General features: G+C 44.0%; 1 protein-coding gene across 2 annotated transcripts; it reads left to right on the top strand.

Moving 5' to 3' along the window:
• The first annotated feature begins 6,874 nt into the window (after nucleotides 1-6,874).
• Nucleotides 6,875-76,528, top strand: SETD7 (SET domain containing 7, histone lysine methyltransferase). Of its 2 annotated transcripts, none has more exons than XM_049885255.1 (8): nucleotides 6,875-7,554; nucleotides 17,402-17,531; nucleotides 34,924-35,125; nucleotides 40,592-40,781; nucleotides 48,923-49,004; nucleotides 51,429-51,546; nucleotides 62,395-62,552; nucleotides 70,448-76,528. In XM_049885255.1, exons 1-8 carry the CDS (start codon nucleotides 7,140-7,142, stop codon nucleotides 70,626-70,628), a joined length of 1,476 nt encoding a protein of 491 aa, XP_049741212.1. In that variant the 5' UTR covers nucleotides 6,875-7,139; the 3' UTR covers nucleotides 70,629-76,528. The 2 variants fall into 2 exon arrangements, with proteins under 2 accessions (XP_049741212.1, XP_049741213.1); XM_049885256.1 differs by having other exon boundaries at nucleotides 6,895-7,179.
• The last annotated feature ends 35,777 nt before the right edge of the window (nucleotides 76,529-112,305 follow it).

Consider the following 112,305-nt stretch of genomic DNA (forward strand, 5'->3'; position numbering starts at 1 on the left):
TGTCAACATTTGCATACGGCCAGTTGCCAAACCAAAGAACCAAACCCGTTGCCGTCGAGTCGATTCTGACTCATAAGCGACCCTATAGTACAGAACAGAACTGCCCACATAGAGTTTCCAAGGAGCGCCTGGTGGATTCAAACTGCCCACCTTTTAGTTAGCAGCTGTAGCACTTAACCACTACACCACCAGGGTTTCCAATTGCAGGACCTAGTTATCTTAATTACAGCCCAGTAAAATAACTTCTTTTAATAAGGCATTAAAATAAAATAATATTTAAGGAAGCACATTTGGTTTTGATGGTGGTTGTATTTATTTTAATTTCTGCATCCTATTGGCTTTTCTTAATTTCTAAATCAGTTGCCTCCTTGTAAACCATTCCCAAATTTTGTCTTTCTTTCTTATTTATGTCACTAGGCAGCTTTACCAGATCCAAGCCTCTCAAGGGTTTTCATATCCCATAATGCAAACAGCAAAAGAACCAACCACACTGTGGAGGAAGAACGTTTGCCCAGAGTCAGCCCAGACAGGCAGAGCTAGGCTGCATCTTCCCTTCCCCCACGTCCTGGAAGGTCTAAATTTAGTTTACTGGATATATTGCAATGGTATTAACATGTTGCAAGAACAAGAATCAAGCAGAAGAGAAAAAAAGATGCTTAATGTGGCGCAAGGCATTTTAATGCCATGGCAACTGTGATGCCTTCCCTATTATTTAATTCACTTCCTCAGGTCAGGTCAGTCAGCCCTCTCTCTCCTGCACTTCCTGATGCTGCAATCGGGTCAGCCTTAACGTGTGAGTCCTCTGCCCAACTGTGGTCACGTCTATTTCCAAGAGAAAGAATTTTCTCCATCTCTGTCTTTGCTCCTGGACCTTTGTTTGGTGCCCTTGATGTTCCTTCGTTGCTCTCTCTGTGCTCCACATGCAGTAACTGTTTCTCTTTTATCTACCTCTCCTCCCCGATGCCCTTCTCCTCGCAGCTCCTCTCCCTGCCCCTCCCTCTGGCTTCTGCAGTTGTAGTCACTAACACAGCTTGCCACTTGATTAGTGACTTAGTGATTCAGAACCCAGGGACCTCAGTTCTCCTGAAATGCCCATGCCTCTCTTCCCAGAGTCAAGATAAAGGTCCCTCCACCTCAACGTCATTAAGTTGAGATGATGTGGGCTGTGTATTGTTTGTCAGGATTGCCCTGGCTTCTTCTCCTTCCTCTTTCTGTGGTGTTGCAGGGGCTGTTTGTGCTCTATTCAGCTTGTCTCCAGGAAAAGTAGACAGAGAAGGTTTGAGATAGAAATTATGCAGCCCAAGCTCCTCCTCATTTACAGGTGGAAAACTAAGGCCCAGAAAGCACCATCGGCCAGTTCCACAGCTAGTTCTTGGTGAACCAAAACAGATCAATGAAAACTCAACCAAACTGGTGAGTTTGGTAGGACAAGGCTTGATAAGGAGTGAGTAGTGCCAAAATAGGAAACCTTGGTGGCATAGTGGTTAAGTGCTATGGCTGTCAACAGAAAGCTCGGCAGTTCAAATCCACCAGCCACTCCTCGGAAACTCTGTGGGGCAGGTCTACTCTGTCCTATAGGGTCTCTGTGAGTTGGAATCAACTCGAGGGCAATGGATTTGGTTTTTTTGGTTTAGTACCAAAATAAAGGAGCCCTAGTAGCGCAGTGGTTGAAAGCAATTGACCGCTAACCAAAAGGTTGGTGGTTTGAAACAACCAGCAGCTCCATGGAAGAAAGACGTGGCGGTCTGCTTCCACAGAGATTTACAGCTTTGGGGTGGGTTTTGGGTCTTAGTGCCAAAATAAGACTTCACGGTTATTTAAGAGTTCCTGCATCCATTCAGTTCTCGTCTCCGTGCCAGTAGTGTGTGAAAACAGTGCAAGCCGGAGCCCAGACACCAGCCATCAAACCCTGGGACACCTGGAGAGGCCCCTAAAAATCCAAAACTAAGCCAACTGCCATCAAGTCCATTCTGACTCATGCAACCTCATGCATGTCAGAGTAGAGCTGTGCTCCATAGGATTTTTTGGAAGTAGATCACCAGACTTTTCTTTTGAGTTGCCTCTTGGTGGACTCAAACCTCCAAACTTTCTGTTAGCAGCCAAGCGCATACCAGTTTGCACCATCCAGGGACTCCAGAAACCAAACCAAACCCACTGTCGTTGAGTTGATTCCAACTCATAGCAACCCTACAGGACAGAGTAGAGCTGCCCCCACAGGGTTTCCAAGGCTGTAAATCTTTAGAGAAGCAGACTGCCACATCTTTCTCCTGCAGTGGCTGGTGGGTTCGAACCACTGACCTTTTGGTTAGAGGTTAAGCGCTTAACCACTGTGCCACCAGGGCTCCCATAGAGAGGCCCCTAAGACTCCTTAATGCTGAGGTCCTGAGGCTTTTGCCCCCCAGGAACATGGAGACCCAGGAGCCTGCTCAGGCTCCTCCAGCCCCTACCAGCACGGCCTGATGAGGAGCCAGTAACAGCTAATACTAGTGAATATCCCAGGAGTTCCACATTCACTAGTTTTTTTCCTGATTTCCTTTGCGTACATAGTAGTGAGTTGCCAGAATTGTTTCCCCTGAATGTAGGGAGGCACATATCCAGCCTGCAAAAACATATTTATTGCAAGAGTTATATCAGCCTTCTCCAAGGAAAGACATGGTGGCGAAATGAGTAAAATCAACTCAGTATTTTGACTGCTCGCTGTGCGAAAGAGGGGCTTCTTGTTCCCATTTACGCAGAGGTAGGACACGTCTGTAGATGTACGGAAGCTACGCCAGGGCAGCGCGGGGAAGTCATGAAGGCAAGCCCCGCTCCTAAGGCCTGTCGGATGTCCTGTGCAGGTCCCTTTTCTCCCTGGTAGGACAGTTCAGGAGCCCTGGTGGTGCAGTGGTTAAGAGCTCAGCTCCTAACTGAAAGATTGGCAGTTTGAATCTACCAGCCACTCCTTGGAACCCTACGGGACAGTTCGACTCTGTCCCATAGGGTTGTTATGAACTGGAATTGACCCGACGGCAACGAGTTTTGGCTTTTGGACCGTTCCAGTGCATTGGGATTTTCCAGAGTTAGGAGGTGAGCCACACTGCTGCCGTTGCTGCTGCTGCTACTGCACAGTGTTTGTGATTAAGAGCTCTATTGATTTTCTAGCCTATGACCACATTGGTTGGGGACAGAGTACGACAGACGGAAATGGTGGGAAGCCAAGTGGAAAGAGGGTTTATGAAATGAGGTCTCAATGAAGAAAACTGTGGGAAAGAATGTGATGGAGGCAGATTTGGGGCCGGTAGATGTGGGAAAGTAGAACTCACAAATGCCTTCAGACTTGAGTTGAAACGAAGCACTTTGCCAAAACACAGGAAGAGGATCCAGTCTGTGAGAAAGCTTCACCACTGTTTATATAAAACAGTAAAATCTTGTCGGTAAAACCATCACCAACAACGCTTAGCCCTTGTCTTAGTTACCTAGTGCTGCTACAATAGGAATACCGCCAGTGGATGCTTTAACAAACAAATTTATTTCCTCACAGTTTAGGAGGCTAGGAGTGCAAATTCAGGGTGCTGGTTCCAAGGCCAGGCTTTCTCTCTCTGTCTGCTCTGGAGGAAAGTCCTTGTCTCTTCTGAGCTCCTGGGCGATCTTCATGCTGCTTGGCATCTCCCCCCATCTCTGCTTACTTAATTGCTTGTTTAATCTTTTATATCTCATAAGAGACTGACTCAAGGTATGCCCTACACTACCCTGTCTCATTAACATAACAAAGACAGCCCACTCCCAAAATGGACTTATAACCACAGGCACAGAGGCTAGAATTTATAACACATATTTAGGGGAACACAATTCAATCCATAACAGTCCCTGTTCTATACCAGGCACCGTGCTGGGTCCTGGGGCTATAAATAAGAATCAGTCAGTCTAGAGAAAGAGACTGAAAACATACATAAAATAACTTTGAAAAATGCAAATATGTCTTAAGGAAGCCATAAAGACATGTTGCCTAAACTCTGGGCCCAGAGCCAGCAGGCACGAATGGTGGGAGAGGGGAAATGGAGCTGTGGCCCCAGCTACTGCTGGTTTCCAGTGCAGATCTGGTCACATTTTCACTCCTATCACTGCCTACCCTGCCAGGAAGACCCTGGCCACCGTCCCTACCCACTTACAAAAAAAAAAAAAGGTCCAGAGGAAATCGGCTTCAGCAATGAGGGCTGTGTGCACATTTCCAGGTGTCCCCGAGGTAACAGGTGCAAAGGGAGCACTGGACAGTTTGGGCTGGGAAAACTTCACAGCACCAGGGAGAGTTTTGAACATATTTCTCTAAACCTAAAGATAGGCACAAGACACTTGTGACATGATTCTCTCTCTCTCTCTCTCACCTACATGCACACACACACAATCACCAGCCATCTCTCTCTCTCACATACATGCACACACACACAATCACCAGCCATCTCTCTCTCTCACGTACATGCACACACACACAATCACCAGCCATGAACCTGCCTCCCTGGGGTTCCAACTATGTGCTTTGAGGGGAAATTTCTTCCAGCCTCCCCTTCCTCTCTCCCTACCTTGGCCCGCTTTGAATAAAGCAATTCATTATTTTTGCTGTCTCTTTTAGCTTTCAACATCTTTTTTGCCCCTGAAAATACACCAAAAACTGGGGAAGAAGATGGGTGTCTGGTGTGTATTTGTATATCAGTGTAATATGTAAGGGAGGAGGTGACATGGAAAAAGGAAAAATAAGAAAAAAATACCAAATAACTAAAAAATGAGTGACCAAGCTCAGTAAATGATTTAAAAAAAAATCAAAAATAAAATTTTGTTTCTGTGGTTCTTGTTTGCAAATGATGTAACCAGAAGAAGTAGCTCTGTTATCTTCCATTGCAGGAATACCTGCTCTGAGTAGCCTTGGGGCCCAGATACCTGTATTGGAGCAATGGTGGTGCAGCGGCTAAGAGTTTAGCTACTAAACAAAAGGTCAGCAGTTGAGATCCACCAGCCGCTCCTTGGAAACCCTATGGGGCAGTTCTACTCTGTCCTATAGGGTCCCTATGAGTCGGAATCAATTCAGTGGCAATGGGTTTAAGCCAGAAGACTTCAGAGCGGTCTAGCCCAAAAAAAAAAAAAAAAAGCCTAAGCTGGAGGTTATTACAACAGTCTACTTTAAGCCAGAAGACTTCGGAGACGTCTAACCTAAGCTGAAGGACTTCAGAGTGGTCAAGCCTTAGCTGGAGAACTTCAGAGAGTTTTAGTCCAAGGTAGAGGGCCTTAGAGTGATCTAGCCTAAGCTGGAGAACCTCAGAGTGATAGAGTTTAAGTCAGAGGAGGGTCTTAAACAGTCGAACCTAAGCCCAAAGACTTCAGAGTGGTCTAGCCTAAACTGTAGGACCTCTGAGTAATAGAGCTTAAGTCATAGGGGGTCTTATAGTTTTGTAGCCTAAGCTTATTTCCTAGAGGAGGAATTCAGGCCGGCAGAGGTGGCCTCCCGGCCCCCTGAGGGTGAGCCTGCACCAGGACTCAATATCTCCTAACCCCTGGTTCAGGCCCTTCCCTGTCTTTCTAAAACAGTCCAAAGGGGCTGAAATTCTTGGCAGTGCTTGGGGCTGAATGTCCCTGTCAGTGCTCTCTTCACAGAGGAAAAACTGAGTTAAAAAAACCAAACCTGTAACCTGGCATTTAAGCACAGAGCTAAAAGCAAGGTGTGATCTCCCGGGTGCTAGAAGTACTTTAAAATCCCCAAAGTCTCATACACCGTTCGGAAAACAAAACAGAACAACTTTCTTTTCTCGCTCTCCTCTCCCACCTCGTCCCCGTCCACCGTGCAGTGGCATCCTGGCAGACGCCCAGAACGGCACCCTGCAATTCCACGGTACATGCGCACATTCGCATCCATTTAACCAGCTATTTACGGCCGCCCTTTACCGCCACCTGTAAGAGGGAGCGCCATAACGACACTGCCTAAGAGGCTGGGCCGGGAGCCCGGTGCCCAGGGGTTTCTCCACTTGAAGACGCTCGATTCTGTGAAGTTGTTGGCACTTGAAGAAACAGCGGCGGGGTGGGGGGCGGGGGGGAGAACACACACACACGCGCTCCAGACGGAGGAGGGTCTTTCCTCCGTAGCTCCTTTAACCATTACCACATTGCAACTAGGAACTTCCAGGGCCTTCGGCGCGCCTTGTTTCCTGCCTGATAAGGAGCCCGCTGTCATTTGGGTTTGGTTAATCTCTGAATCACCCGACGCGCTCGGCGGTCCAGAGGAGGGTGTGAACGAAGCGCGCTGGGGTGGGACCCACAGTCCGGCGGAATCGGAGTCACATGACACCCCGTCGAGTCCGGGAAACCGGCTTGCGGAGGTTATGCGGGGCTGCGGCGACATCCTCGCTCCCGTGCGTGCTGCACTCGTGCGGCTCCGGGTGGCAAACTGGGTGAAGTGGGGACTAGAGGAAGTAGAGGAGCAAGAGCGTCAGAAACGCTTCTTCTGCTCTTCGGACGCTGACCCGACGAGGGACGACTGGCACTGCACGACGGACTTCCAAGTTGCCCTTAGCACACCTGGAGGTCAAGAGTGCAAAGCCCCCACAGGCGGCTTCCGTGGTCTGAAGTGTCCGCAAGAAGCCCGAGACGCCCAGGACCGCATGGCGCGCTCAGAGCTCGCCAAGTCGCGCATAAGCAAAAGATAAACGCTGATGGGCCCGGGGGCTTGTTGGCTGGGACGCAGAGTTTGCGCGGACCCGGAGCGTCTTTCGTTTTAAGGAATCTTACTTCTGGGAAGGGACAGGGAACTGTCAATCAGCGAGGGAGGGAGCGCACCGGCGCCGGGTGATGTCAGCGGATCAGCTGCTCGATAACAAAGAGGGGGTATTACAGGAGAAAGTTGCAGCAGCGGCGGCGACCGCAGCGTCACCCGGGAGCCTCGGAGGCGAGGGGCAAGTGGGCGAAGGAAGGACGGCTGCTGCCGCAGCAGTTGAAGGCCAAGGAATTAGAAGGGCTGTAGGGGGAGGCAGTGCGAGCCAGCCCCGACTGCTCCTCCTCTTCCTCCTCCTCCTCCAAACTCGCAGGGCTGAGCCCCAGCGCTCGCTCAGCCGCCGGGAGCACCAGGAGGGACGGGAGGCAGCAGCGCGGCCCACAGCCGGGCAGGGTCCCCAGCCGCCATGGATAGCGACGATGAGATGGTGGAGGAGGCGGTGGAAGGTACAAGCATTTCTTCGGGGCCAGGAAAGGAGGCGCGGAGGGCTCGGAGCGCGGGAGGAGTGGCCGGCAGCGGCCGGCGCGGCACCGGGCCCCGCGGCCGCCACAGTCCGCTACGCGGGTGGCCGGCTGCCCGGCTCCGGTGGGGGCCGGGTAGCCACGGCTACGCCACTGGGGGCACGCAATGCGCGGCAAGGCGCAGGCCGGGAACCGGGCTCCGCCGGGCCGGAGCCCCTGGGGGGATACGGCTGATCCATCCCGCCCAGCCGCAGCCTGCATCCGCCCTCGGAGTTGCGAATCCTGCCCGGCACCCCGGCCTCCCTCTTTTCGGGGATGGAGGAGCGGTGCGCAAGAAGGCAGACCCTAGGAGCGGTCTCCGTGAGTAATCCCCCTACCCCATTTTGGCCACCCCGAGCTCCTCTCCGTCGCCAGCCCTTTCCTTCCGCTCGGTGCTGCGCCCCGCGGCGCCCGAGGCCGGGCCTGGGTCAGTCCCCTGGCGCAGCGCACGGGGCCGGACCTGGCACGTGGCAGCCGTGGCCCGACGAGAAGATGAAATCATTGCGGGCCAGGGACCACAGTCCCGACTCGGGGCTTGAACGCGTACAGTCCGGCAGGCGGGTGACCCTTCCCTCTCCTGCCCTCGAGCGAACTCAGCCACACCGCCCCCTCCCCCTGCCTGCTTCCCAGTCCCGGTGCCGCCGCCGCCGCCGCCGCCACGCTGTGCAGGCGCGCCGCAAGCCGGGACTGAAATTGCTGGGTGATACTTAACTTTCTGAATTCCACGCAGTTGGCTGTGGGTGATATCACCGCTTTGGTGTCGTGTTTCTCCGCCCCTTCTCTTCTAGCGCCCCTCCCCCGACTTTTGTTGCCACTTTGTTTTGCTGAGTTTCTCCACCTCTCGCTAGTTCTAAAAAAACGAGGTGGGGACGTTATACAATCTCCTTGTTTGTACCCTGAAGTGTTATGATTTTGTACAGTGAATATTGGAAAATACTCTTTAGCGTATTTATTTATTTGGTTTTACCCCCAGACGGTACGTCGTGATGTTTTGCAATGTTGTGTGGTATTATTCCAGAACATTTTAAACCAGGCATCTAAGTAAATAAATTTTTAGGCGTTGGTTGAATCTTGTTTCTATCTAATTGGTGTAAACAAGTTTTTCACAAACAGTAAAGAAAAAGTGGTGACATCGTACCAATGTATTAGGGCACATAGTTGTTTCTTCTTTGAGGCACGAAATACATTTTTATATTTTTATAAAACAGAATTGATTCCTTTTGAAGTACACCAGAGGTTTTAAGATGACATAAAGTAGAATAGTATTTCTGAATTCTCTAAAAGGTATCCATTTTAATGTAACTTGTAAAATTTCTTATTTCTTCATCCAGCATCAAAGCCAGCATGTAATTTTTTTTTTAAGTTAAGAAAATTTGCATAATGATTTGAACTCACAGAGCTATGTATCAATCTAATAAGTAAAGCTCATGTGGGGGCATACTGGGGTCCAAAGACATTCAGTTGATCCATAGGAAGCCTTCTTAGAATTTAAAAGTTACTGACTTCTTGTGCTTCCTTGTTACAAAAAAAAAAAAAAAAGAAGAAGGATGAAAATGCTGTTCTCAGATTGATGGGTTTTGCTCTCATTATTCAAAGGTTAGGTTTACTTGTAAAAATTTAAAGTAAACCCTTGGTAACAGCAGTGCTCTCCAGACTGAAGCACCTTCCCCTTTGAAGACCTGTGTCCCCTGGTCCTTAGGCTCATTTGCAGAATGTAAACAAGTGGCTTTAGAAATGTATGGGTGTTGTTTTTGAGATTGTCTGGTGGATTAGAATCAGGGCAAGTTCTTACTAGTTTTCTAGGGTGACCATATGCATTATTGTCCAAATCAGAACACTTCTGAGATGAGAGGGGGAACTATTAATAAACCTTGAATGTCTGGGCCAATCCAGGACACATGGTGACTCAATTGTACCTAACTGTAAACAGAGGAACTCAGAACCTTTCCAAGTCCTTAGGCGAGTCTCAGGCTCAAACTGGAGCAGTGTCTAGGCACGGACAGTAAACTGCACCCCCGGGCTTTTCTCCATTCATTCTTAGTGCTGTCTATAATGCCCTTGACTTCATCACCCAACACATGCATGAGACAATGTGGTAAACTTTCCCAAAGAGAAGCTAGTCTGAATATTTTGGTTTTTTAAGTTCTATCTCCTCTACCTTACCCTCCGTAAACAGAGCCTCTGTTCTCAATAGTTTCATTGTCATAGCTATTGTTATAATTTACTTGTAAATTATAACTGTTTTCATGATGTGCAGGCTCGGTGCTAAGTGTTTCATATCTATTTTCCATTCAGTCTTATGAGGTGGGTGCTCATATGATCCTGATTTTACAGAGGAGGGAACTGAGGCAAGAGAAGTTAACTAATCCAAGGTCACGTAGCTAGGTGGGGAGACAGATACGGAGCCTTCAGAACCCCACTCTACTACCATCTCATACTGTCTCCCCACATTTTTTCTTTCTAATGGGCCTGTCAAGTATATAAAATAGTTGTTTACAAACTGAATTTGGAAGCGACAGTTAAATGTTATGCAGTTATTATTCTTTATCAGTATAACTCATTAAAGGTTGAATCTGGTAGAATTCAGGGAGAAAGGTGTGTATAGACCCTAGCTTTACTGTAGAAAACTAATTCTCTCTGGTTGTTATTTACTCGCAATCTGCTAATTTTTTCAACTGTTTTCTCAGCACGTTTCCTTTGGGTTATTAAGCATCATTCCTTAAATTAGCTAAAATAGTTAAGATGCAGGGTGACTTTCAGAAAATGTATTTAGGGAAAGAAAATGTAACTTACTAAGCCTGCAACAGACATCCTTTGTCTTCTTTTTCTTCCTCCTTAGAAATTTACTCTCGGGAAGAAACTGATTTCAATGTCTTTGGTCACATCATAGACTTTTTGGTTCTCTGTTAAGGGTGGAATTGTAGCTCAGGTGAAGTTCTAAACTCAGAGTGGACGAATCCCTAAGGGGAGGGTGGGCCAGGAGGGAGCACTCTGTACCTGTGTCTGCTGGGCTCCTTTGGGAAGGCGGCAAGCCCTGGGCCTCAGAGGCCCTAAGGACACCTCGTGAGCTCCTGCTGTGGCTTTTTGAAAACTCTGAGGCTCAGTGGTTCAATGGAGAGTGATGTTTGGTTTTCCAATGTTATTCTTCAAGGCCCTGGGGAGCAGAAATATTTATTACTGTATCTATTTCTTTGTCTACCCATAGATACAAAGGTGAATACAATATGGCCCCTAATACAGTTTCAGATAAATACATCATATCTATACAGATGAATTGTGGTGGTTGAGAGAAAGCGAAAACTTACTTCCAGCTTGGGGAAATAAGTGGAGAGAGATTTCTCAGAAGTGATACAGAGTTGAAGGGGAACCTCCTAAGTAAAGACGTAGAGGTATGGAATTATGGAGGCATATTCACAGACTAATCACTCAGTTCTCCTATAATATAGGGCTTGAAGAGGAAAAGTGCAGGGTGAGATAGGGAAAGGAGGCTGGGCCCAGCTCACAGGCTAAGAACGTGGACTCTGCTGGAAGCCGTAGGACGCCATGGAGGCTCTAGAGCTGGGAATGACCGGATCGGAGCTTTGCTCTGGGAAAGTTGACAGGCAATGGTAAGCAGGGCAGTAAGAGGGGCTGAAACCGCAGGTAAGGTGGGTACTTAAAAGGCACTTTCCAACAGCCCCAATGGGCAGTTCAAAACCAAAAACCAAACCCATTGCCACTGAGTTGATTTTAAGTCATAGCGACTCTATAGGATAGAGTAGAAGTACCCCATAGGGTGCTGTAATCTTTACAGGAGCAAAGTGGCACATCTTTCCCCCACAGAGCTGCTGGTGCGTTCGAATCACTGACTTTCCAGTTAACAACTGAACACTTTAACCACTATGCCACCAGGGCTCCTCGATTGGCGGTTATGAGGGCCCAGATCAGCGACCGTGGCAGAAGAAAATGGAAAGGCCTAGAAACATGTACGAGACACTGAGGAAGAATGCTCAGAAAGGGGAAATATCAGAATTCCATGACTAAGGTGCCAGGAATGAAAATAACCATCTCAGGGTTTCACTGTCTTACTCCCTCAGCATATTAAGAATATGTATATATTTTATTAACGGTTCTACTTGCCTCCAATAAGATGGCTAGTGCTCTTGTATCTAAGAAAAATGCATGCTGTACTGATAGCACCCTCTCCGTGTGGGCCACACATTCAAATTATGGCCCTAACAACGAATAATTGAGCTCTCACAAAGAATTAATCTTAAAAATCAAGTTGTGTATAAATACATTAAGAGGAGTCCCGGTACACAATAGTGAAGTGCTCAGCTGCTAACCGAAAGGTCCGCGGTTCAAACCCACCACCCCTTCTGCTGGAGAAAGATGTGACAGTCAGCTTTCATAAAGATTACAGCTTTGGAAACCCTAGAGGGCCCTTCTCGGTCCTGTAGGGTCTCTATGCATCAGAATCGACTCGATGGCAATGAGGTTTGGTTTTTTGGTTTATAGATACATGATCATGAGGGTATGTTCTTTGCGTTAAACAGAATAAAAAAACAAAAGCCAAACCCATTGCCATCGAGTTGATTCCAACTCATAGTGACCCTATAGGACAGAGCTGAACTGCCCCTCTAGGGTCTCCAAGGAATGGCTGGTAGATTCGAACTGCCAACGTATTGGTTAACAGCCGAGCTCTTTACCACTGTGCCACCAGGACTCCAAACAGAATAAGCTCACCTTTTATTATTAATAGTACCTTTTTTTTTATTATTATTTTTAAAGCTGTATTCTATTCTACAAAACCAACAGTGTGTGTAAGGGCCTCTTCTGAGGGAAACAGACACGCACACACACTACTCCCAGATCTCCTGTGAGTAAGCCTGAGGCAGAGCTTCTTTCCAGAAGCAGCTGGGTGCCTGATCTGGAGAGAATTTTCTTTGCTGAGACGTTACCATCACCACGCAGAATACAGGGCTGACTGTTACCAGGTTAAGGAAAAAGCTCAGAGGGGAGAAATTTAAATTTCTGTCTGCTTGATAGTTAATGATCTTTAGAACAAAGTGAAAAAGTAGACTTGTGACACTGTTGCAGTTTTTTCCTCCAACTTCTGTAAATGTTTAAAGTCATTCTGTGGCTATATAGATGGTACATTAACTGGGACAGCGTTATAACCACAGAGCAATCATTCGAGTTAATTTACCCTGTTGTTTGGGCCTGACGCTCGCCCTCTGTTTAGTGGGAACTGGCCGTGTGGCTCTTGGCAGACATGGTGCATTTTACAAACTGACCTCAATCTGAGAGGGAGGGCTGGTGTTTCCCTTTGAGTTAGGTAACACTTGGAAGGGGTAGGAATTTACAGCCAGGATATGCTGTTGAAAGTCTTGGGGGTTCTAAGAGAATTATATTAACTACTAAGACATCTTCCACTTCTCTACCGGGGACCTGGGGGTGCCTACCTTTTTAGAGGCACCTTCTTCCACTCTCAGTCCCTGAGTGATGCAGTTGGACTGTGGACTGCTAACCTAAAGGCTAGTTGTTTGGACCCACCCAGCAGTGCTGCAGAGGAGAGGCCTGGGGATCGGCTTTCATAAAGATCACAGCCAAGACAGCTCTGTGGACCAAGCAGCTCTCCTGTGTAATACATGGAGTAGCCACGGGTCTGAATCGACTCAAAGGCAACAGGCTGGTTTTGTTGTTGTTTTCCATCCACCACCAGCAAGGAGGAAAGGGCTTTCTGCCATTTGCCCTAATTTAGAGAAACAGGAATTGAAAGATTTGGGAGAGGAGTTTCCAGCGTTCATCACCAGTTCAGAGTGGCTGATGTGATTCTTGGGCAAGTCATGGAGCCTCCCTGCTTTAACATCCTCGTCTGTAAGACGGAAATTTGGAGGATTGTTGTGAGGTTTGCCTTAGATAACAGGAAAGCGCAAAACCCAGTGCTACATACATGGTAGGTGCGTAAACTTTTTCTGTATCTCAGTATGTTGCATGATCCTGTTGCCCACGTGGTATTTGAATAGCATACCAGAAGCTCTTGTAGCACCAGGGCTGAAAGGGGATGTGAGGACACAGCAGCCCAGCCTTTTCTCTACATTTTTTTCTTTGCAAAGTCTCTCTGTTGTTGTTTTAGGTATAAAGTTCTACTGCTGGGAAAAATGCGCCAGGCTATTAAATATTCAGGGTAGAAATCTTGAATGATCGCAACTGTTCATTTCTAGCTCCCGGTAATTGATCACTTCATCCTCCTTTTCAGAGGATGAGAAGAAAACAAAATAAAACAAATGAGCCAACAAAGGGTCCTGCTGAGGTCTGATAGGAAGTCCCTGGGTTGTATATAAATGGTTAACACACTCAGCTGCTAAGCTTAAGGTTAGACGTTCAGGTTCCTTCAGAGGTGCCTTGGAAGAAAGACCTGGCAAGCTACTGCTGAAAAATAGGCTATTGACAGTTCTATGGATCACAGTTCTATTTTGACACACACAAAGTTGCCGTGTGTTGGAGTCCACTGGACGACAACTGGTCAACTGGAGTTTTGATGGGGGGATTCCAGAGCTTTCTCCCAATAAGCAAGCTAAAAACCTTTATCATGGCAGGGAAGGGCCACACATGCGGGCAACTCCTAAAGACAGTGCTACTAGAGAAGCAGGAATCATTCAGTGGCCCTTCTCTGTTCCTCTCTCCCAAGGCAGTAAGAGGATGATGGGACTTGTTCACTGGCCTGTTGAAAGAGTGGTTGCGACAGTGTCCTTCGTGGAGCGGGGTTGATATTTTGTTCTCATGTCAGTTGGGATCAGTCCTGTTCCTTAAGGACTTTTAAAGTTTTTGCTAATATATCTAAAGTCCGTGCTAAGGGTGAAACTTCAGTGTTTTATTCAGAAATAGGACAGAACTATTGTGACTGGTGCCCTGGCGGCACAGCGATTATGTGCTTAGCTGCTAACCAGAAGGCCAGCAGTTCGAACCGCCAACTGGCTTCCCAGGAGAAAATGTGGCAGTCTGCTTCCCTAAAGATTACAGCCTTGGAAACCCGATAGTCTGCTTCCCTAAAGATTACAGCCTTGGAAGCCCGATAGTCTGCTTCCCTAAAGATTACAGCCTTGGAAGCCCGATAGTCTGCTTCCCTAAAGATTACAGCCTTGGAACCCGATGGGGCAGCTCTACGGTGTCCTATAGGGTTGCTGAGTCTGGACCGACGCAACAGCAATGGGTACTGTGACTGAGGGAAGATGGAAATAAATGTGCATTGGGTTTTTCCCCTTAGTGTTCATGTTTATTTTACTAAAGTGGACTGACAAACTTTATCCAACATTAACTTTTTCTAAAATCTGAAAATGTGTGAACTGTTTTCTACGAGGAAAACATTTTCAACAAACAAGTAAATACTTTAATGGGAGGCTAAAATGATTATTCTGATATTTATACCAAAACCAAAAGTAGGAAGCTGAATTTATAGGAATATTAATGGCTGTGTTTAATTTGATTCCAGCATTTCATAAAAGCAAATTTTTAGCTGTACACTGTGATTTTTTTATAAAAAAGGAAAAAATATAGATTTAACATTTAAAAAAGTAGAAATAACATAAGTAGATATTTAGAAAATAATTGTCCAAATTATTTATGTGACTCAAGTGTCATTCAATTATGTCACATGCAGTTGGGTTTTGAGAGAGAGGAAAGCAAGTGTGGCCTAGTTCCCTCCAGGCCATTAATTTTCTAGCCCTTGATAAAAAAAGTTTTTGTTAAGTATAAAGGAATTATATCTATTGTGATTTTATTTAAGTTGGCATGATTTATTGTAATATATTCTACTAATCTATACAGTCAGATGTAGTCATAAAACATTGTATTGTTCCTTGTTGTTTTATTTTTATATTATCAGTAATACACCTACCCCTCCCTTATCGACTATCTCGTCATCCAACATTTCACATTTAAGGCAATAGTGAAAAATCTACTATCCAAATATTTTGCGCATTAACGATGTATGCCTGGCAGTAACAAATGCCAAGGTGCAAGGCAGGATTAACGCAGCCTATGATGGTTAAGGTTAGGTATCAACTTGGCTGGGCCTGATTCTCAGTGGTTTGGTAGTTATGTAATGATGTAATTTGGCAGCTTTGTAATGATCTTGTCACCCTCCATTTTGTTATCTTATGGGGTCATCCTCCATTTTTGCATAACAGTGATTTTTGCATAATGACCTGGTCTTTGGAACCTAATCATGTCAATAAGTGAAGAGTGGGTGTACTTTTTAAAAAATATATTATAAGAGTGCTTGCTTACCATCTCTTCCATGGGATGTTCTTTTTTTTTTTTTTTTTTTCACTTTAGAAGAAAACATTTTAGGAAATTAAAACCTTCATTATGGTGGTATGGTGTGTGTTTTCTTTATAGTCTTATATCTGTGAGCCACCTGGAAGCCACATTTAAGTGTTTAATGTCCCTGCACTGCACACAATGTTTAATACCTTTTTTATCCAAGACTCGGGGTAGCCCAGGAAAAGGCCAGTAGATTACTGCCTTCATTTTCACCTGCCATCACAAAATCAACTCACGAGAATAACTGGGATTATTCTCAGTGAGGTGATTCCTGTGTTTTGTGAAATATGTAGATGGTAATTAAAAACATAAACGTAGACTTTAAGCAAATATTATAATGTACCTGTCTATGACCCAGGAAGAACCAACAATTTAAAGATCACAGTGTAATAACTGCCCCTATACTAAAAAAAAAAAAAAAAACAAAACTAAATCACCATTTAAATGGCCATGTGGATACTTCTAGCTACATTTAAAATACAAACCTTCTGAATAAAGTGGCAGAGGACATGTAATAAGCTTATTACTAAGCATTCAAAGCTAAAAGATTTTTGAAGTAAAACAGTAAGTTTAAGGTTAATAAACCAAACCAAACCCACTGCTGTTGAGTTGATTCTGACTCATAGTGACCCTGTAGGACAGAGCAGAACTGCCCCATCCTTCTCCCACAAAGTGGCTGGTTAGGCTCAAACCACCAACCTTTCAGTTGGCAGCCAAGTGCTTAACCACTACGCAACCAGGGCTTCTTTAAGGCTAATAACTACATAAAAAAAAAAAAACTACATAATAATATGTAAAATCATATTGCGTACTTTATTTCTAGAATTAGATAATTTATTGCAAAGACAATGTATCTGGTAGTGTCTTAGTCATCTAGTGCTGCTATAACAGAAATACCACAATTGGATGGCCTCGACAAACAGAAGTTTATTCTCTCAGTCGGATAGGCTAGAAGTCCAACTTTAGCTCCAGGGGAAGGCTTTCTCTTTCGGCTCTGAAGGAAGGTCCTTGTCATCAATCATCCCCCTGGATTAGGATCTTCTCTGTGTAGGAACCCTGGGTCCAAGGAATGCACTCTGCTCCCAGTGCTTCTTTCTTGGTGGTGTGAGGTCCCCCCTCTCTGCTTGCTTCCCTTTCCTTTTATCTTTTGTAAGATAAAAGCTGGTACTGGCCATAAAAAAAAAAAAAAAAATTCATTGGATCAGGGATGTGACCTTAGTAAGGGTGTTACAATCCCACCCTAATCCTCTTTAACATAAAATTACAATCACAAAATAGAGGACAGCCACACAATCCTGGGAATCATGACCTAACCAAGTTGACACATTTTTGGGGGACACAGTTCAGTCCATGACAGGCGGTAGATTATAAGCCAGTGCTGTCTCAGTTGAGCATGAGCGTTTTAAGCGTGAGCATTTGGGAGCATCTATTCCAGATACAGGGTCACTGTGAGTCGGAATTGACTCGACAGCAGTGGGGGTTCGGGTTTTTTTGTTTGTTTGTTTTATTCCAGATATGAGAAGTACAATGTAGGAGTGTACTTTGTAGATTGTAACATGCACTGCAAACATTATATTGATAATTACTCTCAATCTCCAGTAAAATACAAACTTATTTTAGGTTCATATTCTGAAATGTGTCTAAGTCTGTTGTGGGCCTCTTGGCTCACACAGTGTACATAACAATCCAGTTGGTCATGCTGATGCAGATGAGTTGAGAAACATCTGTGGGTTCAGTACCCACACAGGTAAGGGATTCTTTAGCAGCTCAGAGGGGTTGCCAGGCAGCATCTGACCGCTGATGCGTTGGTGGGGGAGCGTTGAAGATATTAAGGTTTGCCTTGTGGTTTCCTTTCTCTCAGGGCACCTGGATGATGATGGATTACCACACGGATTCTGCACCGTCACCTACTCCTCTACTGACAGATTTGAGGGGAACTTTGTTCACGGAGAAAAGAATGGACGGGGGAAGTTCTTCTTCTTTGATGGCAGGTAAAACCAAAATCCCATTGCTGTCGAGTCAGCACCGACTCATAGCAACCTTATAGGACAGAGTAGAACTGCCCCATAGAGTTTCCAAGGAGCGGCTGGTGGGTTCAAACTGCTGACCTTTTGGGTAGCAGCCAAGCTCTTAACCACTGCACCACCAGGGCTCTGGGTGGCAGGTTAGCACTCAACAATTTTTAAAATATTTGTCTTTGGGGTAACTGGTCTTTATGTGTGACACCTTAACGCTGATGTCATAACTAGTGTTTCCCACATTCTAGTTGAAGTATTTTCCACAGTGGGTTCCTTTTTGTGTGTGGCGGGGCCGTTGCTGGTTTAGCAGCGGAAGTTTCGCCTTCCGCGAGGAAGACTCAGGTTCAGTTCCTGGTCAGCACAGCTGATGCGCAGCCACTGTCTGTCAGTGGAGGTGTCCATGTTGCTAGGATACTGAACAGGTTTCAGTGGAGCTACCAGACTAAAATGGACAAGGAAGAAAGGCCTGGTGATTTACGTCCAAGGATTAGCCATTGAAAATCCTGTGGATCACAGTAACCCAATGCAAAACCAATCTCAGTCGCGGCGCAAAGCCAGGCAGTGTTCCATTTTATTGAGCATGGGGTTGCCATGGGTCAGGGGCTGACTCGTAAGCAGGTAACAACAGCAACAACAGGGTTTTTTCTACTTTGTTTTCCCCGTCTGTGTGAGGACGCAGTGATAGGTGGTAATGACTGTGGACTTTTCTCTGTCAAGAGGAGGTAGGGTCACACTGGCCCAACTTCCCAACGGTGACTTTTAAGTCACATCAGCTTTAGAAGAAAAGAGTGACCATGTGAATTTTTTAAGCATTTAGAGGAATTCGGAACCATGGGAAGGTCTAGCTGTTTTCAGACCAGTGTATCAGGTAATACAAAAATGTATTTCGCCAATACAGGCTGCAGGATTCTGCAGGGGCTACCTAAACCTTGGAATTCCTTTGGGAAAGGAAATGTCTAAGCTGGCAACGGAAGGGTGATTTCAGGGACTAGCATGTGACCCAGCATCCTTTTTCTCTAAGTGGAATGGGTTGTTTTTGAAGATGTTAGTGGTTCCTCAGGCTCCCAATTATCTGGTATAAGGGAGACCCAAAAAACCAAACCCAGTGCTGTCAAGTTGATTCCGACTCATAGCAACCCTACAGGTCAAAGTAGAACTGCCCCATAGAGTTTCCAAGGAGTGCCTGGAGGATTTGAACTGCCAACCTTTTGGTTAGCAGCTGTAGCATTTAACCACTATACCACCAGGTATATATGGGAGAGGGGTGGGGAAAGCAATGCAATCCCATCCGTAGAACTTTTTAAAAATTGCCTTCTATTTATTTTTTAAAACAATTTGTTTTGTTGTTGTTCTTGAGAATATACACAAAAAGAAAATACACCAATTCAAGTTCCTACACGTGCAATTCAGTGACATTGACTACATTCTTCAAGTTGTACAACCAGTCTCACCTCCTTCTCTGAGTTATTCCTCCCCCATTAACATAAACTCATAGCCCCCTACAGTTTCTATCTAATCTTTCAAGTTGCTGATGTCGCTTTGATCCCACGTAAAAAACATGTAAATAGATCTTAAAAGAGCATATTGCTTAAGGCAGACATTATTTACTAGTTAAGCTAAACTATTGTTTAGTTTTACATGATAAGATATAAACCAAAAAAAACCATTGCCGTCGAGTCAGTTCTAACTCATAGTGAGCCTACAGGACAGAGTAGGGCTGCACCATAGAGTTCCAAGGAATGCCTGGTGGATTTGAACTGCCGACCAGTGGCAGAGCAAAGATGGCGGAATAGGCAGACACTTCAGGCGACCCCTCTTTACAACAAAGACCCAAAAAAACAGATGAAACGAGTATATTTGTGACAAGCTGGGAGCCCTGAGCTTCAAAGGCAAGCTTGGAAAATGAACTGAGGGGAGGGGGGAGGAAGAGCCCATTCAGAAGTGGAGAGGAGTTATTGGACCTGAGTCACAGGGAGCCCTTAGGCACCATTCTCGAAGCGGCAGCGGGCTGGTACTAGCGTTCAGCTGCTATTTCCTCAGGGAGAGGCAGCCAGCCACACAGCCCACTCACACTTGCGGAACCTGAGGAATGGCGCTCTCGGCAAAAGCTAAGTACTCGCGTATATTTTAATGCACCCCCCGCCCCCAAACCGGCTTCAGCGGCTGAATCCCCTGGGCCTGAGATAGACACTGTTGAGCACCTAGAGCCATCCTCTCGGCCTTGGGAAAGGAAAAAATTTGCATTTGGGGGAAAAGATAATTTGTTAGTTCTACTAACCGGGGGAGCTCAATACAGAAGCAGCTCCTGTCCAGGCATAAACTGTCCGTGGACTTTGAGCACCTTTCCCTTCTGCATGGACCTGTGTGGGCCTATTTCAGGAGAATAGGCTCTTGTTGGCAGACTCTAACTATTCCAGCTGTGCGGTGGAGAGGTGTGTGTTTGATGTTTGACATTGCTTTGCCTATTAAACAAGAGCCTCACCTACCCACATCAGGGACCTAAGGACTGGTAGCTCCACTCAGGTCAACCAGCCACCCGCAACAGGGGTCCAAAGATAACTGGTACCTCCCAGTCCTTACAACCAAAAACTCTGGGTGCCCATGGTCCATCTGCAGAACCCGCCCCCCTGCATGCTCTAGGGAGCAGGGACGCACTTTCCTCAGAGATACTTGGGTCGGTTCTCAGCCCCCTGCCTTGTTCAGAGGGTGACCCCCTGCTGCAGTCATATACCAGTATATATGCCAATCACCCCTGCCCCTCTAAGACTGTAGGACAGAGCCTGTACCACACATTTGATGATCAGCTACCTGGAAACCTGAGCTGAATTCATACAAGAAAACTGAATGGACTCCTAGACTGATATACCTGATAACAGCTCTAGCCATCTGGGGACAGGACATCAGAGCTCCAAAGGCAAAAATAATCAAGCTAGCTAGCTAGCTCAAGCAACCCATAGGGGTATACCAAAACAAAACAAAGCAAGCAGCTACAACACAGTAAGCAGGCATAAACTAATACAATAACTTATAGATGGCTCAGAGACAACAGTCAATATTGAGTCACATAAAGATACAGACCATGATCACCTCAACAGGCCCTCAAACACTTTCTTCTAGATGAAAGTGCATTCCTGGAATTACCAGATGCAGAATACAAAAGTTTAATATACAGAACCCTTCAAGACATCAGGAAGACAATGAGACAATACACAGAACAAGCTAAGGAACACACAGATAAAGCAACTGAAGAAGTTAGAAAGATTATTCAGGAACATAATGAAAAGTTTAATAAGCTGGAAAAATCCATAGACAGGCAGCAATCAGAAATTCAGAAGATTAACAATAAAATTACAGAAGTAGACAACACAATAGAAAGTCAGAGGAGCAGAATTGAGCAAGTAGAAGCAAGAATTTCTGAACTCGAAGATAAATCACTTGGCACTAATGTATTTGAAGAAAAATCAGATAAAAGAATTTGAAAAAACAAAGAAATCTTAAGAATCATGTGGGACTCTATCAAGAGACATAACCTAGGAGTGATTGGAGTACCAGAGCAGGGAGGGATAACAGAAAATACAGAGAAAATTGTTGAAGATTTGCTGGCAGAAAACTTCTCTGATACTGTGAAAGATGAGAGGATGTCTATCCAAGATGCTCATCGAACTCCACACAAGGTAGATGTTAAAAGAAAGTCGCCAGGACATATTATAATCAAACTTGCCAAAACCAAAGATAAAGAGACAATTCTAAGAGCAGCAAGGGATAAACAAAAAGTCACCTACAAAGGAGAGCCAATAAACTTGGACTACTCGGCAGAAACCATGCAGGCAAGAAGGCAATGGGATGACATATTTTAAAAATTGAAGGAAAAAAATATTGCCCGCCAAGAATCATATCCATCAAAACTGTCTCGTAAATATGAAGGTGAAATTAAGACATTTCCAGATAAACACAAGTTTACGGAATTCATAAAAACCAAACCAAAACTACAAGAAATACTAAAGGGAATTCTTTGGTTACAAAATCAATAACATCAGGTATCAACCCAAGACTAGAACACTGGGCAGAGCAACTAGAAGTCAACCCAGTCAGAGAAATCCAAAAAAACAAAACAAGATTATTAAAAAAAAAAAGCCCAACACAGGATAACGGCGATGTTATTATATAAAAGAAAACAACATTACAATAATAAAGAGGGACTAAGAAATGTAATCATACACCTTCCATATGGAGAGGAAGATACAGCAATACAAAGAAATAAAAGTTAGTTTTAAACTTAGAAAAATAGGGGTAAATAATAAGGTCACCACAAAGGAGGCAAACTATCCTACTCATCAAAATAAAATACAAGAAAAAAATAGAGACTCAGCAGAAACAAAATCAACAACAACAAATATGAGGAAAGGACAATATATAAAGATAATCTACTCAGCACATAAAATTAAGTGGGGAAAAAGAAACTGTCAACAACACACAAAAAAAGTCATCAAAATGATAGCACTGAATTCATACCTATCCATAATTACCCTGAATGTAAATGGACTAAATGCACCAATAAAGAGACAGAGAGTGGCAAAATGGATTAAAAAACAAGATCCGTCTATATGCTGCCTACAAGAGACACACCTTAGACTTAGAGACACAAACAAACTAAAACTCAAAGGATGGAAAAAAACATATCAAGCAAACAACAATCAAAAAAGAGCAGGAGTGGCAATATTAATTTCTGACAAAATAGACTTTAAAGTTAAATCCATCAGAAAGGATAAGGAAGGACACTATATAATGATTAAAGGGACAATACACCAAGAAGATATAACCATATTAAATATTTATACACCCAATGACAGGGCTGCGAGATACATAAAACAAACTCTATCAGCATTGAAAAGTGAGATAGACAGCTCCACAATACTAGTAGGAGACTTGAACACACCACTTTCAGTGAAGGACAGGACATCCAGAAACAAGCTCAATAAAGACACGGAAGATCTAATTGCCACAATCAACCAACTTGACCTCGTAGACATATACAGAACACTCCACCCAACAGCAACCAAGTATACTTTCTTTTCTAGGGCACATGGAACATTCTCTAGAATAGACCACATATTAGGTCATAAAGCAAGCCTTAGCAGAATCCAAAACACTGAAATATTACAAAGCATCTTCTCTGACCATAAGGCCATAAAAGTAGAAATCAATAACAGGAAAAAGCAGGGAAGAGAAATCAAACACCTGGAAACTGAACAATACTCTGCTCAAAAAAGACTGGATTATAGAAGACATTAAGGATGGAAGAAAGAAATTCAGAGAATCCAATGAGAATGAAAACACTTCCTATCAGAACCTTTGGGACACAGCAAAAGCCGTGCTCAGAGACCAATTTATATCAATAAATGCACACATCCAAAAAGAGGAAAGGGCCAAAATCAAAGAATTATCCCTACAACTTGAACAAATACAAAGAGAGCAACAAAAGAAACCCACAGGCACCAGAAGAAAACAAATAATAAAAATCAGAGCTGAACTAAATGAAATAGAAAACAGAAAAGCAATTGAAGGAATTAACAAGACCACAAGCTGGTTTTTTCAAAAAATCAACAAAATTGATAAACCACTGGCCAAACTGACAAAAGAAAAACAGGAGAGGAAGCAAATAACCCGAATAAGAAATGAGATGGGTGATATTACAACAGACCCAACTGAAATTAAAAGAATCATATCAGATTACTATGAAAAACTACACTCAAACAAATTTGAAAACCTAGAAGAAATGGATGAATTCCTAGAAAGACACTACCTACCTAAACTAACACAAACAGAGGCAGAACAACTAAATAGACCCATAACAAAAGAAGAGATTGAAAAGGTAATCAGAAAACTCACAACAAAAAAAAAACCCTGGTCCGGACGGCTTCACTGCAGGGTTCTACCAAACTTTCAGAGAAGGGTTAACATCACTACTACTAAAAGTATTTCAGAGCATAGAAAAGGACGGAATACTACCAAACTCATTCTATGAAGCCACCATCTCCCTGATACCAAAACCAGGTGAAGACACCATAAGAAAAGAAAATTATAGGCCTGTATCCCCCATGAACGTAGATGCAAAAATCCTCAACAAAATTCTAGCCAATAGAATTCAACAACATATCAAAAAAATAATTCACCATGACCAAGTGGGATTCATACCAGGTATGCAGGGATGGTTCAACATTAGAAAAACAACTAATGTAATCCACTACATAAATAAAACAAAAGACAAGAATCACATGATTTTATCAATTGATGCAGAAAAGGCATTTGACAAAGTTCAACACCCATTCATGATAAAAACTCTGAGCAAAATATGAATAGAAGGAAAATTCCTCCACAAAATAAAGGGCATTTATACAAAGCCAAAGCCAACATCACCCTAAACGGAGAGAGTCTGAAAGCATTCCCATTGAGTTCGGGAACCAGACAAGGATGCCTTTTATCACCACTCTTATTCAATATTGTGTTGGAGGTCCTAGCCAGAGCAGTTAGGCTAGATAAAGAAATAAAGGGCATCCAGATTGGCAAGGAAGAAGTAAGAGTATCTCTATTTGCAGATGACATGATCTTATACACAGAAAACCCTATGGAATCCTCCAGAAACTACTGAAACTAATAGAAGAGTTCAGCAGAGTATTGGGATACAAGATAAACATACAAAAATCAGTTGGATTCCTCTACACCAACAAAAAGAACATCAAAGAGGAAATCACCAAATCAATGCCATTTACAGTAGCCCTCAAGAAGATAAAATACTTAGGAATAAATCTTACCAGAGATGTAAAAGACTTATACAAAGAAAACTACAGTACACTTCTGCAAGAAACCAAAAGAGACTTACATAAGTGGAAAAACGTACCTTGCTCATGGATGGGAAGACGTAACATAAAAATGTCTATTCTACCAAAAGCGATCTGTATATTTAATGCAATTCCGATCCAAATTCCAAGGACATTCTTTAATGAGATGGAGAAACAAATCACCAACTTCATAAGGAAGGGAAAGAGGCGCCGGATAAATAAGGCATTACTGAAAAAGAAGAACAAAGTGGGAGGCCTTACGTTACCGGATTGTAGAAGCTATTATACCGCCACAGTAGTCAAAACAGCCTGGTGGTGGTACAACAACAGATACATAGACCAATGGAACAGAATTGAGAATCCAGACATCCAAAAATCCATCCACATATGAGCAGTTGATATTTGACAAAGTCCCCAAAACAGTTAAATGGGGAAAAGACAACCTTTTTAACAAATGGTGCTGGCATAACTGGATATCCATCTGTAAAAAAATGAAGCAAGACCCATACCTCACTCCATGCACAAAAACTAACTCAAAATGGATCAAAGACCTGAATGTAAAATCTAGAACTATAAAGATCATGGAAGAAAAAATAGGGACAACGTTAGGAGCCCTAATACATGGCATAAACAGTATACAAAACATTATTAAGAATGCAGAAGAAAAACTAGATACACCTATGCTCACCCAAAGACTTCACCAAAAGAGTAAAAAGACTACCTACAGACCAGGAAAAAGTTTTTAGCTATGACATTTCTGATCAGCGTCTGATCTCTAAAATCTACATGATACTGCAAAAACTGTACTACAAAAAGACAAATAACCCCATTAAAAAATGGGCAAAAGATATGAATAGACACTTCACTAAAGAAGACATTCAGGGAGCTTAACAGATACTTGAGGAAATGTGCACAATTGTTAGCCTTTAGAGAAATGCAGATCAAAACTACAATGAGATTTCATCTCACCCCAACAAGGCTGGCATTAATCCAAAACACACAAAAGAATAATTGTTGGAGAGGCTGTGGAGAGATTGGAACACTTCTGCATTGCTGGTGGGAATGTCAAATGGTACAACCACTTTGGAAATCGATTTGGCGCTTCCTTAAAAAGCTAGAAATAGAACTACCATATGATCCAGCAATCCCAGTCCTTGGAATATATCCTAGAGAAATAAGAGCCTTTACTTGAACAGATATATGCACACCCATGTTTATTGCAGCACTGTTTACAATAGCAAAAAGATGGAAGCAACCAAGGTGCCCATCAATGGATGAATGGATAAATTATGGTATATTCACACAATGGAATACTATGCATCGATAAAGAACAGTGAGGAATCTGTGAAACACTGCATAACATGGAGGAATCTGGAAGGCATTATGCTGAGTGAAATTAGTCAGATGCAAAAGGTCAAATATTATATAAGACCACTATTACAAGAACTTTAAACTGAGAAGAAAACATTCTTTTGTGGTTACGAGAGGGGGGAGGGAGGGAGGGCCGGAGAAGGGTATTCACTAATTAGATAGTAGATAAGAACTACTTTAGGTGAAGGGAAAGACAGCACACAATACAGGGGAGGTCAGCACAAATGGACTAAACCAAAAGCAAAGAAGTTTCCTGAATAAACCAAATGCTTCAAAGGCCAGCGTAGCAGGGGCAGGGGTTTGGGGACCATGATTTCAGGGAATATCTAAGTCAATTGGCATAATAAAATCTATTAAGAAAACATTCTGAGCTGCCGACCATGTATCTGGTAGCTGTAGCTCTTTCCCACGATGCCACCAGAGTTTCCGTGATGACAGATAGGGATGTTTAAAGATATAGTCTTGCTTTAAATCTGATAGTCAACATTGAGCAACTCTTTGGGAAGGTTTGGTTTAATGTAGTGTTGTTGATCACTGACTTCTTCACAGACCCAATACAGAGTATTGAAGGGTGAGCACAAGCTCCCGAACCAGTGTGCCAAGAACGAGCTTAGCCTGAGATGCTGATCTCCTTAGACTGAGCGGTAGCCAGGTGGGGCCTGAGAGTTCCCAAGAACTCCATCTTCCCCTGTCAAGCTACTCACTTGTGGCTCCAAGCAGCTTCATCCACTCACCCAGTGTGCCGTACAATTACAGTAATTGGCATGTGTATCATGACTTGAAAAACTAAGCATTTGGCCAGACCGAAGCACTAGGCCAGTAACTGTCTATGGGATAGAAAAAAATTCATTGACTTTTTTTTTTTCCTTTTGAGCCACCAATTCACAAATTTTTATACCTACCATTAAAACACTTGTAGAAACATAGGTCAAAGAGTAGAATCAAGAATGATAGTATTAGCGAGGAGCTCAAGAGGCTATTTTTGTCTTCTTCAGATAGATAGGGGCAAATACCTGGAGGGAGTCCCTGGGTACTGTAAGTGGTTAATGTGCTTGCTACTGAGAGATTGGAGGTTCCAGTCCACCCAGAACTTTCTTGAAAGAAAGGCCTAGCAATCTACTTCTAAAAAGTCAGCCACTAAAAACCCTGTGGAGTACAGTTCTGCTCTGACGTACGTGGGGTTGCCATGTGTCAGTGTCCACTCAGCAGCAACTGGAAAAAAACTTTGAGGGCAGAAAGGTCAGTATCAGTGCTTTTATTACAAACGATGAAATAGTGTGGTGACAGGATCTCAAAAGGCCCTTGTGTCTTCTTTCCTAAGCTCTCTGCTGATCCTGTATGAGACATCTGCTAAAAGGATTTGGTGTAAAAATTAATGAAATGGTCTTTTGACTGAAGAAAGGCCTTGGAATCTAGTAGGTCTTGCTAAGGGAGGTGTGGGATTTGGTTATGAAGAAGTCAGCTCTTTCTACATGAAGACAATCGAAAACCAAACCCGTTGCCGTCGATTCTGACTTATAGCAACCCTATTGGACAGAGTAGAACTGCCCCATAAGGCTTCTAAGGGGCGGCTGGTGGATTTGAACTGCCAACCTTTTGGTTAGCAGTCAAACTCTTAAGCACCGTGCCACCAGGGCTTCTCTACGTGAATCATCACTTTTATTTACAATTATCTATTAATTTTTCTCAACATTAGCCCCTACCCCCAATTTTTAGGGTCTGATGTGGTACGTAAAATAAAGTGGGAATGCTGTCCACTTACTGCCAGTCTTTGTTATGGAAAAATTCCTCCCAAAAGTCAGAAATTAAGAGTTTGAAATAACAGGTGAGGAAACAAAAAGTTTCTGTTAGAGCTTAAGGAGGTTGTTCAAACCTGTAATGGTGGTTTATGTGCCTTCCGAAGGGTTCGTTTGCAATTGTGGGAACCCACGTTTATCAAGAGAGAAAGGAAATTACCAAGTGTAGTGATGGAAGATTTGGCCTTCAAATCTTATATAAAAGCCAAACCTGGATGTGTAATTTAGGAGAAGATTCTAAACAATTATGAATTTATATCAGGGAAGTTCTAGAATCTATTTTTTTCCCTTGACATAGAATATGACAAATCTGAATAGAAATTTTAAATATCCAGATCACCAGGAGAAATGGCCCTGCTAATTTTTTTTAACGACTACCGTTTACCTAGATGCAGGGAGGAAAATTTTAAATTTTGTAAAAATTACAAATGTAATAAAAACTTGGTGGAATAAAAACTTCAAGGAATAGAAAAAAGTGAAAGTGGTTCCTTTTTGTTTTTACTCCCATGCCCGTGTCACAGAGGTAAACCACTGTTGGCAGAGAATTTAAGCATCTTGGTTAAATAAATTCTAAGTAAAATAAGGAAATGACTATTTCTGTTGCTGTTATTAGCTGCCATCCAGTTGATCCCTGACTCATGGCGACCCCATGCACAATGAGATTGGACCGTTGTGATCCATAAGGGTTTTCACTGGCTTATTTTTTTGGAAGTAGATTGCCAGACCTTTTTTCCTAGCATGTCTTAGCCTGGAAGCCCAACTGAAACCTGTTAAGCCTCATAGTAGGAATCGAATCCAGGTCTGCATTGTTTTCTGTGTACCACTGTCTCAGGTTCAGAATGTTTGCTAGTTTTGAGATTATAATCAGGAGTTAGTCTTTCCCTTGACAGGTGACAAAGTGTAGAACAGAGAAAGCTAAGTTATTATAACTGCCTTGTTAAGTTGGAAACTTAAAGTCAGACCACTCATCCTTTATCCCACAACTGAGAAGTGAATGGAAGACTTGACTTTATTTTTGAAGTTGTCTGTTAACACAGCTGTTGCTTCAAATTTTCCCACTTCTTAAAGGAAAGAAGAAAATTGTTTTAAGATTTGGTAATAGCGACCTCTTAGCATATACTCTTTGGTCCCGAGATAGAGGCATTTATGTAGTGAGGAGAAAGGAATTTTGAAATTCGGCTGGTGTGCCCTGGAGTCTATTTGGCACTAGTAGATGCTGTGGAGTATTATGAAAATGGTTAGTATTTGTCTTAGTTAAGGTTCTCTAGAGAAACAGAGCCAGTGATATATATATATACACATAAATGTGTATAGAGAGAGAGAGAGAGATTTATTTCAAAGGATTGGGTCATGTGACTGTGGGAGCTGGCAAGTCTAAAATCCATAGGTCATGTGACAGGCTGGAGTCTCCTTCAGGCTCACAGGATTGTGTGGGACTCGCAAGACTAAAATCTGTAGGTCAAGCAGCAGCCTAGAGACTTCAGCATACTTGTATCCCAAGATCCCTAGATCAGGAGATGGCAAGAGTACAGAATGAAAAGAGAAGGGAGTTCTGCCAAAATATCTATTTATAGTCTGGAGGCAGAACATACTGTAAGGAAACTCCCTTTTCAACTGATTGATTATATTACCGGAGATTACATTTACAGAAAGTGACTACATTATAAAATGTTATATTATGTTACCTTACGTTAAGTTATGAAACAGCAACTAGACTAGTGTTTGGCCAAACCATAGCCTAGCGAAGTTGACACGTAAAATTAACCATCACAATATTCAAAATACTTTAACGTCTCTAATTTTTATACTAATTCCCAATTTTTTAAATATATTTTGATTTTTTTTTCCTTAATTCTCCTCAGTGTGACCAGGACTTAGTAACCTAAAGACAATTTAGTAGGACTTCTCATAAATCCTAGAATAGTGATAAGAAAGGGGAATTTCAATGCAGATTGACTTTGGTCTGCGTAATATTAAACAATCATGAGGTTTGTAGTCTGATTATGAGGTAGAGATGAGGTAATTAATTCAGTTTTATTTTGTTACATTGTGGATGCTTTTCTCTGACATGCCAATTCGATTTCATAATATGGTTTACAACTTCACAACATCATTCCCCAGTCCCCAAGTTATTTTCTGATGTTGGTTTGCTACATGAATATGCCAAGCCAGAAAGCCTCCTTATAGCACTATATTACTGGCTGAATAACCTGAAAAAGTGAGACTGCCCATCTGGTGAATCACTGAAAAAGAGACGGTTTCCAGGTGACAGATCCGTGTAGGATTTCTTGTGCCTGGTTTTTAGAAAGTACTTGGTCATGTTTCAGAGAAATTGGAGTTGGAATGGACTTCTGAAGCCATGTATTCCAACCTCCCACACAAGACAAAGTCCCTTCTGTGTTCCTGACCCTCACCCAGCTTTTGTTGGAACCAGGCTCAGCAAATACACTCATCTGCATTCTAACAGTTCTGATTACAGCAAAAAAAAGTTACGATGTGCAAGAAAGGGAGTGGAAAAGAAATTGGTAACTTGGGCTGTCTACCATTTGTTCAACACATTGTCACATTTTAAAGAATCTGTGCAGTCCCACTTTACATATGAAGAAACTAAGGCACACAGTGGTGAAGTAACTTGCTCAAGGTCACATAGTTAGGAAGATGCATTCCTGTCTGGAGCTACCCCTCTTTTCACTATCTCTACTACCCCATTTTAACAGGAAACAACGAAATGGCTATGATCCCGACTGCCTTTCTTGCGTGCTTTAATTTTACTTTGGCACCCTCATTAGCGGTACTGTACTCGTGAAAAGCACAGAGGAGCCCTGGGGTGAATTCAGTTACTTTCCTGTAGAAGCTTTAACAACTCTTTCGGAGCTTTGAGTGGTTGATGGAAGGTTTTCTTGAGAAATCAACTTAGAAGAGTCCTGTTCTCGCCTAGTCTGCCTCTTCTGAACTTCTGGTTTCTTGTTTCTAAAATGGAGATAATTGTACTTACTTCTCAGTTGTGAAGATTGAATGAGAAAACCTATGAAAATACGGTACAGTATAGAGCACCTAGTAGATATTCAAGGGGAAAAGATTATTATTATCTTTTATTATTACTATTATTATTGTCACTATTATCATGAGCTGATAGCTTAATGACAAGGAGAGCTTTCTTAGGGTTTGTTTTTAGAGAGCAAGACTAAACTTCACTAATTGTTCTTCAGATATTTTACTGTTTTCTTGAGGCTTTACAATCATCAGATCCTACAAAGTCATAGGTTTTCTATTAAAGTGTAAAAAGCAACTTTGAAGATCAACAGCACATGGTATGTACTACCTGGAAAGCGTTATCACACCGTGGAAGAAGCTGAAGTTTCTGGCTGGAATTAGCTCTACTGAGTGATTTGTGTCTTCTTGTTCTTCTTACTTTTAATGTATTAAGAGATAATATATATTGTCATATAAAGTAATTCCTAAAACAATATTTAAATTCTAAGTCATAATTTAATTTGGTCAGATACAGTAATGTAAAGTAAATTATGATTCACTTTAAAATTTCCCTCTTGGTTCTTCTATTGCTATGCCTGACAAAAGGAAGGAAAAGAGAACAGAATTAGGCCTCATCACGGTAGAGACCCCAAAAGTTTCTGTATCCCCAAACCATGAAGAAAAAGCCAAAGCTATTAAGTCTCTTAAGAACAACTTTGGGTATTCAGATATTAAAGGGAATTTTTAAATAAAAATATCCAAAACCAAACCCACTGCCATCCAGTCTTTTCCGACTCATAGTGACCCTACAGGTCAGAGTAGAACTGTTCCACAGAGTTTCCAAGGAACGCCTGGTAGATTTGAACTACCTACCTTTTGGCTAGCAGACATACCTCTTAACCACTATGCCACCGGGGTTTCCAAATGAAAATATAGTAGGGTTTAAATAGAATACAGATATACCAGTCTAAGTAAAGAATTGTGAAAAGTCTCAAGTTCTTTATAAATTAGATTTTCCAATTTAATGTATTGTTGAAAATTTAACTCTAAGTACAAGAGCTCTGATAAAATAGGTAAATGTAGTCTGCATGTGTACAGAGAAGGAGCCCTGGTGGTGCAGTAGTTAAGTGCTCAGCTGCTAACCTAAAGGTTGGTGGTTCAAACCCACCAGCCACTCTTCAGGAGAAAGATACGGCAGTCATCTTCCATGAAGATTTACAGCCTTGGAAACTCTATGGGGCAGTTTTACGCTGTCCTGTAGGGTCACTATAAATCAGAATTGACTCAACGGCAACAGCTATGAGTTTTGTGTAGAGAAAAAATTTTAATTAAAATTGAGTTTTAATTTCCTGTATATTTTCCAATTGTTCAATTCAGATGCTGGTGCCAGAAAAATCAAACAATTGAAAGACTATTTTTATAGTTTCTAAATACACTAAAGAATTTGCCAAAGGGACTTTAAGAGACACAAATTGAGAACATTATGTATAATATGATCCTATTTTTATTAAAACAACAACAAAAAGTGGGAAAAATGCATGATATTATACATGGGAAAATTTTTTTTAGTATAAGTATGTTCTCTCTTCATCATGACCCCATGTAACAGAGTAGAATTGCCCATGGGATTTTCCAGGCTGTAATCTTTACAGGAGCAGATCACCAGGTCTTTCTCCCACGGAGCTGCTGAATGGGTTCGAACAGCCAACCTTCCAGTTTGCAGGTGAGCAGGATTGCTCTGGGTCAGAATCTACTCGATGACCCACAACGTGTTCCATTCAATATTTGGGGGCATAACCAAAAGCGAAACCAAACCAATTGCTGTTGAGTTGATTCTAACTCATAGCGACCCCATAGGACAGAGTAGAACTGCCCCATAGGGTTTCCAGTGAACGCCTAGTGGATTTGAATTGCCGACCTTTTGGTTAGCAGCTGTAGCTCTTAACCACCATGCCACCACGCCACCAGAGTTCCCTGTTTGGGGCATACTTGTATTAAAAAAATTATTCATTCTTTATCTGAAATTCCAATTTAACTGGGCATCCTGGATTTTATCTGTCAGTTCTAGAAATGAAGATCCGTGATTAGTGTTTTTATGCTGTATATTGCATAATTACATAAGTTGAGTAACTGTCCTTCAGCAAGGTGGTTCTTTTTCTTTCTTTCTCTTTTTTTTTAATTGTGGGAGCCTAATGACAGTTACATCTCATCAATTCCAACCTCACTGGTTTAGAATTTTGATTATTTATGCAAGGGCTGTGCTAAAGTGCACTTTATTCTCGTCGTGAATTTAGTAAGCCTCATTAATAGGACAAACAAAACAGAAAGAGAACTATTTATCTCCTTGGGAGACTAGACTAGAAATAATGTGATTACAAACGTGCGATCGGAGGCTATCGTTAGTTAGGCTGAGCTTTTCAACTCTTAATTACAGATCATTCTCAGTCATTCATTAAAACAGAACAAGACTTTACCAGGCAGAGCCAGGTCCAGCCACCTTGGTCCCCACAGCCCCCTTTGCGTGCCACCTGCCCTTGGTAAACATGTGGGCCTCCCACCTTTCCTGTTTGTGTGCTCTGTAAGGACAGGGCTATTTGTTTTGTTCATCAGTCTCTCACTAGAGCCTCACACAGTACTTGCTTGCTACTTAGAAGGCACACTGTGTTTACTAGTTGAATTAATGAATGCATGCTATCTGCATGTGTTAAAATAAGCAAACTATTTCTAAATATTTTGCACTTTGAATTAAGAATAATTCTTTCCCTTATTCCGAATTTAAGTACATGAAGGGAATTTTTATTATTATTATTTTATAATTTTTATTGTGCTTTAAGTGAAAGTTTACAAATCAAGTCAGTCTCTCACACAAAAACCCATATACACCTTGCTACACACTCCCAATTTTTCTCTCCCTTCACTCTTTCTTTTTGTGTCCATTTTGCCAGCTTCTAACCCCTTCCACCCTCTCATCTCCCCTCCAGGCAGGACATGCCAACATAGTCTCAAGGGTCCACCTGATCCAAGAAGCTCACTCCTCACCAGCATCCCCCTCCAACCCATTGTCCAGTCCAATCCATGTCTGAAGAGTTGGCTTCGGGAATGGTTCCTGTCCTGGGGCAACAGAAGGTCTGGGGCCATGACCACTGGGGTCCTTCTAGTCTCAGTCAGACCACTAAGTCTGGTCTTATGAGAATTTGGGGTCTGCATCCCACTGCTCTCCTGCCCCCTCAGGGGTTCTCTGTTGTGTTCCCTGTCAGGGCAGTCATTGGTTGTAGCTGGGCACCATCTAGTTCTTCTGGTCTCAGGATGATGTAGTCTCTGGTTCATGTGGCCCTTTCTGTCTCTTGGGCTTGTAATCGCCTTGTGTCCTTGGTGTTCTTCATTCTCCTTTGATCCAGGCAGGTTGAGACCAATTGATGCATCTTAGATGGCTGCTTGCTAGCGTTTAAGACCTCAGACACCAGTGGGATGCAGAATGTTTTCTTAATAGATTTTATTATGCCAATTGACTTAGATGTCCCCTGAAACCATGGTCCCCAGCCCCGTGAAGGGAATTTTTGATAAAGTTAGTTTCATTGTGTATTGGCCATTGAGAGGCCAACGCTGAAAAGATGTATCTGAACTTCCTCCAAATGTGTTTTCCAGAAGAGAAAGATAGACTGGTGCTCATAAAGTCACCATGAGCAAGCACCCTTGTGAGGGTTGGTCTAGGACCATTGGTCTCAAGATTTAACAGGCTGGTAATGACATTAGTAAGATGAAATTCTCTCTGTCTCTCTTTCACACACACAATAAATCCCCATTAGGATCGAAGGGATGGAAGAGGATCTTTTGACTGGATACTGATTCTGGCTCTCACTGATAAATAATACATTAATGACTAGAACAAATATATAGACATTTACATATTTTAAACCACATTCATATTATTAGAGACCACCATATATGAACCATCTTACTCCTGAGAACTACCAGTGGACTCTGGACTCGTGAGGGAAATTAAGCATGAGTGGTTTATGTGTGGCAAGGCTAACTACAGAGTTTCTATTTCCTGGTATTGGTCAGCATCTAGCCTTGGAAACATATTCAGGTGAGACTTGCTCTCAGTTTCCACCAGTGGCTTTGTTCTTCTCTATTTCCTCCAGCAGAGAAAAATGGTGAATGGGTAACCAGGAAATTAGGAATTAAATCTCCCTCTTAGTCCCTAATCCTGCCTGTACCTCTGATCTATTTTGCTAGCAACCTGAGAATTCAAGGGGCTGCACTGAATACATGTTGAAGTTGAAACAGAGCTGGGCAGAAAGTTCCTTGTATGTGGTCCTTTCTTTTAAGAGCATTGAGTCATGTTCTGACTTTTGTTCCCTTTTGTTCTCCCTTCCCTCATAGCACCCTGGAAGGGTATTACGTGGACGATGCCCTGCAGGGCCAGGGAGTTTATACTTATGAAGACGGGGGAGTTCTCCAAGGCACCTACGTAGATGGAGAGCTGAATGGTCCAGCCCAGGAATACGACACAGACGGGAGACTGATCTTCAAGGGGCAATATAAAGATAACATCCGGCATGGCATTTGCTGGATATATTACCCAGTAAGCCTTATGACTGTTCATTTTGCTGGAAGTAACAGGAGTTAAGACATTTAAGACATTGCTTTGATGCTTTACCACGAAGAGCAGAATGCATTCTCTAAGTTAGAAATTGAGCTAGGACACTTCAAAGTCACAGTAGCTGCAGCCAACAGCTTATGAGGCATGGCCTAGCGCTTTTCTTAACTACTGACTTAGACTGTGAGTCCTTGTATCTACTCTTAATTATTTTTCAGTGTTGTTTTGGAAACAAATGATTCACCATAGAACTGTTCTGGATCTTGATTGTGGTGGTGGTTATGAAAAAATTTTTTAAAAAGGATAAAAACCAGGTATATAAAAAAATTAGAACAAATTCATTTTATTGTACCACTAATAAAGGAAAAAATACGTTGCTTTTAATTCCATTGGCATATAGAAAAGGATGATGGAATTGCTCACTTTTGCTCGTTTATTCTGTTTCTCATGTGTAAGAACTAATCCAGCAATTTCCAATTTTTTTTGTTCTGGAATTATTACACTATTATTACTGGATTTTGCAGTTCTACTCCCTACTTTTTAAGGTGCTTTAGGGTTTATATTGCTTAAATGAAGACAATGAAAATTCGCTTGCCTTTGAATGATAACATTTCACAATATAGCTGAAGTTTATTAAAGCAAAAAATGAGGCAAAACCCATGGTTGGGAATTAACGCTCTAATTTTTGTTTGCATTTCAAATATCCCATCTGTTGTTAGTGAGTTTCCAGAAAACATTTCAGAAAATAGATGTTAGAAAATATTTTATTTAAAACTTTATTTTGTACAGAGCTTAAGTCAAAATACATTTTTCCTTTCTCTGAGTGCTATGTTCTTATGGTTAAAAAGTATTTATAAAAGCAAGGTATCTATTACATGATAAAAAAGAGTGTTATTTGTCATAGAGTCGATTCTAACTTCCCAACAAAATAAATAAGTTATATTCTATATATGTTGTTGTTGTTGGGTGTTGTGGAGTCGATTTTCAACTTATAGCGACCCCATGTGACAGACTAGCCCCATAGGGTTTTCTAGGCTGTCATCTTAATAGAAGGAGCCCTGGTGGCTCAGTGTTGAAGTGTTCGGCTGATAACTGAAAGGTTGGTGGTTTGAACCTGCCAGCAGCTCCTCAGGAGGAAGATGAGGCAGCCTGCTTCCGTAAAGATGTACAGCCTTAGAAACCCTATTGGGGCAGTACTGCTCTGTCCTTTAAGGTTGCTATGAGTTGTCATCGACTCGATAGCAATGGGCCTTTTTTTTCTTTTTTTTTATTGGGAGCGGATCGCCAGGTTTTTCTCCTGAGGAGCCATTGTCTGGGTTCAAACCAAACTTTCAGGCAGCAGCTGAGCTCTTAACTCTTATGCCACCAGGGCTCCTTACTCTTGGGATAAAAACAAAAAACCTGTTGCCATTGAGTCAATTCCTACTCATAGCGACCCTATAGGACAGGGTAGAACTGCCCCATAGAGTTTCCAAGGAGTGCCTGGTGGATTTGAACTGTCCACCTTTTGGTTAGCAGCCTTAGCTCTTAACCAGTACACCAAATAGGGCATAAGAAAAAAACTTTGTAAATAGGTATTTTAAAGAATTACTAAAGCATTTACATATCCTCTTGGTAGGATCTATGATAGATCAAAAGTCACTTAGTTACTGCCTAGAAGAAGGCAAGGAGAAGGACAGGAAGTGGGTGGAGGTACTTACCAGTCTAGGGAGACAAACTTTTGTTGCTTCATGATTGGCCAGATTGAGCATCTTTCTGACCAGTGGCTGGGGGCTGCTGATACGAATCTTGAAGTCAGAAAAAGTAGGAGTCTATGTGTGATGGTGGGGATAAAAAGGGGCAAAATACGGATGACCAGATTCTCCCACGACCTGTCATTTTACCTGCGACTGTGATCCTCTCAAGTCCCTAGATGAGATCCAAGATGCCCTACGGTTGGTGAATGGGTCTGCCTCACTCAATGTAGTTGCCTTTGAAACCTGAACATGCAGCTAGTTGAGCCTTTAGTATTAATTATTAAATACCAAGAGAAGACTGTCTTAGGAAGGAAGTATTGGGGAGTTATAAGTTTTTGAAATTTACTTGCTTGATACACTTGCCTTATATATGGTATCTGTCAGCAGTTGAGAGGACTAATCACACCCCTCTGCCCTCTGGGTTTTGAATCAATTAAGAAATTGACATAGGTGTCAGGAATCAAGATGTCCCTTTGATTACGGCAATGTTAGATTGGAGATGTTGTGTAGGCCTGTCATGGATTGGATTATGTCCTCCGAAAACATGTGTCAACTTGGCTAGGGCATGTTTGCCAGTATTCTGTGGCTGTCTTCCATTTTATGATCTCATTATCCTCCATTTTGTGATGTGTTGTAAATCCTAGCCTCTATGTTTGTGCTTATGGTCCCATTTGGGATTGAACTGAGCCCTGGTGGCTTAGTGATTAAGAACTTGACTGCCAACCAAAAAGGTTGGCAGTTTGAATCCATCAGTCACTCTTTGAAAAGCTGTGGGGCAGTTCTACTCTGTCCAGTAGGGTTACTATGAGTTGGAATCAAGTCGACAGCAATGGATTTGGTTTCTGTTTTTGGTTGGCCGTTAGGTTAATGGGCAGGATTAGGTCACGTTAATGAGGATTAGGTTAAGTTTGGTATGTTAATGAGGTAGGATTAGGGTGACATGTATCTTAAATCGCCACCCTTCACCACCCTGGAAGAGATAAAAGCAGAGGAAGCAAGCAGAGAGAGAGGGACCTCCTACGTCCAAGAAAGAAGAGCCGGGAGTGGAGTGCATCCTTTGGACCCAGGGTCCCTGTGCTGAGAAAATCCTCCTAGACCCAGGTGAAGATTGATGAAAAGGACCTTCCCCCAGAGCTGACAGAGAAAGAAAGCCTTCCCCTGGAGCTGGCACTCTGAATTTGGGCATCTAGCCTCCTAAACTGTGAGAGAATAAATATCTGTTTGTTAAAGCCATCCACTTTTGGTATTCCTGTTACAGCAGCACTGGATAACTGAGACCAGACCCAAAGCCAGCAAAATGGACTTCCCACTCCCTCCTCTCTGAACTCAGTAGATGAACCAGCTGCAGACAGAGCAGCTAGAAAGCTACAGGTTCCCCGGGTGAGCATCTCCAGGGAGGGGGCAGGAATAGCAAGGGGACCAGGTGCAGCCTGTGGGCACTGCTAGTTCCCAGGACCCAGGAGAGGGTGAGTGAAAAATGAGGCCAGAAGGAGCAGCAGCCTTATCCTGTGAACCCCACCCAGCAGAGAATGAATGTCCCTGGGTGTCAGACTCTGCCTTCTTACCAATCAAATGAACGCCTCCCTCTTTTATGGGGAGGAGCCAGTGAGCCCAAGAGAGGAAGCAGGAGCTTCTTCCCCAATGCTTCCTTCTGGAGCAGATGAGGAAGTTTTTGTGACATGGGGCCAAAGCAGACAGAAGGGGAGGAAAAATCATTACCAAAGGTAATGATTCGCCCTACTGTCTTTACAAGTGCACTCTGAGAACAGTTTCTTTCTTTCAAAAATTTGCTTTGGAACAGTGATATGAAGTTTTTAATTAAAAATTTATGGCTTCCTTTGGAAATAAAAGAAGTTCTGCTTTATCATTCTAGACAACGAAATTCACTTTCTCCCCAAATCAGAAGTTCAAAGCATTTAAAGGAAAAGGTGTGAAACTCAAGACAGACAGACTCTGGTTATTGGTTATAAATAAATAGGCATGGTGATGGCTTATATTAGTTATGGCATGTAAGAAACACAAATGCTCTAACACGCTTTAGCTCAGTAATCGGTACTGAAAGCCTGAAGGCAGATCATGCAGAAAGAACCATCCCCATTTGTGCTGGGTTATAAAGACCTAACTCAGGGAGGAAAAAGAGTGATAAATGTATTCCTAATGTACTTTCTGTGCACTTTCTATCCATGAAGGGTGCTTCCAGTTATTTCTCTTTCTATGGAAGTGCTGTGATGTGTTCGTAATTTATAACCTTTTCCTCCAAAGAACAATTAGACTACTGTGAACTGTAGGAATCATGTACCCGGTGTTCTTTATTCCTGCTGGCTCTCAATGAGCTGCATTTGGAATCACTCACAAGTTATCCCACATCACTGCCTTTGAGTAGGAACCCTTGAGTTGGGGAAGTAACCAAGCGGTCAGAAGACATGATGGTATTACTGTTGTTATAGCAAACCCACAAAGGTCTCAGGTTCCTAAAGTTATATCATGAGGACTTCTGGGTGGAAATAAAAAGGAAACACTCTCTTGCACCCTGGATTAGAGTACTTATGACTTTCTGGTATTCCAGGTCAATTCACCAAGTATTTGTGGATCACCGACTGTGTCCCTAGCACTAAGCAAAACCAGAAAACCAAACCCACTGCCGTTGAGTTGATTTGGACTCATAATGACCCTCTACAGGGTAGAGCTGCCCCCATTGGGTTTCCAAAGCTGTAATCTTTACGGAGACAGAGTGCCAGATCTTTCTGCCACGGATCAGTGGTGGGTTGGAACCACCGACCTTTCAGTTAGCAGCCAAGCATTTAACTAACCACTGTGCCACCAGCACTTAGCAGAATGCAGAATTATTTGATTGGCTTAATGACCCTTAGCAAATGAAGTGAATGTGAGTTAAACATGAAGTTAAGCTGCCTCCTTTCCTGGAAAGAGGCAGGAGGGAGCACTGAGTAAAGATGAGTGGAAAGAATTTAGATGTTTATCTCTTAGGGCAGACAACTGTATCTTTACAAACATACACTAAATTGCTTCTTTAGTACATTTTGACCTAAAAAAAGACCTCCTTAATTGACTGAAATTCAAAATTTAACATTGAGGAGTGGGATTGTATAAATAGTGGGTAGGACTGTCTTTGGAGCCCTGGTGACACAGTGGTTAAGAGCTCAGCTGCTGACCAAAAGGTCGATAGTTCGAATCCACCAGCTGCTCCTTGGAAACCCTACGGGGCAGTTCTATTCTGTCCTACAGGGTTGCGATGAGTCGGAATCGACTCGACGGCAGCACAGATTTGTTTTGAAGACTGTCTTGCTAAGATCTACATCACAGCTGATATTGGCCAAATAGAACATTTGGTTACATTTCCTTTAAATGGAACATATTTGCTTCTTAGATAACAAACCAAGATGGAATATCAGTAACTTGTCCAGGATTACATAGCAAATGTTTACTAACTCAATAATAGAGCTACTCAACCTCTTACTCTCTAAGTCAGGCTTGCATACTTCCTACGTGTATGACTTTCTAGACGTTTTTGTATAAAGGAGGATGAGAACATATGCGCCATGTTTTTCTTACTCATGGGAAAAGCTCTGGGTTCTTGAACAGTTATTATCCGTATTAGTGTTATTGAGAATGGGAATATAAGAGAAATTTTTTGAACTCATGTTATATAGATAAATACTATATATAATATTTTCTGGTTTTTGGTTTCTCCTATCAGGATGGAGGTAGTCTTGTAGGAGAAGTAAATGAAGATGGGGAGATGACGGGAGAGAAGATAGCCTATGTGTACCCGGATGAGAGGACCGCCCTCTATGGAAGATTCATCGATGGAGAGATGATAGAAGGAAAACTCGCCACCCTTATATCCACTGAAGAAGGAAGGCCTCACTTTGAACTGATGCCTGGAAGTAAGTTCAATGCGTTTCACATTCGTTGCTCTGATTCCAAGGCAGACCGTTAGAGCTATTTGAGAGTTTATTTGCTTCTCCACTTAGTCCACTTTAAACAAAACAAGACAAAAATCAGTTACTGTCAAGTCCCTTCAGATTCCTGGCAGCCCCGTGTGTTTCAGAGTAGGACCGTGCTCCGCAGGCTTTTCGCTGGCTGATTTTCCCGAAGCAGACTGTCAGGACTTCCTTTTGAGACACCTCTGGGTAGACTCAAACCTCCAACTTTTCAGGTAATAGCTGAGCACATTAACTGCTTGCATCACCTAGAGACCCCTTAGTCTACTTTAATTGAGTTTTGCTGTGTAACAATGTAAAACAGCTTGGGAGCTGTGTCTGATCTCCTCTAACTTCACAAGGGGGAAGGAGAATCAACAGCCCAAGGCTGACTCCTGGGAGGCAGAGGTCAGACAAGCCTCCTCCCCACCGTCTTTACCAACTCTGATACCAACCATCCCTCCCACAGCACTCTCTACTTCTCTGCTGGGTTTGATAATTTATTGAAATGGTCACACAGAGCTCACAGACTATACTCACAGTTCAGGGTTTATTAGGGAAGTAACAGGTTACACTTCAGGTTGAGGACTACTCAGGATGCAGCTCTCCCCAGCTGTGCTCGCAGGCCTGCCTCTTCCTGGCCCTCAGTCTCTGCCCAAAGGCACTCAGCTTTCTCGCTCCACGGGCCAGGAAGCCCACTGCACCTCTCCTGTTGGTCTGTCCTTTAGGTTACTCCTTCCTTGCTGGTGGTGGGCTTTTCTCTTTCCTGTCTCTGGGTTGGCTCATTTCAAGCCCAGCGGGACGGCAGAACTGACCGATCCTTTTGGTGGGCCACGATTACCCTATCACACAGTCCCGCTCAATCACCTGGGTGGGAGTTACAAGACCATGGCCAAAAATGCCACACACAAAAGTGATCTATCACACCACAGACACCTCAACGTCCCAGTGGTTTACAGCGACAAACATAGGTCAGCTGATAAGCAATATTTCAGCTGGTCTAGGCTATAGGCTGTATTTCAGCAGGTCTAGGCTGGGTTTGGCTCAGTCAGCTTGGACGTGAGGTTTCTGGTGAGTGTTGAGTCTGCTCTTTATGTCTTAAACCTGGATTCCAGTCTGTAGGGATAGTAGGTACCTGGAGCATGAGTTTCTCACGGTGGCTCACAGGTCCACCAGAGCATGAGCAGAAACCTGTGATGCCTCGTAAGGCCTCAGCTTGGAACTGAAACACTGTTCCCTTCACTCACTGTTAATTGCCACAACAAGTCACGTTGCCAAGCCAAGCATCAGTGGAGCAAGGAAATAGTCGCCACGCACTTTAGCAGGAGATACTGAAAAGTCACATGATAAAGGACGTGGATATATAATTCTCATACAGGGAAGGGGTGGAGAAATAAGAGCAGTAATACAGTCTACTTCAAACAGTTATACCTGAAAAGCTAAAACACCGTTTAATGATACTGAAGAACCAAATTAAGCAGATCCTCCACGTTGGCACAGATTGTAGAAGTGACTCAGTCTGAACCCCAGTTGGGGAAGATAAATGCGTATGGGCATCACCTGCACTGTTCAGAGCCCAGCATCTTGCCTGGAGCACACGTTTAATACGTGAGTGAACTAGATGGAATCCATATCAGAGAAAATTATATCTTATTTCCTTTCAGAAGTGCAGTATGCTGTGCACACACACAAATTCTGAGTATAGGGTTGTTTATTGTAGAAAATCTGGAAAATACAGAAAAATATACAAAGAAATATCAAGACTTTGCATTTTGAGTGGCAGAGTGTAAGAAAGCTGTAGGCATGTGTGTTAGAGATTGAACCGTGTCCTCCCCAAAATATCTGTTGGAATCCTAACCCTTATACCTGTGGCTAAGGAGCTCTAGTAGTGCAGTGGTTAAGTGCTCAGCTGCTAACCAAAAAGTCGACGGTTGAACCCACCATCTGCTCCTTGGGAGAAAGATGTGGCAGTCTGCTTCCATAAAGATTACAGCCTTGGAAACCCTATGGGGCATTTCTACCCTGTCGTATAGGGTTGTTATGAGTGGGAATCAACTCTACGGCAACGGGTTTGGTTTTTGGTTTTTATCATGGTGATGTAAAAGGTTAGCATTAGGAGAAATGGTGAGGGGTATTGAAAATTCTCTGCTATCTTTGTAACTTTTCTGTAAATTTAAAATTATTCCAGAACTTGTGTTTATTTTGAAAAAAAAGCAAAGCAGTAATCTTTGAATTTCAAATTCTAATATATGTGCTCTTCACATATGTTCTAAAAGAGGCCAGTGTTACAGTGTTTCAAAATGAGGAGACTGGGCCAGAGGAAGGGCGAAGGGGAGGATGCCAATTGGTGATACAAGTTTTAAACTTCAGAAGTGGCAGCATTTTTTTTTTCCAGCTTTGAAATCTTTATTTCTTCTTTTAAAATTTATCTTAAGAAAGCCTTTATTTTTTTGTTTGTTTTTTACTTTGAGAAGTTTTTTTTTTTGTACTTTAGATGTAGATTTACAGAACAAAGTAATTTCTCATTAAACAGTTAGTATACATATTGTTTCATGACATTGGTTAACAACCCTACAACATGTCAACACATTCCCTTCTCAACCTTGGGTTCCCTATTACCAGCTTTCCTGTCCCCTCCTGCCTTTTAGTCCTTGCCCCTGGGCTGCTGTGCCCTTTTAGTCTTGTTTTGTTTTATGGGCCTGTCCAATCTTTGGCTGAAGGGTGAACCTCAGGAGTGACCTCATTACTGAGCTGAAAGAGTGTCAGGAGCCATACTCTCAGGGTTTTTCCAGTTTCTGTCAGGCCAGCAAGCCTGGTCTTTCTCTTTGAGTTAGAATTTTGTTCTACATTTTTCTCTAGCTCTGTCAGGACCTTCAGTTGTGATCCCTGTCAGAGCAGTCAGTGATGGTAGCCGGGCACCATCTAGTTGTACTGGACTCAGTCTGGTGGAGGCCGTGATAGGTGTGGTCCATTAGTCTTTTTGACTAATCTTTCCCTTGTATCTTCAGTTTTCTTCATTCTTCCTTGCTCCTGAAGGGGTGAAACCAGTGGAGTATCCTAGATGGCTGCTCATAAGCTTTTAAGACCCCAGACGCTACTCACCAAAGTAGAATGTAGAATATTTTCTTTATAAACTATGTTATGAGAAGTGGCAGCATTTTTACTGCAAAGAGCCCTGAACCTAAGAGTCACCTAATTTGAGTTCCAGTGCTAATCTTGACTGGATTATGGTTTTTGCAAGTTATCTTTTTAGAGTCTGTAGAATGGGAATGTTCACAGTTCTACTCTGTCATATGAGTTGCTATGAGTCAAAATCAACTCGACAGCACACAACAATCCATAAAACACTGTCATGAAAGTTACTGTTATTATTACACTGTGCTTGTGTAAATAATAGATTTTGAGAAGTGAGAGTGATAATTCTACAGTGCAAAGAATGGTAATTTTTCTTAGGATTCCTGGTTGCAAATAATAGACACCTTCTTCAAAGTAACTTAAGGCAAGAAAAGGAGGAGGAGGAAGGGAATTTATTGATAAGATTCTGGCAGGTGTCAGGTATTTTAAGAGAAAAAGCAAAACAAGGCAGTTGCCATCAAGTTGACTTTGATTCATGGCAACCCCATGCGTGTTAGAGTAGAAGAACTGTGTTCCATAGGGTTTTCAGTGGCTGATTTTTCAGAAATAGATCACAAGGCTTTTCTTCTGAGGTGCCTCTGGGTGGACTTCAACCTCCATCCTTTCATTTAACAGCTGAGTGCATTAACTGTTCACTCTTTATACCACCCAAACCAAACCCGTTGCCATGGAGTAGATTCTGGCTCATAGTGACTTTATAGGACAGAATAGAACTGTCCCATAGAGTTTCCAAGGAGCGCCTGTGGATTCCAACTGCCGACCTTTTGGTTAGCAGCCATAGCTCTTAACCACCACGCCACTAGGGTTTCCTTACACCACCCAGGGACTCCATTTTAAGGAAATGTTGAACATTTGGGCCTCGAGATAGTTGGAACTGTGGCTGCTTTGGATAGCTCAGAAGAACCATACATAGATCTTTACTCTGGTATTCTGCCATGTTTGGGTCTCTTCTCCACTCCCTCTTTCGGTTACAGCTGTTGACCTGCTAGCTAGCCAATAGGCTAGGTTTTACCAACTGTGTTAGTTTCCTAGGGCTACCAGAACAAAGTATGACAATCTGGGTGGCTTAAAGCAACAGAAATTCATTCTCTCACGGTTCTGGAGGCCGGAAGTCCAAAAATCAAGGGGTTGGCACGGCCATGCTCCCTCTGGAGGCTCTAGTAAAGAATCCTTCCTTGCCTTTTCTAGCTTCTGTTAAGTCCTGGCTATCTTTGGTGTTCCTTGGCTTGTAGCTACGTTACTCCAGTCTCTGCCTCTGTCTTCACATGGCCTTCTTCCCTGTGCATGTCTCTTTGTGTCCTCTCCTCACCTTAGAAGGACACCAGTCATGTAGGATTAGGGTTCCTCCAGTATGAACTCACCTTAACTTGATTACATCCGCAAAGTCCCTATTTCCAAATGAGGTCCATTCACAGGTGGGGGACGTTAGGGTTTGGAGGACATAATTCAGCCCACTGCACAGGGCCATGTGACCATCTGTATAACAATGGAATAACAATATTAGTTCTAAAGCAAAAAAACCATTGAGTAGGTTCCGACTTGTTGCGACCCTATAGGACAGAGTAGAACTGCCCCATAGGGTTTCCAAGGAGCGCCTGGTGGATTCAAACTGGCGACCTTTTGGTTAGCAGCCGAGCTCTTAAGCAGTGTGCCACCAGGGCTCCATCTTAGCTCTACCCAAAACCCAGTGCCGTCGAGTCGATTCCGACTCATAGCGACCATATAGGACAGAGTAGAACTGCCCCACAGAGTTTCTAAGGGGCGCCTGGTGGATCTGAGCTCTAGGATGGTGCACATCTTCTGATTGGGGGAGGGAGAGGAACACAACACAGATACCTCACGGAACGTTCTCCGTGCCCTGCCCCCACAGACCTCTTCTCCTAACGAGTCCTTTCTCTTTAGGCTTTCACAGCACAAACTGCTTCTAGTTCCTCACTTACTGCAGGCTGCTTTTCTCATCCATGCCTCCGGCTAGAATTTCTTCTCGCCTCATCTCTTTACCCTGCCACAAATAAACTTATTTCCCTGGCTCATTCCTACTCTGCCTTTAAGCTTGGCTCATCTCTTACAAGTAATGTTTGTCGCCTGAATGAGTGAATTCTAGACAAAGGGCACGGCCTAAGCTAGACCAGAAGGGAAGAAAGTCACAGGGTGTGCTCCGCTGGCCTGGAGTGTAACCGGTGTCTGTGGGGCCGACTCCGATTCCTGGAGACCCCCTGGGTGTTAGAGTAGAACTGTGCCCCATGGGGTTTTCAGTGGCTGATTTTTTTGGATGTAGGTTACCAGGCCTTTCTTCTGAGGCACCTCTGGGTAGCCTCAGACTTTTAACCTTCTCTTGTGGGTTGAGGAAACACTGGTGCCATAGTGGTTAAGTGCTATGGCTGCTAACCAACGGGTTGGCAGTTCGAATCCGCCAGGCGCTCCTTGGAAACTCTATGGGGCAGTTCTACTCTGTCCTATAGGGTCGCTATGAGTCGGAATCGACTCGATGGCAGTGGGTTTGTTTTGGGGTTTTGGGGGTTATGGGCTGAATTGTGTCCCCCCACAATATGTGTTGTAAATCCTAACCTCTGCCTATGGTTATGATGCCCTTTGTGAATGGATTGTGTTTGTTATGTTAAGGAGGCAGGATTAGGGTGTATCTTGAGTCAAACTCTTTTGAGAGATAAAAGATTAAGTAACCAAGCAAGAGAAGCAGAGATGGGGGAAGAGAGATGCCAAGCCACGTGAGGGGCACCCAGGAGCAGAGAAGCTCAAAGAGATAAGGACCTTCCTCTGAGCTGACAGAGAGAGAAAGCCTTCCCCCAGAGTGAGCACACTGAATTCAGACATCTAGCCTCTTAAGCTGTGAGAAAATTAATTTCTTTTTGTTAACACCTCCCACGTGTGGTATTTCTGTTACAGCAGCGCTAGATAACCGAGACACCTTTCAATTAGCAGCTAAGCGCATAAGCTGTTTGCACCACCCAGAACCCCTGGAGCATAGGCCCTGCCTGAGGGAGTGGAGGAAGGAGAGCATGTGTTGGAGAAGATGCTGGAAGCTCCCTGAAAGCAGCAACAGATGTTTTTCCTATTTGCATCCTGCACAGCCCCTAACATAGTACTTTACACATTGTTGGCACTTAGTACATTTGTGATGAAACTTTTAGTCTACAGAAGGAAATGGAAGTTTGCAGAATAACTTTCTGACACTAGAACAGGTATTCCACAGAAAACTTGATAATTTTTTTTTTTTTTTAACAAAATTCCTTGAATGGATTGGGTATAAATCCATAACTGGTTTGCTTTCAGAGATATTCCTTGTCCTTTTCCTATTCAGCTTTCACTGCAGGGAGCTTCTGCCCCTTGTAGGCTGAATTTCCCAGATTTCTCTGGCATCTGGCTTCTGGCTGGGTTTGGCCCAAGGGAGGTGCTGGCAGGAGGTGGGGAGAGGGAAGGGATCAGGGAGAAGCCCTGTCTGCATCCAGCAGCATCTCCAGCGGGGGCGTGTGTCCTCCAGGTTCCATCTCCCACCAGGAGGGCCCACCAAGGTTCCAGCTTCCCCTGGGTTACCCCAGCCTCTGAGGTCCAATGACACCACCCTCTCCTTTCTGCCTCTGGCTGAGGGATGGGCAGCAGCTTCTTGCTCTTGTTGATATCTAGCTAGGTTCCTCACTTGCCCTTGTTTGGCTTCTCAGCTCTTCCCTCTCCTGTGTGGCCAATTCCCTGAATTAAATTCCTTCTCTTTGAAATACTCAAATGGCTTTGTATCCTGGTTAGAGGCTGACTGATACGGATTGTTTTTTAAGTCTTGGTTTGAGGCATTAGATTGGGTTTTGGTTGGACAAAGAACCAGAAAGGACCAGAAGTGCTCATCCATTGGAAACCATTAAGGAATTTCCTAATGGAATGATTAGTGATACCCTGTTGTTGTTTGGTGCCATCGAATCAGTTCAAACTCATAGTGACCACATCTACAACAGAATGAAACACTGTCCGGACCTGCACCATGTTCACAATTGTTGCTACGCTTGAGCTCATCATTGCAGCCACTGTGTCAGTCCATCTCAAATAAGAGTCTTCCTCTTTTTTGCCGATCCCCTACCCTAGGACCTAAATAATTTACCCTTCAGTTCTAAAACCTGTTTCTTTACCCTGTAAGCCGTCAGGGCCATTGTACTGTGGGCTGTGGGGTTCTTGTGGTCTGTGAGTATTCCTGAAGGCTAATCATTTCCAGAAACCAGTGTTCTAGGATGGTGCATACCTTAGTTTCTGGAATAAATTACTAATTGGCTCCTGATACACCTTAATAGAAATAAGATGACTTTGTTAATGCTTTATCAAAAGTAGCTCTATGCTCGTTAATCCTCACGAGCCTGAAAGTTTATTTTTAGTGAAGGAAGCAATTGCCAGGGCTGGGTTGTTGTATTCTACAGACTGTATCTGGTCTGAAGAAAACCACAGTGCAATTTAAGAATCCAACCTAATCTGGCCAGAGAGATCTCAAAATATCATGACAAAGCATTTTCGTGATTAAAAATTTTAATTATGCCAACATCTTTTAAATCATTTGAATAAAGAAAATTCAAGAACACATAGGGATTTTAAGAGATACACCTGATGGTTGTTCCTTAAAACTTGAAAATAAAACTTTAGAGCAAATCTAAAAGCTATCCATTATGTTGAAGAATTTCATTCTAGTTGGTATAACTTGAATAATTTGTTCAGTTATTTAACTCCCTCTTATAACCCTGGTGGTATAGTGGTTAAGTGCTACGGCTGCTAACCAAGAGGTCAGCAGTTCGAATCCGCCAGGCGCTCCTTGGAAACTCTATGGGGGAAGTTCTACTCTGTCCTATAGGGTCGCTATGAGTTGGAATTGACTCAATGGCAGTGGGTTTGGGTTTTTTGGTTTTGCCTGGTAGAGAAAGAAATGTCTTCAACGCTCTTTCCTGACTCTACTTATACTGATATTTTTGTTTTTTTCTTAGGTTCCGTGTACCATTTTGATAAGTCGACTTCATCCTGCATTTCTGCCAATGCTCTTCTTCCAGATCCTTACGAATCAGAGAGGTATTTTTGTTTCCTGTGGTTTTAATTGCGCTGTTTATCTGAGGTTAAATAGCCCTGATGGAGGGACCTAATGCTGCCTAAGTGGCTCTTGGCTCAGGTCAGAGTCCTGGTCAGGCCAAGCTCTTCATTAAAATATCCTTTTTCTTTGAGAATCCTCCAAATCAATATTCGTATATTCTGAGGAAGGTTTTATTCTCATATAGAATCTGTCTTTGTAAGAGAGCTTCTCCACCCATGAGCATACAACAGCCTGCATGTCCATCCCTGACTGGAAACCTCTGTACAAAGGGCTGTTGGGCCAAGGAGCCAGCTGCACCTGCTGAAGTGTCCCTTTTCTTGGGATCCTAGTACCACAGTGTGTGTTGAAGCCACATGCTGGCTTGGAGGGGTGCATTTCATACTCCTCAAAGTTCTGGCCTGAGCATGAACCAGAAGATCTTTTTTTTTTTTAATTGTGGTAAATACATGGATAAAACATTTGCCATTTCTACAGTCTTCGCTTATACAGTTCAGTGACATTAAATATGTTTGTCATGTTGTTCAGCCGTCACCACTAACTGTTCCTGAATTTTTCCATCACCCTGAAGACACTTGGCATCCCCTAAGCTCAGAATGCCTCCTTTTACCCAAGATAATTTCTCTATTCACTAAGGGGATTATAAGAAGCATGAAAACCTACCAGTTTCTGATTCTATGACCTTACTCCCGGAGGGTCAAATCCTGTCCCATTTCATCTCTAATCTATGAGGATCGCTAAATTCTAGTTCTGGATTCTTGGTATGGATTTCTTTAGTACCTTACCGGGATTCTTACTCCCCAGCAACTGGGCCTGTTTATGAGTAAGGGTGTCATCCTGAGTTGGTTTTCTATTTCCCTCACTCTTTGTAAGCATGGCTTACCTACCACTCGGTTTCTGTTCCCACCTGAGAAATAGGCCTCTTCCCCAGGCTGTGGTGTTCGACGCAATGAATGGCTTCTTTCTCGACATGAAGCTCTAGCCCATTTACAAAAGGGAGGGTTTAGTCTTTCGTCCCCAGACACTACAGCACCATAACCATGTTTTAGTCCTTGTGACGCTGCTGCATAACACCCTCAAAATACCAGGGCTTTCCAAAGCAAGCATTTTACTTTACACTCATGTTTCTGTAGGTTGGCTGAGGCTCGGCGGTTTTGGCTAGGCTCAGGTGAACTAGGCTGAACTCCAGGTTTCAAGTTGGATTCAGGCCTGTTTCACATGTCTTCATCCCAAGACCCAGGCTAAGGGAACAAAAGCTTCTGGGGCCTCTTCTTCTCGTGGAGATGAACAGAAACTCTGGAGAAGGCCGGCAGGAACTTGCCATGCCTTTTAACGCCCTAGACCTGGCATGCAGTCACTTCTGCCCACATTCCATTAGCAAAGCAGGTCATATGGCCAAGCCCAAAGCCAGCAGAGAAAGAATGTACCTTCCACCTGCTCTGAGGGAAGCTACAAAGTCGCATGGCAAAGTGGCAAAATGTATAATTCTATCAGAGTGAGTACAGACTTGGAAACCATAACTCAGCTTGCCAATCAACAAAATAAGCGTAAGATCCATGTAGAAAAAGTACAGATGACTAGTTTCAGATGTGTCCAAAGAGCTGAAATAATTGTTGATGAAGTATGTACTTTTTTTTACTAAATCTAGTCCCGTGATCACCAGTCCTGTTTTCACTTCCTACAAACCAGTGGTTGGCAACATTTTTCCTAAAAGGCCTTTTTTTTTTTTTTGAGCCATGTGGTCTCTGCTGCAACTACTCAGCATTGCAGTGAGAAAAATGCCACAGACAATATTAAACAAATAGGTGTGGCTGTGTTCCAGTAAAACTTTATGTACAACAATGGGCTCTGGGAGATTTGGCCCTTGGGCCTTAGTTAGCTGCCCTCAGTTATAAACTCTTTTCTTGGGAAGTACTTATTATTGGATGTATTTTATTAACTCTGCTTGTTACTCTTTCATGTAAAAGAGTTGTCCTGGGGCTTCACTAGTCTTTCCCTCCTTTTAGCATTGACCAACATGGGTACAGTCTTACTATCCTTGGAAAGTGTTTTATTTGTCCTTACTGGACTGAAAATTGTCTCTGACTAAAAATATAAAATTCTACGTAAGAAAAACCCTATAGCAAGTACCAAGTAGCTTTATGAGTATATGACAATAATCCTCTTGTTAGCGAGTAAATGGTAAACACCACTGCTAAAAGAGGCATGACTACTCTTTCTTCAATTTCCAGCGCAAAAATATTGTTCTTTGCCAAGTGTTACCAAAATTTTTCCTCCTGTCTTCCTTCCTGAACCAACATTTTGGATTCAGTAGCCATAATAATATGGTGGGGGTTGATTCAGGGAATAACATATCAAAAAAAAAAAGTCATTATCGTATTCTTTGTTTGTTTTTGTTTTCTATTTAGGGTGTATGTTGCTGAATCCCTCATTTCCAGTGCTGGAGAAGGACTGTTTTCCAAAGTAGCTGTGGGATCTAGTACTGTTATGTCTTTTTATAATGGAGTCCGAATTACACACCAGGAGGTGAGTGGGGTAGAAGTGGAACACCAACTGGGTTGGTTAAAGGGCTTGGAAGGGCTTTGTTTCAAACACCTTTAATTTTCTCATTAGACCTTTACTTCAGTATTCATGAGAAATATAAAGGAACAAATATATTGGCTTTTTGTAAAATTGATTGGTTAAATTATTTTCCTTTATGTTGAGCCTTAATATGATTTTTTTTAAGTTTTGTAACTATTTTTATAGAAAGTAGAATGGCACTGTCAATGAGAGAGTAATTGCATTGTACCCAGTATCTGAAAATTCGAGATCTGGTTGGACTCAGTCAATAATAATATTTGATTTTGGGCAGGGTGCTTTGTAGGAAGACCCTCTACTTCTGTTTGTGCAAAAATCGTTGCGCTAATAAAGGGACCAAAGAAACAAACCCATTGCCATCCAGTCAATTCTGACTCATGGCGACCCTATAGGACAGAGTAGAACTGCTCCATAGATTTTCCAAGGAGCAGCTGATGAATTTGAACTGCTGACTTTTTGGTTAACAAGTGAGCTCTTAACCACTGCATCACCAGGGCTCCAGTAAAGGGACAAAACCAAAAACCAAACCCAGTGCCGTCAAGTCAATTCCGACTCATAGCGACCCTATAGGACAGAGTAGAACTGCCCCACAGAGTTTCCAAGGAGCACCTGGTGTATTCAAACTGTCAGCCCTTTGGTTAGCAGCCGTAGCACGTAACCACTACGCCACCAGGGTTTCCTAGAAAAGGGAGAAGATGGGAAAATCCCACCTTTATTGCTAACTACGTGTAAGGATCAGCATGAATCCATTTGCCACCTTGAAATGAACCCAGCCTTCACCTTTCCACATCTCCATCATCCTCATCACCAGCTACCCAGTGGCACCGTCTCTCTGACCCTAACTACCCAGAGTTAGGTCAGACCTTGCAAGTTAGAGGGATTCTGTCCTTCTAATCAACCATCCGTGCAGCCTTTCTCGTCCCCCAGCCACCCAGACCTGGTTCTCACAAGTTAGAAGGACTCTGTCATTCCAACTGCCAAGTAGGCAGACACCAGCCCTGCTGGCTCATTGTCCCTTGTTGGTTCATTAATTCTCCAGAATGGCCCACAGAATTCATGGAGACTATTACTGTACTTTACTGTATTTATTATTACCCGTTTCTTATAACCAAAAAGGATACAGATGAAGAGATGCATCAGGTAGGGCTTGGTAGGGATCCTGGCATGAGGCCTCCATTGTCCCCAGGGACATGCCACCCTCTTGCATGCATGGATGTCCTTGCTAATATAGGAAGCCCATGGAACTTCCATGTTCAGGGCTTTTCTTGGCTTCATAGCATAGTCATGACTGATTGAATCACTGAATATGTATGACTAAAGATGTCCCTCCTTCTTCCTGAGGGCCAGGTGGGGCTTGTGGAGCCCCCACTTGTTTGCACACATTCTCAGATGCTGACCAGAGATTTTCTGTAATAAAAGCACCTGGATTGCTAGGGAATTCTAAGGTCTGTCTTTAAGGAAACCGATGACAAAGGCCAGTTTTTAGATCATAATGAAACAATAGCTGATCTCTTGTCAGGAAGGCTTTCAGTTGCAAATAAAAATAAAAAGCTAAAAAGTTGAATCAACTCTTGCCTTTGCGACACAGTCTTTGATATATATCCAAGATTCTACCATAGGTTTTTTTGCTTTTGTTCCTTCATTTCACAATTAATTTCTCTAAGTGTCTGATTGAGGGCAAAGGTTTGATATTTTTAGCATAAAGAATGCTTTTCATCTTGGTCTCACTTGTAATAAATATGTGGGACTCAAGTTTATTGCTAATATCCCACATTGGTGTTTTGCTTTTCGCTCATTTCTATGAAATGATCAGTAATTTCATATTTGAAGAAGTTACACAGACAAAAGATGGCAGTGCTCGGAAACTGAGCTGTGGTCTGGCAGGCGGCGTGTGTCCCCATGTGATGGCCCTGGACCTCTCTGTGAGCAATATATGAAAGTCCAAGAAATTCAGCATATGAAACCTAGCTTTAGGATATTGATGTATAACTTATTTATCCAGCAAACATTTTTTTAGATGAGAAAACTGAAGCCCAGAGAGGTTAACCAACATTGCCAAGGTCACAAAGTAAGTAGCAGAGTTCAAGCAGGATTTCAAATAGCAGAATCTGGCTCTGTGTGGAAACCCACCCCTGCTTTACTGTGTAAATGAATGAGACACTATCCTTGCCCTCAAGCAATTTAGAGTCCATTGGGGAAATTTAAAAAACCACAATTAGTGGGAACCTAAGGTAGCTGATACCAGGTGACATGTATCACTAACATAACAGATCTGGAATATCAAAATGCATAATTTTTTTTTTTTTGCTTTTTCTCCCTGCTATATTGTCTGCACCTAGATCAGTGCCTGGGACTTGGTAAAACCAAAACCAAACCTGTTACCGTCGAGTCAATTCTGACTCATAGTGACCATATAGGACAGAGTAGAACTGCCCCTTAGGGTTTCCAGGGAGTGCCTAGTGAATTCGAACTGCCCACCTTTCGGTTAGCAGCCAACCATGTAACCACTGTGCCACCAGGGCGCCCGGGGACATGGTTTTTTACTCAAAAACTGTTGAATGAATATTAGCTACAAATAAAAGCGTAGTTATAATTTAGAGGCAGGAGAGGTGATATAACTCTGAGAGTCAATAGTTCTGTATGAAAATGTGATCCTGTTTGCTCCAAAGGCTGTTGCTGGCATTAACAGATCCTGGGGTTTGTTGGTGGGGAGTGGTTTGGAGGTGGAAGCCTGATGGATACATTGTGGATAGTGAATCCTGTTAGGGATGACAGAGCTCACCAGTAATTGGCACTAGAGTCCCTGGATGGTGCAAACAGTTAAGGTACTTGGCTGCTAACTGAAAGATTGTAGGTTCAAGTCCACCCAGCGTGTATTGGAAGAAAGGCCTGGTGATCTACTTCTAAAAAACCAGCCATTGAAAACCCTGTGGAGCAGAGTTCTAGGCTGACGCGTGTGGGTCGCCGTTAGTCGGAGTCAGCTGGTTAACTGGTGACGGGCTCCGCAGAGCACAGTTCTACCCTGACGCGTGTGGGTCGCCGTGAGTCGGAGTCAGCTGGTTAACTGGTGACCGGCTCTGCGGAGCACAGTTCTACTCTGCTGCTTGTGGGTCGCCGTGAGTCGGAGTCAGCTGGTTAACTGGTGACCGGCTCTGCGGAGCACAGTTCTACCGTGACGCGTGTGGGTCGCCGTGAGTCGGAGTCAGCTGGTTAACTGGCGACGGGCTCTGCGGAGGACAGTTCTACCCTGACGCGTGTGGGTCGCCGTGAGTCGGAGTCAGCTGGTTAACTGGCGACGGGCTCTGCGGAGCACAGTTCTACCGTGACGCGTGTGGGTCGCCGTGAGTCGGAGTCAGCTGGTTAACTGGCGACGGGCTCTGCGGAGGACAGTTCTACCGTGACGCGTGTGGGTCGCCGTGAGTCGGAGTCAGCTCGTTAACTGGCGACGGGCTCTGCGGAGGACAGTTCTACCGTGACGCGTGTGGGTCGCCGTGAGTCGGAGTCAGCTGGTTAACTGGCGACGGGCTCTGCGGAGGACAGTTCTACCGTGACGCGTGTGGGTCGCCGTGAGTCGGAGTCAGCTGGTTAACTGGCGACGGGCTCTGCGGAGGACAGTTCTACCGTGACGCGTGTGGGTCGCCGTGAGTGGGAGTCAGCTGGTTAAGTGGCGACGGGCTCTGCGGAGCACAGTTCTACCGTGACGCGTGTGGGTCGCCGTGAGTCGGAGTCAGCTGGTTAACTGGCGACGGGCTCTGCGGAGGACAGTTCTACCGTGACGCGTGTGGGTCGCCGTGAGTCGGAGTCAGCTGGTTAACTGGCGACGGGCTCTGCGGAGGACAGTTCTACCGTGACGCCTGTGGGTCGCCGTGAGTCGGAGTCAGCTGGTTAACTGGCGACGGGCTCTGCGGAGGACAGTTCTACCGTGACGCGTGTGGGTTGCCGTGAGTAGGAGTCAGCTGGTTAACTGGCGACGGGCTCTGCGGAGCACAGTTCTACCGTGACGCGTGTGGGTCGCCGTGAGTCGGAGTCAGCTGGTTAACTGGCGACGGGCTCTGCGGAGGACAGTTCTACCGTGACGCGTGTGGGTCGCCGTGAGTCGGAGTCAGCTGGTTAACTGGCGACGGGCTCTGCGGAGCACAGTTCTACCGTGACGCGTGTGGGTCGCCGTGAGTCGGAGTCAGCTGGTTAACTGGCGACGGGCTCTGCGGAGGACAGTTCTACCGTGACCCGTGTGGGTCGCCGTGAGTCGGAGTCAGCTGGTTAACTGGCGACGGGCTCTGCGGAGCACAGTTCTACCGTGACGCGTGTGGGTCGCCGTGAGTCGGAGTCAGCTGGTTAACTGGCGACGGGCTCTGGGGAGGACAGTTCTACCGTGACGCGTGTGGGTCGCCGTGAGTCGGAGTCAGCTGGTTAACTGGCGACGGGCTCTGCGGAGGACAGTTCTACCGTGACGCGTGTGGGTCGCCGTGAGTCGGAGTCAGCTGGTTAACTGGCGACGGGCTCTGCGGAGGACAGTTCTACCGTGACGCGTGTGGGTCGCCGTGAGTCGGAGTCAGCTGGTTAACTGGCGACGGGCTCTGCGGAGCATAGTTCTACCGTGACGCGTGTGGGTCCCCGTGAGTTGGAGTCAGCTGGTTAACTGGCGACGGGCTCTGCGGAGGACAGTTCTACCGTGACGCGTGTGGGTCGCCGTGAGTCGGAGTCAGCTCGTTAACTGGCGACGGGCTCTGCGGAGGACAGTTCTACCGTGACGCGTGTGGGTCGCCGTGAGTCGGAGTCAGCTGGTTAACTGGCGACGGGCTCTGCGGAGGACAGTTCTACCGTGACGCGTGTGGGTCGCCGTGAGTCGGAGTCAGCTGGTTAACTGGCGACGGGCTCTGCGGAGGACAGTTCTACCGTGACGCGTGTGGGTCGCCGTGAGTCGGAGTCAGCTGGTTAACTGGCGACGGGCTCTGCGGAGCACAGTTCTACCGTGACGCGTGTGGGTCGCCGTGAGTCGGAGTCAGCTGGTTAACTGGTGACGGGCTCTGCGGAGGACAGTTCTACCGTGACGCGTGTGGGTCGCCGTGAGTCGGAGTCAGCTGGTTAACTGGCGACGGACTCTGCGGAGGACAGTTCTACCGTGACGCGTGTGGGTCGCCGTGAGTCGGAGTCAGCTGGTTAACTGGCGACGGGCTCTGCGGAGGACAGTTCTACCGTGACGCGTGTGGGTCGCCGTGAGTCGGAGTCAGCTGGTTAACTGGCGACGGGCTCTGCGGAGCACAGTTCTACCGTGACGCGTGTGGGTCGCTGTGAGTCGGAGTCAGCTGGTTAACTGGCGACGGGCTCTGCGGAGGACAGTGCTACCCTGAGGCGTGTGGGTCGCCGTGAGTCGGAGTCAGCTGGTTAACTGGCGACAGGCTCTGCGGAGCACAGTTCTACCGTGACGCGTGTGGGTCGCCGTGAGTCGGAGTCAGCTGGTTAACTGGCGACGGGCTCTGCGGAGGACAGTTCTACCGTGACGCGTGTGGGTCGCCGTGAGTCGGAGTCAGCTGGTTAACTGGCGACGGGCTCTGCGGAGGACAGTTCTACCGTGACGCGTGTGGGTCGCCGTGAGTCGGAGTCAGCTGGTTAACTGGCGACGGGCTCTGCGGAGCACAGTTCTACCGTGACGCGTGTGGGTCGCCGTGAGTCGGAGTCAGCTGGTTAACTGGCGACGGGCTCTGCGGAGCACAGTTCTACCGTGACGCGTGTGGGTCGCCGTGAGTCGGAGTCAGCTGGTTAACTGGCGACGGGCTCTGCGGAGCACAGTTCTACCGTGACGCGTGTGGGTCGCTGTGAGTCGGAGTCAGCTGGTTAACTGGCGACGGGCTCTGCGGAGGACAGTGCTACCCTGAGGCGTGTGGGTCCCCGTGAGTCGGAGTCAGCTGGTTAACTGGCGACGGGCTCTGCGGAGCACAGTTCTACCGTGACGCGTGTGGGTCGCCGTGAGTCAGAGTCAGCTGGTTAACTGGCGACGGGCTCTGCGGAGGACAGTTCTACCGTGACGCGTGTGGGTCGCCGTGAGTGGGAGTCAGCTGGTTAACTGGCGACGGGCTCTGCGGAGCACAGTTCTACCGTAACGCGTGTGGGTCGCCGTGAGTCAGAGTCAGCTGGTTAACTGGCGACGGGCTCTGCGGAGCACAGTTCTACCGTGACGCGTGTGGGTCGCCGTGAGTCGGAGTCAGCTGGTTAACTGGCGACGGGCTCTGCGGAGCACAGTTCTACCGTGACGCGTGTGGGTCGCTGTGAGTCGGAGTCAGCTGGTTAACTGGCGACGGGCTCTGCGGAGGACAGTGCTACCCTGAGGCGTGTGGGTCGCCGTGAGTCGGAGTCAGCTGGTTAACTGGCGACGGGCTCTGCGGAGCACAGTTCTACCGTGACGCGTGTGGGTCGCCGTGAGTCGGAGTCAGCTGGTTAACTGGCGACGGGCTCTGCGGAGGACAGTTCTACCGTGACGCCTGTGGGTCGCCGTGAGTCGGAGTCAGCTGGTTAACTGGCGACGGGCTCTGCGGAGGACAGTTCTACCGTGACGCGTGTGGGTCGCCGTGAGTCGGAGTCAGCTGGTTAACTGGCGACGGGCTCTGCGGAGCACAGTTCTACCGTAACGCGTGTGGGTCGCCGTGAGTCGGAGTCAGCTGGTTAACTGGCGACGGGCTCTGCGGAGCACAGTTCTACCGTGACGCGTGTGGGTCGCCGTGAGTCGGAGTCAGCTGGTTAACTGGCGACGGGCTCTGCGGAGCACAGTTCTACCGTGACGCGTGTGGGTCGCCGTGAGTCGGAGTCAGCTGGTTAACTGGCGACGGGCTCTGCGGAGCATAGTTCTACCGTGACGGGTGTGGGTCCCCGTGAGTTGGAGTCAGCTGGTTAACTGGCGACGGGCTCTGCGGAGGACAGTTCTACCGTGACGCGTGTGGGTCGCCGTGAGTCGGAGTCAGCTCGTTAACTGGCGACGGGCTCTGCGGAGGACAGTTCTACCGTGACGCGTGTGGGTCGCCGTGAGTCGGAGTCAGCTGGTTAACTGGCGACGGGCTCTGCGGAGGACAGTTCTACCGTGACGCGTGTGGGTCGCCGTGAGTCGGAGTCAGCTGGTTAACTGGCGACGGGCTCTGCGGAGGACAGTTCTACCGTGACGCGTGTGGGTCGCCGTGAGTGGGAGTCAGCTGGTTAAGTGGCGACGGGCTCTGCGGAGCACAGTTCTACCGTGACGCGTGTGGGTCGCCGTGAGTCGGAGTCAGCTGGTTAACTGGCGACGGGCTCTGCGGAGGACAGTTCTACCGTGACGCGTGTGGGTCGCCGTGAGTCGGAGTCAGCTGGTTAACTGGCGACGGGCTCTGCGGAGGACAGTTCTACCGTGACCTGTGTGGGTCGCCGTGAGTCGGAGTCAGCTGGTTAACTGGCGACGGGCTCTGCGGAGCACAGTTCTACCGTGACGCGTGTGGGTCGCCGTGAGTCGGAGTCAGCTGGTTAACTGGCGACGGGCTCTGGGGAGGACAGTTCTACCGTGACGCGTGTGGGTCGCCGTGAGTCGGAGTCAGCTGGTTAACTGGCGACGGGCTCTGCGGAGGACAGTTCTACCGTGACGCGTGTGGGTCGCCGTGAGTCGGAGTCAGCTGGTTAACTGGCGACGGGCTCTGCGGAGGACAGTTCTACCGTGACGCGTGTGGGTCGCCGTGAGTCGGAGTCAGCTGGTTAACTGGCGACGGGCTCTGCGGAGCATAGTTCTACCGTGACGCGTGTGGGTCCCCGTGAGTTGGAGTCAGCTGGTTAACTGGCGACGGGCTCTGCGGAGGACAGTTCTACCGTGACGCGTGTGGGTCGCCGTGAGTCGGAGTCAGCTCGTTAACTGGCGACGGGCTCTGCGGAGGACAGTTCTACCGTGACGCGTGTGGGTCGCCGTGAGTCGGAGTCAGCTGGTTAACTGGCGACGGGCTCTGCGGAGCACAGTTCTACCGTGACGCGTGTGGGTCGCCGTGAGTCGGAGTCAGCTGGTTAACTGGCGACGGGCTCTGCGGAGGACAGTTCTACCGTGACGCGTGTGGGTCGCCGTGAGTCGGAGTCAGCTGGTTAACTGGCGACGGGCTCTGCGGAGCACAGTTCTACCGTGACGCGTGTGGGTCGCCGTGAGTCGGAGTCAGCTGGTTAACTGGCGACGGGCTCTGCGGAGGACAGTTCTACCGTGACGCGTGTGGGTCGCCGTGAGTCGGAGTCAGCTGGTTAACTGGCGACGGGCTCTGCGGAGGACAGTTCTACCGTGACGTGTGTGGGTCGCCGTGAGTCGGAGTCAGCTGGTTAACTGGCGACGGGCTCTGCGGAGGACAGTTCTACCGTGACGCCTGTGGGTCGCCGTGAGTCGGAGTCAGCTGGTTAACTGGCGACGGGCTCTGCGGAGGACAGTTCTACCGTGACGCGTGTGGGTTGCCGTGAGTCGGAGTCAGCTGGTTAACTGGCGACGGGCTCTGCGGAGCACAGTTCTACCGTGACGCGTGTGGGTCGCCGTGAGTCGGAGTCAGCTGGTTAACTGGCGACGGGCTCTGCGGAGGACAGTTCTACCGTGACGCGTGTGGGTCGCCGTGAGTCGGAGTCAGCTGGTTAACTGGCGACGGGCTCTGCGGAGCACAGTTCTACCGTGACGCGTGTGGGTCGCCGTGAGTCGGAGTCAGCTGGTTAACTGGCGACGGGCTCTGCGGAGCACAGTTCTACCGTGACGCGTGTGGGTCGCTGTGAGTCGGAGTCAGCTGGTTAACTGGCGACGGGCTCTGCGGAGGACAGTGCTACCCTGAGGCGTGTGGGTCGCCGTGAGTCGGAGTCAGCTGGTTAACTGGCGACGGGCTCTGCGGAGCACAGTTCTACCGTGACGCGTGTGGGTCGCCGTGAGTCGGAGTCAGCTGGTTAACTGGCGACGGGCTCTGCGGAGGACAGTTCTACCGTGACGCCTGTGGGTCGCCGTGAGTCGGAGTCAGCTGGTTAACTGGCGACGGGCTCTGCGGAGGACAGTTCTACCGTGACGCGTGTGGGTCGCCGTGAGTCGGAGTCAGCTGGTTAACTGGCGACGGGCTCTGCGGAGGACAGTTCTACCGTGACGCGTGTGGGTCGCCGTGAGTCGGAGTCAGCTGGTTAACTGGCGACGGGCTCTGCGGAGCATAGTTCTACCGTGACGGGTGTGGGTCCCCGTGAGTTGGAGTCAGCTGGTTAACTGGCGACGGGCTCTGCGGAGGACAGTTCTACCGTGACGCGTGTGGGTCGCCGTGAGTCGGAGTCAGCTCGTTAACTGGCGACGGGCTCTGCGGAGGACAGTTCTACCGTGACGCGTGTGGGTCGCCGTGAGTCGGAGTCAGCTGGTTAACTGGCGACGGGCTCTGCGGAGGACAGTTCTACCGTGACGCGTGTGGGTCGCCGTGAGTCGGAGTCAGCTGGTTAACTGGCGACGGGCTCTGCGGAGGACAGTTCTACCGTGACGCGTGTGGGTCGCCGTGAGTCGGAGTCAGCTGGTTAACTGGCGACGGGCTCTGCGGAGGACAGTTCTACCCTGAGGCGTGTGGGTCGCCGTGCGTCGGAGTCAGCTGGTTAACTGGTGACGGGCTCTGCGGAGCTCAGTTCTACCCTGAGGCGTGTGGGTCGTCGTGCGTCGGAGTCAGCTGGTTAACTGGCGACGGGCTCTGCGGAGCACAGTTCTACTCTGACGCGTGTGGGTCGCCGTGCGTCGGAGTCAGCTGGTTAACTGGCGACGGGCTCTGCGGAGCACAGTTCTACCCTGAGGCGTGTGGGTCGCCGTGCGTCGGGGCTCTGCGGAGCACAGTTCTACCCTGAGGCGTGTGGGTCACCGTGCGTCGGAGTCAGCTGGTTAACTGGCGACGCGCTCTGCGGAGCACAGTTCTACTCTGACGCGTGTGGGTCGTCGTGCGTCGGAGTCAGCTGGTTAACTGGCGACGGGCTCTGCGGAGCACAGTTCTACTCTGACGCGTGTGGGTCCCCGTGCGTCGGAGTCAGCTGGTTAACTGGTGACGGGCTCTGCGGAGCACAGTTCTACCCTGAGGCGTGTGGGTCGCCGTGCGTCGGAGTTAGCTGGTTAACTCGTGACGGGCTCTGCGGAGCACAGTTCTACCCTGAGGCATGTGGGTCACCGTGCGTCGGAGTCAGCTGGTTAACTGGTGACGGGCTCTGCGGAGCACAGTTCTACTCTGACGCGTGTGGGTCGCCGTGAGTCGGAGTCAGCTGGTTAACTGGTGACGGGCTCTGCTGGTCCGGTTGGTGGTGACTTCCTTGAAGAGCTTTCTTAGGTTTCTGGTTCCGACTGATGTTCTTGCTTTTGGTTTCCCTTTGCCTCATCTTCCTCACTTATTTTAACTCAAGTTACCTGGTTGTGTTTCTGTAAGGGACTTTAAATCCTTTTTAAATAAGGGGAAAAATCAATATATACTAAGCCAAACTGCCTGAAGCTGCCCAAATTTGCCGTTGTCACCATCAATGAGTGGAGGGATACCCTAGGCTCTTTTCACATCCCTAGCCATGGCGTAGTGGTTATGAGCTATGGGTGCTAACTATAAGGTCAGCAGTTTGAATCCACCAGGCGCTTCTTGGAAACCCTGTGGGGCATTTCTACTCTGTCCTAAAGGATCGCTATGAGTCAGAATCGACTCGACGGCAACAGATTTTTTGGTTTAGCCATCAAATCAGAAATTTTACATTAAGGATAAATGAATAAATATCTTTGACATCCTTTGAGCTCTTGGGAGAAAGGTCCTCTCTGATGCTTGATTTCTTATTTTCTGGCAGGTTGATAGCAGGGACTGGGCCTTTAATGGGAACACTCTCTCCCTCGATGAAGAGACGGTCATTGACGTGCCTGAGCCCTACAACCACATATCCAAGTACTGTGCCTCCTTGGGACACAAGGCAAATCACTCCTTTACTCCAAACTGCATTTATGATATGTAAGTATGACACCGAGCCCTGGCGTCAGCTTCCGGTTCATGCTTGTGGGTCTGGAGGGGCCATGCAAAAGGTCTTTGTCCGCCCTCAGGTCAAGAATGGCCTTGAATTTGAGGATGTCCTCAAAGGCTATGCCACCAGAATAACTGAAGACAGAGGTGCCGCAGGCTTCAGGTTACGACTTGAGACTCAGAGTCTAAAGTCCCCCACTCTCTGGCCGTGGCGAGCTAAGAAATGGAAAAGTGTATGGAAGAGTTAAAATGCTGCGGAAATATTATGCTTAGAGGTTACCATTTTATTGTTGCTTTTCTTGTCCTTCAATTTTCTCATTTGGAAAATGAAAGATAGTGTTATTGAAAATAATAGTAAAAATTGAAATTACTCTGCACAATGGAGAAAATTAGGGAAACCTTTTATGATGCAAAAGGAAGGAGAAAAATAAAATCCTAAGCCTAGGATACGAGGTCTCGGTATTGGAAGAGACCTATATAATCAAATAAGACACAAAACCAAATGCATTGCCATTGAGTCGATTCTGACTCCTAGTGACCCTATAAGGACAGAGTAGAGCTGCCCCATAGGGTTTCCAAGGCTCTAAATCTTTACGGAAGCAGATTGCCACGTCTTTCTCCTGTGGAGTAGCTGGTGGATTCGAATCGCTGACCTGTAGGTTAGCAGCCGAGCACTTAACCACTGGGCCAGCAGGGTTCCTTATAAAATCAGATAGTCTCTATTAATTGGCAATAAAAAGGAATGAAGTTCTGATACGTGCTACGACATGGATGCCAGTCACAAAGGACCAGAGAGTATATGATTCCATTTATGTGAAGTGTCCAGAACAGGCAAATCCATAGAGACAGAAAGTGTGTTAGTGGTCGCAGGTGCTGAGGGGCTTGGGGAACGAAGAGTGACTGCTAATGAGTAGAGGGGTTTCCTTTGTGGGTGATGAAATGGTCACACAGCTTATGAACACTAAACACCACTGAGTTGTACACTTTAACATGGTGAATTTAGTGATATGTCAGTTATATCTCAAAATCAAATAATCCTACCAGCCTCTCAGGGTTTGAGCCTCTCCTTTTAGCTGTTCCCTGAACCTGTGCTTGAAAACCTCCATCATTTGGGTGGCTTGCTATTACCCTCAAAGGCAGCTAGCTAGACCGACTGAAGTAGAAATTATGAAATTAGCTTTTGGGCTCCGGTGGTTAGAAAGTTCTTTCTTTTGAGCCCTGTGTTAGTTATCTTTGTGGTTGTTGTTAGGTGCGGTCAAGTCAGTTCCGACTCATAACGACCCTATAGGACAGAGTAGAACTGCCCCTAGGGTTTCCAAGGAGCGGCTGGTGGATTCGGACTGCTGACCTTTTGGCTAGCAGTCGAGCTCTTAACCACTGTGTCACTGAGGCTCCAACCACAGGCATAAGCAAAACCAAAACCCATTGCTGTTGAGTCGATTCTGACTCATAGCAGCCCTATAGGACCGGGTAGAACTGCTCCATAGAGTTTCCAAGGAGCACCTGGTGGATTCAAACTGCCCACCTTTTGGTTAGCAGCCATAGCACTTAACCACTACGCCACCAGGGTTCCAGCAGGTTTACAGCACTTATTATGGGGAACATAATTCAATCCATAACAAGCCCAAATGGTTTTTCCCTGTAACATCCAGCCCTCGGCCCTTCTGTCCTAAGTAGTATGTTGGCCTCTCTTCTGCATGAAAGCCCTGCAAATATTTTAGTAGTTTTCATGTGCTGCCTGAATGTTCTCTTCCCAAAGCCAAGCATCTCTGGTTTCTTTGATTGTTCCTTAAAAGATAGGTGTGAGTCTGTATATCACCGTGGTTGCTATCTTTCGTTTGCCCTGGGAATGCCAGTTCTTCCTGGGAGTCAGTGGGCTGTGGCAGCTTCCCAGCACAAGTAAGTTCAGATCGTGTGCATTCGATGTGCAGAAAAATTGACAGGATTTGGAGAGTCCTCAAGAATGTCCCTTCCTGCATCCTTGAGATGGTTTAAAAATTGTTCTGGCAGCGACTTGCTCTTCTTGACAGTTGATAGCAAGCACTGAAGCTGCGACTTCTGTTTAAGGGGTGGGTTGAAATGGTGAAGGACATGTGTCATGTGAAACGAAACTGACACTGCTGTTAGCTCCGAGGCTTTCGTGGCCAGTGTGAACTAGACCACAGCATCGGGCCAAGCTGCACACAGCTTCACAGTCCTTTAAAGTGGTGATAACTAATGGCAATAAAGGCAACTCAGACTCTTCTTTTTAAGACAAATTGGTCCAGTGATCTCATTATAAGGATGTGACTTTTCTCACCAAAGAGAAGAGAGCTAAGAAGACCAGAGAAGGTACTGTTTGTGCAAAATCCAGTCCCTGTGCTCTACAGGTTTCTTTTGCAAGCCCATTGTGACCAAATCTTGCTTATTTTGGTAATGGGTGGACTGTTTGAATAACAACTGAATATAAAAGTCAGATACCAATTCATGATACTCATTTGTCCCTAAAATCTTTGGTATTATGCACATTTTGACATAAGCAAAACAACACTTCTGTAAGCTGTTTTAAATGTCTGGTACAAATAGACAAAACTTCTTTTCCTAGCTGTAAATATAAGTAACATGTTGACAGGGGGCCAAACCACTTGGTGCAGAGGCTTGGTTTGACTGCCAGGGCTTCAGACTGGTTCGTTCTGGTTCAAACCCCTGCTGAGAATTTGCTTTTCCGCCCCAGATATTCTGAATCAGAATGTACAGTTTAACAAGATGCCCAGGTGATTCTTATGTATAGGAAATGTTGAGAACCACTGCTCTACTAGTGGCTCTCAGAATTCGTCCCTAACGAACGGTATTAGCTACAGTATTAGCTTTGCCTGGAAACTTGTTAGAAATGCAAATTCTCAGCAGGGGTTCAAACTGGAACTAACTGGTTCGAACCCCTGAGTACAGCTAACATTTACTAAGCACTTTCTTTACCTCAGAAACCCTGCTGGTATAGTGGTCAAGTGCTATAGCTGCTAACCAATGGATCGGCAGTTCAATTCCACCAGGTACTCCTTGGAAACTCCGTGGGGCAGTCCTGCTCTGTCCTGTAGGGTCACTATGAGTTGAAATCAACTCAATGGCAGTGGTTTTTTTTTGGTTTTCTTTATGTCAGGTGCTGTGCTAAATACTTCTTGAGTATTATTCTTGAGTATACTGCCTCCCAGGAATTCAGTAAGGCAAGTCCTATTACCATCTCCCATCACAGATGAGGAAATGCAGGTCTGGAAGGTGTAAGCACCTGTAACCATTTGTGCCTTGAAGAGTCAGCACCTGAAATTAATTATTCGAGTTGTTTCTTTTCAGCCTGCCCATTAACTACTCTCCGAACATAACGATCGCAAGCAGGAAAATGACAATACAAGAGGATCGTTAAGAGAAGCCTCAGGTCCAGAAAGTCAAGACATGATTTTTTTTTTGGTGCACCAGAATGATAACCAGAGCTCCCTTTCAGGTGTATTATTTTTTAGTGAAATATTATAATTTAGAGACAAAGAGCTGTGGTTTTAATAAGGAATCCCTGAATCCCTGGTCCAGGATCTCCTCTGTAATGGAGTAGAGTCTGAGAAGTTCTGTGCACTTACATGCTTGCTCTCTCTCACTCACTCACTCACACACACACACACACACACACACACAGAGTAACTAATATTAGTTGAGCCCTCACTTTGCGCCAGGCTCTGTGTTGTTGTTGGCTGTGTTTGAGTTTTCCCTGACTCACAAAATGCTGCCCGGTCCTGTGCCATCCCCATGATCAGGTGTGGATCAGACCATTGTGATCCATAGGGTTTTTTCTTAGTCATCTAGTCCTGCTGTAACAGAAATATCACAAGTAGATGGCTTTAACAAAGAGAAATTTGTTTCCTCACACTAAAGTAAGCTGAAAGTCCAAATGCTGGGCGTCAGCTCCAGGGGAAGGCATTGTCTCCCTGTCGGTCTTCTCATCAGTGTTCCCCTGGGACTAGGAGCTTCTCCATGCAGGGACCCCGGGTCAATGGACATGCTCTGCTCCCGCATTGCTTTCTTGATGGTATGAGGTCCCCCTCTCTGCTTCCTTCCCTTTTCTATTTATGTCTTGTCAGGCCACATCCCAGGGGAACTCCCTTTACATTGGATCAGGGATGTGACCTTCGTAAGGGTGTTACAATCCCACGCTAATCCTCTTTAACATAAAATTACAATCACAAGATGGAGGAAAACCACACGGTACTGGGAATCATGGCCTAACCAAGTTGGCACATATTTCTGGGGGACGTAATTCAATCCATGACAGCTTTTCACTGGCTGAATTTTGGAAGTAGATCGCCAGAACTTTCTTTCTAGTCTTAGTCTGGAAACTCTGCTGAAGCCTGTTCAGCATCATAGCAGCACGCAGGTCTCCACTGACAGACAGGTGGCGGCTGAGCGTGAGGTGCATTGGCTGGGAATCAAACCCCGGTCTCCCACATGCAGTGCCAGAATTCTATCACTGAACCACCACTGCCCGCACCAGGCACTGTGCAAGGTGCTTTATATGCCAGATCCTGTTTTCTCATCACAAAGACTGTGTGGAATAAGTATCACTAGTACTATCATGATTTTATGAGATTGAGAGATACCAGGTGACCTTTCCAAGGAGATGCACTAATACTGAGTGGAGCCAAGGTTCACACCAAAGTTTTCTGACCCCAACTCAAGTGTGCCTGCCACAAAACATGATAGCCAAGTAGGGGATACACTGAGCCCCCCTTGGGGGGCTATCATGCCCATGTGCCAATCTAACTTAGCCTGGAAACTTCTCATTCCGTATCTAAGCTGTCCCTGATTCAAAATGTGACTATAAATGAATGAGGTTGATTTCACCAGATGCGTATAAAAATAAAGCTAATTTGTCTCTGGTCGTTTCAGCAGCTGTAAGGTGACTAAGTCTGTTATCTGCCTGTCGTCCTGTGGGGAGCCGTTGGCAGAAGAACATGGTCTTTTGTTTTTGTTTTTTAATTTTATTTATTGTTGTTGAGAATATACACAGCAAAACATACACCAATTCAACAGTTTCCACAGTTTCTACATGTTCAGTTTAGTGACATTAGATTCTTCAAGTTGTGCAACCATCCTCGAGCTCCTTTTCTTAATTGTTCCCCCCATGTTAACATAAACTCACTGCTCCCTAAGGTTCCTGTCTAATCTTTCGAATTGCTGCTGTCAATTTGATCCCATGTAAGTAGTTTTTAAAACAGCATAATGCTCAAGGCAGATGTTCTTTTACTAGTTAAGTTAAACGATTGTTCGGTTTTAAGAAGACTCGGGATATTTTTGATTTAAGGTTTAAAGATTATCTCAGGGCAGTAGTTTCAGGGGCTCATCCAGACTCCATGGCTCCAGAAAGCCTGGAGTCCATGATAAGCTAAAAATCTGTTCTACATTTTCCCTTCTTTTGATCAGGGTTCTGCTGTAGATGATAAATATACTCTTAGCATAGGCCCCCCAGTGGTCTGAGAGGAGTTGTCACTGTGATGAGGTACTGTCCCTTTCACAGGGAAATATTAAAGAAGCAGCTAGCCGAGGAATCTGGACTTCCCTCCTGGAAGGAAGCCTTCATCTACTTTTATTCTAGAAAATAATACTTCCTCTATATGTATGGGGTGGAACACAGGGTTTATGCTCTTGAAAACCCACAGAGCTTTTTCTGACAAATCCAAAAGCCTTTCCCCTACAAGAGCGGGGAGGGAGGGAGGGTGGGAGAGGGTTATTTACTGATTAGTTAGTAGATAAGAACTTCTTTAGGTGAAGGGAAGGACAATACTCAATAGAGGCAAAGTCAGCTCAACTGGACTGGAGCAAAAGCAAAGAAGTTTCCGGGATAAACTGAATGCTTCAAAGGTCAGCGGAACAAGGGCGGGGGTTTGGGGAACCATGGCTTAAGGGGACTTCTAAGTCAATTGGCATAATAAACTCTATTATGAAAACATTCTGCACCCCACTTTGAAATGTGGCGTCTGGGGTCTTAAATGTTAACAAGCGGCCATCTAAGATGCATCAATTGGTCTCAACCCACCTGGATCAAAGGAGAATGAAGAACACCAAGGTCACACGATAACTAAGAGCCCAAGAGACAGAAAGGGCCACATGAACTAGAGACTTACATCATCGTGAGACCAGAAGAACTAGATGGTGCCCGGCCACAACTGATGACTGCCCTGACAGGGAGCACAACAGAGAACCCCTGAGGGAGCAGGAGAACAGTGGGATGCAGACCTCAAATTCTCATAAAAAGACCAGACTTAATGGTCTGACTGAGACTAGAAGAATCCCAGTGGTCATGGTCCCCAAACCTTCTGTTGGCCCAGGACAGGAACCATTCCCGAAGACAACTCATCAGACATGGAAGGGACTGGACAATGGGTTGGAGAGAGATGCTAATGAGGAATGAGCTACTTGTATCAGGTGGACACTTGAGACTGTGTTGGCATCTCCTGTCTGGAGGGGAGATGGGAGGGTAGAGAGGGTTAGAAACTGGCAAAACGGTCACGAAAGGAGAGACTGGAAGGAGGGAGTGGGCTGACTCATTAGGGGGAGAGTAAGTGGGAGTATGGAGTAAGATGTATATAAGCTTATATGTGAGAGACTGACTTGATTTGTAAACTTTCACTTAAAGCACAATAAAAATTATTAAAAAAAAACAATAAAATGTGAAAAAAAAAAAAAGCCTTTCCCCTGAGGTACAGCCAGGTAATCTGATGCTACAGGGCTTGGCCAGATGAGTTGAAATGCTGACAGACTGCACAGGATCTGATTTCTCATTAAGGACAAATTTTTACTGTTGATGACAATCCACTGGTTTATAAATACAGGGTGCCAAATACCCTCCAAAAGGGAGATGACCAGTTGCCGTCGAGTCAACTCCGACTCATGGTGAGCCCGTGTGGGTCAGAGGGGAATGGGGCTCCATAGGGTTTTCAGTGGCTCTTTTAAACCCTGGTGGCAAAGTGGTTAAGTGCCACGGCTGCTAACCAAGAGGTCGGCAGTTTGAGTCCGCCAGGCGCTCCTTGGAAACTCTATTGGGCAGTTCTGCTCTGTCCTGTAGGGTTGCTATGAGTCAGAAGCAACTTGACGGCACTGGGTTTTTGGGTTCTTTCGAGGCACCTCTGAATGAACTCGAACTGCCAACCTTTCTGTTAGCAGCAGAGCACCACCTAGGGATTCCAAAAGGAAGGTAGAGCAGTGTTTTTCAAACTTTAATGTCCATGTGAATCACCTGCAGAGACAGATTACCCAATAAGCAAGGTAGACACGGGCTTACTTGTGCTTACTAGATCTGTAGGGCTCAGTTTCACCTGTTTTTTTTACCACATCAATTGTGCACTATGGATTAGTAAGTAAACACAGTTACACTGGTGCATACCTTGCTTGCTGGTTAATCGACCTTGATCACCTGGGGATGTTAAAATACAAATTCTGATTGAGTAGGTCTGGGCTAGGGCTGAGATTCTACCTTTCTAACAAGCCTCCTGGAGTCCGTGTGCGGTACAAAACCAGTTAAGAGCTCATTTGCTAGCTGAAAGGTGTGAAATTCGAGTCCACCCAGACTCACCTCAGAAGACAGACCTGGTAATCTACTTCCAAAAGATCACTGAAAACCCTGTGGAACGCAGTTCTACTCTGACGTAACATGGGGTCACCCTGAGTCAGAATTGTCTCCGCAGCAATGGTCTTCTGATGTACCATGCTCCCTGCAGCAGCTGCTGCTCGGTGGACCACACCTGGTCCCTACCTGGTGTCCAGGGAAGGAAGGGCAGAGGAGGGTGACCCTGCCCGTGCCCTGACTAGCCTTTGCTTCTCACCTCCCGATCTGGCCTGAGGGTGACTGTGTGCATCTTGATGTTTAGGTTTGTCCACCCCCGTTTTGGACCCATCAAGTGCATCCGCACTCTCCGCGCTGTGGAGGCCGATGAGGAGCTCACGGTTGCCTATGGCTACGACCACAGCCCCCCGGGGAAGAGTGGGCCTGAAGCCCCCGAGTGGTACCAAGTGGAGCTGCAGGCCTTCCAAGCCACGCAGCAAAAGTGAAAGGCCTGGTGGCTCTTGGGTTCAGACACCTGGAACAGAAACCTGGATCTATGCACTACGTTCATCCGACAACGGGACATCCGGGGCTGCTCGTGCTGTGACGTCACATCCGCTCGGGACAACCAGGGCGCCTCGTGCTGTGACGTCACATCCGCTCGGGACAACCGGGCTGCTCGTGCTGTGACGTCACATCCGCTCGTCCTGCGTTAGTGACAACTTTCTTGCATACTAACTAGGTCCGACTATATTACTCACACCAGATTTAAAATTAGCTAGCCTTGCAACAACGGTCTGCTGAGAGGTAGTGTCGAGCGTTTGACATGAGACAGCGTGATGTTCTTGGGTGGTTCAAGTCGAAATCTGTACCACATTCAGAGATGCCAAATGATAAGACTGAAAAAGGGAAATGGGGCTTTTCAGTCATTTTTAGTCAGTGGTTTTTCCATGATGTTTTTTTTTTCCCAATGGCCAATGCAAATTGTGTTCTTACACTTTGATATGTGCCATATGGAGGGTAGAGAATTACTACATTTTTATATTCTGTCAATGTAGTATAATTTGCCTTTTAATCTTTGATCTGTATCTTGCAATAGGATGGCTTTGTTTTTTTCCTAGTGAACAGAAGCCCACTTTTTGACTCATTTCACCCCTCGATCCTATTCCCTAACTTGGATATCTTTTACAAGAGAAAACCTTCCACATGGATTTTGTGTCAGTGTATAGGTTTTTATGGCTCTTTCTAGATCATTCTTTCATTATTATGTCCTGATATAAAAAACCCGGCTTAGAAGGCTGGAGGAGTATTATAGAATTATTCTCGCGTGTAAACAAAGGTATTTTTGCTTTAAGATGTGAGAAGTGACTTGACTTTGCATTAAGTCATGGAAGAGTTGTAATATATTTTCAGAAAGAAGAGGGAAATTAATATTCCTAAGCAGTAACTCTGTGGCAGTTTTGCGGTATCTTCAATAGTGCTAGTAATTTTTCTCCTTGGGTACACATTAAATGTACATAACAGAGCAGTCTGGCTTATGCCATAGTGCAATGAATCCAGAAGTCAAATAGCAAACTTGGAATTCTAACACAGAATTTAAAAGTTTTTTCTTAATATTGTTAAGGCAGACACACTGAGCACTAGCTACAAATCAAACCCTAAAGCTAAAAATCTTCTCTATTGTAATTTCGCAGCACTTCCCTGCTTCAGTGCATTGTAAATTAAGAGTAACATCTGCATAGTTTAAAAGCAAAAATATCAATAGCGTTTCAGCCATTTGCAAGCCTTATGTAATCACAGCTGCAGAAATAAGGAGAAAAACCACCCTGTTTTTAGTTTAGTTAATTAGGTCTGTAACATAATCTGGGATTGCTCTGGATGAAGGCTGAGATTTGGGGGTTTTTAGTAAGTGCCCTCACCACATGCCATAGCTGTGTCTTCTCTGGACGCCTTGATGAGGTAGCTGGGTAGGTGTATAGGGCAGCCGTTGCTCCGACCTGTGACTGTCAATGGCAGCACCTGTGGCCTGAGTCCTTTTGTCTCCAAAGCTAATGCCTTCCAAACTGCAGCAGGTCATGAGCTCTGGTTGATTAGAGACGGCTGACTTGGGAGCAGGCAAAGAGTGAGGACACAGGCAGAACGAAGGTGGCTATTTCTTTCTTGTCTGTTGCACTTTGCTCTTAGGAAGAATTTAACAAAAGTGCTTGATCCAGAGTCATTCAGAAGACTTTCCGTTTAGGAGGCCCCTGAGTGTAGGACTCAGCCCTCCCAACGAGGACAGAAGTGGCCCTTCCGTTAGCAAGGCTGGGCTTCCCAGAGTGCCCATCTTCTCAGCACTAACAGTGCCAAGGCGCACGACCCACATGCTTTGCAGCCAGGTGGCAGCAGTCTCAGGAGGTTCAGTTAGATCCCTGTCTTAAAGCTTAAACGGATGGTTCACACATGGGAAGGAGTCATCAGGGCTGCCAGAAAGATCTGCCATGAAGAGAAGGCAATCGAATTTTTTTTCTTTAAAAAACACCAGGATAGGATCGCTTCTATTCTGCAGAAGGATACCGTTCTGTAAACGGTGACCAGTGGGCAGAAATTCTGGACTTGTGTTCTGATAGGTGCTTTAATTCATGTCTCCCAAAGTGAGTGACTGTCATCAGGAGAAAGATGGCTTTAATTAATCCCAGTCAATTGGGTGTGAAACCAGGTCAGGGAGAGGGTATGGCAGGCTATGCCTTGGACGCAGCTATGCTCAGAATGACTTCATTCCTGAGGCCGGTAGTGCTCCGGTCACAGCTGTAGTGCAGCATAATTTCTGTCCTAACTCTCCCATGCAAAGGAATCTCTAATTTATATATATATATATATATATATATATATATATATGGGTTTGAAGAGCTGTAAATAGTGATTAGCCAGCTAAGTGATAACATTCTGAGTCAGACAAATCAGAGGGAAAGAATACACCCACATTGAGCCCTTCTCTTTCTCCCTGCTCTTAATACATCCTGATTTCTTCTGGCTCTTCTTTCTCCTACCACATCTCTTTCCTCTTTCTTTGTATGAGAAAGCCTGGGTGTCCGTGTGTAACAGCATCCCAGCACATCTCTCCCGTTCTCTCGCTCCCCGTTCCGAGTTCTCTATTCGCTTGTTACTGCCTCTGCGCGTCTGTCTGTGGGTGATTTCCTCTCTGTGTGTATCTCTATCCATTTTCCTGTGTCTCTGTCTGCTCTGTCTGCCCCGCTCTCCCCACCCTGCTCCACATACACACATTCTCAAATGTAAGGTTGGAATGGGAGGGGAGCTTGAGGTTAACAGAAGTATGTAGGGAGGAGTCCCTGGGTGGCGCAAATGGTTAACGCACTCGGCTGCTAACTGGAAGGTTGGAGGTTCGAGTCCACCCAGAGGCACCTCGGAAGAAAGGCCTGGTGATCTACTTCCGAAAAACCAGCCATTGAAAACCCTGTGGAGCACAGTTCTAGTCTGACACGTGGGGGTCGCCATGAGTCAGAATTGACTCAACGGCAGCTGGTTTGGTTTTGGTTTTTGGTATGTAGGTAAAGTTGAGCAGGTTGAGGTTCCATAAGGAATTAACAGGGAGGAAGTCAACAATGGTAGAGTTTATTCCTTGTCTAAACCAAAGGATGAGGGGGAAAGTCTCAGAATGTATTTTTCTCCTGAATCTTTAAATCCACTGTGGAAGGAAACATGCCTGGAAAGCAGCTGAACCTGGTGGTTTCGTCAGCGTCCTTATCACAACAGAAATGTGGACGGTTCCATGTGGTGGGGTATAAACAGATAGCTTTAGGCCCTCCCCAGAAGCAGCTGGTGCTCGTGAGTGTACGTGACACTACAGGAGTCTCCAGGAGCTTCACTCAGAGCTGTCTCAGTCCAACCCTTGTGTGACTTTTTCCTTCTCTAGCATCTTTTCTATGATGAAATATCTTGTGTTAGAGTTAGGAATAGGAACTAATCTGTTGCAGTGTGTCCCCAAATGGACATTTGAATGGACTAACAAAAACAATGGCAAGGATTGAATTTCCGATACAAAGGAATGATGACATAAAAAGCAGATACATGAAGATAACTTGAGTTTTATAGTACCTATTCTTATTTTAACCTGCTTCATCCCTGGTCTGCCTGAGAAACTTAAGAAGGAAATCAGTTTTTCAAGACCTCTTGGAATCTGTCTGAGGCTGTAGTTAAACCTCTTTGTCCTCTGGGGGTTCTTCGCACTTGAAAAACTGATTCTTTATCACCAACCATCTGAAAAGGCCAACAGCGAGGGCCAAGTGTAACCATTTACAACATTTAATTGTAACTATTAAAATTGCCGTAACTGTGAACAGTGAAATAAAGGGTTGTCTTCTCATTGAGGCAGTATGTGGCACTTAAGTAACTTGCATTTAGTCTATAAAATTTTTAAATCACTCACTATAAAATGCATTTAAAATCTTCCAAGAAGGTAGAGGTCTAGTTTTCTATTTTGCTTTGTTTTAAAACAGTTGCCTAAAGTTTCTTAGTGATTTAGGATCAAGACATCTTTTAAAAGAATGCTTTTTTGTTTTAGAAAAACGAGCAAAACTGTGTTGCAAGACTGATAGCTGTAATGTTCATTTGCCACAGATCAAAGGTTCACAAAATATATGAAATTTACATCTACCCAGGGTACCTTAATAGATTGTTTTTTCTTTGAATTTTCCCTTTAGGAATTTGGAGCCTCAATGTCTTTTTTTTTATTATTATTTTAAAAATACTAAATTTTCGTGATTTTATTTTGCCAAATGTGTGCATACATATTCAAAGCAATGAAACTATTTCAAGCCATACAACCACAGGGGTGGAAATCCTTTTCACAAATTTTAATGTGTTTGTATGTAAATAGATGTTTGTATGAAATATTTTCATGGTAGAATGAATATATTTAAATGAAGTTGAATTATTCCAGTGCTATTTAAACAAATTACAAAAACTTTGGTGGGAATTATCTGAGTTTATTGAGATATCATGCAGATCAGTTTTGATTTTTAGAAATCAAAAAGCCTACAAATAACTCTGACTCATGGCAACTGCCCTTGCGTTGTTGCATTTGATGTGGAAAGAGCCTGTAGGCTTCCCCAGTGCCTCAGCCGCTTCTTGGTGGTAAGTTAGGTGCTAATGGAGGTGTGTTCACCTTTTAGTGATATCACTATGGCCTCTTAGGGGCCGAGAGTGAATCAGAGGCATTAGAGACACCGGTGCAGTTATCCCGAGCACAATTTTCTTTGCAGGGCAGCAGAATCAGAAGCCAGACTTGGCCATGTGAACCCCTGAAATGGGTTTCCTGGCCGCCGTCCACCGCCACCCTTACTGCCTTGTCACACACGTCAGGGAGGCTACCGTCAGTGGAGTTGGGGTTAGACCTCAGGGTGGGACTTCACGGTTTTGTCAGCAATCCCTGCCTCCTGGCCTCCACCTCACAGAGAGGAAGGAGAGAAGGGCAGCTGGCAAGGGGCCCATCTCAGCACAGTACACTTCCTGTCTCAGCTCTGGAAGACTATGCACCTATGCGCCAAATTTCCAACCAGAGGGAGACGTCCTTGGAACAGAAAACCCCTGCTTCCTCTGTCTGTGACTTTACACACAGTTAGAAATCATTTTACTATCAAGACCAATCACATCCCCGGGACATACTTCCCAACTCCCCTAACGCCTGTTACTGAAAAACTCCTTAATAACGATCTTCAACTTGAGTGGGCTTTTTTTTTTCCCTTCACTTTGGTCCTGGGTATAATGAAATGATAAACTTTATGACAAATTTTCACTGTGTATACTAGCAATATATACACACATGCCGGTATATCTTAACATATCTACTTGGTTACATTTTGGGTTACTATAATCTTCATTCATGTTTTGGGCAACTACAGGGATGATGTAATGCCTACTTATCATCTGAGAAAGTTATGTCCATGGTTCTGAGCTCCTTGCTTCAAAAATTTTTCTCCTGAGTTTTTTATGTTCTCTTTTTATCCTGAAACGCATTTAATAGGTTGTGAGGTATGTTTAAGGATCGAAAGCCGGGGGTCAGCTTTCAGCATTGATTGCAACAAAAAGTTAACCCCATCACAGTTAGCAAGCATCCTTGATTGGTCTTTTATGGGATTTGGACTAAATCTATGAGCCTTATTCAACATCTATGATTCTATGATTTTTTTTTAATTATGGGAAATTAATGAAAGATGTTTACATGCATAATGTTTGCCCTTACTGTGTTATGAATGAGTTTTTTGTAGTGTGTCTGTGGGTGCATGTGCAAGAGAGTAGGAAAAATGTTTCTGAAACAAAACTTGACAAATATTTGTAATGAAAAGTAAATTTAAAGATTGCTATAATTGCGCTATAGAAACAATGCAAGTATTAAACAAAATATACAATCATCTGTCATTCGTTTTCCTTTTTTAGTCATCAAGGCCAGAAGTGCAGCCATGTTTCCTTATCTACCTGCATATTTAAATTACCTAAGCAACCTTTACACTTTAAGTTGTTTAAAAATATTAGTCAGCCCTCTGTGTCTGCAGCTTCCGCAGCCTGGGATTCAGCCAACCATAGATCAAAAATATTTGAGGGGGATGGGAAAACAGACTTTCTTGTCATTATTCCCTAGATAATACAGTATAACAACTCTGTACATAGCGTTTACTTGGTGTGAGGCATTGTAAGTAATCTAGAGGTGATTTACAGTATACAGGAGGATGACCTTAGGTTATGTGCAAATACTGTGCATTTTATCTAAGGGACTTTAGCATCCTCAGGTTTTGTTATCTGCAGGAAACCAATCCCCTGTGGGTACCAAAGGACAGCTGTACTAACCATTGCCCATTTTCAAAGCATTACTGACATTCTTACACGTACAGTGAAAGGAAACACGCCTGCTCCTGCACCACCCGGGTGATCAGCTGTGGGTCATGAGCTTTGACCCGTAGGGTTTTCAGGGGCTAATTTTGGGGAGTAGATCACCAAGCCTTTCTTCCCAGTCCATCTTAGTCTAGAAGCTCCACTGAAACCTGTTCAGCATCATAGCAACACTCAAGCCTCCACTGTCAGATGGATGCTGGCTCAAGGTACATTGGCCAAGAATTGAACCTAGGTCTCCTACATGGAAGGCAAGGATTCTGCCACTGAACCAACATTGCCCCCTTCAAAGCATATTAAAAAAAAAAAAAAACAAAACCCATTGGCGTCGAGTTGATTTCGACTCACAGCGACTGTACACGACAGAGTAGAACTGCCCCATAGAGTTTCCAAGGAGCACCTGGCGGATTTGAACTGCCAGGCCTTTGGTTAGCAGCCGCAGCTCTTAACCTCTGCACCACCAGCGTTTCCTTCAAAGCATACAATAAGAGCTAAAGAGGGGTAAAGAAAGGTTAGGAGTTTGCTATATGTTTGGCGTTACTCAGTGTACTGAAGCCAGAACAATTAGTAACATCAGCCAAACATGTTTGATCGATGAATTAAATATACAATTGAGTTTAATACAGACATCCTAAGGGGATTAAATGTAAATGAGATAATCAGGGAAAATGGGAAACTTCAACTGATGGCCTAAAAAAGCCATAGAGACTTTATTAGGTGTTGTGGTAAGATTTTGGCACTCTTAGGATGACTTTGAGCCAAGAAACCCAGGCATCCCTTATTTCAGCCTAAACCACAGCCAGCATTCCCAAACTCTCCCCTACAACATTCGCAAAGCACGAAAGCCAAATGACAAGGGAGTCGAAATAGTACTTCGTTATTAGCTGGCCCTTCTGCCCCTGACCCTAAAGCAGTGGACTCAGAAAGCTGGGCCAGGCTACGTGAGTGAGGTACAGTTAGGCCTCAAACTGAAGCAGGCCATGAGAACTCTTGCTTTTTTTACCTCCCTCAGGGCTGGATCCTCAATCTTATCAGACACCAGCCAGCTACACAGAAGGAAGGAAACAGGAAGTGAGATGACAAGGTCAAAACTGACCCTACACCAGCTTCAACACTTGGACCACGGCATGCTGGGTCTTTAAGGCAAAGTGGTTTCACATACTAACACGTGGACTGGAACCACAAGATTAGTAATCTTCCTTCTTGGGAGGAGGAGGCGGAAGTGGGATTTAAAGTTTGATACAAACTGAGGAAACTAGGAAGCTAAACTCCCGAAAATAAAGGAGCAGGCAACTTTTGTGAGTTAAGATTAGGATGGATCCAAGGATTTATAGAATCAGGTAATATGTGGAAGATCAAGACCCACTTGTTCCGGTCTCAGTTGTCACACCACAAATACTTCTCACTAAGTATCTGCTTTTGGATCTGTAAGGAAACCCTGTTGGTGGTGTGGTTAAGAGCTATGGCTGCTAACCAAAAGGTCAGCAGTTCAAATCCACCAGGTGTTCCTTGGAAACACTATGGGGCAGTTCTACTCTGTCTTATACGGTCACTATGAATTGGAATGGACTCGACAGCAGTGGGTTTGGTGTTTGGTTGGGTCTGTAAGAACGGTGTAGGGGCAGCGTCTGACCTCTAACTTCACAAGGGAGGAGAATCAAGATCAACAGCTCCAGGCTGATTACTATCAGGCGGAGGTCAGACATGCCTCCTCTCTCCACCATCTTTACCAACTCTGACACCAACCTTCCCTCCCACAGCACTCTCTACTTCTCTGCTGGGTTCGATAATTCATTGCAATGGCCACACAGAGCTCACAGACAATACCTAAACAATTATGGGGTTTATTAGGGAAGTAACAGGTTACAATTCAGGTTCAGGAACACTCGGGATACAGTTCTTCCATCAGGCCAGCATCTTTTCAGCTGTGCTCACAGGGAAACCTCTGTCTGGCCCTAGGCCTCTGCTCTGCTCAGGCAAGTGTTGGAAAGCTCTTTTAGCCACTACCAATAAATCCACAGGGGCGCTCAGCTTTCTTGCTTCGTGGACTGGGAAGCCCACTGCATGGTCTCATGCCAGTCTCTCCTGCCACCTCTTCTCACCGTCTTCAGGATTACAGCTCACTCTCTCTTGGTCTCCTGGTTCCAGGAGCTTCTCAGTGCAGGAATCCTGGGCCCAAAGAATGCACTCTCTGCTCCTGGCAGTTCTTCCTTGGAATTGGCTCTCTTTTAAGGCAAAACTGACCAATCCACTTGCCGGGCCAAAATTGCCTTATTTGCGTCCAAAAAAAAAAAAACCAAACCCAGTGCCGTCGAGTCGATTCCGACTCATAGTGACCCTAAAGGACAGAGTAGAACTGCCCCACAGAGTTTCCAAGGAGTGCCTGGTGGATTTGAACTGCCAACCCTTTGGTTAGCAGCCGTAGGACTTAACCACTATGCCGCCAGGGTTTCCCTTATTTGCACAACTGATTGGATGGGAATTACAAGACCAGGGTTAGAAAGGCCACACAAAAGTGATCCATCGTACTGCAGGGTCTTATTGTTCTGGACCTCCTAGTTCATTATTAGGCTGTCATCTCTAGGATTAAATAACAGTCGTTCAGAAAAACTTCACGCTGTAGTAGACGCTTAGTGTCAACCCATCATCAGATTGATTTGGGGCTAGTGAATAGAAGGTGCTGCTCCAAAAGTATTACAGAGAAAAATTGCTGCCTTTCATATAAAAAGCTGATGCTAACTGCCCTCCATCTTATCTGTATGATCCATAAATATGTTAAAAATTTTGTTTCTTTGCAAAAGCCTAAAACCAGGGTTTCAAATTTAGAACTTACCTCTTTTAGTATACAGAGAAAAAGATAAGCGGATCCATCTAGATTGCTATCACATTTTTACTTCTTCAATATCAGAATGCCTTCAGCTTCAAGAAACTTGCAAACCCAGCTCAACACGGCTTTAACAGTACAGAAGATTTATTATCTCACAGAACAAAAAGTCTCAAGTGACCCTAGAATTGGTTAATTCAGCAGCTCAGTCAGGTCCTTTCTGTCTTTCTGGCCTGCCATCCCAGTTTGTCAGGTTTGTCCTCAGAGGCCAGCTCTCCTCACAGTCACAATACGGCTGCCTCAGCTCCAGGCATCATAGCCAGGTTTAGCAGCACCCAGCAGATTTAAAGGGAAGTCTCTTCTATGGTCTCCATCACTGAGGAAGCCTGAAACAGTCACTGGCAAGGGCAGTGGGGACACCATGATTACCTAAGTGAAGCATTTGACTGTGCGAAGAAGGGCAGATCACGTGGACAAAGCTGGGGTTCTCCTAGCATGGGAGAAAGGGGAAATGACAACTGGGCAGACCACCCACAGCATCTTCCTTACCTATATGGTGGGTTTTGTTTTCTTGTTTTCTCCAGGGAAAAATGTAGGCTAGTCTCTTCAAATTAAATAAGTGGATTCTTCAATTCCAATCAAGTTAGAGAATTAACCAGTGGGAGGTAGGGGATTCTACAAAGATACATTTATCTTGAGTTTACACAGCAGTTTGAAGTGTTTTAGGTTATTCATTTAATCTTCTCAACAGCCATATAAGCACTGTTATCACCCCATTTTACAGAGGGAAAACCGGAGGCATTAAGATGTTAAGTGACTTGAAAGTAAGTAACACAGTCATAGAAGCAGGAAGTGATGGAGGCAGAATATGAAACTGGACTGCAGTGCTCCAGGCCCCTCTCTTAACCACACCTGTGGGACCTCCTCTTTCTCCTCGCACTTCGCTGTTGCTTACACTGTACATGCTAAGGCCATCCATTAAATTCTTTAGTCTTCCTTTCCCTTGATCATTCACTTAGCCAGCCAACCAACTGGCCTCCCTGACTGTGGTCGCTCCTTACACCAGTTCATGTGATACACAGACTAGCTTCCTATTTTACTCTCATTATTTTCTGCCCTGCCCCAGAACTTCCAGGTCCTTTGCCTGGATTTCTGCCACAGCCTCTGCCTCCCACCTTTGTTTCTCATTACTCGCCTCTGCCACGTGAAGCATCCTCAGTGATAAATTATTGCACTGTTCCTGCCTCTGCACCAGGCAGTGCCGTGCAGTTAGAAGGGCCTGGGCTCTGGAGTCAGACTGGTTTCAGTCAGCGTTGCCACTATCTATGTGGTACTGGCCTTTAAGCAGCTCTCTATCAAGCATGGATAAAACCTGCTGCGCTGGGTTGCTTTAGGGATTAAAACACTGATGTCTGGCCCATGGAAGGGGCTCACTAACTATATCCTTGCTTCTGTTCTGGAAAGCCATCCTCCTGGTGCATCCAAATCTTGCTTCCCTTTAAGGGAGGCCCCAATTAGAGCCCCTCACCCAGTCGGCCTGCCTGATTTCTTGGGACCTGCTGTCTTTGAGTACCCCTCGTCTGGGCAGACGTTACCAGGCGTTGGCTATATACTACTGTGTCTGTGGCTGTCTAATGAGCAAAACACCTAACTGGCCTCCCCCTTTGGATGAGCAGCTTTTGGGAACCAACACGTGTATCTTCCTGGAGGCATGAAAAGCATTCTCTAAATATTTGATCCACCACTCCTCTTTCAATTTGCCCTACTTTGGTGGCTTGTGTGTTGCTACAATGCTGGAAACTGTGCCACTGGTATTTCAAATACCAGCAGGGTCACCTATGGTGCACAGGTTTCACTGGAGTTTCCAGAGTAAGAATAGGAAGAAAGGCCTGGTGACCTGCATCTGAAAATTAGCCAATGAAAACTTATGGATCACAAAAAAACATTGTCCAACTCACTTGCTGTGGACATGTCATCAGGAGGGCTCAGTCACTGGAGGAAGACATCATGTTGGGTAAAGTAAAAGGCCATTGAGGGCAAAGGTGACCTTCGTTAAGGTGGACTGGCACAATAGCTGCAACGATGGACTCAAACATGCCAGCGATTGTGAGGAGGGTGCAGGACCTGGCGACGTTTCATTCTGTTGTACACAGGTCACCACGAGTCCAAGTCGACTGGACGGCAGCCATCTATCTAAGTATTTGATGTGAGAATGACTGAGCCAGAGTATCTTTTTTTAAATCACGTTCTGTTTGTTCATTCAACAAATGATTATTAAGCTTTATCACTTGTCATTCACTATACTAAACAAAAAAGAAAAAAAAAACAAACCCGTTGCTGTAGAGTTGATTCCAACTCAGAGCGACCCTATAGGACAGAATAGAACTACCCCATAAGGTTTCCAGCTGCTTTTTTCCCTGTAAAGCAGCTGGTGGATTTGAACTGACAACCTTTCAATTGGCAGCCAAGCACTTTAACCACTGCACCATTGGAGCTCCTCACTATACTAACCAAATTACCAGTGAATAAAATCAAAGTCCTTGCCCTTGTGGAGCTTACATTTTAGTAGGGAAATAACTGATAATAAATAAACAAGTCAATGACTATATGGACCAGGGAAAGTGCTATGAAACAAACAAAAAGGAATAATGAGTATTGGGGGAAGGTGCGGGGGCAAAAGGGGTGCCATCTTTTTTGGAAGATCAGGGAAGGATCACCAAGAAGGTGACATCTGAGCAGACCTGAGAGACTGGAGAGAAAAGCTGTGGGGATATGTAACTGTAGAAAGGTGTTTCCAGCAGAGGAGGGCTGCAAGGTGAGCAGCCCTGAGGTAGGAGTATACCCGCGGAGTGTTCAAGGAGGAGAGGCGAGGCTAGGGGGCTGGTGGGGAGAGAGGATGAGGTGATGTGCTCAGAGATATAGCAGAAAAGCAAATTCTATTGGGCCCTGAAAGCCATTTTAAGGACTATTTTTAACTCAGTGTACAATCGGAAGCCAACCGATGACATGGTTATCGATTGAATCATGTCCCTCCAAAATATGAGTTGGAATCTTCATCCTATTGCCTGTATATGTAATCTAATGTAGTGTAATGTAATCACTTTCCATAATGCAATGTAATATAATCTAACCAATCAATCAGTTAAGGTCATACCAGTATAGGCAGTGTAGGGTCAGTCCTAAACTGACGCACTTCTGAGCTATAAAAAGAGCAGATTAGAGACAGAGGCAGGCACATACAGGGGAAGACAGATGCCATGTGAGGATCATCAAGAACCAAGAAACACCCAGGGCTACTGACACGGAAGGAATGGACATGGCTGAGACACTGACTTGGTCTTTTAGCCTACAGAACTGTGAGAAAATAAATTTTTGTTCTTTAAAGCCACTCACTTTTGGTATTCCAATTAGAGAGGCACTAGTCAACAAAGTAGACATAAAAGTGCTGTTGTTTGTTTTTAAAAGTAATCCAGCTTTGTTCAACTTCGTTTGGTGAGGTTCCCAAAGCCCTTCTGAAACTGTAACAAGACCTGCCTTTTGTTTGTAACAGGAGCGCTTTAGCTACTGCCTTGAGAACAGACTGGAGTGGAGGATGGGGACTCCAGATCATCATGGGTGGGACAATGGTGGCAATTGTGAGGGTGAAAAGTGGCTGAATTCTGGATATTTGGAAAGGCAAAGACAATAGAATTTGCTGAGAAACAGGGTTAGGGAGTAAGAAACCAAGGACAACTATGGCTTTTTTTTTTTTTTTTTTGGTCGGAGGAACTATAAGAATGGAGTTGTCACTTAATAAAATAACTTTTGCCACCTCTGCTAATACTGATGATCTTAAACCTCCTGCACGCCCCCTGGTACTTGATTAGCCCAGGAATCTATGCATCATTATTTCTCCTGAAATATTTATATTTTTACTGTGTTAAAAATGTTTTGAAGTTATTACCTCATAATCCCATTTGAGGGAAGAATCTATTTTTTGTTGCAAGACAAGTTGGTCTATCTTCCAAACATTTAAATTGACTTTTAAAAATAAGGGGATGTAGTAGGCAGAATGGCGTCCCCACAAAGTTGTCCATGACCTAATAATCCTTAAAAACTGGCAAAGGGAAATTAAGTAGCAGATGGGGTGAAGGCTACTGAAAAACTCACTGTAAACCAGGAGATTATCTTGGGTTATCTGGATAGGCCACTGTAATCATAAGGTCTTGAGAAGTAGAAGACGAAGGCGGAAGAAGAGGCAGGGTCAGAAAGAAGCTTCTCCACTGGCCATTAGCCAAGGAATGAGAGCAGCCTCCAGAAAGTAGAAAGGCAAGAAATGGATTCACGTCCTGCAGACCCATTTTGGATTTCTGACCTCCAGAATGATTAAGACAATAAATTTGTATTTTTTAAGCCACTAAGTAAAAGAGCTGAACGGAAGATTTCAAAGGGTGTCTAGAAAAGACAAAATAAAGAATTATAATGAAATGTGCAAAGACATACAGTTAGAAAACCAAAAGGGAAGAACGTGCTCGATATTTCTCAAGCTAAAAGAACTGAAGAAAAAATTCAAGCCTCAAGTTGCAATATTGAAGGATTCTATGGGCAAAAAATCAAATGATGCAGGAAGCATCAAAAGATGGAAGGAATACACAGAGTCACTGTACCAGAAAGAATTGGCTGATGTTCAACCATTTTAGGAGGTAGCATATGATCAAGAGCCAATGTATTGAAGATGTCCAAGCTGCACTGAAGGCAATGGCAAAAAACAAGGCTTGAGGAATTGACAAATACCAACTAAGATGTTTCAACAAACAGATGCAAGGTTGTAAGTGCTCACTCATTTATGTGAAGAAATTTGGAAGACAGCTACCTGGCCAACTGACTGGAAGAGAGATCCATATTTGTGCCTGTTTCCAAAAAAGGTAATCCAACCGAATGCAGAAATTATCACACGATATCACGCACAAGTAAAATTTTGCTGAAGATAAATCAAAAATGGTTGCAGCAGTACTTTGACAGAGAACTGCCAGAAATTCAAGCTGGATTCAGAAGAGGGTGTGGAACAAGGGATATCATTGCTGATGTCAAATGGATCATGGCTAAAAGCAGAGAATACCAGAAAGATGTTTGTTTGTGTTTATGGACTATGCAAAGGCATTTGATTGTGTGAATCATACCAAATTACGGGTTACATTACAAAGAATGGGAATTTCAGAACACTTAATTGTGCTCATGAGGTACCCATACTTAAACCAAGAGGCAGTGATTCAAACAGAACATGTGTGGCTTAAAATCAGGAAAGGTGTACATCAGGGTTATATTCTTTTGCCATACTCATTCAATCTGTATGCTAAGCAAATAATCCAAGAAGCTGGAGTATATGTAGATGAAATTGGCATCAGGATTGGAGGAAGACTCGTTAACAACTGGCAATATGCAGATGACACAACACTGGTTGCTGAAAGCAAAAAGGACTTGAAGCACTTACTGATGAAAATCAAAAACTATACCCTTTAGTATGGGTTACACGTCAAAATAAAGAAAACAAAAATCATCACAACTAGACCAATATGCAACATCATAATAAATGGAGAAAATACTGATGTTGTCAAGTATCTCCTTTTACTTGGATCCACAATCAATGCTCACGGAAAAGCAGTAGTCAAAAAACGAAATGACGAATTACATTGGGCAAATCTGCCGCAAAAGACCTCTGTAAAGTCTTAAAAAGCAAAGATGTCACTTTGAAGACTAAGGTGTGCCTGACCCAAGCTGTGGTATTTTCAATGGCTTCCTATAAAATTTTTTTTTTCCTATGCATTCGAAAGCTGGACAAAGAATAAGAAGAATTGACGCCTTTGGATTACGGTGTTGGCAAAGAATAATGAATATAACCATGGACTGCCAGAAGGACAAACAAATCTCTCTTGGAAGAAGTGCAGCCAGAATGCTCCTTAAAGAGGAAGATGGCAAAACTTTGTCTCATGTACTTTGGATGTGTTACCAGGCCGGAACAGTCCCTGAAGAAAGGCATCGTGCTTGGTAAAGTAGAGGGTTAGTGAAAAAGAGGAACACCTTCACAAGACGAATTGACACAGTGACTGCAACAGTGGGCTTCAACATTGCAGCAACTGTGAGGATGGTGCAGGACCAGGCAGTGTTTCATTCTGTTGTACATAGAGTTCCTGTGCTGGAACCAACTCTAACATACCTAACAACAAGTTTGTAGTATGGAGCCCTGGTGGCACAGTGGTTAAGCGCTCACCTGCTAGCCAGAAGGTTGGTGGTACGAATCCACCAGAAGCTCCATGGGAGAAAGATGTGGCAGTCAGCTTCCACAAAGATTACAGCCTTGGAGACTCTATGGGGCACTTCTACTCTGTTCTGTAGGGTTGCAATGAGTTGGAATCCACTTGTCAGCAATGGATTTGGGGGTTGTTGTTGTTATTGTTATTTTTTTAAGTTTGTAGTTTTTTGTTTGTTTTTTTTTAGCAGCCATAAAAAAACAACGCAGGGCATTTACCAGTATGGTGAATTATCAAAAATATGGACTGTCTGAATTGTAGCATTAAGGAAATGCAAAATTTTTTCTTTTTTTTTAGCTTGTGGAACTTCTCTTTTATTTTCTTTTTTCTTGGCTTTAAGTGAGGTTTACAGTTCAAGTTAGTTTCTCACACAAAAACTTATACACACATTGTTATGCGACCCTAGTTGCTCTCCCTATAATGTGACACCACACTCCTCCTTTCCACCCCGGATTTCCCATGTCCGTTCAACCAGCGCCTGCCCCTTTTTGCCTTCTCATCTCACCTCCAGACAGAAGCTGCCCATTTAGCTTACGTAACATTTAAATAAAAATTTTTTTTTAAAGTAGGGAGAACAGGAAAGACTAGAATTATTTACACCCAATATTTAAGCAGGGGTTGATATCTCTGCCTTCTCATCTTGCCTCTGAACAGGAGCTGCCCATTTAGTCTCATGTATCTACATGAGCTAAGAAGCGCTCTCCTCACCAGTATCATTTTATGTCTTATAGTCCAGTCTAATCTGTGTCTGAAGAGTTGGCTTCGGTAATGATTTCAGTTCTGGGCTAACAGAGTGTCTGGGGGCCGTGTCTTCTGGGGTCCCTCCAGTCTCAGTCAAACCATTAAGTCAGTTCTTTTTCTTTTAATTTGAGGTCTGCACCCCACTTTTCTCCTGCTCTGTCAGGGACTCTGTTGTGTTCCCTATCAGGGCAGTCACTGGTGGTAGCCAGGCTACCATCTAGTTCTTCTGGTCTCAGCCTGATGGAGTCTCTGGTTTATGTGGCCTTTTCTGTCTCTTGGGCTCATATTTTCCTTGTGTCCTTGGTGCTCTTCATTCTCCTTTGCTCCAGGTGGGTTGGGACCAATTGATTCATCTTAGATGGCCACTTGCTAGCTTTTAAGATACCAGATGCCACTCACCAGAGTGGGATGCAGAGCATTTTCCTAATAAACTTTGTTATGCCAGTTGACCTAGATGTCCCCTGAAAACATGGTCCCCAGACCCCTGCTACTCAGTCCCTCAAAGCATTTGGGGGTATTCAGAAACTTCTTAGCTTTTGGTTTAGTCCAGTTGTGTTGACTTACCCTGTATTGTATGTACAAATGCAACATATTTTGTTGCTTTCCTGCACACAACATAATTCAAACTCAGCAAAAGAACTTTGCCTATGAATATTCTTTAAGAGATCACTCTAATTAGAAAATGAGAATAATTGAAATTAGTAGAAAGATGGCTTGTATGCAGTATCCTTAAAAATAATTGTTTTCTCAGTCACAGGAAAATTGTTTCATTAATTTAAATACCCCATCCCCCAAAAAACTTATTTACAGTTAATTTGGAAAAAAAGAAACACTTTAGCTGATACAAAGCTAAATCTGTTAGCTCCAGTCTGAATTAACATAATCTCCAAATTGCGGTAGACTCAATTCGTGAAGCTCTCTCTGAATGTGAAGAGCACTTATACCCTCGTAGCCCCAAGTGGAGGAATGCACTCTACCTGTTACTCAAGCCTCCCAACCCCCGTAACAACCTGAACCCATGCCACAGGGCATTAGTGCTCTGGGGCTGACTCTTAACAGTTTTTATTAATTTTTCCAAAAACAAACCACTGATGTCTTCATGAGTCCTGGTGACCCAGTGCTTAAGCACTGGGCTGTTAACGAAATGTTGGTGGTTCAAACTCACCTGCTGCTCCATGGAAGAAAGACGTGGCAGTCTGCTTCCATAAAGATTTATAGCCTTGGAAACCCTATGGGGCAGTTCTACTCTGTCCTGTAGGGTCGCCCTGAGTTGGAATCCACTGGATGGAATGGATTTGGTTTCTGGCTTGGTTTAATGTCTTCATTGTTCAGCTCCCTCTTGTGGTGAAGACTTATTCTCATGCTGTTTCTGACTTGTAGATACAAAACAGAAAGAAATGTTGTGAAAGGATAATGTAAACTTGATGGAAAAGGCTGATTTTTTTCATACTATTAGTTTGGACTTTGAATAGCCAAATGGAGGATGCCTCTTCTAGAGTTTCTATTTTTTGAATCATCTCAAATAGCACTTTTGGAACCTACAGTAAACAAAATCAAACAAAGCTAGTTTATCTTTAAAAACAAACAAAATATTTTTATGTCAAATAGCTCTGTAAAATCTCTATGTGGCTAACGCAGTTTTCTGCAAAACATGGGTTATGAGCTCAGTAGTCCTAAATGAATTTATTGTACTTCCCTGACCTACATTTTTGTTTGTTTGTTTGTTTTTGGAAATGAGTCAACCGTGACGTGGTGAAAGAATCATGGATCACCAGGTGTCTTAGGCTGGGTTCTCTAGAGAAGCAGAACCAGTAAAGCATATACATATATATTGGAAGTGATTTATATCAAGGAAATGGCTCACAAGGTTGTAGAGCCTAGAAGGTCTCAAGTCCATGGATCAGGATAGAGGCTTCTCCTGATGCATGTAGCTGAAGGGGCTGGTGAACCCAAGATTGGCAGGTCAGAGAGCAGGGCTCTTGCTCACAGGCTGGGAAGAGCCATGAATCCCAAGATCAGCAGGTAAGATGGCAGGTAAGCTGCTAGCTCAAGTACCAAGAACTGGAAGTCAGACAAACAGGAGCCAGCTGCAGGATCCAGAGCGAGCAAAAGCCTGAGAGTCTTGCCAGAAAGTCCACTTTTTTTTGATGAGGGCCACATCATTGAGGAAACTGCCTTTCAACTGATTGGCTACTCACAGCAGATCTCATCATGGAAGTGATCACAACATCATACAACTGCCAAACTACATCATAACTGCCAAACCACTGAGAATCATGGCCCAGCCAAGCTGACACACAACCTTAACAATCACACCAGGGAAAGGTACCTTCTAGGTAATCATATGCACAAACTATACAGAATTAAATGATAGTATGTAGATACCCTTACCTACTAGCAGCTTCCTGAGTTTCTTCTAGATGCTACAACTAGCTCTCTATCTGGGGCAGAGGGATATAGTTTCTCCAAAACAGGAAAATCTTAAGTAGCTTAAAATGGAGCTTGAAATAAAAAAAGGAGCCATATTCCAACTTACTGTGTGAGTGGTAGATTAACCAGGGGAGTTGTATCCATTCCATACCCATTTATATTAGTCCCTAAAAGGAAAGTAAGTTATCCCAACAGTCCCAATAGGATGGAGACATGAGAGAAATTTCTCTACCCTGCCCATTTGTGTGTGTGTGTGTGTGTTTCTACAGAGACACCACTTATCTAGGTAAGACTTACAGCAAGCTCAGCTATGTGGTACGCAGCCGGAAACCTGAAAGTGAAAGACTTCTGAGCAGACGATAGCTATTTCAAAGTTCAAACCCTTCACTCTGCAGAAGAACCACCCTGACACAGTCACCGTGGAACATGAGATTCCAGCTTCAGGGCCTCCAGCACAATGAGAAGTGAGAGCCAACAAGAGAGTGGGTGGAGAAACACTAGAAAAATGTGACTGGTTTTCTGAAGCCTCTGTTGCAGTTTTTCAGCACCACAGCTTGAGACCTGCCTACCATAATAGTCTTAGAACATTCTCAGTCAGAGGTTCTCCAACTTCAGTGGTCTTAGGAGTCACCTGGGAACTTGTTAAATACGCAGGTTCCGGGGCGCCACTTGGATAAGCCCCCAGGCACACAGACCACCGAGACTTCCTGCTTCAGGGTGCAGTTCAGTGCATGAGGCTCAAATGACATTCCTGAGCAATTAAGAAAAGATAAAAGTGAGTGGAATGTACCCTGCTAAATGGAACTTGAAAATAACTCTGTGGAAGTAATTTTAAAATCAGAGCAGCGATATCTAAAATCATCAGAGGTGGGGATAAAAGAAAGTGTGGCTCTCAAACCAGTAGGACTTGACTAGATAAAGTATCTTTAAAAACAATCAGAATGTTCAGAATTTTCTTCAAAATAATACAGGTGATGTGGGAAGTGGATAGTGCTATAGATATAGATGAGGCCAGACTGAGGGAGCATTGATAATGATTGAAGCTGGCTGAGGGGCACATGGGGGTCCATTATCCTATACTCTGTGTCTTCCATATGTTTTAAATTATAATAAAAAGTTAAAGAAAAAAAATTTTAAAAACCCAGAAAATTGCTGGCTATATGCATACCAAAAAAGAAGTGTCACAGAAGCAAATATTACTTGTCCTCATATTGTTGACGAGCCCTGGTGGCGTAGCGGTTAAGAGCTCAGCTGCTGACCAAAAGGTTGACAGTTCAAATCCACCAGGCGCTCCTTGGAAACCCTCTGGGGCAGTTCTACTCTGTCCTATAGGGTCCCCCCTACAAGTCAGAATTGACTCGAGGGCAACCAGTTAATACTGTGGAAGCAATTGACTTTGTATTTCCTGTTCCCATAGGCAAATGAATCCCTACTGTGAAGTGGGTATATCAGGTATCACTAAGCATTACATTTACCTAAGTGGAAACTCCCCTTGTTCTGATTCCCTGCCCAGCCTGCAAGCCTCTGATTATCGATCTACCTTCAGGGAAAACATGCTCTGATCAGACCAGCACAGTGTCTCGATCCTGTGATGGTCATATTCTTCGTTGTTTGTGACTAAACTAGGATTCTGGTTTTGTACACTAGTTTTATGAGTTGTGTTAATGAGTTTGTCCTGAAAGGTCAGGTGCTGTTCTTAGCATGCTGACAAAATATCCAGATTCCGAGCCTATAAAGGCCAGGGAAACCACTGAGGTAAGGAAAATGTCCCAAGGTAATGAATGAATGTCTCCTCATGGAACCTCTAGGAAGAAGCCAGCCAGGTGAAGAAACACCCCATCTAGATTGTGGTTGCCTTCCTTGAATTTCTGGAACAATAGCTATGACTTATTGAATATTTACTATGCAGCATTGTACTGGGCACTTTCCTTTTGGTATTTCACTTAATTTTCACAGTAAAAACAAAATCATGATATGTAACTACTGGGAAATATTTCCATGCAAACTAGTTAAAAGGATAAAAGAAATACATGGAAGAGATTGTTCATGAATCTGGAAAAACTTACTGCGTATAATCTATAATGCCATATTTTTAAATCTTCTGGCTGCAATGCCATATGATTTTACACATATATACATAAAGCAAAACAACCCCAAACCCGTGGCTGTCCAGTCAATTCCAACTCATAGCGACCCTATAGGACAGAGTAGATTTGCCCTGTAGAGTTTCCAAGGAGCGCCTGGTGGATTTGAACTGCCAGCCTTTTGGTTAGTAGCTGTAGCACTTAACCACTATGCCACCAGGGTTTCCTACATATATGTATATGGCTATTGTTAAACATTATTTTTCTAAGTGAAATTTCAGTGACAATCCCCATTTCATTATAAGGAAATGCAAAGATTTTACCATTTACAATAATATTACTGGTAAATCCATTTCACCAGGTACTTGTAAACCCATACTGTCCTGAGACACTGAAAGTGAACGGACAGTGAGGGAGCCACTATAGAGCTCTTATTCTTCCCTCAGGATACCTGAATCCTTTCTGTGTAAGGCATGTGCCCGTCTGGCATTCTTTGTCAATTCGCATATTAAACATTAGTAAGGCTGAACTTCCATGTTCTTACAAAAACAAAATTCCAATATCTTTCCCACACTCCAGTGGATCGTCCTCTGTATCCCTTGGGGTACACATGCTGTACTTTACCATTCTGTTTGGTAGAAAAATACTTGTTAACTCTCTCTCTTTCTTTCCTCCAGTTGCCATCAAGATAATTTCAATTCATGGTGACCCTGTGTGTGTCAGAGTAGAACTGTGCTCCAAAGAATTTTTAATGGCTCATTTTTCAAAAGGTGATCAGCAGGTCTTTCTCCTGAGGTGCCTCTGGGTGGACTTGAACCTCCAACCTTTCGGTTAACAGCCAAGTGTGTTAACCATTTGCATCACCCAGCAACTCCAGAAGACGCTATTTATGTTTTTATCTTCTCATTTTTTGAAGACTCCTTTCCATTCCAAAGTCTGGTTCAATAGCCTAGCATTGCTCACAGTGGCAGTTCAGCCCTGATAACTGCTCAGGTACACTGGATATCAAACACGGAAGACTGGTTTGTTCACCAGTGCACGAGCCCTGAGACCCATGTGCCCAGCATCAGCCTTCTGCAGGGCCCAGAATGATGAAATGTAGTGAGAACAGCATGCTTGATCCGAAGGCAAAAGATCTAGACTCCAGTCCTTACTCTATGCCTCTGAGCTTTGTGATCTTTAATGCTGTTTCCCCTTTATAAATGAGTCTCATAAAAACTACCCTGCCTATTTCACAGACTTCTTTTAAATATAATCCAGATGACCCCAGTAGCAGACACTGTGGATTAGCTATTTTTCCCTTGCCCTCCTACCTAAAATTGTTACCGTCCAAAAATTCCTTGCACTGGACCCAGCTCTGGCCAATGAGATTTAAGTGGGGGGAGGGGAGGAGGTGGTCACTAAATGGAGCCTCCAAGAAAAAAAAAAAAAGCTACATAAAAAAGATACACTCCTTTGCCATCCCGTCTTCATCTCAACCATCCAACCCATAGCAACGAGAGTGACTTTTAAAAACAGTAAAATCAGTCATGTGCTTGCCCTGCTGAAAACGCTTCAATGGCTTTCCATTGCAGTTAGAGTAAAATCTAAACTATTTACAGTGGCCTAGCTCCCTCTGTCTCTCCAGTGTCGTTCAGTCCGTTCTCCCCACTCCCTGTACTCCAGCCAGACCTTCTGTTCCTGGAGCTTGCCAAGCATTTTCCTGGCTTGAAGCCTTTACACCTGCTGATTCCTCTGCCTAGTGTTCTCCCTCTAGCTCTGTGCTGGCTAGCTCGCTCTCAACCTTCAGCAGCAATCAGCTCAAACCATCCCTGACCATCCTGTCTTAGAAGGCTTCGCCATTTACCCTTGACCTCATCACCCAGTTTGTCTCATTCTGAGCACTTATTCAAATCCACAGTTATTTGGTGTACTTATTTATTAGTTTTCTGTCTTCTACCACTAGAATACAAGCTTCTCTGGGGTTGGGACCTGTCTTGTTTTTTGCTATATTCTCAGCCCCAGTGCTTGGAACATAGGAGACATTCAATACTGGTTGAAGAAATGAATGAGTCTTCCCTGTGGATTTCCATCTTCTATTGGTTACCTTTTTTTCATCAATGAAATTCTTGGCCAAGCAAGAGTGAGTAGTAGGAATGACAAGTGCTTAATACAAGACATTCAGGGTACTCAGGTGACTTCCCAGAGGGGTAGACAGAGGAGCCAAATTTGTGGCAAAAACAAAAGAAAACAAACAAAAATAAAGTAGGAGAACAATTATGACTGGATGAGAAAGAATGTAATAAAAGGTACTGCGTCCCCATCATGGCCAAATAACTATCTGAATTCCCATTGCGATAGACAACTCAGGGAGTCCTGGGAGAAGACAGCTGGAGGAGAAGGTGTTCAAGATACAATGCCTGCTTCCTGCAAACTCAACGTCATTTCCCCGGGTGAAGCAGCCTTCCATGTCTATTTAAATTCCCATTCCTCTTCATGCCCTTTCCTCACACACCTCTTCTATCCTATCACCAACTGCTCTGACTCATCTCCGTTAGGGTTCTCTATATCGGATACATTTCAACCCAAGAACGAGGCGGCAAACTTCCCTGAAAGAGCAGGGGCCCTGAAGGCAGACAAATCTGACATTAAATCCTGGCTTTATCCCTTTCCAACAGTATCATTTTAGAAAAGTTACCTCACTTCTCTAAAAGAAGCATTAATACCTACCTTGTAAGAGTTATTGTGAAGACTAAATGAGATAATGGAAACCCTGGTGGCGTAGTGGTTAAGAGCTATGGCTGCTAACCAAAACATCAGCAGTTCGAATCTACCAGCCGCTCCTTGGAAAATCTATTGGTCAGTCTACTCTGTTCTATAGTGTTGCTATGGGTCGCAGTCGACTAAACAGTAACGAGTTTAGATGAGATAATATATAAAGCAAAAGCCTGGCCCAGAATAGAACAGAGTAATAAGGCTTTTAACTTCAAAGGAAGCAAAGTGGAGTTGAGAGGAATTTAATGAGAAAAAGGAAAAGGTGTCTGTGAAAAACCTCCAGCAAACATCACATTTAAGTCAAGAGCATTCTCTTTAAGATTAGGAACAAGACATGGGAGTCAGCTCTCGCCTCTCCTATTTAATATTGTGTTAGCTATCTTGGCCAGTGTAATAAAATAAGATAAAGGTTAAAAGTGTATAGGAATTGGAAAGAATGTAAAAAAGCTGTTCTTATTTGCAGATGATATGATTATTTCTGTGGACTACCAAAAAAATCCAATTAATAATGCTTTACTTTGTTCCTGGATACAAAAATCAACATATGAAAATTAATTGCATTTCCATATACCAAAACCAACCAAATAGAAAATGAAACTATTTAAAGAGGCCTTTAAAAAGCAACAAAAATTAAAGTATCTAGAATTAAATCTGTTAAAAGATATTTGAGTCTCTAAGAAGAAAAATAAAACTTTATTGAAAAAGAAAGAAAACCTAATTAAAGAAAAATAAATGGAATAATTTACCATATTCTTGGATAGAAAGACTCGACACTTAATATATCAATTCTCCTGAGTTGATAGAAAAATTCAAAGCAATTCTAGTAAGGCCCTTCATAGACTTTAATAGCTGAATCTAAACTTTGTGTAGAAGAACAGAGGCCCAGGAATAACCAAGACTGTGGAAGAAGAGCAACATGAGGCTCTTGCTCTCCCAAATATCAAGATATAAAGCTATAGACATTAAGAATGTGCAGTAACTGCCCAGGAATAGACAGACCAATGGAAAAAAAGCAACCCAGAAACAGATCCATGTGCACGTGGAGCTTCTGTTGATGATAAGTGGCTACTACAGTGGTTAAGTGCTGACCTACTAGCTGAAAAGTTGGCAGTTCAACCCACTCAAAGAGCCTCAGAAGATAGGCTTGGTGATCTCCTTCCAGAAGGTCACAGCCTTAAAAACTCTATAGAGCAGCTCTACTCTGCACCCATGGGATCGCCCTGAGCTGGAACTGACTCAACAGCACCTAACAACAATAGGTCGGTAGGAAAAGGGTGGAGTACTTCATGAACGGTGTCAGAACAATCAGATATTCGTGTGAAAAAAAATACAAAATCAGATCCTTACCTCAAACTACAAATATCAATTCCAAGTAGACTAAGGACTTGTGAAAAATGCAACCATAAAACATTTAGCAGAACATGCACCTGGAACAAGTCTTTTACTTTAGGATAAGAACATTTTCTTAAGACACGAAAGCACAAACCATACATAAAATGATTGATAAATTCAACTGCGTTAAAATTAAGAACATCTGTTCTTTGAAAGACAGCCTTAAAAGAGTGAAAAGACAACCCATCAGCAGGGAGAGGATAGCTGCCTCACATATAATCCACAGCTGTATCCAGAATATGTTAAGAACTCCTGCAAATCAATAAGAAAAGACAACTTCAGGCACAGCAACATACCGTTTTTCAATCAGCAGATTTTAAAAATGTTACACTTTGATACTCTCAAGTATTGCTTTAAAAAAAAAAAGAAAAGACAAAACCCAATAGAAAAATGGGCAAAAGGCATTGACAGGAATTTCTCAGAAAATGAAGTACGTGTAACAAATAAATGATGAAAAGACAAAATCATTAGGGACCATTTTACTCTCACAAGATTCACCAAAAAAAGAAAGAAAAAAAAATTGGACAGCATCAAGTGTCGACAAGTCCTGTCTCAGAGTCTTTGCATGTGCTCTCTCCCCGGCGCCTAGAATATTCTTCCTTCAGACCTTCCTGTGGCTTGTTGAGTTCCTTCAGAGCTGGTTCAGATGTTACCCCTCTGAGAGGCTTTTCCCGACCAAATATCCAAATAATGCCCCTCCCGCCTCCATCACTCTTTATCCTTTTACTCTACTTTATTAATGTCTTCAAAGCACTTGTTGCTATTTTGCCACCTTTATTCTCACTGTCTGTATATGTGTGTGTGTGTCTGAGTGTGTGTTTGCAGGTAGTCCCTGACTTACGATGTATTCGAGTTACCACAAACCCTACTTGCAACCGTCCATTTATTGGTACATTTTATCATTAGTAATGTATTGCATTGTGTAATTTGCTGATGTTATCATTCTCAGATGTTCACTTGCAGATGTTCAATTTTATGATTTACTGTGCAAAACACTGCCAGATTTATAAAGATACTGATAATAAAAGGCAATTAAAAAAAAAAGAGGTATTTGACTTAACGTCAGAATTGACTTACGTCTGCGTAATCAGAATGGGACTCCATAAGTGGGGGGCTACCTGCACATGTATACACACAGACATGCATATATATACGTTGTTACTGTTTTACAGTATGTTTTGAAAGTAGGCTGCTGACATGCTGAGTGATTTCCAGATGGTGACCACTGTGGAGAACAGTATGATTATGTAGGAAACAAATGACAATCAAATACAAGATATCGACCATAATGATGTAGAGACTATTATACATAATCAGGTATAAGCGGAGTGAATGAGAGTAGTTCCTCCTCCTTCCCACCATAGACCTGTTGTTATTACTTTGTGGAACATTTTGAAAGCAGGTGTCTAGGTCATGTAGTGCTGCAACAACAGAAATACCAGAAGTTGGACGGCTTTAACAAAGAGAAGTTTATTCTCTCACAGTCCAGTAGGCTAGAAGTCCGAATTCAGGTGCCAGTTCCAGGGGAAGCCCCCCTCTTTCTGTGGGTTCTGGAGGAAGGTCTTGTCATCAGTCTTCCCTTAGTCTGGGAGCATCTCAGCACAGGAACCTCAGGTCCAAAGAATGAGCTCTGCTCCTGGCGCTGCTTTCTTGATGGTACGAGGTCCCCCTATCTCTCTGCTGGCTTCTCTCTTATATATCTCAAAGAGATTGGCTTAAGACACTAATCTTACATATCTCATCAATATAACTGCCACTAATGCATCTCATTTCATCACAGTGATAGGATTTACAACACATAGGGAAATCACATAAAATGGTGGACAGTCACACAATACTGGGACTCATGGCCAAGCTAAGTTGACAGGTATTTTGGGGGGACACAATTCAATCCATGACAGCAGGTTGCTGACATCAGGACACTTCGTCCCTAAATACTTCCACATGCATCTCCTAAGAATGGAGACATTCTCCTATATAACTTCAATACCAAAAATCACGCCAAAGAAGACCAACAATCATTCCTAATACCATCTAACACACGTCTGTATTCAGATTTCCAAGCACCCTTTCTTTTGTAGGCCTCACTCTACAACATATCAAATATATTAAAATGCACCCACAGTACTGTAAGGTTTTTTATGAAAAAAAAAAATCATTTTGCCTCTGAAATAAGTTAGCCATAATTAAGCCATTTAATTCATGATTAGTTATAGTTCTTCAGTAAACAGGGTGTTCTTTAAATGTGAAATAATTTAATCTGCTAATTGTCTTCAAATGTAATTATTCCGTCACGAATACGAAAATTTTCACAATTAATGACTTCAACATAAATTTTAGCTGTAAACATTTAATCAAACACTTCTTAATTTTGATTGGAAACCCTGGTGGCGTAGTGGTTAAGTGCTACTGATGCCAACCAAAGGGTCTGCAGTTGGAATCTGCTAGCTGCTCCTTGGAAACTCTGTGGGGCAGTTCTCCTCTGTCCTATAGGGTCACTATGAGTTGGAATCGACTCGACGGCACTGGGTTTGGTTTTTGGTTAATTTTGATTTATCAATTTTATCTCTATATTTTGAGTTTTTTTTTTTTTTTTTTCCAGGTCTCAGTAATTCTCATAGGCCCCCTGTGGTTTTAGGCGTGGTGCAGAATCTGCCTCCTGGATAGAGACCTTGTAGGGGCAGATTGGATAGAGTGACTCAGTGTGTGGTCTCCAAAACGAAAACTAATTTAAGTTCAGAACCTCATTCCTAAAGCAGCTGCCGTTGACCAGGTTCCAAAAGCTGGGCTGTAGTGAGCAGCCCTGAGGCTCTGCGGGGGAGAGAGGTCAAAGCGGTCTCCTAGGAGACATTAGCTTCCTGCCTGTGCAGCGGTAATGGGCCCCCTCTTCTGGAGCAGCACGTGATCTGAGCGAGCCTCTAGGTGCTGGCCAGAGGCTCCAGATTAAGGCACAAGGTTCAGAAGAGCTAGGTGGCTTTTTATTTTGTTTTGTTCTGCTTCTGATAAGAAGTATACCTAAAATTGAGGATAGCTATTTGAATTCAATTTGTAAGGCCCAGAATGATTCTGGCTATAATAAATTTGGACATGATGGAAGATAAAAAGCAGAGAAGTTTGTATTAGAAACCACATTGTCAATTGTAGAAATATGAAGTCCTACTTATGCTTGTAAGAGGATTTGATTAGTATAAATCAATCTAATCATGACTGTTGTAAGATTTTAAAGGGGACCAAACCTGCTGTCATCAAGTCCATTCTGACTCGTAGCAGCCCTACAGGACAGAGTAGAACCACTCTGCAGGGTCTCCAAGGAGTCCCTCGTGGATTTGAACTGCTGACCTTTTGGTTAGCAGCCATAGCTCTTAACCACTACACCACCAGGGTTTCCTTAAAGGGGATGGATACTATTATTGTCCCATTTTGCAGATGGTACAATAGAGATTTGTAATACAGCTCATAGGGTCTTGCTGAGATTGAGCTGGCAGAACTGGACTTTGCTTACCATTATGATGCAGGAGAAAAAGATGGAGGGAGTTCAGTATTGTATGTTCATTCTCTTTTTAAAACTAAGAAATGCTTCGTTAAGCTTAGCAAAGAAGTTCAAAGTAGAGTGACTTCATTTTTCCTTTAATGTGACAAAACTCCCGGAAGACACATGTTCTCAGCCAAGTCTTAATGCCATATTGCTATAGGATTGTGCTGGGCATAAGTTGCCCATTTTCACAAAGCATGACTCAGCCATCACGTCTGGAATTTTTTCTTCTAGGAGCTCAATTGTTAAAAGAATCAAGAGGAATCACTTGAGGATATGAGTAATTTTCAAACGGTGAACACTGGGGAAAAGGATGATTGTACAAAAAACAAATGGCATTCAGATATGAGATGCTGACCAAGAAGATATGGAGACTATTATGCGTAATCAAAGCTCCTATAAGCAGAATTAATGAGAACAGCTCCTCCTTCTTCCACCATAATTGGTGCAAAGAATGGAATAAAGGGAAGGTACTTACAAAGCCTCGGGCAGTGGCTCCTGTAAAGCAAAGGATATACAGGTAGTTCCCGACTTACAAGGTATTAGTTACCACAAGCCACACTTACAATCATGTTTGTTTTTGTTTATTTTACTCTTAGTAATATGTACTACATACAATGTTAAAATATACCTGTAAGTTTAAAGGCAATGTTTCCAACTCCCAAAGACAAATAAAGATCCAGTTTATAAAGATAGTGATAATAAATACAATAATAATAAAACTAAAAAAAAATGAGGTGTTCAATTTATGTCAGAATCAATTTACAATGAAGTCATAGAAACAGAACCCCGTTGTAAGTCAGGGACTACCTGTACTACTTCAGTAGTTATTTTCTTGTAGCCACAAAGTCAGGAAGCAAAGAAGACACACCTGCCAACTGTTAAGGCTGCTTTACAGACTACTCCTTTACATTAGTAGTCTTTAGATCACTCATCTTTATCACTAACAATCGTCTGAGCAAGCACTCCCAATATATGTTTACTGATTCATATAAAATTGTAATCACTAATGGACCACATCTACCACGGCCTCCACCAGACTGAGTCCAGTAAAACTAGACCGTGCCCGGCTACCACCAGACTGCTCTGACAGGGATCACAATAGAGGGTCCCGGAGAGCTGGAGAAAAAAGTGGAACAAAATTCTAACTCAAAAAAAAAAAAGACCAGACTTGCTGGCCTGACAGAGACTGGAGAAAGCCTGAGATTATGGCTCCTGGATACCTTTTCAGCTCAGTAATGAAATCACTCCTGAGATTCACATTTCAGCCAAAGATTGAACAGACCCATGGAACAAAACCAGACTAAAGGGGCACACCAGCCCTGGGACAGGAACTGGAAGGAAGGAGGGAACAGAAAAGCTGGTAATAGGGAACCCAGGGTTGAGAAGGGAGAGTGTTGACATGTCGTGGGGTTGTTAACCAATGTTATAGAACAATGCGTGTACTGACTGATGAGAAACTAGTTTGTCCTGTAAACCTTCATAACCTTCGTATAAAGTAAAGTAAGTAAATAAATAAATGTTAAGTATTAATAAAATAAAATTATAATCACAATCTGTACTATTAAGTAGATTAAGAAACATACACAAAATAGAAAATTAAAAGGATGAGAAGATAAAATTTTTTTAAATAATTATTTTATTTTGCTTATTTTAAATTAACAGTTTTTTTTTTTTAATTCACACAGACAACACACACACATGCCTATTTTGCTAATAATATTGTTCAGTGAGTGTCCTGGGATTAAACATGTTTCATTATTTTGGAAATCTTGGATTAACACTTCATGATAAAGCAAGGTGAAAGTCTGTTGCTAAATTCAGCTTATATTGATACTTGCATTTAATAATTATCAAAGCTAGAAAGAAAAAAGACCTTCAGTGCAATGGGATTCTCTTTACACATTGCCTTTTTGGCTTTGGGTTTATAATTCTGCCAAAAATGATTGGCTGGGCCACAATCTTACAAGGGATTAGTCTACTATGCAAATAGGGTATGGAAAACTTCACTACCGTTCAGAAGAGCCTGGAGCTGGGGGTGGCCTTTGAGCCTGAGGTCCCTGTGCTGAGAACCTCCTATAGAGCTGTAACACTGAAGGTGGCAAGAGATGGCACGGAACAGTACAGCGGTACAAGCGGCACAGAAATGGTGACGGTAGCACAAGCAGCAGAAACCAGGAGACCTGTGCAAGGCAGCTGCAGTGGGATTGCTGACCCACGGAGCTAGCGAGAGCTGAGCGTCTTTGGGCGGGAGGCTTGCTGGTGGAGTGGCAGTTGTTGGTGGAGCTGAAGCATTGTAACAGTTGCCTGAGCGGGGCAGAGGCCGAAAGAAGACCTGGCGCAGGCACAACCGAGAGAAGGGCTGCCTGCCTGCAGGCATGTTGGATAAGAAGGGGAGAGCTATCCGGGTTGGAAGCTATTTTGCTTGACAAACTGTATCCTATCTCCTGAGTTGTATCCTGTTACTTACAAGTTGATCCTGATCCGTAGTTGTAACCTGTTACTTCCCTAATAAAGCACGTAATCGTGAGTATGGTCTGTGAGTTCTGTGTGGCCATTGCCAAGAATTATCAAACCAAGAGGAGAAGTACAGAGTGCCATGCAGGGGGGCTGGGCAGGGGGAGGAGGGGAGGAAGGGGGATGACTGGTGCCAAAAATAGTAAAAAAAAAATTGGAGAGCGGAGGTATGTCTGACATCCACCTCGTAGGAATCACCTTTGTGCTGATCTTGATTCTCCTACCCTCTCAGGAGTTTAGACCAGTTCTGACACTACTAAATCACATGACCTCACAAAGATCTCAGATCCAAATAGAATTGCATCATCGGCTGGGTTTATTAAACCCTAATCCTGAGTTTTCAATCCCACCAGCCTCCGTGCAAAGGTGTTTCCTGGAATTTATTTGCTAGATTTCCATCTACCCAAATTGTTCTTGGAAACCCTGGTGGGATAGTGGTTAAGTGCTGTGGTTGCTAATCAAAAGTCTGGCAGTTCAAATCCACCAGGTGCTCTTTGGAAACTCTGTGGGGCAGTTCCTCTCTGTCCTATGGGGTTCCTACGAGTCGGAATCGACTCGATGGTGATGGGTTTTTGGTAAATTGTTCTTGCAAATTAGTTAGGTGTTGCATTTATATTTTTAACAGTTTAAATCTTAGTCTAGAAGATTTTCAAACAGGACAGAAAATTTTAACTTTCAAAATGGTCAGATAAGAGAATTTTTTGTAGGTGACACAGAGTTTGAAAAATAAAAAACAAAACCACACATTAGATGGAAACATTCCAAATATCTAACAAAGAGAGATTAAGTGTATTTTTTTTCCTAAAAACAACTACTAAGGTAGCATACTTCTGACAGATACTTGACATTATATAAATGGTCAACAATTTGAATCATGTCTCTGTAAAAGGAGCATATATACCACACCTTTAAGACTGATAAGTGTTTTAATTGAGAAAACCAGTGAACCACCAGAGTGATACAAAACAATTTCATGGTCACTGTCGTGGTTTTAAAATATGTCCACAGATTTTTGCCAGGGCCTTCCATTCACAGGCGGAGCCTAACTCTCCTCCCCTTAAACTCAGGCAGGTCTTTGTGACTGCCACTCTAAATAGAGCGTGACTTCTGAGCTAACTTGGAAAAGGGCTTGGGGCTGTGGCAGGTTTATCTTGGGCCACTTGCTCTGTGTGTCTTCAGCCACCATATAAAAAGTCTGACAACCTTGAGGCCACCATGTGGAGAAACCGCACACAGAGAGAAAGATACCCAAGGAGCCGCAGCTGTTTGAGTCTTCCTTCCCAGCCTTTAGATAACCACAGCCTCAAGCGAGACCCCAAGCCAGGGCCTGTCTAGCCTAGCCAGACTGCTCTCAAGTTCCTAACCTACCGGGACACAACACTATAGGACAGAGTAGAACTGCCCCATAGGGTTTCCAAGGAGCACCTGGTTGGATTTGAACCGCCAACCTTTTGGTTAGCAGCTGTAGCACTTAACTATGCCACCAGGATTTCCACTAGAACACTGAGAGCTAATAAATGATTGTTGTTTTATCTACTAAGTTTTGGGGAAGTTTGTTTTGCAACAATAGATAATACACATATATTAACTCATGTAATCCTCACAATAACCAGTTGCCATTGAGTGACTCCATGTGTGTCAGAGTAAAACTATGCTCCATAAGGCTTGCAACTGCTTATTTTTCAGAAGTAGATCATCAGGCCTTTCTTCTGAGGTGCCTCTGGGTGGACTTGAACTTCCAATCTTTTGTTTAGCAGCTCCCTGGTATGGAGTCACCTTACTGAAAAAAAGCGATTTGGGCATTTGGTCCTGGTTCCAAAGCCCTGCCTCCCCCACTCCCCACCCCACCCCATGACCTTTACTGGGATTGGCTGTGAGCACCACTCTACAGCTGACTTTTATAGGGATTGGCTGGGGGGACGCCGCCCAGTACCTGACCTTTGCATGGTTTGGCTGGGGGCCCATCTGGTGACAATAAAAACCCTAGAACACGGAGGCTCAGATGAGGCCTCCTGATTGAGGAGAGCCAGGACAGGAGCATGACGCTCCCAGACTGGGTAAACCTGCAACAACGGTGACAAAAGAGGCAGAGAAAATGAGGTGCCAGAAGAGGGGGAGACAATGAACCAACTCAGACAGTGGCATGGAAGGTAAAGACCAAACCCCAGCCGAGAGCTGTGAGGAGCAGCCAACAGCGGAATCCGCTGAGTGACTTCACCAAACAGGTCTGTTTAAAAATTTCCTGATGGGGGAAAATGGATATTGGTTTTGGAGAAGTGTAAGCTGGTCCTCTTTGAGACATAAGTGGGTCCCCTTGAGAGGCTGACACCCCGTGCTGGGACTTGGCAGGAACCTCACCCTATGCATGTCTTCATTTGTTTATATCCTTCTCTGTTATATTAAAGTTATTGTTGTACATAGGGTGTTTCCATGAGTTCTCTGTGATCACTGCGATGAATTAGTGAACCCAGTACAGAAAGAGTGCCTGGGGGGAGAACGGCTAGTGTCAGAAATGGTAGAGAAGTTGGAGAATGGCGATATATTTGACCTCTGCCTCAGAGGAACCAGCTTTGTGCTGATTCTTAGGATCAGAGTGGTCTTTTCAATGGGTGTGGAAGAAAAGTCCTTCTATTCTAGAACCTGGGCTCTTTAACCATTTGCATCAGCCAGGACTCTACTCCTTATAATAACCCTATGAATCATTGTCAGCCCTCTTAAAAATGAGGAAATTAAGGTACTGAGAGGCTATACACAACGTGTTATGGACTGGGGTTGGATTCTGCTTTTGAGTTATAAAGAGAGCAGATTAGGCACAGAAGCAAGCACAGATAGGGGACAGCAGATGCCATCCATGTATCATCTAGGACCCAGGAATGTCTGGGGCTATAGACACTGAAAGAGACAAGGATCTTCCCCTAGAGTCGTCGCCCAGAATTCAAACTTCTAAGCCTCTCGAACTGAGAGAAAATAAATTTCTGTTTTTCAAAGCCCACTTGTGGTATTTTTGTTACAGCAGCACTAAGAAACTGAGACACCCCTGTTCTCAGAAACAAACTCCACTCACTTAGGACCAATTACTTTTGCCCACACCCTGGGGAGGGTGCTCCTTAAACTTAAAACCACATCACCTGCCATAAAGAAGGAAGATGCTTTCTGTACAAGATGTTGAAAATTAAGTAGGGGCAGAAGCATAAAGAGTCACATTAAAGTAGCCTCAGGTTTCCTAACTATTGCAATAGTTCAGGAAGGAGAAGGAAAGTTCTTAATTTGAAGTGTCAGTTGAGAATTGAGTTGTCAGAATCTTGATGGCATTTCAGGACTGAATTTTTTATGAATGCTTGGATATATACAGGCTGTGTAGCTGGAGAAGTTTAGCAAGATTAGGAAGAAAATATGCATGGGTTTCCCCTATACTAAAAGAAAAAAGCCCACTTTTACAAATCTCGCTGCTTCCCTCTTCCAGCTATCACTCTGCACTTTGCATTGCAAAACTTTATCATTTTTCCCCAAGCCTCCTAAATGTAATATGTTACTGACATTGCTTTCTCCCAGGTCAGGAGTTAACTTTTACACATTTAACAACATTTTTCTCTGCCCTGCTCTTTGGCCTTGATGCAGTATCTGATATCGTCAACATCATCTTCTTTTTTGAAATTCCTTGATTTGATGACGCATCACCACCACCCTGGATGTCATTTTTTTTTTTTTGCTGTGCACAATTTCTTCAATGATTCCCTTTTTTCCTTTGGTACTGCCACAAACCACATGGATAGAATAGTTTTCTTTCCTTTTGATTATGTTGGGTAAATTTTCTCTTCTTTTTGTGGTTTCTTAAGGCAGAATCTTAGATCATTGATTTGAGTTTTCTTTTTTGTTAAAGTAAGTATCTAATACTATAGATTTCTCTGCAAGACTGCTCTAGCGGCTTCCCAAAATGTTAGTGTTATGTTTTCATTTCCATTCAATTAAAATAATGTCTCTAATTTCCCTTGTAATTTCTTCTTTGGCCGAAATATGCTGTTTAATTTGCAAGTATTGGGGGTATTTTTTCTGCTACAGATTTCTACTTCACTTTAGTTGCGATCAGGGAATATACTATGTAAAACTTAGGTGCTCTCATATTTATTTATAATTTGACACAATTATTTGTATAAAATACATAATAAAATTATGTTATAAAATATATTAAAATTATATCATGTAGGAGTCCCTGGGTGGCTCAAAGAGTTAAGCACTCAGCTACCAACCAAAAGGTTGGCAGTTCAAGTCTACTCAGAGGCACCTTGGAAGACAGGCTGCTGATCCGCTTCGGAATGATTACAGACACTGGAAACCCTGCAGAGCACAGTTCCGCCCTCACACACGTGGAACCTCCATGAGTTGGCATCAGCTTGATGGCAACTGGTTTGATTTTTTGGTTTATATATCATATATATATTATGCATATTTATATATTTTCATATAATTTAATATATAATAGGCCCAAGAATATTGGTCTATCTTTGTGCGTGTTCCATGTATACTTGAAAAGAGTGTGCATTCTGTAACTGTCAGATGGAGTGTTCTATAAATGTCAACTAGGTCAAGCTGGTTGAGTGTTGTGAAAGGCTTCTAGATTTTTACTTATTTTCTGTCTCCTTGTTCTATCAACTACTAAGAAAGAAGTGTCAAAATCTCCAAACATAATTGTGGGTTTGTCTATTTCCTTCTTTCACTGCCACCACTAACTCTTCTCAGCACCCATGACACTCAAAAGCTGACACCAGTTTTCGCTTCATGTATTTTGAAATTCTGTTACTAGGTGTACATACATTCAGATTGTTATGTCTTGTTGGTGAATTGACCATTTTATCATTTGAAATATCCCTTTTCATACCTGGTAATAGTCTTTGTTTTACAACCTACATTGTCTGATATAATAGAGCCTTTCCAGACTGCTTTGGTTTAGTGTCTATAAGGTGTATCTTTTTTTTTTTTTAATTGTAATTTAGATGAAGGTTTACAGAACTAGTTTCCCATTAAACAGTTAGTACACATATTGTTTTATGACATTGGTTAACAACCCCACGGCATGTCGACACTCTACCTTTTCAACCTTAGGTTCCCTATTACCAGCTTTCCTGTTCCCTCCTGCCTTCTAGTCCTTGCCCCTGGGCTAGTGTGCCCCTTTAGTCTCGTTTTTATGGGCCTGTCCAATCTATCTTGATATCCTTCTACTTTTACCCTGTGTTTTTATATTCTTTAGGTTTCTGGTAGACAACAAAGAGTTTGGTCTTATTTTGCTACTCAGTTTTACAATCCCTGCCTTTGAATTAGGGTTCTTGCAACATTTACATTTAATATGCTTATCCTGGGTTTATCCATATGTTGTTGTTAGTTGTCATCAGTTGGCTCTCATTCATGGGGACCTTATATATAACAGAACGAAATGTTGCCAGGTCCTGTGCCATCTTCTCAATTGTTGGTATGTTTGAGTCCATTGTTGTGGCCACTGTACCAACCCATCTCATTGAGATTTTCTCTCGTTTTCATATACCCTTTACTTTACCAAACATGGTGTCCTTTTCTAGCAATTTGGTCTTTGCTGATGACGCGTCCAAAGTAAGCAAGCTGAAGTTTCTTCATCCTCACTTTTAAGAAGCATTCCGGTTGTATGTCTGTAAAAAGATACTCAGCCCTACTCATAATCAGGGAAATGCAAATTAAAACAACACTGAGATACCATTTTTCACTATAAGATTGGCAAAGATCAAGAGCTTTGATAATAGACTGTCTTAGTGAGAATGTGAGGAAATAAGCACTCTTTCAAGTACTAATGAGAAAGTTAATAGGCCCAGTCTTAAAGGAGGTTAGAAATCCAGATTGCAAATGAGGAAGCTCATACATTTTAATATGAAATCATCCCCAGGAAATATTGTTATGTGAAGAGATACAACAAGTTCATAAATCTGGTGGTTATGGTGAGAATAATTGGGGAGCTGGGGGAAAGAGTAGGAAGACTTCACCGTTTATTCTTTTTGTACATGGTCCAACATTTGAATCATGTGTATGAATTTCCTTTACAAAAATCCAGTTAAAAATGAAGAATTCCTATAACTCAAGTCACATTTTATTGCTACATGGGATTCTCAATTTCCAGCACCTAAAGGATGAGCCAAGAAGTAATGAAATACCTTCATATACTGTTAATTCTATGGATGACCAAAATCAAAACTGAATTATTACAGTCACTTAAAAAGTGTTCCAGGACTCCAAAAATAAATATATATATACAAATTCTTTAATTAGAATATATAACCAAAAAACCAAACCAAACTCAGTGCCGTTGATTCTGACTCATAGCGACCCTATAGGACAGAGTAGAGCTGCCCCATACAGTTTCCGAGGAGCACCTGGCGGAGTCGAACTGCCGACCCTTTGGTTAGCAGCCATGGCACTTAACCACTATGCCACCAGGGTTTCCAAAATATATAAAAGAATAGAAAAAATATTATCTAAAATCATTAGAATGTAAAAGTTAAATAATTTTAAATAAGAAATTTCATCTGACTCAAACACTTTGAAAAACAAATACAGAAGTGACAGATTTAAGGAATCAAACTTTTGATAAAGGTAAATTAAAGCAATCCTATAATTCAAAAAATAAAACCAAAAATATGTATTTTAAAAACATATGGTCACATATTGGAGTGTAGCATGTGGCCCTAGAAAAGAATGATGCCAACTGTTTCATGAAATTAAATTCCTGACCTTGACCTTGTTAACTGACATTTAATCAGTCTCCAACTCCAAGGGATTTTTACTCTGAAATATCTCAAATTGGTCTTCTTGACACCTACCTCACTGATATCCACGGTGATCCAAGACCAGAGGGGAAATTCCAAACCTATCAGCAAATCAAAAGATATTGCATCAGGCAAATCTGCTGCAAAAGACTTCTTTAAAGTGTTAAAAAGCAAAGATGTCACTTTGAGGACTAAGGTGTGCCTGGCCCAAGCTGTGCTATTTTCAATTGCTTCGTATGCATGCATGCAAAAGTTGGACGGTGAATAAGGAAGACCAATGAAGAACTGACACCTTTGATTACGGCGTTGGCAAAGAATATTGAATATACCATGGACTGCCAGAAGAACACACAACTCTGTCTTGGAAGAAATACAGCCAGAGTTCTCCTTGGAAATGAGGATGGTGAGATTTCGTCTCACGTGCTTTGGACATGTTATCAGGAGGGACAGTCCCTGGAGAAGGACATCATGCTTGGTAAAATAGAAGGTCAGCGAAAAAGAGGAAGACAGTCAATGAGATGGATTGACACAGTAGCTGCAACAATGGGCTCAAACATAGCGACAATTGTGTGGATGGTGCACGACCGGGCAGTGTTGTGTTTTGTTGTAAGTAGAGTTGCTATGAGTGGGAGCTGACTCGACAGCACCTAACAACAACAACATCAGAAAAAGAAAGAAGGCAGGCCTCATTCGCTGTATGTGTGCAAACTATGTTCTCTCACCAGATGAATCATTCTCCCCCAAAATGAAGTTAATACACGTCTCCCTTGTATGATGTAGGTTTTGGAGTCATTCGGATCCTGCCCTGGCTGCTGATTAGCTGTGTGATGCTGGTAAAATTCCTTAATCTCTATAAGCCTTAGTTTACCTCATCTATATTATATACAATAATCTATAAACGGAGAAAATCCTTCCCTGAGAGGATTAGATTTAAAAATGTATGAAAAACAGGTTTCAGTGGTGCTTCCAGACTAAGACTATGAGAAAAGTTCTGGCAATATACTTCCAAAAATCAGCCAGTGAAAACCCCAGGGATCAAAATAGTCTACTCCACAACTTAACACATGTGTGTTAAGGGACCCCTCTCCCCGCCAAAAAAACAAAAGCAAACCCACTGCCATGGAGTAGATTCCACCTCATAGTGACCCTATAGGACAGAGCAGAACTGCCCATAGGGTTTCCTAGCCTGTAAATCTTTTAGAGGACCCCAACCCAGAAACCCAGTGCCGTTGAGTCGATTCCGACTCATAGCGACCCTATAGGACAGAGTAGAACTGCCCCATAGAGTTCCCAAGGAGCACCTGGTAGATTTGAACTGCCGACTGTTTGGTTCGCAGCCGAGCACTTAACCACTATGCCACCAGGGTTTCCATTTAGAGGACAGGCCTCAATAAATAATGTGTATGGGGGGAAAAAAATCGTTCTTCTCTTGCCAATGGCCCAGTTAAAGCTCCTTCTGCTGGGGTATTACAGTAAGCTGACTGGCCACCAGGACCCTATTCCCACATATCCTTCCCACTGCCACCAGAATTGCCAGCATAAATCTGACAGTCTCATTCACTACCTTGCTTAAATGCTTTCATTAGTTACCCATTGTCTACACTGTAAAGTTCAAATTTTTTAATAGGGCTGTAGTGGCTATCTGCTTTTTTGCATACTGCCCCCCCATTCCTTCTCCTTCAAATCTGGAAATTACCCTACTTTATCTTTTTGGATAGGGCAGGAGTCCCTGAGTGGTGCAAAGGGTTAAGCGCTTGACTACAACAGAAAGGTTGGTGGTTCAGACCCACCCAGATGCACACTGGAAGAAAGGCCTGGTGATCTTTCCAAAAGGTCACAGCCTTAGGAACACTACAGAGCAGTTCTTCTCCACACATGTGGGGTCATCAACAGGCAGCAGCTGATAACTGGACTCAGAACCTGACTCTATCCAGGTCAATAACAGTCCACACTAGAAATCTGGACTTGGGACCGACAGTTTTCTTTGGATGCCTGCAGCATCCAAGTTGGGAAGCAATGATCATGTTTTCAACCAAGTGAACTAGAAAAGTGAAGGAATCCAGATATAAGAGAGAGAAAGACTAAGACATGTAGAGCTGAGCCCACAGTTAAGAATTTTGAGTGTTCAATTTCAGCTCTTCTTTGAGTTCAGCGACATTCTTGTCCTGGAGTCCCACGAGACAAGTCAGACTCCTCACAAAAAATTCTCCCTTTTAGGCTGGTTCAAACTGAGTTCTAACATCTGCCCCCAAGTCAGTCCTAACCCAACGGCATATGACTTGGCAGTGTAACAGCCACCTTGCTCGCTGCATTTCCCAGTATTCTCACCACACCTCCACTCCACCAGACACCCACACCAGTCTATTAACCATTCCCTCCAAATCCGGTTCTACCTTTGAGCCTTTGCTGTGCGTTCACCTGAGATGCCTGTCCCTCTCTTTTTGACACGAAGGATACCTACACACCTACCTTAAGACACAGCATAAACGTCTACTCCATCATGAGACCTTTCTGATAGCTACCTTTCCCCTAAGCTGAGCAAATCATCCAAGAAGCTGGACTATATGAAGAACAGGACATTTAAGGACTGGAGGAAGACTCACTAACAACCTTCATTATGCAGATGACACAACCTTGCTTACTGAAAGTGAAGAGGACTTGAAGCGCTTACTGATGATCAAAGACTACAGCCTTTTTAGTTGGTGCCTGGCTACCACCACTGACTGCTCTGACAGGGATCACAATAGAGGCTGCAGAAAAACGCTGAACAAAATTCTAACTCACAAAAAAAAAAAAGACCGGACTTACTGGTCTGACAGAGACTGGAGAAACCCTGAGAGTATGACCCCCAGACACCCTTTTAGCTCAGTAATGTAGTCACTCCTGAGGTTCACCCTTCAGCCAAAGATCAGACAGGCCTATAAAACAAAACGAGAGTAAATGGACACACCAGCCCAGAGGCAAGGAGAAGACGGCAGGAGGGGACAGGAAAGCTGGTAATGGGGAACTCAAGGTCCAATGGGGAGAGTGTTGACATGTCGTGGGGTTGGCAACCAATGTCACAAAACAGTATGTGTACTAATTGTTTAATGAGAAGCTAGTTTGTTCTGTAAACCTTCATCTAAAGTACAATTAAAAAAGAAAAGATAAAACAGATTTAAAAAAACATAGACTACAGTCTTCAGTATGGATCACACCTCAACATAAAAAAACAAAAATCCTCACAACTGCACCAGTAAGCAACATTATGATAAAAAGAGAAAATACTGACGTCATCAAGGATTTCATTTTACTTGGATCCACAATCAACGCCCATGAAAGCAGCAGTCAAGAAACCAAACAACGTACCGCATTGGGCAAATCGGCTGCAAAAGACCTCTTTAGAGTATTAAAAAACAAAGGTGTCATTTGAGAACTAAGGTGCACCTGACCCAAGCCATGGTATTTTCAATTGCCTCATATTCATGTGAAAGCTGGACAATAAATAAGGAAGACCAAAGAAAAATTGATGCTTTTGAATTATGGTGTTAGCAAAGAACATACCATGGGCTGCCAGAAGAATGAACACATCTGCCTTGGAAGCAGTACAGCCAGAATGCTCCTGAGAAATCAGAATGGCGAGACTTCATCTCACGTACTTTGGTCATGTTATCAGGAGGGAATAATCCCTGGAGAAGAACTACATGCTTGGTAAAGTAGAGGGACAGCAAAAAAAGAGGAAGACCCTTGATGAGATGGACTGACACAGTAGCTGCAACAATGGGCTCAAACATAGCAAGGATTTTGAGGATGGTGCAGGACCGGGCAACATTTTGTTCTGTTGTACACAGGGTTGCTATGAGCTAGGAACCAACTCAACGGCACCTAACAACAACAACCACCTCTCCCCTGTATGCAAGCCCAAAGATTACTCCATTCTCTGTGCTATTGCCCTTTGTATATGCCTCTTTGA

This window comes from Elephas maximus, chromosome 5, assembly GCF_024166365.1.
Source record: "Elephas maximus indicus isolate mEleMax1 chromosome 5, mEleMax1 primary haplotype, whole genome shotgun sequence".
In the NCBI taxonomy this organism is placed as follows: Eukaryota; Metazoa; Chordata; class Mammalia; order Proboscidea; family Elephantidae; genus Elephas; species Elephas maximus.

Coding starts and splice junctions, on each gene's coding strand:
- SETD7 (XM_049885255.1), top strand. CDS start 7,140: ATGGATAGCGACGATGAGATGGTGGAGGAGGCGGTGGAAGGTACAAGC. Junction 7,555..17,401: donor AGACCCTAGGAGCGGTCTCC/GTGAGTAATCCC, acceptor CCTTTCTCTCAG/GGCACCTGGATGATGATGGA. Junction 17,532..34,923: donor TTCTTCTTCTTTGATGGCAG/GTAAAACCAAAA, acceptor CTTCCCTCATAG/CACCCTGGAAGGGTATTACG.